This window comes from Xenopus laevis, chromosome 6L, assembly GCF_017654675.1.
Source record: "Xenopus laevis strain J_2021 chromosome 6L, Xenopus_laevis_v10.1, whole genome shotgun sequence".
Classification (NCBI taxonomy): Eukaryota; Metazoa; Chordata; class Amphibia; order Anura; family Pipidae; genus Xenopus; species Xenopus laevis.
In genome coordinates, this window is record NC_054381.1 from 118,808,519 (window position 1) to 118,917,206 (window position 108,688).

Genomic DNA, 108,688 nt, shown 5'->3' on the forward strand with positions numbered 1-108,688 from the left:
TTCTGTAAAGTTGCAGTGCACTGCAGCAAAGCCTTGAGGACATCCTCCATTTCACAACTTTTAAGTGCACTGTCTCTTTAAATCCCACTTATAAGCTATACAGTCCGCACAATACCCACAGGAGACTTACTGTGGTTTGGCAACTTCCGCGTGTGGCAATCGCTGCCCGCATCCGAAACACCAATTGTGGGGGTTCACTCGCTGGTAGGCTGCAAAAGAGGCGACTTCACACACCAGGATCAGTTTAAGGGCTTCCTGCCCGCGTTTATTTTCCAGCGGCTGCAGAAGTTTCCCCACGCAGGGGGAAGGTAACCAAAAAACAGCAGTTTAACAGAAATATCCAGCCTCCTGGCTAACACAAAATAAATGCTTTGCTTTCTCTCCTGAAGCTGAGCAATACCAGCAGTTTGTCTCACACACATTCAGCACTGCTGCTCAGCATCAGGTGTACTAAATAGGCCTAGGGCCTCTTGAAAACCTGGCCTACGGATTTGGGAATCCGCCCCACCCTACTCTTGCGGGTTCCCAGTAAGACCAGTCCCGGATCAACAATTACAAAAACCTTGCAGAGAGACATAGTGTTTCTCTGCTAAGAGCACTACTGGTCTCACCTCAGTAACAATATCTGAGAATCCGTGGCCCAACATACATACCATCAATCACTTTTCCCCAGGAAACTGGGGACCTTTTTGTCACCATACCACAATATATATATATATATATATATATATATATATATATATATATATATATATATATATATATATATATATATACAACCTAAAGGCAGCACATACCTAGAATCAGAAACTGAACTAGAGGGGGGCGGGCCCTGGCGCAGGACGCGCAGCCGCGCCCCCCTCCGTAAACCCGGAACTGGCCGGGATATGCGCGGCACGCGGACTGCCGGGGGCCCGGAGGGGGTGCGGGCCCTGGCCCGCTCGCACCCCCTGCTCCCCCCGTAGTTCCGCCCCTGCCTAGAATGCTTGCCTCGGGTATAAGGTAAATACATCACGCTGGCTGTTTTTCACAATATATCTCGGTGTTGCTGGTTTCTTTTTTCAAAATATAATAATTCTTTATTGGTTACATTTAATAAGGTTGTTTCAGGCCAACATTTCGGTCTTCACTTATGACCGTTATTAAGACATTACATAAATTTCATATTGCAAAGGTGAAGGCTTTCCTATACATTAAAAGTAACCAAAAAAATACAGTAGAACTCCATTTTACATTTTTCAAGGGACCAGAATAAAATCATGTAAAATCAGCGAAATGTATTATGCATAATATATAGGTGGGATCACAAATAAACAACATGTAAAGTGAGGGGGGAACTTAAAATCAGGGGATGTAAAATTGAGGGTTCACTGTATTTGTCATAGCGAACATGTGACGTGAGTAAACCAAGACACATTTGGGATTACAACACCTTTTTTTACAAGTAAGAGTAGTGGAGCCACAGGGGCACATTTACTAAAGGGTGAATTTATTCCTTGTCTAACTCAATTTTCCTAGCACATCTTAGATTTACTAAAATGCAAGTACACTGTGGAAAATCTCTAAACATGTTCTGCCATGCCGAAATGATGCTTGTATGATCGAATTAGAATTCTTAAAGGGCCAGTGTATGATGAATTTCAAATATCAAATTTGAATTGTAAAAAACTTGAATTGAATTTTAACTATTCCCTAGTTGAATATGACCATTTTGGCCATAAAAAAACCCCGAAAATTCAAAATTTGAATTTGAATTTTCAATTTGACCCTTGATAAATCTGCCCCTAAGTGTGCAAAGCTCAAACATAATAACCTCAGTGACACTGATAGCTACACAATGCTTCTCTATCCTCTACCCTTAGGGACTGATTTATGAAAGTTCATAGCGGGTTCATTTCTCCAAATTGTACTTTTTAGCGCAAACGAACATATTTTTCAGACAGTTACTTAATCCACAATTTTTTCATAATTTATCAAGTGTAATAATCATAAACTCTACGAATACTCAATTATGGCACGTAAAAGCTGTCGAGGTCATGTAGAAGTCTGTGAAAGGTCCCTTTATTTTCTTGTAAAGATCAGCCTTTCGTTAGTGGATATAGAGGTTTCCTGAGATCAAAACCTCCATTGTTTTATGAACAGCTATTTTCCTTCATACTTTTAATCTTTTAATAACTTTCATGGCATTTGTGATTTTAGAGAAATAGAGTTTAACAGTGGTTTTAAAAGCTCTAATACCACAACAATTTGACCTTCAAATAAAGGGGCCTTGGCGTCAGAATACCTAGGTGATTGTCTGATGTGATTTATTTAAAATATATAATTAGGTCTCTGTCTGCCAACATCTGCCTGTACACAAACATTTCTGTTATCTATACATTTAAGCAAAAATTCCTGAGTAACTGGTGTTTCCAGAGAATTCTGGAATCTGTACTGCATGCGCAGGGAATATTGATATAATCATAATAAGCATGACCTCTGCTAATCACAACAGAAACATGACATGGTTTTCTCTCTATATCCATACCTCCCAACTGTCCCGTTTTCAGAGGGACAGTCCCTCTTTTGATAGCTCGACCCGCAGTCCCTCATTTGTACTGAAGAGTCCCGCTTTTCTCTGCAACGAACAGCCAAAAAAAGAAACAAAGTTTCTAAATTAATTGGCATTTGGCAGAGAGCCCAGAACAGCCACAGCAGCAGATAAGATACATTTGTTACAATTTCGAGATAAGTAAATAAGTAATTGTAACAATATAAGATAACAGGTCCCTTGGGAGAATTTAGGCTCACAGCTTAAAGGGCAATTCACCTTCATTAGCAAAACCGTAATAACTGAAAAAAACACAGAAATATGTTCAAACTTTCATAACCTGCAAATTTTGTAAAATTAACATGGTAATGAGGGGGTGTGGCCACAAAAATGGGCATGGTACGCTCGCCAACTTTTTTGTCCCTCTTTATATTTCAAAATGTTGGGAGGTATGCTATATCTAAGGCTGCTTATTGCAAGTTTAGTGAGCCCTGTGTTCTTACCTAAGCATGAAACCCAGCAGTAATGGTACATAAGGCACTCTAAATCCTGCATATTTAGGGATTATATGAGACATGCAAATTCAGTGCAATTTTGGGTCCAAGTGGCAATTTTTTTAACCACAATGTGGTGTTTCCCCATAATTCCTTAACTGTGATCCACAGAAGGAGTTTTACCTGATGCAATTGCAGCTATTGCTCCAAAATTCCCACAGCTGCACTGTGCTTTGACACATTTTTCAAAGTCAAAAAATGATGTGTAAACCCTATTCTTTGGCCGCATGTGACTGCATTTAATTTTCAAAAAGGGAACGGGATGGATCAAACGACACCGAGCACAACTATACAGAAGTGCAAGGTGTGGCTTTGGACACAAGTACCTGAACAGGATTTTTTTGTGCAACATCTGCTGGCAAATTTGAATTTAACAGGAAGAATGCACAAACTTGCTTACACAGGGGCAAATTTACTAAAGGGCGAAGTGACTAACGCTGGCGTAACTTCGCTAGCAAAGGAGATAGACTCTAGTGGTACTTCACTCCCTAATGCCTGGCAAATTTGCGCTCTGGCGAATGGACGAAACTACGCAAATTCACTAAGATGCTGAGGGAGTTGTATCTGATGCGGGAGTTGTATCTGACTCCTGAGGGCAGGTCCAGACTGAGAATTAAAATAGGTCCTGCCATTTCAGGTACACAGAGGCCCAAACAGCCCCCACCAGCCCACTAAATACTGACTTTCTATGGGACCTTATAGCAGCCCCTCTGGCATTTGCCAGAACCCACAGATTGCCAGTCCAGGGCTGCCTGAGGAAGTTGTATCTGATGCAATTTCAGCTAATGAGCAAAAAAACTCACAGCCGCACATGCGCTTTGACACGAATTAGACAGAATAGCCCTGTGTGCTCCATTCTGCATTTATCATATGGATGGCATGAATAGACTGTACTTTTGATTCGGTCAACCAAATTACGTGTTACAGTGCCAGAAGAACAAATATGCAATTTGATCAGATATGTCTGCATTGTTTCAAATTATTGGCATCTTCCACTATTCCTCTAAAACAAGGGTCCCCAACCTTATTTTTACCTTTCAGCCACATTCAAATGTAAAAAGAAAAAAGACCAACATAAGCATGAAAAAAGTTCCTTGGGTGCCAAATAAAAGCTGTGATTGGCTATTTGCAAAGTAAAACCTTTTTGGTTCAATAGAAGTGTTGGTGTTGAGGTGGGTAAGAAAAGATGTGCTTTTAAGGCTTTCAAGTTAGCTGGGACAGCCGAATCATTAATAAGGTACAAGGAGGCCAATAAATCATGCAAAGAAGCTATAAGGCAAGCTAAAATTGATATGGAAAAGGATATTGCGCCAAGCAGTAAAAGTAATCCAAAATTATTTTTTAAATATGTTAATAGTAAAAAAAATTAAGCAGGAAGGGGTGGGACATTTAGTATCAGAGGGGGGTTAGCTGGTTGAAGAAAACAAAATAAAAGCGCAGATTCTGAACTCATATTTTTCGTCTGTCTACAAAATGAGGAACCAGTTAATGAAGGTTTCCTTCTTAGTAGTCCCAATTCTAGTAATACAACTAATGATGCATGGTTCACACATGAGGAAATTCAAAAGAGACTAGAACATGTTAAGATAAACAAAGGTCCAGATGGTATTCATCCCAGGGTACTCTTTACTTAATTTTTCGGCATTCATTGAGGTCTGACATAGTGCCGATAGACTGCCGAATTGCTAATGTGGTGCCTCTATTCAAAAAAGGATCCCGTACTCAGCCTCAAAACTATAGACCAGTTAGTCTGACGTCAGTGGTAGGAAAGCTTTTTGAAGGGTTAATAAAGTATAAGATATTGGACTTTATAGCAAATCATAATACTTTGAGTGTGTGCCAGCATGGTTTTATGAGTAATAGATCTTGCCAGACTAACTTAATTTCTTTTTATGAGAAGGGAAGCAGGGACCTTGATTCTGGGATGGCAGTGGATGTGATTTACTTAGACTTTGCTAAAGCATTTGATACAGTAACACACAAAAGGTTACTAGTTAAATTAAGGAATGTTGGCCTGGAACATAGTATTTGTACCTGGATAGAGAACTGGCTAAAAGATAGGCTACAAAGAGTGGTGGTAAATGGAACATTTTCTAATTGGACCAGTGTTGTTAGTGGAGTACCGCAGGGCTCTGTAATAGGTCCCTTGCTTTTCAATTTGTTTATTAATGACCTGGAGGTGGGCATTGAAAGTACTGTTTCTATTTTTGCAGATGATACTAAATTGTGCAGAACTATAGGTTCCATGCAGGATGCTGCCACTTTGCAGAGTGATTTGTCTAAGTTGGGAAACTGGGCAGCAAACTGGAAAATGAGGTTCAATGTTGATAAATGCAAGGTTATGCACTTTGGCAAAAATAATATAAATGCAAGTTATACACTAAATGGCAGTGTGTTTGGGAGTTTCCTTAAATGAGAAGGATCTAGGGGTATTTATAGATAACAAGTTGTCTAATTCTGGACAGTGTCATTCTGTGGCTACTAAAGCAAATAAAGTTCTGTCATAAAAAGGGCATTAACTCAAGGGATGAAAACATAATTATGCCTCTTTATAAAAAAAATACATACTGTATGATACACAATCATCTGCATGGCTCACACCTAAACATTTTCTTCCTAGCAAGATTTTGCTCTTGGCATGAGGCAAATTAGCGTATTTTAAAACCATATTACCAGTCCACATTGCCTGCCTCTGTTCTGATGTAGTTAGCACCCCTCCCCTATCACTGGAATTCTGGAAGAGTTGGTAAGGTGTGTCAAAATAATAATTTACCTAGAAGCAATAATAAACATGTTTTTAATTTATGTGGAGTCTGCCCAATTATTCATCTGGGTGGAGAACAGAAATCTGCTGTGCCAACTTCATTTGGTTTGCCAGATGAATACAGGCTTTTCTAATACCTAAGCAATGGAACCACTAGTACAGTTGCAGTTCTGCCTCAATCCCGTGCAGGTAGGGGAAGAAACAATAAGAACAATATTAAAGCTTTATGTGAGTTCTCCGAGGAGCCAGCAGATTGGATGCCCTTGCAAAGGTCTGGGTCTCATTGCATGGAATGGTAAGTGATTCTTTAACCGATGATATGTGATTCTTTATGTAATGATAACTGATTCTTTATGTAATATGTTTATCCAATGCAAAGAAAAAAGGTCTTCCAAGATAATTTTTCTTTTTAAGTGTATGAACGGCTACATTGAACTGTGGGACAATGTAGCAATTTCAAGGATAGACAGACCTCTGGGGTGGGGATGGGACAATCAATCAACTTTACACATTACAAAAAGGCGAATTCAATATCCTCTGTTCTAAATGTATAATTTGCAGAAGCAGTAATATTCATATGGCTGTTAAAGTATGAGGAGATGGATGGGCGTTATAATATGTTATTTCAAATTTCAATTTATTCTTGCTGATGACAGTACTGTACTGGGAAAAGTGAACCTTTTCATGATCTCTCTTTGTAATTATTATCTCCTACCCCCCACATTTACATTATAAAGGCAAACGAGGTTCAGGGATCCTATTTCCAAAACATCCTTCATTTGGTGATGGAGCAGCTTTATTATTTGTGGTTTTTGAGTTTGAGTTTTATTCAGCAGCTCTCCAGTTTACAATTTCAGCAATCTGGTTGCTAGGGTACAAATTACTCCTAGCAACCATGCATTGATTTAAATTAGAGATTGGAATATGAATATGAAAGGGCCTACATAGAATGATTGATAATAAAATGTAGCAATAACTATACATGTGTAGCCTTACAGAGCATTTTTTTTATAGATGGGGTCAGTGACCCCCATTTGAAAGCTGGAAAGAAGAAGAAATAGGCAAATAACTCAAAAACTATAAAATATAAATAATGAAGACCATCTGCAACAATTAGGCAGGGTGCAAACTGCAAAAAAATGGAAGTGTACTCCATTTCCATTTTCATTCCATTTTTTCTGCATATTGCACCTGTCTTCATGCCTTGATTAACTGACACAGGTTTCCACACCCCGGAGCACAGAGACCTGCCTGTCATTCAGATCTGCAATTAGGGAATGGTGGTAAGGATATAGCTGGCCTCCACATTTCACCAGATTTTTTTATCCAGTGCAAGAAGTAAACACTGAATGTACACTAAGGGAGCATACTTTTGCAACCCTTCGTTTTTTTGCACTTGCCTGGGGTCATAGTAAATGGCCAATAAAGTCTGAGCATGTTTATCAGCTTAAGGGTTGATTTGGAAAGACCATCCTGAGGCCATCTTAGATGCCAAACCAAAAAATTCATCTGCAAATGCATCTTGTCAGAAGGTTGATGGTGCATCAACAGATGAGGAACATCTACTCTTCACTTTCTATAGTGAGTACTTTGTGTTGTCAACAAACAGAACAACAGCATATCTCCAACCCTCTGTATGGCCAATCATGCCATGCCTTTCCAACTGGCCTGCAGGCCAAATGGTTGGATACCCTTAATGGATGGTCAGCATATGGCCACCTTAAGACTAGTATTTACTGGCAGTAAGGAAGTATAAATTGTACATCAGTTCCAGGAAGTTCACTTCCCTATGCAAGCACAACAAGTAATAGTGATGATCACTTTTCCAGAACTAAAAGAAAAATAAATTTGTATTCCTAAAGTGCTCTAATCAACACAATAAACTATTTTTTCAGGTAAACACCTTTTCATTGCATGAGAGTATCCGATTACAAGTGCAAATGAGAGCATCTTAAAAATTAACTTGTCAAAACACGTTATATATATATATATATAGGCATGTTGCAACCACTTGGCATAATTATAACTGGTATGCTGTCTTGATCTGATGCACCCAAGTGTTGTAATTACTGAACCATTTTCATTTCAAGGACATAGAAGGAAACATCAGTAGGCAGTTTACATTTTTCTAAAATACAACCCTCTTTATATTATACAAACCAAAATTTGAAACCGTTGTGAGAAATTATGATTAATATCCGTAGGCCTTCAGCAGTTATTAAGCTGCAAGTTCCACCAGAAGCATTAGGGCATTAGAGGATCTCTTTTGTCTTCATTCAGGATCCTTGGACATTTGTAATAAAAAGTTGCCACTTGAAGCATTTGCACCAACATCTCTAATAAAGACGTTCATATGACTTTAATGTATGACTTTTATGATATTTTGTGCACAGGAGATAGATAGATAGAAGATAGATAGATAGATAGATAGATAGATAGATAGATAGATAGATAGATATCCTGTCCACACTTTTCAATTAACATACTTTTATTAGTTACATGTTAAAAACATAGAAAAAATACCATAAAAATTACTGACATGTCATTGGAGTATTTGTGACTTATCTGGCTCCGTGCCACTTTCTCAAGTGTTGACTTTGATACCATATCAAAATGCAGAGGATAAGTTTAGGAGAATGAGGAGACTGGAGATATTTTGCTCTACATAAATGGCAGATCTTAAACCAGACTGCATAGGGCCCAGCAGATTATAGGTGTGGAGAAGGTTAGTAATACGAGATCTTCCACTACTTTAGAGGCTAATTGTAAGAGAGAGATAGGGTGGGTCCAGTGTAGTCTTTTTAAGAATGGGCTTGACACAGGCTAGAGGGGAATTGAATATATGCGTAAAAGGTGGAGTAAGGGCAGGGGCCTTGTTTTAGTAATAGTGAGGGTATAGTATCAATTGAACAAGTTGTAGGTGGAGAGGACAGGAGGGAAATTTCAGACTCAGTAACAAGATCAAAAGAGTTGATGAGGGCCAGATTGAGATTATTGGGGTCTGTTGAGGAGTATGTTTTTAATGATGTCTGCAGGGTCCTGCAGAGTACAGGTATGGGACCTATTATACAGAATACTTGAAACCAGGGGTTTTCCAGATAAGAGATCTTTTTGTAATTTGGATCTCTATACACTGTCAACATTTTAAATGTTAAAAATTAGATTTTTTTTTTTTAAATTGGGTCAATGGGAGATGGCCTTCACGTAATTCAGGGTACTTTTACATAGTAACATAGTAAGTGAGGTTGAAAAAAGACACACGTCCACCAAGTTCAACCTTTTAGCTTTTTTTAACCTGCCTAACTGCCAGTTGATCCAGAGGAAGGCAAAAAAAAACCCCATCGGAAGCCTCTCCAATTTGCCTCAGAGGGGGAAAAAATTCCTTCCTGACTCCAAAATGGCAGTCGGACCAGTCCCTGGATCAACTTGTACTATGAGCTATCTTCCATAACCCTGTATTCCCTCACTTGCTAAAAAGCCACCCAACCCCTTCTTAAAGCTATATAATGTATCAGCCAGTACAACTGATTCAGGGAGAGGATTCCACATCTTCACAGCTGTAAAAAACCCTTTCCAAATATTTAGGAGGAACCTACTTTCTTCTATTCGGAATGGGTGACCTCCTGTCAGCTGGAAAGGCCTACTGGTAAATAAAGATTTAAAGAGATTATTATGTGATCCCCTTATATATTTATACATAGTTATCCTATCTCCCCTTAAACGCCTCTTCTCCAGTGTCAACATCCCCAATTTGGCCACTCTTTCTTCATACCATACCATACATTTTATCAGCTTAGTTGCCCTTCTCTGCACCCTCTCTAATACAATAATGTCCTGTTTGAGTGATGGAGATGTCAAATTCTAGATGGGGCCTTACCATTGCTCTATAAAGTGGAAGAATAACCACTTCCTGCCGTGAATCAATGCCCCTTTTAATACAACTCAAGATCTTATTTGCCCTTGATGCCCTTTTGGATAACAAGTTTCCATATAATGGATCCCATACCTCTATGTAGAAATGTTAGTGATTCATGTGGTGAGGGATGAAGAAGATAGTTGAATATGGAAAACAAGCATTGTGGGTTGGATTTTTTATTATTTTTGCGTGTACAACAGTAAATTGTGCTTCGGAAAGGGCAGAATTGAGGCATGACATAAAGAAGTTATAGTGAAGGAAGTCTACTTTTGTATGGTATTTCCACCAAAACACACTGCAGTTTGTTAGCAAGAGTACGGGAGTAGTGATGTGTCCCATTTCGCTTTGCCGAAAAATTCGTGAAACACATTGAAGTCAATGGATTTCAAAATAATTTTGACACCCAAAAGTTTTGACACAAGCAACAATTTTTATTCGCGCAACTCTTTTGTCCAAATGCATTAACATCAATGGGCGTCCCAATAATTTTTACACAAGCAAATTTTTTGTCCAAATGCATTAAAGTCAAAGGGCATCCGACGTGCGACAAGCATTAATTTTTTTGAAGCATCTTATTTTCCCACGCCGAATTTTCGTGCCAGCAACACGAAAACATTCGCCGTCTGAGAAATCCAGAAATTTGTCGCAAAACCATGCCTGGCCAATGACCAGGGGAGTAATATCTGAGGGTTTAGCCAGGGGCAGGGATTATGGGTGCAACTATATTGTGGCTGCAGAGAGTCATGTGTGCTGATAGTGGAAGATAGAATTGAGTTAGGTATTGACAAGTGAATCATGATTCAGGAAGAACTGCAGGAGGAGCGGTGTTATGGCATGGTCCTCCACTCCCACCCTCACACACATTAACAATGCCCTGCTTGTAAAAAAAAACACTTTTTGTTTTCTCTTTATAAATCTTGGCATTCAGCTTTTCTAAAAGGTTTATGTCTTCTATTGTGTGCCATCTGTGTAAGGTTTATAAATGAGTAATAAATAAAAATACAATGATAATAGAAAAACACATTTGTGTAGCTCTTGTTTACGTTTTGCACACAGTAAAATATTAATATGACAGGCTGCTCTGGTGCACTGGCTTCGATGAAAGAGAATACACTATTGGCTTTAGGTTTGCTAATGTACAATAAGAGACCTGAAATGAGCAGACATGCAATCCCAGTTTATGGAAATCACATATAATAACACGTTATAAGTTGTATCAAATCACCTATCTGACTATTCTGACAGCTGCAAACATACAGATGTCAGACCCTATTTATAGAGAGGGTACATTCACCCAATCAGAAGAGAATTTGCAACATTGGAAATAATATAATCCTCTATTTATTCTAAATAGCTATAAACAGGCAGTTCCCTGGGTTACATACGAGATAGGGTCTGTAGGTTTGTTCTTAAATTTGTATGTACAGTAAATTGAAACATATACATTTTCTTATTAAATGCAACTTAACATAGTATTTATTTTTACCTTTCTGTGCTCTGCAGTAGACAACACATGTCAGAGGGGATTGAGGCATGTGGCTTATTAAAGCTAAATGCTAGTAAAAGTCAAGCAAACCATAGTATGTTACTGTAACAGCCCCTTCTGTAAATGTGAGTTGTATGTTAGTCGGGTGTACGTAACTCGAGGAATCCCTGTTCATGTAAGGATACCTAAAAGGGCAGACAATGAATCCTTGTGGGAAACTGGAGTTTGTCTCTAAGACACTGCAATGTGGAACAGATACATGTAATGTACAGTATGTGTCTTTTGTTACTATTGTGACTCTGCACTAGTTTATCAGTCGAATAACTCCCAATCATGCATGCACATGATAAAGGCTAAGGCCACACATGGTGAATTCTCAGTACCTGGGCCAATGCAGTGCCGTTTATCCAGTGGGATCTTTTTTTGAGAAACATCATTTCCTACTTGTTTATATATATTTCATAAAGATCATCAACTAAGGGACATGTTTTTTTTGGGAGAATTTATACAGAGCTGACCTAATATGGATTTTGCAATGAATGTGTGCATCTCAAACCTAGTATAATTTCTCTCTGTGACTTTCTAGAGGTAACGTCTGAAATCAGTTTAGGACTAATTATCCAGAATGATTATGACCTGGGCATTTTTCTCTATAATGGGTCTGAATGTGGAGCACCATATCATAAGGCGATGCACTACATTTGCAAACAAAAAACCCAAATAGCCATGAACAGCAATTTCTGTTACTTTAGGTACTGTCCTATGATTACAAGGAAAAAGCAAAGCAGTAATATTCCTAGTACTATTATCATGTCATTTGATTCATTTGTGTCTCCTGCTTGCTAGCAGTGAAATAAATCATCCACTGTGACAGTGAAAAGTCATTGAGGAACTGTAACTTTTTTAACTTTGCAAGGTGGAACATGGAGGGGTGGTTGAGGAGCATATTTTCACAATGCACACACAGACATTGTGACAGTCAAACTCCATGGGGCAGATTTACCAAAGTGGCTGTAGCTAGCTAAATTTAGCCAGAAATCTCATCCGCAGGGACATCGCCAATTTACTAACAGGCTTAGAGGACAGTTCGCTAGTGAAACAGACCCTCTATCACAGTTTTGCGCCCTATCGCCAGGCGAACAATCGTTACTCCGCAAATTCACTAAAGTACAAATTTTACAGAACGTTACCCCTTTCGCCAGAGTTTCCTTCCCCACCTTAGACCTGGGAAACTGATAAGATGAAGCTACATCCTCCTTAATCTTATGTTCTGTATGCCAAAAAGTCATAAAATTTTTTAAAAATGCTGGAGTTTTCTCATATTTTAAAGCAGGATTGCCTTCAAAAGTTCTAACTATTAAAAAATGTTTGTAAAAAAAAATTTTCCAACCATTTGAGGGGCATTTCACATTTGCTTTAGGGTGGGCTCAAGTCTCGGACATAAGAGGATCTCTTTTGTCTTTAATTTGGACATTTCAAGCATTTGCACCAACATCTCTAATAAAGACGCCTATACAACCTATATCTACCCGCCATATTCCAATTAACATAAGCGTAAGAGTACTAACAAAATTTCGCTAGGCAGAATTGAACGCTAGCAAAAGATTGATAAAAAATGCTTGTGCTGACAAAATAACACTAGCGAAACTTCGCCAGCATTCGGCTGCTGAGACGCAACTTTGAATTTTAGTGAATTAGCGTAGTGGTAATGAATTTACAATTTAATATAAGTGGCGTGAATTGTGGTGGAGCGTTCAATGGTGAAAATTCGCCCTTTAGTGTATTTGCCCCCGTATGTGAATGCTATGGATACTATGGTTTTAATGTATTTGAAATAAAGTTGAATTTTACCTACTACAAGAGGCTTCCGGAGTGCTCGCCGATTTTCTTCATACTTCTAAGCACACACACCCTTGGCTACGGGTTCGGGGCGACGCACCTGGACCACTTGAGACGTCGGGTGAGTGTCATTCCCTTTTTCCAATAGTGGTTTTACGTAATACTCCACATTCAAGTGTTAGACCTGGGGTTTTTACACCCAGGTCACTTTTGTTACAGGGTGAGAAAGATTTTGTTACTCATCCGACGATTATATATTCATTAAATATTCTATTTTAGGACTGTGCAGCTTTAAATTCCCTTATCAACCCATATGTGAATGGACTCACTTGTCATCATCATAGATGATGGGCATATTCTCTTCCTTAACATACACAGCAATACCTGTTCCTTTCCAAGTGCCAAACTGTTTTTGCAGACATGATTGTAGCACAAAGATACAGTTGAACTACAAGTACACAAGTTAATTAAAGTGCCTCTTATTTAGTTATATTAGGCCAGGGTTGTCCAAACTTTTTGCAACGAGGGCCAGATTTGGTGAGGTGAAAATGTGTGGGGGGCCGACCATTCAGCCTGCAAGTGATCTTTCCTAGTGATGATTTTTTAGTGTGTAGAACACAACAGGTCAGTGTTGCTCACAAACAGCTCCATTCTTTAGATCTATATAAAATGTGAATTAAAGGACAGGTTCTGACCATTTCATCATAGCAATAAGCATTGCACGTTCTAACAGTTTTATGCAATCATGCGTCATTTTCCGTGTCTTGAATGTTTAAATTCTGACCAAAATTCTGACCATGCATCTGCAGATTGTGATATTCTATAGCAAATGACATTGTGCTCTTTATTCATTATGTTAATGCTAACATGCAGTGGCCATGCTCTAAATGCATATATTTTTATAAAGCACTTCATTTCCTTCTCTTTTTTGTTCAGCTGGTTTATATTGAGCGAGCAGATATGCCTTGAAGTAATTTATAAATGCCTCTGAGCACAAACATAAAGATCAACAGGTGACGCCTGTTCTCATACAAATGGGGTGGATTCCAATGTACGAAAACTAGCAGTACAATATCTGCGTAGAGATTTGAAAGAGGGACCTGAAATATGACACTGACTGAGATCGGTATGTACTTGCATGCATACCTCTCATTATCTTCTACAGAAGCTTTAATAAATATAAAATATTCTTGATAACCGTAATACAGGTGGCCATACAGTATCTGACCAATCAAACCTGGGCAGGGCAGCAAGACAAATACAGTACAAATGTTATGATTTCAGTCCTCATTGAAGTGAATGTTTACTAACACTGGTTGTTTTTGATCATTTAGGACACATCTAAATATATCAATCTGAATTTGGACATGGTTTGGTATTCAAAAAAGTTGCCAAGGTTTCATGGTTAAGCAAGATTTAAAAACACACAAGTCTTTACTTTATATCCACCATTATTAAACATTTTTTTTAATTACAATTTTCACAAGCCCTGAACATTTTGCATATTTTTATTAAATATATTTAGTTTAAAACGTAGTGACCATTTCAAGAGAATGTGAACTGTGGTAAATGTTATCACTTTATTAAAAATAAATGTTATCACTCAAAGCAGATCATTGTGTCAGCTAGTTAAAATGTATTCCTATGAGCAGTCAAACACCTATTCTATGGGGTGTTAGAGCTCAAAGCTGAACTCAACACACACCAACAGATCTTTAATCCTTGATGCAAGTTGCCAGGGGAGAATATTATTTATTTACAAATTAAAATGCAGTGTTCAAATGTATCATTTTTTCCCCACAATGTCAGAATCATTTTGTCAGGAAGGGGGAGTTACATAATGCACAATTGAGCCTGATGCCCAATTGGTGTCATTTCCATCACTCAAAATTCTACACTCGATTCTTTAGATGCAAGTCCACTGTTCATATTGCAGGGGAAACAGTAGAATTACATACAAATTACATACCTCCAACTGTCCCAATTTTGACAGTTTAAGCCGCAGTCCCAGATTGTTAATGAAATGTCCCGACTTTCTCTCTGATCTCCTGCACAGTCAGAAAAAGAAACAAAGGTTCTAAAACTTAATTGGCTTTTGGTAGAGAGCTCAGAATACATGGCAGGTGCACTTATAGATACATTTGTAACAATTTAAGATAAGCAAAGAAACACTTGTAACTATTTATGTTCTCTTGGGGAAACTTGCAGATTAAAGGGCAATTCAACTTTATTAGCAAAACTGTAATAAAACATAAAAGCTGACCCTAAAAACCCCAGAAATGTGTTCAAACTTTACATAACCTGACAAATTTTGTAAAATGGACATGGTAATTAGGGAGCGTAGCCATCAAGTGGGCATGGTCAAAAAATTCCCCGCACTGTACTCTGCAAAACTTTTTGTCCCTCTTTCTATTGTTACATGTTTTGAGGTGCAATTACTGCCAGCTTGAATGTAGCTGTAGGTCTAGGGTTTCTTTGCAAGTATAGGAAAGTGCAAGGAGCATCTTTGGGTGCAAGAACTTCTGCGGTTGCAGCTGTAAATAAGCCCTTGAATTTCACTTAAGAAAACTGCAATAGAAAAGAGAATGACTCACAGACTCAACTGCTGCAAAGTTTGTATTGTACAGTACAGCACTTCACTGCTACTGAATCATGGCCTGTTGTTAAAACAACACTTTTCCTAAAATAATATTAGTCACTATTCCATTTGCCTGTTTTAGTTCTAAATGCTTTTTGCATAATCATTTATTTAAGAAAAAAGCTAACATAACTAAATATAATGTTAAGATGAAGGAAGGAGTGAGAGGGCTTTTCCAGAGCGAAATCTGAAGCAACACTGCGGGTTCCACCTATACCTCAGGCATTGTCTGCTAGTACAAAGGATTGTATTTTTCCTCTTTCTGAATTCCTTCCAAGAAAGTTTTCAAAAAATGCACTTCTGTCTTATTCTACCTTCCCCTAATTATGTCAGACTCTGCATATTGTCTCTCTCACGTCAAGAAAAATACCTTCTGGAATCAGATGTCTGATCACATACACGCACAATAGAAACTTGAAATGTTCTCACTTTTCTATGTTAAATATCTGAGCTGGTATAATGAATGTGATACCGATATCTATTGGTGTGTCCTGGTCCTGATTTACACATGGTTTTATCATAGACATCAGATATGCTATTTTTTAAGCAGGTCATTATCATTGATCACAAAACATCCAATTATGGGAAATGCCTTCTCGTTAACATATCAGGCCTGATATTCAGTGCAAAAGTCTATGGCAATTTATTGAGTCTTTGCTTTCAAGTTCTGAACTGGTAGTTGACTGATCTACAGACCTGGTCTTATCACATAGGGGGCAACTGGACCATATTGGTGAGCTGCTCACCCCTAAATTGGGTCATGCTGGCTGAGAAGCCAGATGGCTATGGGACTGGGCAGGTAAATGGCACACTGTGGCCCACAAGCATTTCATAACAGCCCCTCACCCTCAAGCCCTGCACAGATTTTAACATCAATGATCCCAAGGCCTCATCCCCAGGTGGTTGCATGTACTCTTGATGTAATATGAAGAGCGTTGTCACAGTCTCCTCTCATCTCACTCTGGAGGGGGGGGGGCAGCCAGTACTGGAAGATATGCCACCAGGTCTGGACTGGCAATCTGTGGGTTCAGTCAAATGCTAAGGGGACTGCTTTAAGGTGCCATAGAAAGTTACTATTTATTGGGCTGACGGGGATTTTTGAGCCTCTGTGTACTTGAAATGTCAGGGCCTATTTTGAAGGCCAGCCCAGACCTGTATGTCACTCCATGCAGGGCCATTGGAAATGATGTCACTACACATCGAGCATGCATGTTATGTCTCGCCACGCCCCAGACCAAACACCCCCTTCCCCCATCTGTGCTGCCTATTTCATGGAAATATATCCTGCAGCAGGGAAAAAATTTTTAAAGAGTGCCTATGTGGTAAATAAGGCCCTAATTAGGCCCAATATTTTCAGTCAGCCTAAGGGCAGGAAAGCATGACGCGATTGGACCAGACACGTCGCAATACGACTAAGCGCGTGCGACGTGTCGGATGTTTTACATAAAACGGAAGTGAAGGAGAAATCACATGTTACAACTACATTGATCCGACTTTCGGATGAAAACACTGCAGATCAGACTAATTGCTAATTTATTGTTATGGCCAATTACCTCTGCCGCACACCTATCTGGTTCTGATGTAGCTCCTAACCAGAGCTGGCTTCATAATATAGAGCCACTTAGCTCCCCCCGTGTGACCCCACCCTTAAAAAAGCAAAAGCTGTCAGTAACAGAAGATTTCTTTAAATCTTAACATTACAAAGTAAGCAGGTTGTTTAACCCATTTATTAAAGGGATTTTGTCATGATTTTTATGATGTAGTTTTTATTTATAAATTACACAGTTTGCACTGCAAATAATCAGTCCAATATCACTCCAACCTGCAGTACAGCAGTAAAGAGTCACATGACTGGGGACACCTGGGAACCGGTCAATATGTCTAGCCCCATGTCAGATTTCAAAATTAAATATAAAAAAATCCGTTTTCTCTTTTGTTTGCTGGAGCAGCACTTTTAACTGAAGCATATTTTTTTTTTTTTAAAAAAAAAACATGTTTTCCCATGACAGTATCCCTTTAATTACCGAGGAAAGTGACAAATTACTAAACAAGGTTTATATAAGACCAACATTCACATCTACCAGAGTTTGTTTGAAAAAATGGATTGTGGATCTGTGTTGCTGGTGCTACAGACCTGACACTACACACAGTCAGCAATACAGGAATTAGCATAAATACAGGGTTCATCACTGTACAAACAAGCAAAAGTCATAAATATGGGTTTATAAATAAAAGTGCTTTTTAGTGGTAGCTGCCATTGATAAAGCTTAGAAATCATTTATATTGGAAATATTTGGTTATTAGGGAAGGACGAATTTGACCCGTTTCGCGAAAAATTTGCAGCCGGCGAAATGCCGCTGATGCCCATCAAAGTCTATGGGCGTCAAAAAAATGTTGTTGTGCGGCAAATTTTTTTTGACGCTCGCCAAATTTTTTTTGTCGCACGATGCCAAACAAGTCTATGGGGCAAATTCACTAACATTCGTAGTTGCGCCAGGTGCAACTTTGCCGCGCTTCGCCGCACTTCGCCACACTTCGCCAGGCGTAGTTTCGCCAGCGCTCCGCAAATTCACTAAAATCCGAAGTTGCGCATAGAGGTAGCGTAAGATTGCGAAGTTGCGCTAGCGTTGATTCGCTAAGTGAAGCGAAGTTACGCTAGCGAAGGCTAATTTGCATACGGCGCCAAATTCAAATTTCAATGGAGGAATACGTATCAGCACTACAAATGTCTAGAAAACCTTCAAAACATCAAATAAAAATTTTATTTTGCCCTACACATGCCCACTGTATAGGTAAGTTGCCATGAGTCTGAAATGTAGGGGGGAAGGAGGGGAGCCCCAAAAATTTTTTCGATCTTTTTCAGCCTATCACCCATAATGTAGAAAACACGCCAGCGTTTTTTGGGACTTAGAAAAAATTGTGACTTTTTTTGAAGCAATCCCTATCTACTCTATTGCGCTTTGCCTGGTCCGAGGTGGCGAAGGAAGTCTAGCGTAAAAGGTAGCGTTCAGTACACTGCGCGCGTTAGTGAATTTGCGTAGTTACGTCCGTATCGAAAATTCGCCAGGCATAAGGGTGCGAAGTAACACTAGCGAATCTACGCCAGCGTTCGTTAGTGAATTTGCGAAGTAACGAAAATGCCCAACGCTAGTGAATTAACGCTAGCGTTCGGCGCTTCGGCGTTTAGTGAATTTGCCCCTATGGGCGTCAATTCTGTGGCGAACCAAGGAAAAAAAATTTGCCCATCCCTATTGGTGATATACAGTATATTGCCTTTGTGAAATGTGGAAGGTTCTTGGCAAAATGTTTACATAGCACAGGACACACATTTTACAGAGATACCTTCCTCAAACAGTCCGGCAGCTTCTGTAACTGACCAAACCAGCTTAGTCACTTTCAGGGAGTGTCTTGTCTTTTAGACATTGGGTGTGTAAGTCTCGGGTCATGTGCCAGCTCCCAAAACTTGCAAATCATGTGAAACACAAGAATCATAATCAGAGCACAGACAAGAAAGGGCCAATAAAATGATCCTGACACCAATAGCGAATAGAAATATGAATTAAAGAGTCATAATTACAGTACCTGTAAACTGCTTTATTTTTTCAAATCCTTTGGGAATGTGTGCCTGACAAAATTACACACTGTAATTATTACTTCTTATGTTATACTGTACATTATGAGAGCATGACTCTGGTGGCTCTTTACCGTGATAAAAACTCCATTTTAGGGGTTTTAAAGGAACAGTAACACCAAAAGAAAAATAAAAGAGTATCAAAGTATTAAAATATAATGTACTTCTGCCCTGCACTAGTAGAAGTTCTGTGTTTACTTCAGAAAGACTACTATAGTTTATATAAACAAGCTGCTGTTTAGCCATGGAGACAGCCATTCAAGCTTGAAAAAAAAAGAGAAAAGGCACAGGTTACATAGCACATAACACCATTATATTCTACATATCTTATCTATTATCTGCTATGTAACCTGTAACGTTTCTCCTTTTTTTCCATATTGAATAGCAGCCCCAGTGGTTACACAGCAGCTTGTTTATATAACCTATAGTAGTCTTTCTAAAGCAAACACAGAACCTTTACTATTGCAGGGTACAGTACATTATATTTAAATTGCTTTGATACAATTTAATTTTATGGTGTTACTGCTTTTTTAGGTGGAGGTGAATGCGGGGGGTAAGGGGCAATGGATCTTCTATTTCAGGTGGCCTCAGGCATATAAACATTTGCCCAAGCATAGTAACCCATAGTAACCAATCAGCTTTCAAACAAATGATCAGTGAACTGGTTGCTATTGGTGACTAGACCTATAGCACATTCAAATATTACCCTCAAAGTTTCTAAACTCAATAACACCTTTGCTGTCCAGAATTTGCCCCCCCCCTCATAAATGTTATTATCTCGAATCTTGTTGTTTCTAAGCCAATAACCTGATTGACAAGGGTGTTATTTGCCTAATTCTGATCACTAATATACTCTACTAGTTCACCTACAGGTCCAGATCCTAATCTCCTATCCCAGTGTCTGATTTTTAATCTGGCATGAGATGCAGAGTGCGGTAATGCTCCATATGTGATTGCTTTACTGCCACAGTTACAGGCACTGCAATGCCCCACTTAAAATAGAGCTCCTTTGTATTATGTACCCACCACATCTTCCTAAATTGCACGATTTAGATAAAGCTTACATGGCTCCTACAGACTGCTCCCATGAATACAGTGCTGCCTGCATTCAGCAAAGCTAATTCAGAAAGGGTAGATTATACACCAACAAGTTTACTTTGCACTGTGCCCCTCCATCCTGCAAAAATACAGCCATTCCCCAAGACAAATGTGCCCAGTAAGGGGAATAATCACCAGCAGAAGAGCAAAGCACACAATACGGTGCTATATTTTGTCAATCAAGGAACTTCTTTTTATACTAAAGAGCAGGGCCCCCCTTGACAGCGACGAAGCCGTGCCGCCCTTCCGAAGTCACAAAAACAGGCGAAATTGAAAAATTGAAGTCCCGAAGCGACAAAAAGACCCAAAGTCACGAAAAGAACCAAAATTGAAGTCCTGAAGTGGCAAAAGACCCAAAGTCACGAAAGGAGGCGAGGTTGAAGTCCTGAAGCGACAAAAAGACCCAAAGTCACGAAAAGAGCCAAAATTTAAGTCCTGAAGTGGCAAAAGACCCAAAGTCACTAAAGGAGGCGAGGTTAAAGTCCTGAAGCCACGATTTCAATTCTTCTGAACACCAATGTGTGTTTTTTTATTTTTTTTAATCCCCTGGTCACCAATATATTATATTAATACTCTAAAGGCCCCTGGCGCCAATGTGTTTTTAAAAAATATTCTTTGGGGCCCCAATTTTTTTTTACTTGTAAGGGGGGCCCTGGCACCAATGTTTTTTTTTTTTAAAAAAAAAAACTTTTATGGGGGCCCTGGCGCCAATTATTTGTTTTTTTAACTTACAATGGGGCCCTGGTCATCAATTTTTTTTTTTAACTGGTAGGGGGGCCACCAATTATTTAAAAAAATTTATTAAAAAAAAAACTTTTATGGGGGGCCCTGGCACTACAGGTTTTTTAACTTATAAGGGGGCCCTGACCATTAATAGGTTTTTATAACTTATGTGTGTGGGGGGGGTACCTTTTGTAGTGCTGATGTCTGTGTGGTCTTTTAATTGTGGTGTGGAGTGGGCGGGATCTGGGCTGGGGCTTGGGGGCCAGGTGGGCGGGCCCCGTGATTTCTGACGGCGGCCCTGGTCCCGGTACAGGGTGCAAGGACACAATGTAGATCTGGATACATGCCTTGATGTATTGTTACTTCCTGGGTGCTCATACCAAGCAACTGACTTGCAATTAGTGAATAACACAAATACATTATTTAGATTACACACGGCAGTTATAAATATGGTGGATTTATAACAACAATTTACAAATTGCACCAGTGAGGGTGTTGTATTTCTGGGGAAAGTACTGCAATTTGGGTAAAAAAAATTTCACACGCACTTGCATTTGTAAATGAGCCTTCTGATGTTGCTACTCTGTTTGCTTCAGTAGACTCATCTCTCTGGGTAACAGGAATACCAGGATGTATGATGCACCATATTTAGTTAAATATAGGGGGGAAGTATAACAAGAAAGGATCTAAAACTGAAATTCTAGAACAAAGTGACGTGTGTCCTAGGGACATGTAAATGTGCATTCAGTATAATTCACTGTACTTTTCCCAGAATGGTGCTAGATAGCTAAGTGCTTACCTACAGGCTGCCACACCCTCACAAAACACTGAGTGATACATAAAACATGCAAAGGCAAGCTGATACACATCATTCAATGCATAACACCAGTTTGTTTATCAAAACCCATATCCTTTTTCGATATCTATTACGTTTGTACATACTGTCTAGTAAGAAAGTCATAATCTCGCTACTGAATGCCATAGTCTAACAAAAGGTTTTATAAATAAATTTAAACAATTCAGATTTTGTACAAAATTGAAGAAAAAAAGTAAAAGAAAGAACAAAAGGGAAGAAATTGGAATTTTAAGCCACTTTTTAAAACAAACTGTAAATGGCTTATTTGTAAATGTTACTGAAATTGGTTTACATTACTGCTCCACTGGTTTTGACTCCTGAAACTGTAGCAGAGGCTAGCTAAATAGCAGACCAGAACTGACTTCTGCTATATTTTTTCCAGATTGCAACCAAAGAACAGACAGTAAAACAAAATTTTAGTAGTGGGGAAAGAGAGCAGTGGGTCTTATGTCCTTGGTTAAAATACTCAAGCAGCGAATTTGCAGTGAAAATGAAAGAGAATATCCAAATTTTGTTAACTATAGCAAATTGGTTAAGGTTATATAGTCAAAGGGATACTATTAATTAACACATACTTACTCTTACTCTTATCTTGCATTTTATTTCTATTTTTTAGGTCCATCACAACACTGCAGCTATGGAAATTCACACCATTTCGCCACATATCAATAAACCTCAATATAATTTCAGTGACACTGGGTTGAGGTTTCTTGGTTGCCCCGTCTCCAAGTCAACTTCATTATATGAAAGCGGATTAAAGGTATACTGTCATGGGAAAAAAAAAATTTCAAAACGCATAAGTTGATAGTGCTGCTCCAGCAGAATTTTGCACTGAAATCCGTTTCCGTTTTTTTTTTATATTTCATTTTGAAATCAGACATGGGGCTAAATATATTGTCAGTTTCCCAGCTGTCCTCAGTCATGTGACATGTGCTCTGATAATCTTCAGTCACTCTTTACTGCTGTACTGCAAGTTGGAGTGATATCAACCCCTCCCTTTTCCCCTAAGCAGCCTTCCAACAGAACAATGGGAAGGTAACTGGAATGCAGATCCATAACACAAGATAACAGCTCACTGGTAGATCTAAGAACAGCACTCAATAGTAAAATCCAGGTGGTCCCACTGCGACACATTCAGTTACATTACTAGTAGGAGAAAAGACAGCATGCCAGAAAGTTCTATCCTAAAGTGCTGGCTCTTTCTGAAAGCACATGACCAGGCAAAATAACCTGAGATGGCTGTGTACACACCAATTTTATAGATAAAAGAAAAATACACTTGCTGGTTCATGGATGAAATCTTATATTGTAGAGTGAATTATTTGCAGTGTAAATAGAGTAATTTAGTAATTTAGAGTAATTTAAACATAAAAACGACATCATAAAAATCGACATAACCCCTTTTACAGCTTCCTCCTCACTGTAAAAATCAACAGAACACTGTGTTATCACTGGCAAGCCTCCCAGGGACAATATATCAGAGTAAGTGTAAATATAATAGCAACCAATTAACAATCTGAATATTGAACTTTACTGCACATGCCTGATTCTAAGGGCTAAACTATACGGGAGGTTTTGTAGGTTGATCACATCCTACAAGTTGGATGTAGTTGCATTGGTCAAAATATAATGGGACTGATACAAAAATCTGATGTGTAAACTAGAAGAAGGAAGATTCGCCATCTGATGCAATGTGGATGTTGAAAGGCAACAATGCATGCTGCATCTTCATCCAACAAGATGAAATCTAATGGTGTCTGACAGACTTTTTCTTCTCATTAAAAACACATTGAATGTTGGATGTAGCCGCATAAAAAAAAACATCTGACTTTATCTGATCCAACTGTAGTTTAGCCCTAAGCCTGCCATGGGACACCTGAGAAAGGGAAGAAACAAGGTTGGACTAGTGTAGCCCTACTTTTTTCATTGTATATATAAAGAGCACCAGACAAGGAAAAATGTAGTGTTAAAATCACTGGGGGTGGGTACCTTACATATTAGCACCCCAGGTGAATTTGATCTGGGTCAAATAATTTAATCAACCCAACCAACCAAATCCCAACTTGAGCCACCTCTTTTAAGTAACCACCTGGACCCTTTATGGTACCACCCCTTGCACTTCACTACCCCAGTTTAAACAATTTATTACAACTTTATATTTGACATGGGCAGTAAATTAAAAATGATCATATTTAATAAAAAACTAAATAAGCATACTTTTATAAAAGTTGATTCTTTTTAAAAAGCTTTAGAACCCCTTATTAATAAAAACGTTTTCACTTTTTAGGGCTCCTGGGGGCCCAGATGAAGAATACGCATTATATAATGTAAAACTAAAATCAGTGGACCTCAGCTGGAACTGAGAAGCAGCTAAAAAAAGACTCAACCAGAGAAAAGGTAAGAAAACACTAAAAAATTATATAATGTATTGAGAGTATTCTTTTCATTGCGTAACTCCATGTTATTTTCAAGATGGCTTCCTATGTCTTCTAGATATTTTAATTATTTCTTAATAGGTTAAAAGTAAGCAACTACTTTTTCATAAGAGACCGTTCAACATATTCATTTTTAAAATGTGTTTTGCTCTAGTAACAAGGCTGAGATACCTTCTCATACCTTCTCCATGTGGCTATATGTATACTATGTATGGGGAGGGGCTAGCCCACTAGTGACTATTTGTTTCAGGTTACATGGTTTTGTGCCTGTAACTATCTTACACAGAATGAGTTTACAGGAACCAGAAATGTTATGCTGATTTCCACTGATTTCAATGTTTTGAATATAAAATATTGTCCTTTCTCCATGACTGTGTACATGGAGTACCAAAATCTGCTCAGCAGACTGAGCCGGTTTAAGTATTATCAGTTTCAGAAGACATTGTAAGGCACAGGTAAATAACAAGCAATTAAACATAACCATTGCATTGAACTAAACAATAAAAGGACCCCAAGCCAAGCTTGATTTATACGACTGTTTCATCAGCTAGTCGAGATAATGTATATCTCAGGTGTGGCATATGAGTCATTTCAGCATCTTGACAACCCATCTGTTTTCTTTTGTGCACATTGCTTTGTAGCTGAAGGGGAATATTCACAAAATGGTTTAGGTTAGTAGAAAAGAAAATCAATTTTTTTTTTCAAAAGCACCTGCATGCCTATGCATTAGAAATGAATGATGACAGTGAGCCATTCCCTGATCATTGCACACTACTGCAAGAGATAATAGTTGATGGAGAAGTCACTCAAAATAAATAAGAATGTCTCCATTTGTAATATACAGGGCCCCCGTTATGGCTGCAACATGTAAAGTGATACATACTGGGGAGATGACCACCACTGGGGTAACACTTATATCCCATTCCCAAATCCTGGCCATAGACAAGGAGACAAACTTGGACAGAGAAGCCATACTATCCAGCAGTTAGTTAAACTGTAGGGATGGAACTTTGGGGGTTCAAAAAAGCAGGCAGGAGTCAATCAATTCGTATAGTAAGAGGAAAGCACTCCAAAGTAGCAAAACGTTGTAATTGTGTTTATTAAAAGACTATTATACAACATGTTTTGGGTCTTACATACCCCTTTTTCAAGTGTCAGGAGCGGGCAGGAGTGTTCAGTCTAAATGTCAGCTGGGTTCTAATTTGGGGTTAATGGTTATTTCTTCGTTTAACTATAATAAAACAATGTTTTATCTAACTGTGATGTTATTATAAGCTAATATAATAGAAGCCTGAGCAAATAATAGCCCCTAAAGGAGAGCTTGAACAGGAAAATTAGAAATCCTCTGATTGCAGGGTATTTTTTATTGAATAATCAGTAGTGATGGGCGAATCTGTTTTGTTTCACCGAAAAAATTGTGAATTTACCGTGAAATGTCGAAAAATTACCGAAACGCATTAAAGTCAATGGGCGTCAAAATAATTTTGACGCTCACATCAATTTTTATACTATTTGGTCCAAATACATTAAAGTCAATGGGCGTCCAAATAATTATGGCGCCAAATTTGACATGCCACACTGGGCATATTATAACAGCAGCTGTGTTAACCGCCTTTATAATAATTCACTTTACTAATACACTGCTTTCCATTCTGGTGAATAATAAATCGCTGTTCTTTTTGCACTCCATACTTTCATAAATCTTGCATCACATAAAACTATAATATCCTGAGCACAAGATAAAGACGCAAATCTGGTAGAGTTGAAAACATAAACGGAAATGTTTTATAAAATAAAAGGGCTTATGAACTAACCAGTGTGCCAATGATTTCAGAATTTCAGCAAGCAAAGAGAATGTTAGAAACAGATAAGGCATAATGTTACATGGAGACAAACATTTTCTGTGTTTCCAATTTATTGCTCATAAAATCTTTGTCATTTAAAGATACAATGCAACACGGATCTCACTTTTATGGTTATAACTTTATTCACACAGATAATTATTCGCCTTTAGCTCTCACTTGTTACAGTGCACTGGAAATAAATGACATTTGCAGCAATATTTGTGACTGCATGAAAATAAGGAGCATCTTTTATTTGCACTTTTAAGACTTTTATTTGCTAAATTGCACATTTATCTCATAATTAAAATAAAAAAACCTTGACCAAACTCCCATACCAGATTTTGCCTTATTTATTAATAAAATAACTCGAATAAATCAGATGGGGGAAAAAAACCAGAAAGAATTCTTTCAGGGTTTTGTCCGAAAACCCCATATATATATATATATATAAACAAACTGCTGGATAGGTGCACTCAGAAAACAATGGAAATGCCTAGGTGCTGGAACATATATCAATATCAATAGGGCAAAGAAATCCGCACTCATAGGTCTTTTGTGATGAAAAAATGGCTTTTGCTCTCTCTCTCTCTCTCTCTCTCTCTCTCTCTCTATATATATATATTTTTTTTTTTGTATAGCGCTCCTTAAGGGCAAAACACTGTACAGCAGAACAATAAATTAGTAGAAGACAAAGGGGGGTCATTACAATAATAAGTACAAATAAGTATAAAAATACAATACACATACATATAAAGTATAGTTACAATACATATTAAAGAGATACTGACACCCAAATAATATTTTTTTTTATTCTATAACATTGCCTTTGAATGCTATATTATAATTTTGCCATAAAAGTATTTGCTTGATGCTTTTACATTACCTGTCTTACCCCCATGTTCCTCTATGAGGGTGCTGACATATTTTTGCAGCCCTAGTCTGTTAGCATTAGGAACTCTAACTGACAATTTGAGTAGGGACAGTCAGGCAGAACAGTCAGGTTTAGGAACTTCAAGTAACAATAACTAACAAAAGCAGAACAATCAGTGAAAAATGATCAGTATGACCTATAGGTAACTTTTAATGTAGATTAATGTTTTGAAAATAAAATTTTACAGACTTATACATGACCTTCACAATTCTGAGATAGTGGATTTTTGGATTCGGCTTTTTGCAGCATCGAGGTATAAATTTCGAGAAATTCAAGTTTTTGGCCAAAAAACCTTGACCAGAAAAAAAATCAAGTTTAGTAAATAACCCCCTTAATATTTAATTGCCCAGACTGGAAATCTGTGGATTCTGGCAAATGCCAAAGTGGCTGTTGTAGGATGCCAAAGAGAATAACTATTTAGTTAGGTGAGAGCTGTTTGAGCCTCTGTGTACTTGGAATGCCAGTGCCTATTGTGAATTCCAGTCCAGATCTGAGGCACAATAAATATGTATGAAGAAGAGGTCTTTCCTCAAGGGTGTCCAAGTAAGGGTAGAATGCTAGAAAGCTCCATAATCCACTGAATATTCACTGTGAAAGCAGCAAAGAAGCACGTATAGTGACTCAACCTGCATCTCTTCAATTGTTAAACTACACTGGCTTAGGTTACAATGTTCAGCATTAGGTACTGAGCTTGCCCCATGAATACAGAATTGCCTGCTTTCAGCAGCACTTTATTCATAAGGGTCAGGCAGAGGAGGCACATAGGCATCTTAATTCCATTTCCATTTGCCTACTAAGTTGTCATTCAGATATGCAAGTTAGAGAGCACCATTGGGCGCAAGGTGAAAAACAGACCATCTGCAACTTAGCAGACAGTAAGGACAGGGTTGCCCTGTACCCAAGGTCCTACGCTCTGTACCTCAAGCCGGATTAAAACTAGCAGTACAACTATGCCCCGGAAGCAAGTGCTGTATGAACACTAAGGGACACAAGTTATCAGCTGTGGAGGGGTAAGTAGGTAAATCAAATATGAGCATCCATAGCCTGAGTCATATGTAGGGCAGTCCTACTTCATAAAATAAAAAACCCCAAACAAGTGTTTCAGCCCAGACGCAACAATCACTGATGGAAAGATACATACAGAACTGGTGCTTGACTTCTTCCAACAATGTATAGGAGTGCCTGTGCACAGGTATTTGTTTAGTATTTACTGTAATTTCTGTTGACATATTTATGCACTGTTCCCTTTATTTGGCATATGTTCTGTATGTATCACATACCTTTATATGACACACAGTTACCAACTACCCCAGCCACCTTTATACATAACCAAGCAACCTTTATTTATTAAAGGGGAACTCCACACAAACATAACATATGCTTTTTGAAAAGTAAACTTAATTTCAAGCAAGTTTGCATTATACATCAATTGAAACATATACAGACTTTTCATGATTGTGGTTTCGTAAGCCTAGCCCCCTGCTCTCCTGCTGATCTGTCTGACTACTTTGCTGAGCTGGCTGACTACTGTTACTTTGCATCAACAGCCAGCTGTCCTCAGCCTGCATCCTCCAAACCCCACAATTCCCTGCACATGTGATTTCAATAAGGAACGGAACATCATAGTGCAATGCATTGTGGGGTATGTAGTTCCTGCATGCTGTCTGTAAGCTGTAAAGTAGTTGTTACAATTTGTAACATCAGTGTTTAGTCCCTCCTTCCCTGCCAGGATTTCAAATGATGCAGAAAGAGAAGAACTGTTAAACAGTTGGATTTCAGCATACAAAATGGCATTTATTCATAGTTTTTGAAGAAACAGGTAACTATGGTGCGTATATTAGGGGTTTCTCTGTTATGCAGGCCTCTTTGTCAAATTTTGGTTTGGAAGCCGGAGTTCCCCTTTAATAAATAAGGGTATTTATTATCAGAAAAATTGAGTGTTTTGTTGACAAGGCTTACTTGTTTATTTGGGTGTTTAGAGTGAAAGCAACTGACTGTGGAGTTTCTAGATGTGAGTCAGAACTGACGGTGTGTTCCTACCCAGCCTGGGATGATGTCACTGTGCATACCAGACACTATGGTGAGAGAAACCACGTACAGTGTAGAAGGTGGGTGCTGCTGATTTTGCAAATCCAAATAGTCCAATAGATAGTGATGATTCTCTTACTGCATAAAGTACAAGTATGGGATCCATTATCCAGAAAGTTCCGAATTACGGAAAGGCCCATAGGCTCCACTTTATCCAAATAATCCAAATTTTAAAAAATGCTTTCCTTTCTCTATGTAATAAATAAACAGTACATGGTACTTGATCCAAACAAAGATATAATTAATCCTTATTGGAAGCAAAACTAGCCTATTGGGCTTATTATGGGTTATCGTGTTGATTTTTGGTAAAAACTCACAAATTCGAGTTGGGAATAATCCAAACTCAAATTCGAATTTTAGATTTATCATACCTGGACCCTGGGTAAAATTCAAATTTGACTATTCGCCACCTAAAACCTGCCAAGTTCATGTAAAAGTCAATGGCAGAGGTTCAGTGACCTATTTGAAGATGTTAATAGCCTTCCTGACATTCAAATTTTTTTCGGAGTTTTTAGGTTGGTATTATTTGTTTTAGATATTCGATTTTTTTCTTAAAGGGGAACTCCACATAAAACATAACTTAAGCTTTTTGAAAAACAAAACATAATTTCAAGCAACTTTGCAATATACTTCAATTAAAAAATATGCAGATTTTTTCATGATTCTTAATGGTTTGGAACAGTTCCCTAAGCCTAGCCCCCTGCTCTCCAGCTGATCTCTCTGACTATTTTGCTGAGCTGGCTGACTACTGTTACTTTGTATAAGCAAGCAGCTGTCCTTAGGGCAGGGGCAAACAGGCAGATTCGGGGAGATTTAGTCGCCCGGTGACTAATCGCCTCTTCTTCGGGGCGACAATCTCCCCAAACTGCCTTCCCCCTGCTAAAATGAAAAATCGCCTGCGCCAATGCACTAGCGGCGCTTCAATTTCCGAAGCTTGTGAGGAAACCTCGGGAGACTTCGGAAAACGAAGCTCTGCAAGTGCATTGGCGCAGACGATTTTTCATTGAAGCAGGCGGAACACACGGGGAAGCAGTTTGGGTTGATAAGTCGTCCCAAAGAAGTGGCGATTAGTCGCCGGGAGACTAAATCTCCAGGTGTGCCCTTACCCTTAGCCTGCATCCTCCAAACCCCACAATTCCCTGCACATGTGATTTCAATAATGAACAGAACATCACAGTGCAATGCATTGTGGTTTATGTAGTTCCTGCATGCTGTCTGTAAGCTGTGGAGAAGTTGTTACAATTTGTAACATCAGTGTTTAGTCCCTCCTTCCCTGCCAGGATTTCATATGATGCAGAAAGAGAAGAACTGTTAAACAGCTGAATTTCAGCATAGAAAATGGGATTTGGTCATACTTTTTGAAGAAACAGGTAACTGTGATGGTTATTTTAGGGGTTTCTGAGGTATGTGGGCCTCTTTATCAAATTTTGGTTTCGAAGCCAGAGTTCCCCTTTAAATAAGATACTATTCGAATTTAGAGGTCATTCGAGTTCATTTGAGTTAAAAAGAAACTCTAATTTTTGACCTTTGATCTGCCCCATAATGTTACCATGATTTTCTAGTAGACCTAATGTATGAAGATCCAAATTATGTAAAGATCCGCTATCCGGAAAATCCCAGGCCCGAGCATTCTGGAAAAAAAGTCCCATACCTGAAAAGCTCCAAATGTTGCAGAACTACAGCTGTCAGTATATCCTAACACTTAACAGGTGAAGAGGCAGAAACTTCAGTTATGTGTCCTGATGGTGTTCATCACAATTTAAGGTATACCTTTAATGGTGACTCCCTCAGATCAGTCTTAGATAACTGTGTTAGGCACATCTGATTGATCCAGGTCACCGTTCCATTCGCCATTGTGAGTATACCCTCTGTGTTCACTGTCTGTAGGATTACACTGCAGTTTAGTGATGAAACCAGACACCTATGTTGCTATGATCCACATAATTGGTATGTAATGCAGAATACTATTTGAGGGTTTGATTCTGTAGTCAGTTACTTGTTACCAGTTACTCTGTTTCTCAGGAAATCATTATTAAGGTGACCACAAACACATATCAATTGGCCGAAGTATGGTCCAAAACCAATCACTCCCTAATTAGTATCTGGTGGGGCTTGTCCATCAAACTATGGATGCAGTACTCAACTGGATGTTCACTGATGGTTCTGCATGAGCCCCCAAGTGATCGAATCAGTAGCCCCAGGATCAGATTGTTGGGTTTGCACAATTTTGGCCACTACTTGACTGTTTTATCATAATTTGGATCAAGTATAAGGTACTGTTTTATTATATTACTGAGAAAAAGAAAATCATTTTAAAAAATTTGGATTATTTGGATAAAACTGGGTCTATGGGAGATGGCCTTTCTGTAATTCGGAGCTTTCTGGATAACGGATCCCACACCTGTACAGAGAAAATCATTTTTAAAAATTTGAGTTATGTTATTATAATGGAGTCTATGGAATATGGCCTTCTTGTAACTGAGCTTTCTGGATAAGAGATCCCATACATCTATGAGGAAGGTGTACGCTGTACAAGAAACTCCTTATGCACGGCACTGGCAGCACTTTTATAAGATGCTCTATTTCTGGTAACTCATTGCAACCAATGAGTAGTTAGTCTTTGCAGGCGTGCTGTTAAAGGGATTGTTCGTCTTTAAATTAACTTTTAGTATATTCTGAGACAGTTCGCAATTGGTTTTCATTTTTTATTATTTGTGTTTTTTCAGATATTTAGCTTTTTATTCAGCAGCTCTTCAGTTTGCAGTTTCAGTAATCTGGTTGCTAGGGTACAGATTAACATAGCAACCATGCATTGATTTGAATAAGAGACAGGAATATGAATAGGAGAGACCTAAATAGATAGATGTGTAATAGAAAAGTAGCAGTAACTATAAATTTGTAGCCTTACGGAACATTTGTTTTTAGATGTGGTCAGTAACCCCTGTTTGAAAGTTGCAAACAGACAGAAGAAGACGGCAAATAATTCAAAAACTATTAAAAACAAAAAAATTAAGGCCAATTGGAAAGTTGCTTAGAATTAGCCATACCATAACATACTAAAAGTTAACTTTAAAGAGCAAGCAACTAATTGGCTGCTGAGAACCAACTTGGAACCTATATTATTACCCAATTAGACTACCTGAACCTTTGTTTAAAAATGTTTTCACTTGACCTTATTCAATGCAGCATTAAATATCTCTAAATACAGCATTATGTATTGAGTGTAAGGAAACAGAACCCTATCCCCAGAAACCCTAAGCTAACACTCACTTACCTTCTGGTTTCTTACAGCACAGAATGGGAAGATTTCAAGACCTCCAGTTCCAATCATCATAAGGTGCCCAGAAAAGCTCGCCTAGGAGTAGTGGCCTGGAGCTCCAACTAGACCAGACATATTCATTTGCTTTTGTCCAGCCTAACGAAGCTGCGTGTGAAGCTCAGCATTAACACCCATGTGAGAACTCCGCCGAGTGAGCTGCCACTGGAAGGGTATCAGAATAGGTATAAACTTACCACCGGAATCATGAAATGTATATTCAAGACATCTTGCATTGTGACTGCTATAAAGGAGCAACTGTCATTCTGCAGGTGATTACTTTGGGACAGACAGCGCTACCAGCCAGGGTACTGCATCATATATTTTGGCTTCTTCATTGCACTGACTGAACTTTTTTTTTTTGTAAATTCATATTATGTATGTTTGTCTGAGGCTAGTGCTGCAGGGGTACAAAATGTCAATTTTTTCTTCCGCTAAACTTTTATCCTTCTTATGTGTAGATCAAGATAAAGAGGTGCTCAAATGTTAGCTCTGCTGCACTTAAAGAGCTTTCATCACATATCCACAAAAATAGTAACAAATGGCACACTCACTTCACACTCACTTCAAAGCATTGAAGTGAGTGTGCCATTTGTTACTATTTTTGTAGTGCTGCAGGGGGACAATTCTTGGACTGTGTATAAATGCCGGCCGAGAGCCAGTCGATGTGCTGGCAAATTTGCCAAAGTGGACAGTAATTCTGCGAAGAAGTCATATTGCTCAAATGTAGATAGCTACGTAGCTATGAAAGTGCTTATACCATCTAATATGTGTTACTTACTTCATTAAAATAAAGATTACTGTTATAACTATTACACTTTATGTGTTGCTATTTTATTTCTTGGTTGGGGCATGAGTGTATCCCATAGACTGCTACTGCATACCAGGTTTCAGAGTCTCCCAAAAGTGCTGCAGAGTTTTTTGCAGAGTTTGTTATCCCAAGACCATGCAAGGTACCAGGCCCAGACTAGCAATATGTCGGTTTTGTCAATAAGATGCTATTTACTATATAGTGGGCCTGTGTGGGGCTCTGTGTACTTAAATTGCCAGGACCTATTTTTAATCTCAGTCGAGACCTGCAAGGCACTATGGGAACTTAAAGGGGTGCTTATAGAATATAGAATGGCCAGTTATAATCAACTTTTCAATTGGCCTTCATTACTTATTTTGTATAATTTCTGAATTATTTGCCTTTTTCTTCTGACTCTTTCCAGCTTTCAAATGGTGGGTCACTGAACCCATCTTAAAAAACGTAGGCTACAAATTATTGTTCTTGGTACTTTTTATTACTGATCTTTCTTTTTAGATCCTCTCCTATTCATATCTAAGTGTCTTATTAAAATCAATGCATGGTTGCTAGGGTCATTTGGACCCTAGCAACCATATTGCTGAAATCAAAGTCAATAGGAACTGTATCTTCAGCATTCAATGATAACTGAGGGTTTTTTCCAGTGATCGAGCCTGGGTGACACTTAAAGGGGTTAACTTTCAGTATGTTATAGAGTGACCAATTCTAAGCATCTTTTCAACTGATCTTCGTTATTTTATTTTTTTTAGTTATTTGTTGTTTTCCATCTTAAAAATGGGGGTCACTGATCCATTTAAAAAACAAATGCTCTGTGAGGCTACAAATGTATTGTTATTGCTAATTTGTATTTCTCATCTTTCTATTCAGGCCTCTCCTATTCATAGTCCAGTCTCTTATTCAAATCAGAGTATGGTTTATAGGGTAATTTGAACCCCAGCAACCAAATTGCCGAAATTGCAAACTGTAGAGCTGCTGAATAAAAAGCTAAGTAACTCAAAAACCACGAATAATAAAAAATGAAAACAAATTACAAACTGTCTCAGAATATCCCTCTCTACATTATACTAAGGGGCAAATTTACTAAGGGTCGAATATCGAGGGTTAATAAACCCCCGAATTCGACCCTCGAGGTAAAATCCTACGAATTCGAATATCGAATTCATAGGATTTAATGCAAATCCTAAGATCGAACGATCGAAGGATTTTAATCGATCGATTAAAAAAACCTTAGAAAATTGATGGGGAAGGTCCCCATAGGCTAACATTGTAGGTTGGTAGGTTTAAAGTGGTGAAGTATGTAGTCGATGTTTTTTTTAAAGAGACAGTACTTCGACTATCGAATGGTCGAATAGTTGAGCGATTTTTAGTTCGAATCGTTCAAATCAAATTGAAGTCGTAGTCTCCTATTTGATGGTCGAAGTACCCAAAAAAAACCTTCGAAATTCGAAGTTTTTTTGCTTCAAATCCTTCACTCGAGCTTAGTAAATGTGCCCTTAAAAGTTAACTCAAAGGTGATTAACCCGTTTAAGTCCTGGCTGAAGAGGGAGCAACATTGTTTCAATTGTACACTAGCCAGACAAATACTGCTTTCAACGTCAATTCCATGTACATATAATCATTTTTCAATCTACATTGGGAAGTTTTTCTATGATTACATTTGCTTTAATTAAATAATGTTCTGTATTTGGGTTTACAGATATCCTTATGTGTTGTGTATTCATATCCGGCTGTGTCATCCCTCCTACTCCTCCTAATACACTTGTATTGTTGACTCTAGAGGGGTTGCTGTGTAACGGAGGCACTCAGAGAAGCCACTGTGTTCTATAGAGGGCTTTCCTAGTGCTTGTAAATGGCCCTCAGTCGCGCCTGTACTACTAGTGCCTATTTCGCAGCCATTGTTTATCCTGTGAGATGCACTTATTTACCTGTGACAAGTGAAAGGACACTCAGTGGCCCAGCCCTTCCTACACAGAGCCCTCCCCTGTCTCTCACTGCCTCCCCCCTTCCCCCAGGCTACAATACACCTTACCCCTCCTCTGTTACTCAGGGAAAGGCTCCATTTTCTGAGCAGTTCGGAATTCACTTGTGGAGCCTGTGTGCACTTAGCAGCAGCTCTTCCTTCCGCCCACCTGGGCAGTCCCCCCTCTCTCTCTAGTGGGGTCTCAGGTTCTGGACTTTCCTCTGACTTTTCACGCACAGAACTTTGACTAGTGGAGGCGGCAGACTGAGGACAGGGATCCCACCAGCGCCTGGGACAATGGCACGGATCCCAGCCAGAGGGGGGACGCTACTCCTGCTGATCATGGTGAGTAGGCGCTATGGGGGGAATCACTCCGCTGTTCGGGGTTATTTGGCTGCCATTAAGTGCCGGGCGCAGGCAACACAAAACTAGTATCGGGAGAGATGAGCGCTGGAATGTAAAACTTGCTAATTTGTGACCCGTTTGACCACACCCTGCAACTGTACCATAGCGGGACCTGACAGCTCCAGAGACCAGTGACTTTCCCCGGGGAAATAAGTGTGTGAGACACACATAACACGTTAGACAGAAAGAGACACGTTTATTGTATATGGTATAAACACTACAACATCTGCACACGATGTACACCTTCTCTATACCTGTGTGAGTCGCACACTGACACCCCCCAGCTGCAATGGTTGCACCTGGACAGACCTCTAAAGAAGTGCAGGGAGCAACCATTGGGTGGGGGGGGCAAAAAAATATTAGTATAGTGTAGTGCATGGACACTTATATTAGATTATGTATTTGTAGTATGGTGATTTGTTGTGGTCAATGTAGACAAGTAAATGTTTGATGTGAGGTTCTGTGAATGTTTCTAATATTGAGTGTACAAATATTTGGACCCACGCACAGGCTCACCAATAGACAGGTCTGGACTTGGATTCAAAATAGGCCCTGGCATTCCAAGTACTCAGAGTCCTCAACCAGCCCACTAATTAGTGACTGTCTATGGGACCTTACATCTGGCATTTGCCAGAACCCACAGATTGCCAGTCCGGGCCTGCCAATAGATAGCAATAACCCACAGGATCATTATACATTATTGGCCCCTAAATGTTGTCATAAGACGCAGAGAGCTAAGGTTGGCTTCTGGAGGCTAATCTAGTTTAGGCATGCATACTTGTACTGCCCATAAAAACACCGCCTTGTTCCATGACAAGCTAATGGCCTAGGGTGGGGATACCGCTGTTCTATTATATGGAATGGCTCCCTAAACATTTTACAGTCTGCAATGTAAATTCTTCACATCACCCTGATGACCTGCCATTATGTTTCCTCAATGACTACTCCCTCTCTTCGTTTTCACCTTGTATGTATCTTGTCCTTGTGTGTGGCAGCTAATACTGGGAGCATGATCGCATTGTCTGCTTTACAGTTATATCTGCTTCAGCATGTTACATTTGTGCAAAACTGGAAATGCAGTCAGGCTGGTATATGGCAGTCAGGCTGGTATATGACAGTATATGGCAGTCAGGCTGGTGGCAGTCACAGACCCTTGAGAGGATGATAAACTACAACTCCTGGAAATTCTGGAGGGCCACAGGCAGCCCATGTCTGTATTGACCTGAGTTGATTATCCAAATAAAAAGTTTTTGGGTGCTTCCAGCTTGCACCCTATTTAGCAGAAACTCATTCAGACAGCAACTTGAAAATGGAGCTCAAAACCTCTTGGCGCTCACCAATTTTCAATGCTGGTTTGGGTGCTGCTAACCGTTGTCCGAAGAGTGCCCGCTTGGTTTGTGTTTGCTGGTGCGTTATCCATACAAGGTCCCAGTGAACAGAATGCATAAGGCAGCTGGAAATGCAGGGACAAGTTGGACCTATTGATATCCTTAAAAAGACATTTACATGTGGAAGTACCGAATCCTATACTGTAGTTGTATCTACATTCTCAAATTGTATATCTTTTGTATTGATAGAGTTTTTTTTATATTCGTAACATTCTTGATTCCCAGAGAGTGTTGAATAGGCAGAGATCACCCTATGCTGAGTGTCGTATCTGTGCTAGAACTAGGGATGCACCGATTCCAGGATTCTGTTCAGGATTCGGCCTTTTTCAGCAGGATTCGGCCGAATCCTTCTGCCTGGCCGAACTGAATCCTATGGGGAGGGAAATTGCGTGACTTTTGGACACAAAACAAGAAAGTAAAATGTTTTTCCCCTTCCCACCCCTAATTTGCATAATTCGGTTCGGTATTCGAATCTTTCACAAAGGATTCGGGGGTTCACCCGCATCCAAAATAGTAGATTCGGTGCATCCCTAGCTAGACATAGCAATAAAATCAACCATCCCAATCAATAACTTTGTATCCTTGATATTAGTCGGTTCTTCACTTGGTTATGTTAGAAAAATGCTGTCAGTCCGGTTTAAAGTAGTGATATTTTCGTGTGTAATATGAATCCACGTTATCAATATCATGATTCTTTTGTTTCTACATTCACATCTGTTTGATTTTTCTTTTGATAATGTTACCCTGCCTGTTTAATAAACAATCAGTGCCACAACTGTCTGTCATGGGAAAAATTCAAGCTTTATCTGGTATGGGCAGCTTTGCAATTCTTGTTGTTGTTTAATGTATCATCCCTAGCAGTCACTTGTGTCCTACATACTTCGAGTATCATGTATTTCAGTTTTCGTCTCTTTATATTTCTGAGACATCACTTTTGTTTTACTACAGAAGCAGTAAGTTAAAAAAACTTAGGCCTTGAGGGCCTTGAGCAAAGCTTAGGGATTAGGCTGGGAGTCATAAGCTACCTCTATATATATTCTGTACAATTTTAAATAAACGGATAAACATTTGCTACTTTTTGAGCATGTTTTTTACATTATTACACACTTTGTTATTTAATAATCTCAACAGTAACACTCTTGAGAATAACTCTGCTACAGAAACTTGGTGCATTGGAATACAGCCTGCCCAATCACCCACTAGCCTCTCATTGCTCATCCATAGTTTTGGAAATGAGATTCATAAAGCATTGTGTCCGCTAAGAAATTGGCTTCTGATCAGCCATCAGAAACGTTGCACTGGTGCTTGCCTGTTACTAGAAGCACGCTAATAGCTCTGTCTGTGCTTCTTTGCGGGTCCTAATGTTTGAATCCATGTTGCTAAATGGACAAAAACATAGATCTTTCATAACAGATCAAGCTAAAATGCATAATTATGTGTCTCTCATGGTGATATTCAAATGACAGTCTGGGGCTTTTGCTGTAATATCGTACCATAGACCTTCATGAAACATATTTTGGGTACAATCCCTTAAAACAAGTTTTTAACCATATATAATTACGGTACTATTTCCTAAGAGTAAGCTCCCTAATCTTGGCAATAAGTACTTTAGGGATAAATTCTTCAGGTCCAACACTTCCTGTTTTAGGCCGACCATTAATGTAGGCTTACCTTGCTAATGATGGACTATTGGATGGTTCTAAAGGCTTTGCTGTTGTTGCTCCCTAAAATCATGTTCTTCTTTATCTTGAATCAGAGCCGGATTAGTGTGGTGCAGCAATTACATTGACATGCAACGGAGTGCTTTATGTTCTTGCAGCATTGGAATTTGTCTGCTGTCACTTTTCTAATGCCATCTTTCATAGCAGTTGTGCACAGAGACAACATGACAATGGTTTTGGGGCTGGTTCTGCTGCTCTCCACCTGGATAATTTTTTTTTTTTCAGGCTGAGAGAAGCCGATTGCCTCTGTCCCCCATCTCCATCGATTTGAATCCACTTGCGTGCAGTGGCGTGAAGGTCGGCCCATATTTGTGTGGAGCTGGGGCACCGAGCCGATCTGCTTCTCTCAGCTTGAAATCTGCCTTTGGCCTTAGACCACAGCATACTGAACATGTGATCGTAGGGATCAGTTTGTGATCATATCCCATTAAAGAACTAGTTGACCTTTAGGACAATGGCACACTACGGTTTTGTGTGCTGGCAGAGAAAAAAGCAGATACGGCCAGAAACTGCTCCATATGTGTGCCCCTTTACAGGAGAGGAATCCACCTGGCACTGCATACAAGGTGGGGATTTTGCCAAAAAAATGAACACGTGGGTTTTCTGTCCAATATCCACCCTTTTATGCACAGTTCCATATTCAGGCAGGTTATAACATTTCATTTGCGTTGGCCTGTTCATGCTGCATCCAGTGATGAGTAAATGAAGATAAGCTGCACAAATAATCAGAACAATAGGAAGGTTGCCATACTGGTTATGGCACCTCCTATGCTCTCTGCCATTTGGCCTGTGGCTTCCTCTGGTGGAGAGGGTACTTGATCAACCTGTGTATAGCCACCTTTACTTCTTTTTAATTCAGAACCAGTACAGAATTTTGAATTGAATATATTTAGAAAGTTTTTCAAATACTTCATTTTCACAATAGTTTCCCAAACATTAAAGGGCAGATTTATTAAGGGTCGAAGTGAAAATTCGAATTTGAATTTTTCAAATTGTGAATTATCCGAACTCGACAGGAGTTTTAATTAGAATTTCGAGATTTATCATTCTCTGGCACTTTAAGAACCCAAATTTGACTATTCACCACTTAAAACCTGCTGAATTACTGTATTAAGTCAGTGGAAGAGGTCCAGGGATCAATTTGGTGATGTTTGCAGCCTTCCTGACATTCGAGTTTTTTTTCTGAGAAAAAAACTCAAATCAAGTTTTATTTAAATTCTAATCGAGTTCGATTCCAGTTTTCGGGTCGTTTCAATTCATCCGAGTTGAAAAAAATTGCTTTTATTAATACATTTTGATTGGTCGAATTTCGAGTTTATGGGAGTTTTTTTTAAAAAAAACAAAAAAACACATGAATTTGAAATTCAACCTCTCTCATTTACACCATGCGGCTCGAGTAAATCGAACCCTAGGAACTGGATAGCTGATGCTTTTCCAGACAGCATCTTAAAGGGGTGGTTCACCATGTGTTATAGAATGGCTAATTTTAAATAACTTTGCGATTGACCTTCCTATTTTCTTTTTTTATAGTTATTTAATTATTTGCATTTGTCTTCAGGCTCTTTCCAGCTTTCAAATGGGGGCCACTGACTCCATTTAAATCAAATGCACTGTAAGGCTACAAATGTATTATTATTGCTACTTTTTATTACTCATCTTTCTATTCAGGCCTCTCCTATTCACATTCCAGTCTCTTATTCAAACCAATACATGGTTGCTAGGTTAATGTGGACATTGCAAACTGGAGTGCTGCTGAATAAAAAAAGCTAAATAACTCAAAAACCACAAATAATAAAAAAATGAAAACCAATTGCAAATTGTCTCAGAATATCACTCTCATATTAAAGGTTAATTTAAAGGTGAACAACCCCTTTAACAAACTATAAATGATTTAAAATCCACAAAAATATAAAATGGGAGCAGTTTCAAATTGCCTTAAATAAATATATATAACATTTTCACAGAGGTTAATTTGTTAATATAGGCGTAAAAAAAACCCAGTAGGTTCCCCTGAGGATCTGAATAAAAACTGGTTTTGGGTGTCTCACATCAGCTTTGAAAGACATGTCAAAAAATTATTCAATTGAAATCTGCCTTGTGGGGATTTAGCAGATTTCGTTTTTTTCCCCTCTTGAAGCATTTTAACTCAAGTGCTATTTACTGCTGTGGCATTGACAAACAAGTTCTGCTGCAAATTACACCTTATAGATGTTGGGTTAAAATATGTGCAGCTTTCTCCACGGGCAGTGTCTTCAGGCACGTAGCTGCAATATTTAGCACCTACTGAATGCCTGTTCATGTGCTTGTGTGTTTGTTCATACAGGTATTGGATCTATTATCCGGAATGCTTGGTTTCTGCAAAAAAAACCTCACTGCCTCTCAACTTTGCACTACCCTTGATACCTAGTATCTAATTATAACTATAACTAAATACCTGCAACTATGTGTAACAATGATCTGCTCCTGTACTTTGAACATGAAACAAATCTGATGCTACTGGAATTGATCTTTTATGTTTTTTGATTTATTTTGCTAAAAACCAACAACATTTACCTTTATAAATCAACTATATAAATAAAGAATAATAATAATACAGGTATGGAATCTATTATTCAGAATGCTTGGGATCTTTGGTTTTCCAATTCTGTAAATTGGATCAGCATACTTTGTCGGCTAAAAAATATTTTGAAGGGGTTTTTCAGTGCAGAATGTATGATGTAGAAAGTGAGATTCTGAGACAATTTGCAATTGGTTTTTATTTTTTATTATTTGTGGGTTTTGTATTATTTAGATTTTTATTCAACAGCTCTCCAGTTTGCAATTTCAGCAATCAGGTTGCTAGGGTCCAACTTACCCTACCATGCATTGATTTGAATAAGACACTAGAATAGGAGACGGCCTGAATAAAAAGCACATATACATTTGTTTTCTTACAGAGCATTAGATGGGTCACTGACCCCCATTTGAAAGCTGGAAAGCGTCAGAAGAAGATAATTCAAAAACTATAAAAAAATTAAGGCCAATTGAAAAGTTGCTTAGAATTAGCCATTCTGTAACATACCAAAAATACCAAAACTAAACGTTACGGTGAACCATTTTAAACATTAAATAAACCTAATAGTATCATTACTAATATAGTGTAAATTCTTGCAGCTTATTTCGGATCAGGAACAAGACACTGTTTTATTATTGCAGACATTAGATTGCGCAGCCTTCAGTCAATGAAAAAGACAAATTTACTAGTGCTTTTTGATTCAGGAGTTAACAGGAGGAGACTGTTTTAAATCACATCAGTTTGGTTTGCAAACTTTGCATCTGTAAAAGATTATTATAAATGAAACTTGAGTGCCACACCTTCAATCACTAAGGGGGTTATTTATTAAAGTCCAGATGCCAAAAACTCAAAAAATTCATGTTTTTATTACTATAAAATCCACGTTTTAGTGAAAAAAAGGTCACATTTTTCTGGATTTATTATACCCCAAGGATGGAAAAAATCAGAATCCGAAAATCCAGATATTCTGATCTGCATTGCGTTTCGTGCAAAAATATGAATACCTTGTGGTTTAAGGGCAAAAATCACCAAAAGTTTTGGGCGGCAAATCCAAATTTGTACGATTCGAATTTTCATGTTCAACATGAGCAATGGTTGGGGCTTTTGCTTGTTCTTTTAATCAAGATAAAGCTTAATTTTACACGGTTTTTTGTGATCTTGCCAATATATAATGCATTCCTGATTTTACATTTTCCCAGATTTTACACCCTCTTTTTCTTGTCCCCTAAAAAATGTAAAATAGGGGTTCTACTGTATTTTAAAACAGGGCAAACCGGGAAATTGAAGCTACTTTATGTTTGGACCTTGCAACCATTTCACATCTGTAAAATACAACTAAAAAACCGTGAACTACATGTTGATCTATGAAAACATACTTAGTAATAAAAAAAAAAAATATGGATGCAATATACGCATTTAGATGATTTCAGCTTGCATTTTAATAGATGATTATTGAAACAATCGTATGTAAAAGGTCTTATACCGGCTGTTGTTTTCCTCAACCCTTCTACCGTATAGAACCAGGTTTTGTAATGTAGGGCGTGTGATATGTTGTGTTTATTGCACAGTGTTTACATTGTCCAGTACATTTGAGTGTATGATGAAATGAGACGTTTCTTGCTTTTATCATGTTTTTTTGTTGTTTTGCAAACTGACACCATTCATAAATAAATAAAAGTGCCACCATACATATACAGGAGTGTCCTTAAAAGACTGCTTTGCCTACAAGGGGTTGTGTCACATTTGTTAATTAAAATATTTGTAGTAGTTTTTCTGGCTGGGCTATTTGCTTTGTTAAGAGAGACTTTGGCATAGGGACTAGGTCATGTAGGAAATGATACATTCAAATTTTAATCTATGTCAAGCCTAATGTCTTAAAAATCATGTTTTTAAAATCAAATTGTATTTTTTGACAAGAGGTGTTAAAGCCCATAAGGTGGTTGCACGTTATTAAATCCAGTTATCAGGCCAGAATGACCAGAGCTGTCAGAAAAGATAAGTGGTCAAATTGCACAGATCTGGTTGTTCAGGCTTCTCGTTGACTAAACAGCTCACATTAAGTGATGCCACTGTTCTTTTCACAAGGTGGCTAGACTGGTTTCTTTCCATTACAATGTTTTGTGTAAACCTCTTGCGTCTGTCCGGTATGACTTTTTTGTAAACCTTATCAAGCCAGAGAAAGGCAAACTGAAATCACTACAGGTCAAAAGCCAGTGACATGGCTCAGAGGAAACAAATTACTTTCTGACTCCAGTGATGGATGTAAAGTTTCCTTGTGAGGTAACTTTGGGCGACTTCGAAAAACGAAGCCATCCTGCCAGCGATTAGATTCTAGCCTGCGAGAAAGCTGACAAAGAGGCGATTTGTCGTCGGGTGACTAAATCTCCCCGAATTTTAGCATGTGTCACCACCCTAAAAGATCTCCAGTCCTGTGTGAGGTATTGCATCAAGACCCTTCTTAAAGTGATACTGTCATGGGGGGAAAAAAAATTCAAAACACATCAGTTAATAGTGCTGCTCCAGCAGACTTCTGCACTGAAATCCGTTGGAAATCTGACATGCGGCTAGACATATTGTCAGTTTCCCAGCTGTCCCCAGTCATGTGACTTCTGATAAACTGCAGTCACTCTTTACTGTTGTGCAAATTGGAGTGATATCTCCCCCCCCCCCCAGCAGCCCATAAGCAGAAGCAGAATAATGGGAAGGTAAACAGATAGCAGCTCCCTAACACAAGATAACAGCTGCCTGGTAGATCTAAGAACGACACTAGTAAAATCCAGGTCCTATTGCGACACATTCAGTTACATTGAGCAGGAGAAATAATAGGCTGCCAGAAAGCAGTTCCATTCTAGTGCTGGCTCTTTCTGAAAGCACATGACCAGGCAAAATGACCTGAGATGGCTGCCTACACCCCAATATTACAATTAAAAAAAAAATACACTTGCTGGTTCAGGAATGAAATTTTATATTGTAGAGTGAATTATATGCAGTGTACACTGTCTAATTTAGAAATAAAAACTACACCGTAAAAATCATGACAGAATCTCTTTAAGCAATGGTGCAATGTACTTTCTTCCAGTCTTTATAAATGTCTTTCTGCACAAGTGCTATCTGCACTATCACATTTCTGAACAACAGTAGTAAACCCCAGGCAACCTGTACCCCACACCTTCCACCCTTGCTGTTATCCAAACAGCACACCCTCTGCGAAAAGGGGGTTATTTCTTGAGCCAAACAGGACAAACATGTTTGTCTCTTGCAAGGTAGATAATTAGATTGCCGCCAGGCCACAGACAATCCCCTGCATAATGGACTTCTGCTATGTATGACAAAACAGTCACAACAAAGTAAGCAGTTTATCGGTAATCTAATAATCTGCCTTGCATGAACCAAACATGGAGTAGCTTCAGATTTCCCTGTTTGGTCCTGTTTTCTCAAGAAATCACTAAAACCATATATATTTCCTTATTTAAACTGGGCAAAAAAATGTTTGCCACACGCTCTATTTATTACACTCATGTTGAACATACTGTAATATTGTTTTGTGTGGTGGGTCAGGAAAATGATCAGATCACAATGGGGGCTAGAGGAAACCCGTCAATAGAGGACTGATTCACTCCTTATTCAACAGGATTTTCTAGCCTGCCCGATAGATATAGACCCCCATTTGAAATCTGGAAAGATATAAAAGAAGAAAGTAAATAATTTAAAAACAATAAAAAATAAATAATGAAGACCAATTGAAAAGTTACTTAGAATTGGCCATTCTATAATATATTAAAAGTTAACGTAAAGGTGAACCACCCCTTTAAAAAAAGCACAAGAGAAATAATTATATTTTAAACACACAACGCCTGTGGCATATGCAGCATTTTTGACTGGTTGATTGCTTTTAGGGAGAACAACAACATGCCCAGACTATGTCTGCAGACATAACAGAATAAAATATTCTTGGCCCTTACACAATATAGACCTGGGCTGATTTGGGATATATTCGATCTAACATATCAGCTGGCGGGAATACTCATTCTTTTTCTTGTTATACTTACAATTTTCTAAATAAACATAGACAATAAGCTGCTGATTGTTGGCAGCTTTTATTGGCCCATTTATGAACAGCCAGCTACACTGTGTCTGTTCTGCAATAAAGGAGAACTAAACCCTGAAAATGAATATGGATAAAAATGCCATATTTTATATAATGACCTTATTGCATCAGCCTAAAGTTTCAGCTTGTCAATAGCAGCAATGATCCAGGACTTCAAACTTGTCACAGGGGGTCTCCATCTTGGAAAGTGTCTGTGACACTCACATGCTCAGTGGGCTCTGAGCAGCTGTTGAGAAGCTGAGCTTAGGGGTCATCGCAAATTATCAGCAGGAAATAAGGTTGCCCTGAAATATAAAATAATGCTACAGGGCAGATTTTTAATCTGATGCTAATTGCACTGGTTTCTGTACTGTCATTTAGTAATTATCTTTATTAAATACTAACCAGCCTTTTACTGTGACATTTATATTTTATATGTACTGTAAATTGTGAGTGGTCCCTAAGCTCAGTAAGTGACAGCAGCACAGAGCATGTGCAGTGAATCAGCAGAAAAGAAGATGGGGAGCTACTGGGGCATCTTTGGAGACACAGATCTTTACTGCTAAAGGGATGTGGTTGCCTTGGGCTATTACAGAAGCCTAAAACATAACGTATAACATTTTTAGCCTACTTCTTAACTTAGGCTTTAGTTCTCCTTAAAGTAATGCATTTTCTCATAGCACTAATCAGAATTAAAGTGTTCAGGTTGCACCAAATGCAAGATTAATTTTGGGGTTGCATTGCATCTAAGGATTTCTACTTTCTTTGAAGGTTAGGGTTCAGCCAATTTGCTTTGGCCAAATGCAAACCCTTAGTGTTTAATATTACTAAGATGGACAAGGAAAACACTAAAGAACAAATTGCTGTTCATGGAAGCAGCATTTTCAAAAGAGAACCACATCCCATTTAAAGAAAGTCTGTGGATTTAGAGGAGAGAGGATTCGCCACCCCACCCTGCCAAGAAAAGAAAGGATACAACAAAGAGAATTGTTCATACACACCCTCTCAGGCTTGCTGCACAGCTAGGAATGAATGCAGAGGAATCTGTTCCTCACGTCAGGGGGTGAAATTCCAAATCACTGATAGCATGGGAATCATGTTCTTGGAGGTGTTTAAAGCTAAAATAACAAGAGAGAAGAGGGACAGAAGAGCACAGGCATGCAGTATAACCATTCAGGCTTTAGTACAGACTGTTCATATGAAAACAAATATTGTTGAATATGAATTCACTGTTACAATGTAATAAAAGCTGAAAAAAATCCTAGCAACTAATCAAAAAAAAGTCACCTCTTTGGAAGCAAATAACTTGTAGTAGAAGTAGCAAAGTCTGCAACAGATCTAGTAACCCAAAGCATCCAATATTACCCCAGTTATTGTGTTTTTTTTATTGTTACTATAAAAAAAATATCAGTGACTTGTTCCGCCTTTCTTTTTCCTGCACTAAGAGGCATGCATATCAAACTTTCCATTTGTTTGCCATTTTGTGGCACTGACTACTCCTAGAGGCCCATTTATCAAAGGTCATTTCGAATTCATGTACATTTTTTTTAATTCAAATATACTCACGATTCGACTGGGAAGTCATTTAAGAAAAAATTTGAATGTCTAATATTCGATAAAATTGTCAAAAATTAAAATCGTAGGAGAAAAACCTGATATACGAATCGAGTTTTTCTCCTGAAAAAAGGAAGGCTATTAACATCTCCAAGTGGCTCAACGGACCTCTGCCATTGACTTGTACATGAACTCGGCAGGTTTCAGGTGGAGAATATTCGAATTACAACTGTTTCCATAATCGAGGTGTGATAAATCTCACATTCGAATTTACATTCAGGATTAAAATTCGAATGTGTGAATTTTGAATCTACTAGACCCTTGATAAATCTGCCGCCTATTATAATCCTTTCTAAATAGAACTCCTCTGATGTAACTAATGGAGATTTCACTGCACACAACTCCGTATGTACAAATAATGCAGCCAGTGTATTTGGATAGAGGTATAATGCTGATCTAGCTAGTTACATGTTGGCCCATTTCAATGCAAAGTGTATTAACTACTACATCCTTTTTTTTTTTTTTTTTTTTACTTTCAGGTTTTAGTTGGCGTTGGACATAGTCTTCATTTACAGGTGAGTTGTAGGAGATTTAGTTGCCATATGCTTGTTGTTATTGATTTGCTACTGGATCACATTGTTGTAACATTACTTTTGGCAGCATACATTTAACTCCTATCCTGCTGGTCAAAAATTATATGTTTTTTAATGCTGGAAGTGGTAGTCTAGGAGCATCTGGGGAATCAAGGTTAAGAAAAACACACAAAATGCTTCATTGCCCCCAGTTATTATTGCATTCCACAATGCATTTTTAGTAGTTTTTTTTACCCTGCTATTAAAATACAAATCGGTTATACTTGTTTGCAAAAATATTTTACAAATAGTTATTTTCAAAACCTAAACCGACATAGACACTTACATAAACACACCTCCGATGTAAACTTAAAACTGGCGTCTCCAACTGTCATTTAATGCATAGCTGTCAAACTTTTCCTTTCTATTAGCCACTTGTTAGCAAGCTGAATTACAATAGTCACTAAGGGTAAGGCCACACTAAGCGATAGCGCGGCGATTTGACTCGCGGCGTCTTTTCGCCGCGACTTTTAAACGGCAATCGCTGGCGAAACTTTGGCACTGGCGTCTATGGGGAATCGCGCAAAATCGCCAGCGTAAAAACACACGCGGCGATCTTTTTTCTATTGTCGCTCGAAATCGCCTAGCGAGGCGATTTCGAGCGACAATAGAAAAAAGATCGCCGCGTGTGTTTTTACGCAGCGATTCCCCATAGACGCCAGCGCCAAAGTTTCGCCAGCGATTGCCGTTTAAAAGTCACGGCGAAAAGTCGCCGCGAGTCAAATCGCCGCGCTATCGCTTAGTGTGGCCTTACCCTAAATGGACCACTTGAACGGGCTGGGAGCCATTAAAAGTTCATGGAGGGCTTTCATTTCGATTGCCCTGCTCTAGTGTATATGCAGCTCTGTAGATGTTTTCATGAGACTCTGACTTGAATGAGGAATGAAACACCTTAACATGATCCGTTACCGGTATGTATTATTATTCAAAATCTGAACACCTCGCTTTTTATTTATTTCTAACAGGTGATGGAAAGAACCAGAAAGCAAAATGGTGATAAAGCCATTACTACGAAAGTAATAAGATACAAGCGAGAATGGGTTATACCGCCTGTTACAATCACAGAGGAACAGGATAATTCTTGGAGGAACCCAATAGCAAAAGTGAGTGAAATAAGTTGTATACATTCATTTGCAGAATATTGTTTTTGTCTTGCTGAGTAAATGAATGAACTGGGAGCCCTATTTATCAAATGTAGAATTTGGAATTCATGTGAATTTTATTTTTTACTTTAATGAGTACGAATATACTCGAAATTCGATTGGGAGGTTATTTAAAGGAAAACTATACCCCCCAAACAATGTAGGTCTCTATTAAAATATACTGAGTAAAACAGCTCATATGTAAAACCCTGCTTCATGTAAATGAACCATTATCATAATAATATACTTTTTTAGTAGTATGTGCCATTGGGTAATCATAAATAGAAAATTGCCATTTTAAAAAATAAGGGCCACCCCCTGAGATCGTAAGATTCACTGTGCACACATACAAACCACATGTAAGGTCACATGAGCCAATTAACAGACAGAGTTCTGCCTTTTGCTTCCTCACTTCTTCCTGTTACAGTTAGTGTTGTAGTATTTCTGGTCAGGTGATCTCTGAGAAAGCACAGATAGAGTCACGAAATGGTGGTTCAAGGCAAGAGATGTAAAACGGCAATATTTATGTAAATATATATTCCAGTTTGGTAAGATTCTTTAATATGTCATTCAATTTGATATAAACTATCTGTTGCTTAAGTATTCATTTTGGGGGTATAGTTTTCCTTTAAGAAATAATTTGAATGTCTAAAACTCGAACGAATATTACAGACTCGAAAACTCAAATAGAATTTGTTTCGAATTCGACTAAACTCAAATAGAATTTTTTCTCCGAAAAAAAAAAAAATTGGTCAGGAAGGTTATTAACATCTTCAAATGGGTCACTGAACCTCTCCCATTGACTTATAAATGAACTTGGTAGGTTTTAAGTGACGAATAGTCAAATTCAAATGATTCCCAGGTTAAAGGTTTGATAAATCTCGAATTGCGAATTCTAATCGAGTTTGGATTATTCCCAATTCCAATTTGTGAGTTTCGACCAAAAAAAAAATTTGAATTTACAATGTGACCCTTGATAAATCTGCCCCTTGATGTGTGATACTCATATTCACAAGGTAACCTTTTTAATTCTCTCATCATCAGATTCAATCAGATTTTATGACGGACAGGAGTAGGAGAATAACCTATCGCATTGAGGGAATGGGGGTGACAAAACCTCCTCTTGGTATTTTCATTATCAATGAAAGGACTGGAGAACTGAATGTAACAGGAATTGTGGACAGAGAAGAAACACCAATGTTTTTTGTAAGTTTTGATTTGATTAACTTTGTCGACCTGTCCACGTAGTAGGCCAGTTTACAGCACATCACATACTGTAATCAGGGGCATAAATATCCTATGTTGGACCAGATGTCTCCCATGGACCTCCAGGTGGACTGCTGTGTTCATAACAATAAAGCCATATACATTTTCTCAATAAGTGCCAGTTACATATAATTTCTTTAAAAAAAAACACACACACTGCCAGTGAAAAAATGCAGTGCTATAATTCACCTCCCAACTGGCACGGCCTCGCTATTTTAAAGGTAAATGATGGCTCAGGGAGGGCGGCTATGATGCAGAAGACCCCACAGTCCCGGCCTCCCGGCAGCTACGGGGTCTACTGTATAGCTGGTTACCTGTATACTGCACAGTCCAAAATGTAATAATTCCTTTAAAAACTTGCTATCCAAGGATGTCATCTGTTTAATATAGGTGATACAGACTTGCCCTGTTGTCATTATTTCTCAACGCCGGCTTTCTATATTTCAGCTTAAAGGGTATGCGCTAGATCAAGAAGGAAACAACGTAGAACCGCCAATAGATCTTCGAGTAAAAGTCGTTGACATTAATGATAATGATCCCGTTTTTAATAGTGAAGTCTTTTTTGGTACCATCGAGGAGTCAAGCCCAGCAAGTAAGTTTCAATGCACAAAATGAAAATGTTTGTCCATTTTTAAATTAGTATCATTTCCCCCCTTTATCTATAATACTAAGTGTATAATTATTTCTTTCTATTTTGTGTGTTGCGCAGATACCATAGTTCTGAAGCTAAATGCAACTGATGCAGATGATCCAAATACTGTCAACGCTAAACTTGCCTATAAAGTTATTTCTCAAGAACCAGGAGATACACAAATATTTGAAATAAATAAAGATACTGGGCAGGTTTACACCAAAGTATCCAATATTGATAGAGAGGTAATGTAAATTCACTTGCTTCAGCTTATGATGACTTTGGCTTTATCATCTGTGGGGCACTTCACACCAGTAATAAGACATAAGCAGTCATTATTGTTGCAGGTGATTTAAAGTGGACCTGTCACTCAGACACAAAAATCTGTATAATAAAAGTTCTTTTCAAATTAAACATGAAATCCAATTTCTATTTTTTATTAAAGCATTTAATAGCTGCTGTAAGCTCATTTAAAAATCTCAGATGTCAATCAAATATTGTCTGCCCCTCCTCTATGCCATGGGCATAGAGGCGGGGCAGACAATTACTTTCACTTTCCATTCAGTACTTCCTAGATGTCACTGCTCTCCCCACATCCCCCGTTCTCTTTACCATTTAATTGTGTAGCCAGGGCATGGGGATGGACATCGGTTCCCCCATTCTGGTGCATAATCAAGATTCTGAGATGATGCAAGGCTTGCCTTAAAAACAGTGTCCACAAAATGGCTCCTGCCTGCTTGCTATAATTATGAATTCCCAGACTGAAGGAAACACAATTCAAATAATTTATACAGTGTAATTAAAGTTCATTTTGCTTGACTAATGTGATAAAATAGGATTTTGAATAATTTTTTTGGGTGACGGGTCCCCCTTAATTTTATCTTTTTTTTTTATTTTTTTATTTCCCTCCATTTAGATAGTAAGCAGTTACTATGTAGTTGTCGAAGTGAAAGATAATGATGGAAAACCGGGTTCTCTGTCTGGAACCGCTGCAATCAAAGTCAAAGTTACTGATGTAAACGACAACATTCCAACCCTTGAAAAGGACCAGGTATTTTGGAGGGGAGAAATATTCTGTGAATTCTACCACTGCACCTATTGAAAAAAAACTTTTGCAAAATCAGAATGGTTTTACCAAAACAAGTTACTACTAAACTTTCCACAGTGTTGCATGTTTCTGAAAATCCCCGAAAAGTTCAGTAAAGTCTGTGTTACATTGTTCCTTAATTTGTATTTTTAGTATGAAGGAACTGTTGATGAAAATACAGCAAATGTGGAAGTTCTGAGAATGAAAGCTATTGACCTGGATGAAGAATTCACGGATAATTGGCTTGCTAAATTTACCATTGTCTCTGGAAATGAAGATGGCATTTTTGAGATAATAACAGATGCTACAACTAATGAAGGGGTTCTGATGGTTGTAAAGGTAAATATTAAATAGTGATTTTCATATTTTTTTAACATTATATTTATGAATTCTTTATAATTTGTGTGCAGACTAAGATTTAAACTCACAAACTACAACTTCAAGTATTTATTAAGATAAAAAAAAATTACTCAAATGTAAAACTTTGCCTTTTAAAAGCTTGCAAGGTCATGTAGAAGTCTATGGGAGTTGTCCTAGGCAAAATCTAAAGGGATACTGTCATGGGGTAAACATGTTTTTTTCAAATGCATCAGTTAATAGTGCTGCTCCAGCAGACTTCTCTACAGAAATGTTTTTCAGAAGAGCAAACAGGTTTTTTTATATTTAATCTTGAAATCTGGCATGAAGCTAGACATATTTTCAGTTTCCCAGGTGCCCACAGTCATGTAACTTGTGCTCTGATAATACGAATAGCCCCACAAGATGACAGCTCCCTGGTAGATATAAGAATAGCACTTAATAGTAAAAATCCAAGTCCCACTGCAACTCCTTAAGTTACATTGAGTAGGAGAAACAAAAGCCTGTCAGAAAGAAGTTCCATAGTGCAGCACTGGCTGGCTCTTTCTGAAAGCACATGACCAGGCAAAATGTCCTGAAATGGCTGCCTACACACCAATATTACAACTAAAAACAAATACACTTGGTTCAGGAATGAAATTATATATGGTAAAGTGAATTATTTGCAGTGTAAACAGTGTAATTTACAAATACATAGTACACCATAAAAATCATGACAGAATCCCTTTAAACTATTTATTCAATTCAAGTTTTTGAGCTTGAAAACTCTATTTTTTCAACATTTTTATTCACTGAAGATTTTTATATTTGTATTAATAAGATAATTGTTGTGTTTTTTTCAATTGTTTTTCAAGAGTTAATTCGATGTAGAAAAATTTACATCCAAATTTTGATAAATAGGGCCCATAATCTTTTATACAAGAGCTTATGTCTATAGAGTTAAGTATAAAATGAAAAATCATATATATGCTTATGATTAGTAATGCAGATTCATATTACATAGCAGCATATGAACATGTGCAGTATCCAGCAGAATTCATTAGTAATCACTCCTGTAGTGTCAACTTTTATAATCAGACATATTCTCTAAATTTAGCTTTCCTTGTCCTTTTAATAAATAAAATACAGCACTTCCAGCCATAGCATTTTTTAGGTTTTAGCTCTACCTTAAGCATCCGTAACTAATCCTAAATTTTTTTTCTTTTTCTATTTCTGTCTCTCACTTTAGGAAGTTGATTATGAGATAATGCAACAGGTTCAACTGAATGTTGTGGTTTCAAATAAAGCAACATATCATAGTTCAATCCTAAGTTTTGGTGGAGGTGGTGGTGGTGGTGGAGGTGGTGGTGGAGGCGGAGGTGGTGGTGGAGGCGGAGGTGGAGGCGGAGGTGGAGGCGGAGGGGCAAAGGCAGTCCCTATTAAAGTGAAGGTAAAGAATGTCTCTGAGGGTCCTGTGTTTAAGCCAAAGCGAAAGGTTCTTCTGATTAAAGAAGGAAAAACTACAGTGCAAACAGTGATTGGATCATATCCTGCATATGATGGAGACACAGGGAAACTTGCTGAGAATGTGAAGTAAGTCACTTTCTTGCAGTTTATATTTGTTCCAATAAATTGCTGTTTTTATATATTTTTGTAAGTTATTGATACAACTGCCAGTTCAATTTGTTTGAAAAATATTGGGAGTTTAAAAAAAATAAAAATTCATGCAAACCAAACATCATTAGTCTAAAAATATCTTATTTTATAACAGGTATGCCAAAGAATATGACCCAGATAATTGGTTCACAATTGATCCAACAACAGCTGAAATCAAACTTATTAAACTTCCAGACCGCGAGTCAATATATGTGGTTAACGGGAGCTATGTGGCGAAAATATTGGCCATCAGTGAAGGTAAGTTATAAGAACATCATGATCATCATGCCTAATACAACATATAGTTTGGGGCCAGAAATACAGCGATTCAGTTTTAAACCCCTTGCAAAATGCAACACGCATTCAGGAATATAGTAATTGTGGTAAGAGAATATAATGGACAATGTGTACTAATTATTTAATATTAATGTGGCAAGTAGTTGAAATAGACATTGTACACGCAATAGCCAAATTAACAGAAACTGTATTAATGTGTTCCGTCTTTTATCCCTATCCAACTAATGGGTCAGGTTTTTAATTTTTTTTTTAATGTTTAGTAAAATGCTCTACAATGATTAAAGGCACATTTATCAAAGGTCAAATTTCGAATTCATGTGAGTTTTTTTAAAGTTCCTTAAATTCGAATACACTTTAAGAACAAATTGGCGAATTTTACTGACCTGAAAACTTAAATTCGACCAAACTCGATTCAGAAGGATACAAACATCTCCAAATTGGTCACTGGACCTCTCCCATTGACTTATACATGAATTTGACGTTGTTTAGGTGGCAAATAGTCGAATTTGAATTCTTAAAGGGCCAGAGTTGATAAATCTCGAAAATCGAATTCGAGTTTTGACCATAATAAAAAATTTAAAAATAATAAGAAATCTGCCCCTTAGTGTAACACTTTAGCTGGCGATTTGTAAAATTGGTTGCAATTACACTTTTCTGCACAAAACTACCCAAATCTTAAATAATAATTAATTAAAATGCTAGCCAGAAACTATGACCGACACAAGTCTTATTCTTTTGAACTCATTGTAGAAACCGGTGTATGTTACTCCTACATACTAGAGGGTATCTTGTTACTTACAACAAATCTTGGTATTGCAACATAGTGCAGGTTAACTACATGTTTTAACAAATCTGAATTTCCTTAGATCTTCCAGGAAAAACAGCCACTGGAACTATTGCCATAGACGTTGCAGATGAAAATGATAATTGTCCTACTCTAGTGAATCCAATACAGACTGTTTGCAGCACTGCAAATTTTATCAATGTAACTGCAGTTGATCGTGATGACTTTCCATTTGGTGCTCCATTTAATTTTTCTATACTGGATGAGCCAGCTGGATATGCAAAATTCTGGACTTTTGGACAAAGCAATGGTAAGTGTGGACAGTAGTCTGCAAAACATATGTACTTACTTACTGATTGTGGTGTGGAAATGCAACCCCCATATAACTTTGCTAGTTTCACATGGAATGGTAACCGAAGCAGGGTATCTTCTATTTTAGTCTGCTAGTTTTACTGAGAATGGTATAGAAGGTATAATTAACATAAACTGTTTGGCTGCACCTTTACAGATCTGCATTGTTTGCATTTATTTGACAGAAATGAATGAATTGCCGTAATAGTTCATGTAAAATGTAGTAGCTTTTCAGATATCCTGCAGACGCCGAAAAGGCAAACTGCCAATATTATATTAAAAAGAGATATTTAAAGCAGTTGTTCACCTTAAAATTTACTCGTTGTATGACGTAGAGAGGGATATTTACATTTTCAATTGGTTTTTATTTTTTATTATTGCTGGTGTTTGAGTCATTCAGCTTTTTGTTCAGCAGGGCTCCAGTTTGTAATTTCAGCAGTTTGGTTGCTGGGGTCCAAGATACATTAGCAACCATTCATTAATTTAAATAAGAGCCCGGAATATGAATAGGAGAGGGCCTGAATAAAGAGTAATACAAATTAGCAATAAATTTGTAGCCTTACAGAACATTTATTTTATAGATGGGTCAGTGACCCCACTTTGAAGGCTGGAAAGAGTCCGAAGAAAGCAAATAATTCAACAACTATAAAAAAAAAAAATCAATTGAAAAGTTGCATAGAATTTGCTATCCTATAACATACTATAACTTAAAGGAGAAGGAAAGGCTTGTAGCACTTGGGGGTGCTAAATGTTAGGCACTCCAAGTGATTGTATCGACCACCTGAAACCCCGGCCGGGTTATACCAGTGAGCACCACGGACCGGTCCACTTCCGTCTTCTTCTTTCTTTGAATTTACTGGGGCAAACGCATGCGCAGTTGAACGAAATAGCCGACTTTTTAGTTAAAGATCGGCTTCTCGTTCTACTGCGCATGCGCAGCCGAGCGAAGAAGGAGGAAGATGGAAGATCATTCCGTGGTGCTCACTGGTATAACCCCGGGCCGGTGCAGTTTTCTGCTGATAGAAGCACCGGCCCGGGGTTTCAGGTAAGTCAATACAATCACTTGGGGGTGCCTAACATTTGGCACCCCCCCCCAAGTGCTGCAAGCCTTTCCTTCTCCTTTAAAGGTGAACCACCCCTTATGGCTAATAATGCCACAGGTTTACAGGAAAGTCAATATTGATAATTGCTGCTCAAACAGCAGAAATTAAATGTTATTTTTCCCTGTTTGTACTAGGGTTCAGCATACAACTGAAACCACAAAATATCTGGGAAGGACCACACAAAGTGCACGTTCTGGTGAAAGACAACCAAGGCTTGAGTTGCACAGAACCCCAGATCCTTTCAGTCTTGATTTGCTCCTGTGAAAATGGGGATACCTGCAGTGAGAGAATGATTGAAACATCTGTAAAACTGGGAGCTGCAGCGATTGGACTAATGATTCTGGCTTGCTTATTATTATTATGTGAGTAAACAATGGAAATTTCATGTTCTCAGTTTCATTATACTTCAGCAGTAAATGTCCACAGTGCCTAAGAAGCTTACACGGAATTACACAGCCGCAGCATTATGAATAAATTATACTTTTTGCAATCTAATCAATATGCTAAGATCACAACTATTTTTCTAGCGCTGATTATACCTTAATGGCGAAAAACAGTGGCTCTCCACAAAGCTCTCTAAAAAGCACAGCAGTGCTAATATGAACCTGAGAATTAAACCATTATCTAATAAGTGTTTCCTGTTTCTTCAGTGGTGCCACTCCTATTACTCTTGTGCTATTGCGGATCTGCTGGGAAGGGATTTATGGCCATACCAGATGGCACAGAGGCTACATTTGTGAAATGGAATGATGAAGGCGCTGCACCTGAAGACATGGCAAGTCATAGCTGAGATGCTAACTGCTTTGAACCTTGTGAAGTGAATTGAAGGGAGACAAGTTTAACTAAGATACTTTATGTAGGGGGCTGGATTAGGGGCAATTCTATTTTGATCTGTCAGAGTAATGAGGTAAGGTTGGGGCAGAGTATGAAAGAGGATAGGCCAATTACCATTATAACAAAACACTAAAGACCCAATAGTCCCATTCCCATATTAGAGGCAGTAAATACCTAAAATACCTTTGCTAAAATTGGCACAATAAATAGTGTTGAAATGACATTCTGGCTATCGTAACTCTCCCTTATGTAAGCAGCAAGCTTTAATCAGAGGCTTCTCTCTGGACTGGTAAATATTTTTAGCAGCTCCTCTGAATTTCTTTGGGACCAGAAGTGACAAGATATACTAAAGTGAAACTGGTTTCAAATGATTGTTTATTGCCAGAAATAACAACACCTTTGATTTTTCTAAATAAAATAAATAGGCAATGTTCAGCACAAGTTCTATTCATTCAGCTTTCATTTTGGAAATATGTCCCTTTAAACCCGCAGCTTACATCTTCGCTAGATTTTGAGTTTTTTTTATAATTAGTAAGTGTCTAAAGCTGGCCATACATGTGCAGATGTTATTTCAATGTAACAATCAACAACTAACCATTCAGATGAAATTAAGTAGGAAAAATAAATCAGGCAGTGATTGTACTAAAGTTATGTCCAACAAATAGTAGTGACCCACTGATATCATCTGATAAGCAATACATGCAGAGATATTATCGTTGGCCAACAGCTGATCATCATGGTACGAAAAATGTCGGGACAATTATTCTGACTCCACACACAGTCCGAAAATCATACAGCTATATGGCCAGCTTTAGAGAAGGCGTTTTATGGAATGAATCCACAATCTTGTGAGATGCTCTGGCGTAACAATATGTTGCATTACTAATTAGAACATTGTTGATCTGTGAATTAGGTTTAATAGTGTTTCCATAAATGATTCAGTTAAAATATCACAAGTAAAGCAAATTTGGTAATCAAGATTTTCTTGTTCCTGTCTAGGCTGGCCTTGCACCACATATACTTGCGGCTGGAATTACTGCAGGAGGCAGTGGAGCTGGTGCAGGAGGTCTGGTGAAAGGAGAAGCAGGCTTTCAGTCTATGGATGGAATGTACCACTCAAGCACCATAATAGATAGAAGATGGGAAGAGCAAAGAAATTTACTATCAGATGCAGAGTTTGCCCAAGCAGGGGCTGCAGGAAACACATTTAGATCCATGGCTGTGCTGGGTTCTGGAAGTGGAGCCAGTTTTGGGGGGGTTGCTTATGGTGGAGCAATAATAGCTGGAGGAGGTTCAGCCCTAGATGAAGGATTCATAAAAGAATACTTCAGTGATGTAAGTAACTTTGGTTCTTTAGCATTTGTCAAATATGGCAGTTTCCTGTCATACAGAAGTGTAAATACTCAGAGATTAAACTTGCTTTTTGTGCAATAACCCCCTCCCCTTCATTTTCAGCTGTTAACACTATCCCCCTCTAGGATGAGCACAGACACACATCTATGGTATTACCAAGTAGATCTATTTTTTGTTGAATAGCTTCTTTTAATTTTCACTACTAGTTCACCTTTCAGGGAATACTGATCTCCACAGAATTTTGTATACAGTTAAGTCTTGGTAATCTTTTTATACAACGTTCCAAAAAACTAAATGGAGGAAATAAACTTACCCTTCAAAGTGTCTTGATTCTATGCAGGACAACTGCCCCATAAAACTTCTAGTAGGGACTACATATTAGGGGAAAAAAAATTGCAGAATGACTACACAAATTGATTGGTTATGTGAGTATGTTTATGTCCATCTTAATGATTTGTTTCTTTCTGTCCATTTATAGAAAGCTTTTGGTTACTCTGATGAAGACCAGGCTCAGCCAGCAAAAGACTGCATTCTCACTTATACCCAGGAAGACGTTGGGTCGCTCTCAGGATCTGTCGGATGCTGCAGTTTTATTGAAAGTGAATTTGATTATGACTGTCTTGATGATTTAGGGGTGAAGTTCAAAGCACTGGCAGACATTTGTCAGGGCATGCAAGCAAACGCTGATGTGCAAGTAGAGATGCATAAGTCATATGAGAAGCTTGCTGAAACAACTGAAGCACTTACTGTGCAAGATGTGCAACGCTCACAGGCAAGTGTTAACTTTAGCGTAGAGAAAAAGGTAGAAGCTGCACCTGCCCCATCTTTTGCCAATATGGAAAGTTCCTTTAGTTCATTTGAAACACATGTTCAAAGAAAAGAACCTGAAATGGTAGTTAGAGAAGAAATAATTAGTGACGACTCTACTAGGTATATTCATGATCTAGCACCTCGAGGTAATATCCTTGTGACAGAAAAATCTTACACCACCGGCCCTTCATATTTTCTTGAGCCGCTGCACCAGCAGAATGTCTTAGTGACAGAAAGGTTAGTTGGCAGTTCTCCTAGTTTGCATAACATGATCGACATCAAGGATGGACAGAATGTTATGGTCACTGAACGAGTGATCACCTCTGACAAAGCAAGGCCTGGTTTTGTGGGAGTCAGTGATCCTCCAGACTCAAAGTATGTGGTTGTAACAGAAAGGATGCTGGCACCTAGCTCTGGTCTACAGACCTCATTGAGCATTCCTGACTTGACTGTCGGGAATAACGTTGTAGTAACTGAAAGGCATTATACTCCTATACAGGGAAATATAATCCTTACAGGTGAGATTTCCGGAGGGAAAACTATAGTGAAAGATGGTGTTTTATCTTCAGGCCAATATGCAAGTAATGATCAATTCTTTACACAAGGGGGGTATTTGTCAGAAGATTTGCCACCTTCTACTAACAATATAAGTAAATCTACTAGCAGAGTCACAAAACACAGCACTGTACAATACACACGGTCTTAACTGCAAAAATAACAACAACCTGGATAGTGTTTTGTAGTTTAAAACATTTATTTTGTTCTAGACAAGGTAATTTCTGTTTGAGATACACAGTCTGTACATGTTTATTAGGCAATAGTTTCTGCACCTTGCCCACAGATCTCATTTTTTTATCCTTTTTTTTTTATACCAAGTTTCTTTGTAAATATGTGTGCAGTTTCTTCAGCAACAACTTGGCTTAGTATTCAGATCCAAATAGAACTAATCTGATACTGAACTCTCAAAAAGATCATTTTGTGGTGTTGAGCTGTCTGCACTATTTTTCTTAGACGGATTTTAAAAACGATATCATCATAGAAACGTATCAGTTTCCTGCGAAAGGTACTTGAAACCCATGCAGGATTCAGGATTACCCCACACGTCTTGCTACAAAGTCAGTCCACTGGTCTTGTTACAGCACAATTTTCACACTTCAGAGAAATGCTTTTCTTATCTCTTTGCGCCACCAAAATGGAAATACTGTCTATAATTATCTTGTAATGTTACTGTTCTGTCAATAACACTGAAAAGTAAAGCTGTACATTCCCCCCTGCCTTCCTCTGCATGGAATGTTTGATTGATTTCAAGAACATTTTTCCAGGCCGTTATTTTAACCTCAGAATCTCTTCAGCGAGGTCTTAAAAGACATGACCTGGTATATTTATACAAATCAGTTCAGCAACATTTTTTGTCGCCCATAGACTTTAATGGCCGTCTGCGACAATTCGCCAGCGGCGAATTTTGGGCAAAACGAAACGGGTCAAATTCACCCATCCCTACTTATGATTGATGCACTACAACAAGGCACCTTCTTTGTCCTGGGGCACTAATATGGGAAACTGCAAAATCTTCCCTGCTGCTGCCTCAGGATATATTTTGTGTATCTCAACTTTGTTCTAATCCATGTAATTTATCAATCATGCACATTGATCACCTTGCATTCTGCTGCTGCTGTAGTAAGGAGAAAGATGTTGCAGGTTTGCTGACAAGTCAAAGTACATGAATGATTTCCTTGTTGTATACAGAGGGGTTTTATTTGTGTATATGTACCAGCAGCTTATTTGTGATCATTTGAGGATCCCTGGGTTGCTGTATAATTGCTACCCTGCTGCCTGGCCATACCGTGTAATCCCTCTATCACTTGACCGTAAGCACACAGAACCATAGGAGTATTCTAGTGTAACTACAAATCTGAGAATACCCTGTAGCCCTGCACACTGGATATCTCTTCAGTTGGTTTAACCCACTTTATTAAGTTAAACAATAAGTTTTATTAAAGGGCACCAATCATAACCAAAATCATTTACTAAGTAAATACACTATGTGAAACTTCAAGAAATTTGATTTTTAAAACAGTTAGAATTGTTTGTATAATGTAAATGATCTGCTCACTATACCTTCTGCAAGATCTCCCCTGCAGTTCTAGCTGAGGCAGGCATCTTGGATTTCAATGGCTCCTCCTACCTATATCTTCCCAGCCAACTGTAGCTCTGAAATCTCGCACAAGCTCAGTTCAAATTCCTTGTTTGCTTATCAACCCTTCTAAGCTATTTTCAAATCAGCCAAACCTGTGTGTTAGCTGCTGTACAGTAGTGCTGCCACCTGCTGGAAGTTAGCAGATGGCAGCACTTCTAGTGGATACTTCTAGTGGAGGAGTTTACTAAAACAAGGCATTCTGGGTAGAATACTCAAAGCAGTGTTACAATCTGAGCATGCTTCTGAAATTTGCACATTAGAGTGTCTGTTAGAGTCTCAATATGGCCTCCCTCAGTGAAAGAACCCATTTGACAAAGTAAGGGATTTTTTTAAAACCTGCAGTTTTTACAAAAAACTATATATGTAGTTTGATTAAACGTGTTTAGCTTGTACTGGTCAGATTGTTAATATGTGTTTGATTTTGGCTGTGATAGGTGCCCTTTAAGCCTAGCTTAGGTAATGTAAATATAGAATCACATTAACATTTGTCAAATTCAAAGGCACCAGAAGTGAGCATGCCAATGCAGATGGTTTCATTGTGCTGAGATTCTGTAGCAAGGAGTGATCTAGACGACAAACATCAGTAGGAAATTACTAATGGCTATTTCTTTTAAAAAACTGGTAATTGTACTTCAATATCAAATTGTTTTAGTCCAGCAATCTACAATTGGTAATTTGGAATACTGCATGCCCTGAGAAGTAAACCATAAACTTGATACAGTGCCTTGCATATTGATCCCTCCATGGACTTGTCTACATTTTGTTGTGTTAGAACCTAGAATCAAAAGAGAATTTTTTTTGGGATTTTTTTTTTCATTTGATTTACACGACATACTTTAAAGGAGCAAAGTGTATTTTATTGAGATGCAGTTTTTAAGCAATGAATACCTTTTTATTCAGCAGTTTTGAAGTTTTAGCATTCTGGTTGCTAGGGTCCTTATTGAATAAGAGACTGGAATATGAATAGCAGAGGGCCTGAATAGAAATATGAGTAATAAAAGTAGCAATAACAATAAATGTGGAGCCTTACAGAGCATTTGTTTTTAGATGGGGCAAGTGGCCCCCATTTGAAAGCTGGATAGAGTCAGAAGAAACTACTATTAAAACTAAATTATGAAGACCAATTAAAAAGTTGCTTAGAACTGGCCATTCTATAACATACTAAAAGTTCACTTAAAGGTGAACCTACCCCTTTAAAATGCAGAGGTAGCATTTTGTCCTGTCTTCACCAAGCTGGAAATGAGAAGGTCATCAAAAAAACTGAATTGACCCATGCAAAATTATAGAAGAAAAAAAAGTGGCACGAAAACTTTTTGATGACTTTTCTATACAGCTGTTATCCTCTTTGCCTTAGTTTGAGTTGAGTTTGTCTGCATAAAATTGCGATTGTAACAATGGAACAAGCATGGCCCATTTCAGTGGAAGTTTTGCCTTTTATGTGTGTTTTTTATTTTGAGAAAATGCAAGGTTTTTTTCGAATGGTGGATGTCTTTCTAAGCATGCGTCGCACAACTGTACTCCTTGAGGGGAATTGTAAATAAACAAAGGTGTTTTTGTAACATGTTACTATTCAATGTGTTGAAATTCAATTTCTTAACCAGATAAGAGAACACAAATAACTGTTTGCATTTGTATGAAATACATTCTGATAATGGCAGATCTATTCTTTAGTCGCATAATGGACATTGCTATGGATGGCCTTTACACTGACGTGACATGGTCTGTTTTTAAACAAAAGTGTGCCTTTGTGTAACGGGGTAATGCAATTGATAGTGAATGCTTTGTGCTTCTGTAATTTTCTACTGCTTGCATTATTTTTACATTAAACTCAACATAAAAGAAGTGTTTTTCTTGTGAAAATTGATTTATTCTTGCTTTAATAGCATTGAAAGAAGACACATTACAATATTCCTCTCAACTTACATTGTCAAGAGTAGGTAAGTGCTAGTGATTGCACAGTATTTAATAAACTTAATACAGCTTGATAGAACCTTTATTCACAGCTCTTTGTATTGAGAGAGACCTTTGCCGATAAAATAATCTGATTTCTAGCAAGATTTAGGGGGTTATTTATTAAAGTCAGAATGCCAAAAACTCTTCGACTATAAAAAATAAAATCTGATTTTTAGTGGGAAAAAAACCTCCAATTTTTTTATATGCTGAAGATGGGAAAAAGTCAGAATCTGAAAATCTCTCAGACCTGCTTAGGTTGTATATAAGTCAATGGGAGAAGTCCACAAGATATCCTGATCTGCGCTGGGTTTCGTGCAATAATCCAAAGATTTTGTGGTTTTTGGGCAAATATTCTAAAAAAATATGAGTTTTCTGGAGGAAAATAAAAACGAAAAATTGGTACGATTTGAGTTTTTCATGATTTTTTTCAAGTTTTTTCCCGCACAGGAAATTTATGGGAAAATGTATTGATAAATAAGGGGAAATAACCCCTGCAGATTTGGTCAGAGTAGATTTCAGAAAGTAATTAATTAAATATTTTCAGATTTTGATAAATAACCCCCTTAATGGAGTTAAGGTGACCATACACGGGCCGATAAAAGCTGCCGACAGCTTATTGGCACGTGTATGGAGCACCCAGACGGGCTTCCCCGACCGAGATCTGGCCGAAAGTCGGCCAGATCTCGATCAGATGGGACTAAAAATCCCGTCGGATCGCGGCCGCATCTGTTCGTTGATGTGGTCTCGCGATCCGACCACTAGGATCTGATCGTTAGGCCCTAGGGCCCACAATCGCATCAGCCCGATATTGCCCACCGGATCTCTCCGTGTATGGCCACCTTAAGTCTGTGACGTTACCACCAGTGCCATTTACATCTTTGTGATAGAACACCATAATTAAATATGCTAAATATTCCTTAAGGTTTCTTATTGTGTCCACACCTACAGAGTGTGAAGACAAATTAATCAACATAGTGTACTGAGATTCTTTTTTTTAAAAGAGAACACTTGTTTGACACCAAGAGGGACATTGGACTACTCCCTGAATCATCTTTGTACCTAGACTTTTCAGTAGCTTTTATTTTTCACTTGGGTATAAAACTGTTGTGGAGAGCACTGGAATTCATATTTATATTTTAGCAGTTTAATCACATATGGGACATGTATTTTTTTTGTTGTAGAAATGTCACAAACTGCTTAATTTTGTGAAGTTTTTGTAATTTCTAATTTTGGAGTAGTATTTAACCATTTTGAATTTGTTAGAATGTGGACTTTCTAAAATTGTATGGTTTTCTGGGGTCAACTTACATCTATGACACACAAAATGCAGGCAGGGTGCCAGTGTCAGCCATAAAGATTTGTATGGACGGTTTTCATTTTCAGTTTTCAGCATTCCACACTGTGGTTATCTATGTACACATGGGACATTAGAGCTTTGGCCAGTTTTCTGAATGGAGTACTGTTCATTTAAGGAAAGTTTTGTAATTTGGAGTAGAAAGGCATATTCCCCAGCTTTAAATTTGTCAGAATGAGTACTCATCAAATGATGTGAATTGCTGCATAGTTAAGTTTTGTCTTCTAGTTTTAACTGCACTTAATTAGTTACATAGTTAAAAAAAGACAAAGTCCATCAAGTTCAACCCCTCCAAATAAAAACCCAGCATCCATACACACACCCCTCCCTACTCTCAGATAAATTCTATATACCCATATCTATACGAACTATAGAATTAGTATCACAATAGCCTTTGATATAATGTCTGTCCAAAAAATCATCCAAGCCATTCTTAAAGGCATTAACTGAATCAGCCATCACAACATCACCCGGCAGTGCATTCCACAACCTCACTGTCCTGACTGTGAAGAACCCCCTACGTTGCTTCAAATGAAAGTTCTTTTCTTCTAGTCTAAAGGGGTGGCCTCTGGTACGGTGATCCACTTTATGGGTAAAAAGGTCCCCTGCCATTTGTCTATAATGTCCTCTAATGTACTTGTAAAGTGTAATCATGTCCCTTCGCAAGCGCCTTTTTTCCAGAGAAAACAACCCCAACCTTGACAGTCTCCCCTCATAATTTAAGTCTTCCATCCCTCTAACTAATTTAGTTGCACTTAGTCTCTGCACTCTCTCCAGCTCATTTATATCCCTCTTAAGGACTGGAGTCCAAAACTGCACTGCATACTCCAGATGAGGCCTCACCAGGGGACCTATAAAGAGGCATAATTATGTTTTCATCGCTTGAGTTAATGCCCTTTTTTATGCAAGACAGAACTTTATTTGCTTTAGTAGCCACAGAATGACACTGCCCAGAATTAGACAACGTGTTATCTACAAAGACCCCTAGATCCTTCTCATTTAAGGAAACTCCCAACACACTGCCATTTAGTGTATAACATGCATTTACAGTCATATGAAAAAGTTTGGGAACCCCTCTTATCATTTTAGTTTATCATTGGCTGAGCTTTCAAAGTAGCAACTTCCTTTTAATATAGAACATGCCTGTTGGAAACAGTAGTTTTTCAGCAGTGACATAAATTTTATTGGATTAAAAGAAAATGCATCATAAAATTAGACAGGTACATAAATTTGGGCACCCCAACAAAGATATTACATCAATAATTAGTTGAGCCTCCTTTTGCAAATGTAACAACCTCTAGACACCTCCTATAGCCTTTGATGAGTGTCTGGATTCTGGATGGCGGTATTTTTGACCATTCGTCCATACAAAATCTCTCCAGTTCAGTTAAATTTGATGGTTGCCGAGCATGGACAGCCTGCTTCAAATCATCCCATAGATTTTCGATGATATTCAAGTCAGGGGACTGTGACGGCCATTCCAGAATATTTCCTCTGCATAAATGCCTTTGTAGATTTCAAAGTGTTTTTAGGGTCATTGGGGGTCATTTATCAACACTGGGCAAATTTGCCCATGGGCAGTTACCTATAGCAACCAATCAGTGATTAGCTTTTTGAAGCCAGCTGCAAGTAGAACAATGAATGCAGCAATTTGATTGGTTGCCATGGGTTACTGCCCATGGGCAAATTTGCCCAGTGTTGATCAATTAGCCCCATTGTCTTGTTGGAATATCCAACCCCTGTGTAACATCAACTTTTTGATGCTTGAACTTTATCCTGAAGAATTTGTTGATATTGGGTTGAATTCATCCGACCCTCGACATTAACAAGGGCCCCAGTCCCTGAATTAGCCACACAGCCCCACAACATAATGGAACAGTCACTAAATTTGACAGTAGGTACCAGGTGTTTTTCTTGGAAATTCTTCCGATGCAAAGCGCTTTTTGTTATGCCCAAATAACAAAATGTTTGTCTCATCAGTCCAAAGCACTTTGTTCCAAAATGACTGTTGCTTGTCTAAATGAGCTTTTGCATACAAAAAGCAACTCTGTTTGGGGCTTGAGTGCAGAAAGGGCTTTTTTCTCATCACCCTGCCATACAGATGTTATTTGTGCAAGTTGCACTGAATTGTAGAACGATGTACAGATACACCATCTGCAGCAAAATGTTCTTGCAGGTCTTTGGAGGTGATCTCAGGGTTGTCTGTAACTATTCTCACAATCCTCCGCCATTCCTGTATTTTTCTTGGCCTGCCAGAACTGGGTTTTACAGCAACTGTGCCTGTGGCCTTCCATTTCCTGATTACATTCCTTATAGTTGAAACTGACAGTTTCGAATCGCCTCATCTTTGGATGACTAATCTCCCCGAAAAGGCTTCCCACTGGCTAGTCTGAGCGTTTTCCAAAGTTTCCTCGTGAGGCAATATCGAGTGACTTCAGAAATCAAATCGATCCGAGTGCCAAGCCGCGGGTAATTTAGATTCAAGCCAGCGGGAAGGCTTTTCGGGGAGATTAGTCGCCGGGTGACTAAATCTCCCCGAAAAGCTACTAGCTTTTTTCTGTCTTGGCAACCCCAATACCCCAGTCAATGTCTGGATAATTGAAGTCACCCATAGTAATAACTTGCCCCAGCTGTGAAGCCGCTTCTATTTGTAAGAGTAGCTGGGCTTCATACTCGTCACTTATACAAGGTGGTTAATAGCATACAATTCTCTTTGTAACCTTTTGCCCAGTCAAAATCTCTGCCCAGAGGGATTCCACTCCCTCACCAGTGCCAGCAATGGCTATTTCTTTAGTGCATGGCTTTAAGTCAGGCTTTACATACAAACACACTGCTCAGCCCTTTTTAATCCCTCTGTCCCTCCTAAAAAGTCTAGTCTAGTCACATGTTTCATTCCACCAGGTCTCAGTGATACCAATTATATCATAATTTTTAGAGCATGCAATTAATTCTAGGGCTCCCATTTTACCTGACAACAGCATACAGCAGAAGTTGCTACTTTTTCTTTTGAACTTTGCATTACTTAGTGGAGAATTATTTCTTAAGTTAGTATTAGTCTGTTTTCCTTGTAACAGAGGGACCTCCTTAGCTGTTAAACTGTATGCCCCCCTCACTCATCCTCCACTGCCCCATCTACCCTAGTTCCCCCATAATTCTTTATCTCACCCACGCCCTCCTTGCCTAGTTTAAACACTCCTCCAACTTCTTAGCCATTCTTTCCCCTAGCACAGTGAACCCCCTTCCATTGAGGTGCAAACCGTCACGACTGTATAGGTTGTACCCCAAGGAAAAATCAGCCCTGTGCTCTAGGAACCCAAACCCTTCCTACACAAAGACTTGAGCCACACATTTAGCTCCCTAAACTCCCATTGTCTTCCCAAACTTGCACCTGGCACAGGCAAAATTTCTGAAATAATGACATTGGAAGACCTTCCCTTGATCTTAGAGTCTAGACCTTGAACTCACTCTTTAAGGTCTTCCTTCTTGACAGCAAACTGTTCGGTTGTAGCAATCCGGGCATTAGATTACCCTATCCACTTTCCTAATAATTGAATCCCCTACTGCCACAATCTGTTTAGGCCTGACTCTGCTCTCCTCCCCACCACTACTAGAGAAACTGATCTTCCAGCTGTTAGAGAGATCAGCCCCATTTAGAATTGCCAATCCAGAGTTCACACTCCCATCTTCTTCACACAATCTGGCAAATATGTTGGGATGTATAAACCCCCGGAGCAGACTCCATTTTCCTTTTGCCCACTTTAGGTTTTCTAACTGTCATCTAGCTAGCTGTCTACCTCAACATCCTGCTGCTGTTCTGTTCCCCCCAAACTATCTGACCCACATAGGTCCTGCTTAGTGATGGGCGAGTTTCGCTTCGCCGGAAAATGTGCGAATTTCGCGAAACGGCGAAAAATTTGCGAAACGGCGCCAGCGTCTCGTTTTTGATGCCGGCGCCCGTTTTTGACACTGGCGTCCGGTTTTTTTTCCGACACGGGCGGAAAAAAATTTTGACGGCAGCGTTTCGCAAATTTATTCGCTGGCGGCGAATCACGCAGATTCCCCGCGAATTCGCCAGGCGAATAAATTCGCCCATCACTAGGGCTCCTGCTCAGTGAGCAAGAGACTCCTTGCTCTAAATTGTATTTCATGTTATTTCAGCATTAAAAACAAGGTGTCTATAGGCGTGGCGACTTCCTCCCTCTACTTGACTGGTGACAGGCCTTTATAACTGAAATGGAAACAAAAGTTTGGCTGCTTCTTTTTTGTAACACAGTCACTGTATGTGGCAACAAAGGGAGAAGTCATACAGAAATATTAGTGGGCTGTGAGTCTACTGCATTGATTGTAAAGCAGAGAACATAGTCACAAGCTCTCAGAGGCAAAGTCTTCATGTTCTGCTTTGCAATACATTTAGGAGAGACTTGTAAACTGATGTAGAATATGGGGAGGGAGCAGAAAAATACTGATCTACACAGAGGGTCTGACACAATTAATCACCTCTGCAGGACAAAGCCAGTAGCATAGGAATTCCCGAAATATACACTGGGAAATCTGGAAAGCTGTGGGGTTCCCTATTTGTTAGACTATAAATTTGTGACTATAAATCAGTGGTTTTTAATAATTGTACTTGCAGATAATGAATTACTTCTTAAACAATGAAACATGAAATGCGAAAAGCTCACTCCTTGTGTTTGTTTGCAGCACTTGGTCTGATCAGCAGCACTTCCAATATATTTAAATTAGTTTATTTAAAGGGGTCGAAGATACCGCGCCTTGTTTCTTTTTCTCCTTTTTAAGTGTAAAAAAGCAGCACCTGCGGTATGTGGATCCACTAATCCACGTTTAGGGTAAAATAGATAAAAGTAGTGCTTGGTGCGCTGGACAGCAATGTTAGGGATATATGGAAGTATTTTTTCCTGTCTATGGGATTCCTTGGGGTAAATTTATTAAAGGGCGAAGTGACTAACGCTGGTGAAAATTCGCCAGCGTGACGTCATTTCGGTACTTTGCCGATCTACTCACGGGCACAGGCGTAACTTCACTAGCAAAGGAGACTGGCGCTCATTCACACTCAATCGCCAGACGAATTTGCACTCTGGCGAAGGGACGTAACTGCGCAAATTCACTAAGATGTGGATTTTACTGAACGTTGCCTCTTGCGCCAGACCTCAGACCAGGCGATTGAGTAGAGTAGAGTTTTGAGTTCCTCAAAATTTAGTTATTTTAATTAAGTCCAAAAAAAACGCTGGCGTCTTTTCCTTTTTTTCAGGGTGATAGGCTGCAAAAGAGCATAATTTTTTTTTGGGGTAAACGGCTTCCCCCCTACATTTCCTAACATATGGCACATAAACTATACACTGGGCTCATGTCTAGGGCATTATTACAACTTCCCGGCGGATGCAAATTAGCCAAGGCTAGCGCAACTTCGCTCTGCTTGCCGAATTAACACTAGCGCAACTTCGCTCTGCTTGCCGAATTAACACTAGCGCAACTTCGCTCTGCTTGCCGAATTAACACTAGCGCAACTTCGCTCTGCTTGCCGAATTAACACTAGCGCAACTTCGCTCTGCTTGCCGAATTAACACTAGCGCAACTTCACCAGCATTCGGCGCCCTGGATGCAACTTTCCATGTTAGTGAATTAGCGTTGTCTGAGCAAATGTTTGCCTGGCGAAGTGTTCGCTGCCTACGAAGCCGTCGCTGGCGAATTTTCGCCACTTAGTAATTTGCCCCCTTATGTGTGGTTGCAGGTTCTGATCTAGGAACTAAAACAGTGTGACAACCTACAAAGCATTTTGTTTGTATTAAACAATGGATTTGTCCATTCACACTCCCTGGGAAAGAAGTACAGACATTTCTGTTCACCTTTTGGCCCTCACTGACAATGACCTATGGGGAAGTGTGAGACACAAGGAATTTCTCTCATCTGGGAAGTTTTTTGTCTCTGCCTGGAAGGAATTTGCAGTCAATGCTCAGAAAGAGATAAAGGGCCCCAAAGTGATGTGTGTGTCCTGCACACTAATTAACCATTTAGCTAAGTACACTAGACTAATCCCTCTTAAAGTGAAAGATCTAAAATGTAAATCTTTTGTGCTTTCTAATCCATATTGGAGCCATTCGATTGCTCTGGTGCTTCAACAGGCTTGAGCAGTATTAAATGGCTAGTAACACCAGAAAAAATAAATGCCATAAGTACTTTTACACGTATTGTTTATGCGATTCATTTCTAATTTTTTTGTATTACTAAAGGTAGTGAGTCTATTATTTTACATGATATCTATTCTATTTGCATACAGTACAGAATTCTTAGTTAAAGGTAGGGTTGCCACCTTTTTTGGAAAAAAAATACCGGCCTTCCTATATATTTATATTTTTTCCCTATTAAATAACATTGGGCCCATGATTTTTACTGGTCAGGAAGATAAAATACTGGCCAGATGGTTCATCTTTACGTTAAAGGAGTTGTTCACCTTTGATAAAACTTTTAGTATGATGTATGATCAGTGATATTCTGAGACAATTTGCAATTGGTTTTCATTTTTTATTATTTGTGGTTTTTGAGTTATTTAGCTTTTTATTCAGCAGCTCTCCAGTTTGCAATTTCAGCCATCTGGTTGTTTGGGTCCAAATTAAACCTAGCAACCATGCATTGACTTGAATAAGAGACTGGGATATGAATAGGAGAGGCCTGAATAGAAAGATGAGTAATAAAAAGTAGCAATAACAATAGATGTGTCGCCTTACAGAGCATTTGTTCTTAGAGTAGGTCCGTGACTCCCATTTAAATGTTGGAAAGAGTCAAAAGAAATAACTATAAAAAATAAATAATGAAGACCAAATGAAATGTTGCTTAGAACTGGCTATTCTATAGGGTACTAAAAATAAACTTAAAGGTGAACCACCCCACATTATACAATTGCCAATTCTAAGCAACTTTTCCAGTGGTCTTCATTTTTTTTTTTTTTTTAATATTTCCCTTCTTTTTTTACTCTTCCCAGCTATCAAACGGGGGTCACTGTCCCCAGCCAAAACAAAGCAAATGCTCTGTAAGGCTACTGATGTATTGTTTTTGCTACTTTTTATTGCTCATCTTTCTATTCAGCCCCTTTCCTATTCATATTCCAGTCTCTTGGTCAAATAAATGCATGATTGCTTACTATATGATTTATTGTACTTTACTTTGTGTCACTTGTACGGGGCTCCCTTCATTCCTCTACTCACATTAACATATTAAACATGTCTGCATGGGGCGGAGAGACACTATTAAATGAAAAGGACTGTTCACATTTGGTGGAGGAGATGGATATTTGCAAAAAGCCACCTCTCAAACTGATGATTTTTTTCTGAGAGATAATACATTTTTATGACAGGTTATGGCAGGTAGTGGAATGCTTTCCATGCTGAAATGTCAATGACCCCATCAAGCCCTTTGGATTTGATCAGGCCCCTGCCCCATACTGTGCATATAGGAAAGCTGGATAAATGTACAGGCTCGAGCAGGGAGAAAAGCCTTTTTACAAGAGGGACAGTCCCGTTCTAGGATCACATCTTCATTTCCATATACGTCCTGGGCCCGCTGCAGCCACAGGGTCTGCTTCCTCTCCTGGTTGCTATATGTGTCCTACTCTTCCAGTTCCTATCTTTCCATAGTATATAGAGACCATTAGATCCAGGGTTGAACTGGGGAGCCCACCAGGACTCCTATCCAGGGCCGATGTTTAGGGCCCCCTCTGGACCCCCTACTGCGACACCGCTCATGCGCAAATGGAGCACTTTTTTTTGTAGGGCCAGGAGATCGGGAGAGGGGCTCTGGCCCGGCGGGGGCCCACCAGGTTTTTTACCAGTGTCCCACCAGGCCAGTCCAACCCTGATTAGAGCTCATGTGGAATATCTAAGGATGCTAACAGGATTTTACACATTATTAGATATACCAGAAACCTACTAGCCAATAGGAACAACACTGCTTGTAAATGCATTAAACCACATTTCCTAACTGGCCCCTGCACCAAAATTAGGCTTCACTGGGGAATCTTGTCAAACCTGTCAGTGTCAAACTTCCTCCTGCAATCAGGAGCAGTCTATATTCAGAGACAGCACTGTATTACAGGTATGGGATCTGTTATCCAGAAAGCAGTTATCCAGAAAGCTCCCATAGACTCCATTTTATCCAAATAATCAAAATTTTTAAAAATGGTTTCCGTTTTTCGCTGATTTAATAAAACAGTACCTTGTACTTGATCCAGACTAAGATATAATTAATCCTTATTGGAAGCAAAACCGGCCTATTGGGTTTATTTAATGTTTATATAATTTTCTAATAGATTTAAGGTATGAAGATCCAAATTACAGAAAGATCCATTATCTGTAAAACTCCAGGTCCCGAGCAGTCTGGATAACAGGTCCCATACCTGTACCAAATGTTTAAGTGATTCTTTCTGTCCAATCACTCTCTCTACCAGAAAGTGTAACTGCAGCCTTAAACAATGCATACAATATTTTTATGAATCTCCCCCACCAATTAAATAAACATCATGAGAAATGTAACCATCTGGATTCTGCGTAATGTAATAAAAAATTTCAATGTAAACTGTACCTTGTATATAAACAAGCCATATGTACCCGTTATAGATACAAGAATGTATGTTTATTGTGCAAGTGTTCTGCATGTATATTTCACTTATACAACCAAGTGGGAGATGCAATACTTCTTGTAAGAGATATTCTCTAACAGACAGTGTCCTAGTATTTCTATTTTTAAGAGCTTACAGTTTTGCAGAGCATACAATATAGTTTGGACTTGCTATTTTACCTATTTTGTACTCTACTTGTAAAAACTTGCAGCCCTGGGAAATAATTTAACTGGGCACCCTTCCATCTATCCTGTGAAATACGCTTGCATTTCCCATATTGACCACAAGGTGTCGCCTACAGCTTAAAAATGATTGTGTTGAGCAAGTATCCTTCCAAGAAACTTGTTCTTTATTATTATTATTATTATTATTTGTTAGTTTACATTGCACTGTTTATAGATAATCATATTCTTTTTTTCCATCTCTTTCATCTTATCAATTAACTGGCAGTTATGTACAGGTTTGGGACATTCTGGTACAGGTACAAGACTTGTTATCCAGAATGCTCGGGACCTGGGGTTTTCCGGATAATGGGTCTACCCGTAATTTGGATCTCAATACTTTAAATTGACTAAAAAATGATTTACACATTAAATGAACCCAACAGGAATGTTATAATTAATTATATCTTAGTTTTGATCAAGTACAAGGTAATGTTTATTATTATAATTATTATTATTATTATTATTATTATACTGTATGAAAAATGGTAATCATTTTAAATCATTTTTAAAGATTTGAATTTATTTGATTTAAATGAAGTCTATGGGAGATAAACTTCCCGTAAGTCAGAACTTTCTGGTTAGAAAGTTTCCGGATAACAGGTCTCATAACTCTACATGGTATGAGCGCTCTCCAATATAATTTAGACAGACACTGTCAATTCTCTGTTATCTTGGATTCTATTCAATATCTACCTACCCGCAGTTATTTCATGGTCTCCAAAGATGCTGAACCTTAATGGGCATACAATTTGCACCCACTTTTGCCAATCAATACATAGGCTGTTGGGAGGAGTTTGGAGGCATCTTTGGAGGTGGAAATGATGGTTCTAGTCATATAATTTTGTACAAAAGGTACAATAAAGATTCGATTTTTATATAGCAGGCGGATACATCACATTTAACTAAATATATATATAATCTTGGGCATGCTGAATTAAGTCTAGTATCCATAAACTCTTTGGACCTACAGTTTTACATACAGAAAAGAAGTTGTTCTTCGTTTTATCATCAGCAATGTGCAGGTAATACATTGTTGTGAGCAGACTCCTGTCATTCCAGACACACTTTTAAAAGCATAGCCCGTGGTCAGATTTATAGGCTCCCCTATGAAGGATTCCTTCTTGGTGCAGGGAGAAGTTATGGCAAAACAAAATTTCAGGATCGTGGTTATAGTCAGCCTAATATTAGAAATGCCTGAGAGTGAGAGAAATACCACAAGTCGAATTATTAGCTGAGCGCCCCAAATCATTTATCTGGAGGGTAATGCCCCAGTTTTTTCTAATAAATGCAGCAGCCAATATGACCACATTGGAACTTAACTATCTTGTATAATGACCAAAATTGTATTAAATTATAATTGGATGCCTATTTGTCCCCGAAATGTATTTGAAAAGCCAAATAGAAATTAGTTGGAAATGGGAGCTACAAATGTGGGTCCATTCGGTGGGAACGTTTCTAGATCCTTTTCAAGTAGTGTCACAGACAGATGCGATCCGACAAATCCACCAAACTATTGCACAATCGTGCATCAAATGATTTTTTTTCGGCCAACATTAGGCAGTAAATCGATCGGTCAGGTTAGAACATTTTCATCACTCACAGTGGAATATATCCATTGTCCAATTGTTTGCAGGGCTAAGCAGGCAGCTTGAACTTCAGCTTGAACAGGACAATATCTCTTAAAATGGTCGTTTTTGTTGATGGACAAATTATCGAATCAAATGATTGTTTCAGGTCCTACGATAACGAAAAGATCTTTAAGAAAATCTATAGCCACTTTTATTCCCACTATGTGCAGTGTCCATTCATTAGGTGGTAGTGTGGAGTTAATATTAAAAAGTGATGAGGTCAAATGGATTTTTATTTTGGACACAATGCACTATAGGACAGAATTCTATATTTGATAATAGCTGTTATGTTTGAAATTGACTTGAATTAATAGATTTATTTATTTCATAGACATAGTTTATGTCTGTATGTTCTGGCTTCAATGAAGGGCAGATTTAGAGATATTGAAACAACAACATTGGGGATGGGGTCTTTAAAATTGTGTGATTGTTGCCTATGGTTGTGAATAATAACTATAAAAGGCATTCGTGTGTTTGTTTATAATCTGATGGGCTAAAAAAGCCTTTTTTATGCTTTGGAGTCCTAAGCCGTTTACTCTGTGGACCTCGTTGTTGGTTCACAGAGTAAACAAAACTAGAATGATAGACATGCAGGTGATAATGTATCTAGGGATATTTGATATTGTCAGTTTGTGTTATTTTAGACATGGGGCAACAAACAGGTGTACCTGATATAATCTCCTTATCCACCAGTAATAATAACTATGTAACTATGTATTAAGTAGACTGTTATACAGTAGATAAGTTCTCCTCACATTTACTTTGTTTAATGTATTGGGTCTATGTCACTGAGCATTTCCTCCAAATAATTCTGAGCCCTCTGCAACCTAGATATAGGGTTTTAGCTCATTGCATAGTCCTTCATCTATTGGTAGGGTTGCCACCTGGCCAGTATTTTACCGGCGTGGCCAGTAAAAATGATGGTTGAGCCCAATGTTATTAATAAGGAAAAAAGATGAATATATAGGAAGGCCGGTATTTTCTTCCAGAAAAGGTGGCAACCCTATCTATAGGTACACAAACCTTCCAATGCTGAATTTCCCAGTTACATGGAGCAGAATTTAACAAACAACACTGAGCTCACATATCAGGCAGGGACTGGAGTTTCTCCTGCTAATGTGCTATTAGCCTTTATGTCCACCCATGTTTTAACATGTGCAGATAAGGGGCAGTTCTACAATACAGCCATTCAAATGGACCTCTTGCTGGAGATGAGCAGCTGCCCAATATACTCTTGTCTGTTGTTTATATTTGACCAGTACTTGCCCCCACTCAGCATATTTGATTCTATTTATGGAAACATTTGGAGGTTGTGCATCATACTGAAATGATCTCAAACCAAAATAAATTCGTCCACTTTTCTGCTGGCCTCATGTTAAAGGGATGCTGTTGCGGGAAAACATGTATTTTTTTTTTCTCCAAAACTCATGAGTTAATAGTGTTACTCCAGCAGACTTCTGTACTGAAATCTGTTTTTTAAAAAAGCAAACACATTTTTTTATATTTAATTTTAAATCCGACATTGGGATAGATATATTAGCCATTCCCAGGTGCCTCCAGTCATGTGACTTGTGCTCTGATAAACTTCAGTCACTCTTTACTGCTACACTGCAAGTTGGAGTGATATCACCCCCTTTCCTCCCCAGCAGCCCATCAGCAGCCTATCAGCAGCCTTCAACAGAACAATTGGCGGCTAACCAGATATCGGTTATCTGACACCTCTGCTGAAGGATTTGTTTATCCCTAGTGTAAGTTTATATAGTATATATCAATATTAATAATAATATATCAATGTTAATAATATACCTCAACCCACTTACTAGGGTCTCTGGTTCTTTTGAGCAAGCAGACAATGAATCCACACCAATAAGCGTATATATTAAAGTGATATATTGTAAAATAAATCAATCGATTGTTCTACATAAATGATTACACTTTGGGGCCGATTCACTAAGGGTCGAATATCGAGGGTTAATTAACCCTCGATATTCGACTGGGAATTAAAATCCTTCGACTTCGAATATCGAAGTCAAAGGATTTAGTGCAGATAGTACGATCAAACGATCGAAGGATTATTCCTTTGATCGAACGATAAAATCCTTCGAATCGAACGATTCAAAGTATTTTAATCCAACGATCGAAGGAATATCCTTCGATCAAAAAAACTTCGGAAAGCCTATGGGGACCTTCCCCATAGGCTAACATTGAGTTTGGTAGGTTTTAGGTGGCGAACTAGGGGGTCGAAGTTTTTTTTAAAGAGACAGTACTTCGACTATCGAATGGTCGAATATTTGAACGATTTTTACTTCGAATCCTTCGATTCGTAGTCAAAGGTCGAAGTAGCCCATTCGATGGTCGAAGTAGCCCATTCGATGGTCGAAGTAGCCCAAAAAAAAATTCGAAATTCAAAGTTTTTTAACTTCGAATCCTTCACTCGAAGTTAGTGAATCGGCCCCTTAGACTAAACAATAATTACAATATTTACAGTTACACATTACACAAGTCTACCAAAGAAACAGAGGAATAGTGTTCAGTTTCATCTCTGCCTTCCCCTCTGGTCCTCGTTTCTCACATGTTGTCTTGTCCCAGGATCCTCTGGCTCCTTTCACATTTGTCCAGCGTACTTTTATTCTGGGTTCTCACCTGCCCCTACAGAAATCCTCCCAACTGCCAAGATGCTGTGATAAACCCCCATCTTGCCTACATCCTGTTGAGCAAGTTTTCTCTCATACAAAATCAGTTTTATGTTCCCCCCCGCAGACATAGGCTTTAGTTGTCACAGGAAAACCTTTGTTATGATAATCAGGGCTTCATGTAAGTAAGTTCCCTGAACAACAGCTTTCATATTAAATAACAAAATCAAAATGGCAATTTCTTACACTAGCCCCATCTAGTGGTAGACATGAGAATAGTACCAAAGCAGGAAAACCCCTGCTTTTTTCCCCGCTTGTACTGCGCGTTCTCCTTTGAGCCCTGCAAACCTAGGAATGTGGTATAATACAATGAGAAGGGGAGAAACAATACCTGTCTAAAAGCAAATAAGTCCAAGCTAAATATGAGTCCTGAAAAAATCAGCAATGTCCACAATCCTTATCCGGCTCACACTTGTTTCCCCTCAAGTCCGAAATCACAGTATCTAGAAAAAAAGAGCCAGCGCCAACCTTACGCGTTCGTTGGCGACTTCTTCAGAGGCTTTGTATTGCTGCGCAAATCAGATTGCACAGCAATACAAAGCCTCTGAAGAAGTCGCCAACGAAACGCGTAAGGCTGTGACGTCACTGGAGGGCGCCCGGTTGGGAGAGCACGAGGAGAACGCTGCAGGCTGGTTTCCATACCCCGCGGATACAGGAACTTGTGCGCCAACCTTAAAGGAACAGTCCCAACAGGACGGAGCATGGTTATGCTATTTAAAAGAGATGCTATGTGAGTGCATTTTTGTTTTATCTAATTTTAAATAAAAAACGTTTTTACACTATTTGCTGCCACATATCACTCAACAGTGATCCAAGCAGGGAAGCTGAGACAGTTGTTGGAAAATCTATTTTCATGCGAACGGAATATCTATTTACAAAATTATATACCCACCTAGAAATCCATTAAGGAAAGTTTGAAACCTCTCCCTATCTACAATATAGAAGGTGGTGGTGATAACTACAAGGGTTCACATATACGGTGGTAATTCTAACCTACCCTTTAAGCACAAAGTGGTGCTGGTTGAAACAATATTACACTTTATGCCTTCTTTGTTTGGCGCCCCTGTGCCTTTGGCGCTGGCTCTGTTTTTTCTAGAAGCTGTCTAAAAGCAGTTCCACCCTGAAGTTCTGGCTCTTTCTCAAAGCTCAGAATCAGGCACAATACACTGAGATGGCTGCCCCCACACCAATAGTTAACAGCTAAAAAAAATACATTTGTTGGTTCAAGAATAAAATTTTAAATGGTAGAGTGAATTATTTGCAGCGTAAACAGTGTCATTTAGAAATAAAAAGTAAACCATAAAAATCATGACAGAATCCCTTTAAGGCACAGTATGATATCTTGCTGTAGCAATGACAGTCGTTTCACTGACCCAAAAGAACACACAGAATATTGCAACATGCTGTGAAGGAATTGCGACATGCACTGCCCATACAGAACACTAACTAATGCAACTGTAACTCAGGCAGTGGCAGATTAAGAGATGTCAGTCCCTAGGCTACATCCACAGGTCTCCTGTCTAGGCTACTGCTAGGTCCAGATGCGTGCTAACCCAGGCCCGCTTGCACCCGAGCTCTCTATGTAGGATTGAGTTTGGCACACGCTAGTCATGTCACACACCTGGGCACACACATGCGCTTTGCCTGCCTGAGAATAAAAAGGAAGGTGGCAGAAAACCAAATGCAAAACTTTTACAGTAAATCTTATGGAAGTGTTAATGGTTTTAGTATCTGTGAATTCCAAAGTGATCTATTATTTTAACATTTCCTTTTCTTTTAAAAGGATACTTTTGCGGGGGAAACATTTTTTCCCCTAAAATGCATCAGTTAATAGTGAAATTCAGCACTAAAATCTGTTTTTTAAAATAGCAAATAGATTTTTTTAAATGTAATTTTGAAATTTGGCACAGGGCTAGACATTTTGTCTGTTTTCAAGGTGCCCTCAGGTCATGTGACTTGTGCTCTTATAAAGTTCAGTCACTCTTTACTGCTACACTGCAAGTTGGAGTGATATCACCTAACTCCATCCTCCCCTCCCCCCAGCAGCCTATCACCAGAACAATGGGGAGCCAACCAGATAGCAGGTACTTGACACCTCTGCGGAAGGATTTGTTTTCATCCCCACCTAGTGGTAGACCTGATAATAGCAACACGACCTAGGTTAAATGCAATGGGAAGGGGAGAAACAATGGCTGTCTCAAAGCAGTTCCATCCAGAAGTGCTTGACTTTAATTGAACAGAAGAGAATTAGAAAGCTCAATGCAATCCAAACAAATTCTGATGATTCAAGACAATAATTAAGCAGTAAATGCATTGAAAAATAATCTCCTGATGGTCAGAAACATGTTGTTTCACAAATAAAACTTTCAAATGATTGTTTTGTACAAGGTGTAGGCTTTTTTAATTTTTTTTCAAGAAATTACAAACACAATTTTAAGGCTAAAGAAAACTGAGGCCTCTACTCTACAGGTATAAACAGTGAAGCCCAGCAGCCAATAATCAGGCGCATTCACTTACTAAGGTGCAGTGAGCAAAGTGCAATCTCCATTTTTTTCCCCACATTTTCCCAGAATTCCAGCATTACTGCAGCAAACTGGAAATTCTCTTGACATAATTGCGCTGCATCTACCACTGCATCTAATTTGATGCAACTCCCCGTGTGCTTTGTCACAAATCAGGCACAGTTGCACAGAATATTATTTACGGTGTTTGCTGCTGGTGTTTGCCATGCAAGTGATGTCTGTGCCTGATTCATTAGGTGCAAATGTGCCGCGCCTATAAATGCCTGGTGCAGAAGTGCCAGTAGATCCAGGGTTTCCCTGCGTCAATAGGTGCCTGATTTGGCACTGAGTGCAACTATACTGAAATGCAAAGAGTGCATTTCAGTGCAAGTACCTTTAACCCTTTAAGTCCCACAGATTGTAAAATCTACGATCTGTGGATAAAGGGACTGATGTGCCACAGATCGTAGATTCTATGATCTGCCGTACTTCTGGGTATGCCAGCGAAAGAGCAGCTTTTAAAGCTGCTCTTTCTCTGCTCAGGGCCTAGGGCAGCAAAGTTTTAGGGGTGGCATGCTGCCCACTTGCCATATAAATAGAGCTGTACTGGGGACTGCACCAGCTTTCCTGTCTGTCCAGTTTGGCTCCTATTTCCTTAGGTAGAGGGCAATGGAGCGCAAACGCAGGTTGAGGCAGGCTCGCAGCGTTCCTAGTGCGTATGCATGCGGAGGGACATGATCGCATGCCGGCCTTGCATTTTGCCAAGTATACACGTACACAGACACACATCATTTTGTGGCTTTTAATTTTTTACTGCATCAGTTGTTTTTTTTGCCTGAAACAAATGTTTTATCTCCATTGCGAATAGTTTCTGTCCGTAAAACATATTTGATTAAGCCAAAATATTAAACTGTGATTGTGACTGCTGTGATTATACTAGGCGAATAAAAGGCATTGAGTGGTTTTATTGGATTGTAGTGATTTTATTGCATTTCACATTGTTCTTTGTTACAGGTTTTTGCCCCTGGAAATTTTTTTCTGCTATTATCAGGCTTACCAGAGTCTGGAACCAAGTAGCTGGAGGAAGGCCGCTCTTACATTACCCCACACAATGTATCCTCAAATATGCATAGAGGAGAAACTAGTAGGGGAAGGTATGAGATCCGAAATAACAGTCGTGGTGATCGCGAAGTACGGCTCTCTGTAGTGAAGAGTTAGAATGGGCCGAGTCAGGGTAGGAGGAAATCCAGCGTAGTCAGGGACAGGCAAGGTCAAATCAGGAAGGCAGAGAAATTCCAAGCGTCAAAGCAGTAAGGGAGATCAGCAGATGTAGTCAAGATGAATTCAAAAATCAATTCACGAAATAGAGTTCCAAAAGTCTTAGGTAGAGTAGCCAAGATGATGTCTAAGCAAAGTCCTTACCTTGAAGGAAGTTTTAAATAGGCCCCACGTCAGGGCGCCTGCGCCATGTTGCCTGCGTCATGACGTTGCGTCAAATCCGGAAGCGTTGCATCAAATCCGGAAACGCTGCATCACGCCTTGGATTCCGACGTCTGTGCAGAAGGACAGTGCCAGAACCCTTGGGATCCTGACAGCTATATTCATATTCATATATTCATATATATATATTTCATATCATATTGGGCATCAAACTGTTCAGTAGACCCCTTGTGTTCATATTTAGGATGTTTTTTTATTGGTACTTAATGAAATGTGGGGCATATAATGGGGTTAAATGCAAGCTTTGTGTAGTTTGCAGTAGAAAGACGTCTTTATCCATTTTAGATTCATCAGAAAGTGTACTTTCCAAAAATATATGGTTTTCTATGGTCTCCCTACTCTTAGAGAGTCTTATGACACATAATACACACTAGGTACTTATATTTCAGCACCAGAGTGTCAGCCGTGAATATTCACATGTGCTATTTTCATTTGGGTGCCTCTGTACGCCACATCACTTGGTAAATCTATGAATATTGGGCATCAAAGTGTTGAGTAGAACCCTGGCATTCATAATTAGATGTTTTCTTTTGGTACCTAATGCTAAGAGGGAGATAAGATGCTAGAAAGTGTAAGCTTTGAGGCAATTTTCAGATATTTCAAAACCGTCAAGCTTGGGAAAGCATTGCAACTCAGTAGTTTGGAGTAGAAAGACATGGTTAACCATTTTGGATTCAGCTGAATGTGCACTTTCCACAAATATATGATGTTGGGGGTCAATGTATCTTTTTGTGAAAATGCAGTAAATGTGTTGATTATTCAGTAGCTGAAGTGACTTCCAGGACAATTTGTATACACTAACTTCATTTTGGGGTCTCTACACGGAAGATACTTTGGTAAATCTATTCATAATGGGCATCAAACTGTTCAGCGAACCCCTGGCATTCATATTTAGGTTTTTATTGGTACCTAATGCTATGTGGGAGATATACTAAACGTTTTGAGATGATTTTTTTCAGACTCTTCCAAAAATTTTTATAGAAACTGCTACGTTCAGAACAGCTTTGATGTTTGGTAATTAGGGGTAGAAAGACATGGTTACCATTTTGGATTCAACAGAATTTGTCCTGTTCAAAAATATGTTGTTTCCTTCTGTTCCAGGATTTTGTGGCTTTGCAATCTGAAGTACGCCATAGTCTGCTGTAGTGCTTTGAACATTTGGTAATTTACTGCAGGGAGTTATTGATCTATAGTCAGAAATCTCCATAAAAGATAAAACTATACATATCTGGCATTGGCAAGACACTTGAGGCTTTCCAAATCCGTTTAATTCTTGTGCATAAAATAAAATATTATTATGGTATAAATCCCTATATCATGAAAAAAAATGTTTTTGGTATTTAGAGCTCGAAATCTTGTTCCAGATATGGAAATACACAAAAACTCAGATTTAGAAAGCTCATGGTCAACAAACTCAAGTATAGTGAACGTAAATTAACCTTAATGTGTTTCATTTAGTCTCAATAGAAGAACCAGAAAGCTAAGACCAAGGCAGACTCTGCTGTACATTAAATAAAAAACCTTCTAAAGGGACAATATATATATTATCAGGGCTTGTATTGAAACTGGTCTCCTTAATTTTCTGCCAGTGAGTGCCAGCAAAAAACTCTGCAGGGGAAAGGTACAGGATATACAATATTATGGTGTTTTGAGACTACTGCCACCTGCTGAGCCTGCTGAGTTCCCTTGGGTGAATAGTACAATAACTTTCTCTGCACTAAAAGATACACAGTCACTGATTAAAAAAAATAATATTTTGCTTTTATTTCACATGCTGGTTGTTCTTTTCTCATTTAGACTCATGATAGGACTGGTTTAAACATTTGTTAATGCTAATTTCTTAATCCAGTGCAGAGAAGGAGAAGGGTATGGGGATCCTCGCAACCACCCTTTCCACTGGATTTAAGACTGTAATCAATTTTATCTCCAAGAAATCTTTATCCAGACCTGCCACAGATGGGCTCATAGCCTGGCAAATACTTAAGTATCCCTGCCCTTTTTCCCATGGATCTGGGACTGTGGACTGAAGCTATGACTGCAGGCATTCTGATCTTTCAACAAAGCCCATCAGTTATCCAGTCAAGGGGTCTAGTTGTGTTAGGTCTTTCCTTTAAAAAAGAAACATTCAATAGACACAGGGTATTGTTATTAGTACAGGTATGAGATCCATTATCCAGAAACCCATTATCCAGAAAGCTCAGAATTATTGGAAAATCGTCTCCCATAGACTCCATTTTATCCAAATAATCCAACTTTTTAAAAATGATTTTTCTGTAATAGTAAAACAGTAGCTTGTACTTGATCCCAACTAAGATATATTTAATCCTTATTGGAAGCAAATTATTTATTTAATGTTTACCGCGTATACTCGAGTATAAGCCAACCCGAGTATAAGCAGAGGTACCTAATTTTACCTACGAAAACTGGGAAAACTTATTGACTCGAGTATAAGCCTAGACACAACTACAGCCCTGTCTCATAGCAGCGCACATTCCACCAAAGCGACCCCCCCAGCGATCAACCGGACTTCTTTGCAAAGTTGATGGTGACAGAGAATTGCCAAATGGATTACTGTGAGCATTGTCCCACTGTCCCACTACCATGTGCAGAGGGTGCTGTGTGATATTGCCATCACTGTTAATCTTTTGTATAACCAACAGAGGGCGCTGTGTGATATTGCCATCACTGTTAATCCTTCATATAACCAACAGAGGGTGCTGTGTGATATTGCAGTCACTGTTATTCTTTCATATAACCAACAGAGGGTGCTGTGTGATATTGCAGTCACTGTTATTCTTTAATATAACCAACAGAGGGCGCTGTGTGATATTGCAGTCACTGTTTTTCTTTCATATAACCAACAGATGGCGCTGTGTGATATTGCAGTCACTGTTATTCTTTCATATAACCAACAGAGGGCGCACTGTTATCCTTTCATATAACCAACAGAGGGCGCTGTGTGATATTGCAGTCACTGTTTTTCTTTCATATAACCAACAGATGGCGCTGTGTGATATTGCAGTCACTGTTTTTCTTTCATATAACCAACAGAGGGCGCTGTGTGATATTGCAGTCACTGTTATTCTTTCATATAACCAACAGAGGGCGCACTGTTATCCTTTCATATAACCAACAGAGGGCGCTGTGTGATATTGCAGTCACTGTTTTTCTTTCATATAACCAACAGATGGCACTGTGTGATATTGCAGTCACTGTTATTCTTTCATATAACCAACAGAGGGTGCTGTGTGATATTGCAGTCACTGTTATTCTTTAATATAACCAACAGAGGGCGCTGTGTGATATTGCAGTCACTGTTTTTCTTTCATATAACCAACAGATGGCGCTGTGTGATATTGCAGTCACTGTTATTCTTTCATATAACCAACAGAGGGCGCACTGTTATCCTTTCATATAACCAACAGAGGGCGCTGTGTGATATTGCAGTCACTGTTTTTCTTTCATATAACCAACAGATGGCACTGTGTGATATTGCAGTCACTGTTATTCTTTCATATAACCAACAGAGGGCACTGTGTGATATTGCAGTCTCTCCCCAAGCGAACTGTTGGTATAGGAATGATTAAAAGTGACTGCAATCTCAACTACTGCCCACTGACTCGAGTATAAGCCGAGGTAGACTTTTTCAGCACATTTTGGATGCTGAAAAACTCGGCTTATACTCGAGTATATACGGTACATGGTTTTCTAGTAGACAAGGTATGAAGATCTAAATTATGGAAAGACCCCTTATCCAGAAAACCCCAGGTCCTGAGCATTCTGGAGAACAGGTCCGAAACCCGCAGTATAATTTATTTATATAATGCTGACATATTCCACAGGAGAGATTAAACATCATTCATCACAGTCCCAATGTATGTTCAGGGTAGAACTGGGCTGGGAAAAAACCTGGTTGTGGGTAGCTGCCCAAGGGGGGCCCTGAAGTTGGCAGGTGGAGTCAGGGGCCCGGAGCAGTGGCATGCAGGCTCTGATATGACAGCCTCGGTGGGCCTGGACCCCAAAAGTTCAACACTGTGTATGTTACACTCTAAAGTCCCTATCACATTCACACACACATGTTATGGTCAGGTTTAGGAAACCCTGGTAGACACATATATTTGTGGGTGTTCAGTGAATCTGAAAGAGTTCAGTATAAGGAAACCGGGCACCAAACGTGACTATTTTATTCATATAGACCCAATAATAATGGCATTGATTAAGTTCTGGTGCGCAGGGCTTCTTGCACCTCATACCAACCTACCTGTTGTATCAGTTAGCCAGAATAAAGTGCTTAGTGGAAGGAAGTCTTATACATTATACTCCCATTGATTAGGCTTGAGTTACACTAAGGGCTCCCTTTAGTTGCTGGTATATAAGTGTATGGCTAAGGCCATGACGTGCTTGGGTGACATTTTTGCACCCCATTTACAAACTGGTCCAAAATAATGCACCCTAAATTGTATTCGGTACCATTCTGCTTAAACTCTGTGAAACAACTGCTTTATTGTGGAAAAATATCATTAAAACTTTGCACAGGTTAGTCATTGATGTTGTCTATGAATCTGTGGGCGCTGAAGTAAAAAAGATGCTAATGAGAAGGAATGAAATACATAGCAATTTCAAACCATTCCTAAATATTTTGTACTCAGTAATAAATGCCGGTTTGTTTCAGCTATAAACTATGTGTGCAAGGCACTGCTTTCATGTGAATTTTTAACAGTCTTTGAAAGAGGTTGAAACAGTTCACATGAAAGTATTTAGCCCATCAATCCAAAGGTTCAGTGTTTAACTGATATGACGTATTTGACAAAAAAACAGAGAAATGGGGGCATAGGTGGTGTAAATAGAAAGGCAGGCAACCTAGCAATAAGTAAGAACCGCATGGCAAAGTGCCGCAAAACAACAAGCTTATGATTAACCCTTTGACTGCAAACAATGTAGAATCTATATGCATTGTGTGGGGTGGTTTATGTTTGCTCCTATAGAAGCGCAACACACACAATTTAGGCATGGAAAGTTACAATGTTCTCTTTAAGCTATGCACTTTCCCTTTAAGCTGTGCAAAATTTTGAGGCCGGCGCACAGAACAAATTGTTGTGCGCACAAAGAATTTTGCATATATTTTGCATTTGTTCCGACCTGCATACACAGTTTTTAAAAATATGCACACAAGTTTAAACTGTGCGCACAAAATAATGTTTTACGCACATAGTGGAGAACAGGCCCAGATTTTGGGCTTGGGGCCCCTAGGCCACTGGGTCCTGACATCTGGCCCCTCATGAGCTCACACCTCCCCCGATGCACACGCAAGCACTGGGGATTGTGTATACTGGAGTACGTGTCCCCAGGACTCCTTAGGTTACAGCTGGGCGGCATGCCACCCTTAAACAAAATAGCCTGGGCTATTGTGGCCTCTCCACAAATCTGGGCCTGGCCAAGAAGGAATTAGAGGGAACATTGGAAAGTTACCCCTTCTTTGGAAGATTCATTTTTCCCTGGAGTTCAACAGGGCATAACATCTCCTTAATACTGTTCCCTTTGCTATAGCTAAAAATGTGTGTGTTCGGGGGGTCCACAAAAATCTAACCAGAACCCTTTGTAAAATTGGCCAGGGTTTCCTTATTAGCTTCTCTGTTTTTTAAGTGTGTTATATAGCTTTAAAGATCAAAAGGATGCAAGCCTTGCTACTCTTGTCTTTGTTATTTTGATACTTCTTTCATAAAAGAATACATAATTCTAAGCAACTTTGCAATACATATTCATTCAATTTGTTCTATGGTATTGCTATTGAAAACAGTGTTTGTCTGTCCCTGTCTATTCTCTGCCCTGATGGCTCAGACTGTTGATTTAATGTAAGAAAGGGCTGTCCAACTGGCGACCCCCCTGCATTGTTTAAACATCAAACTCAGACTAATCCTCTGTATTGTTCACACCTGTAATCCCCCTGCATTGTTCACACTTGTAACACCTCTATTATTCACACCCCTAAAGCCCTGTACTGTTCATACCTGAGACCCAGACTGAAACTGCCCACATTGTTCACCTGTTCACACTTTATACAAAATGCTAATAGAGCACCAGCACAGTGTCACTATATGTAGTACATTTTAGCAGGGCCGGAACTAGGGGTAGGCAGAAGAGGCACTTGCCTAGGGCGCAAAGGCACAGGGGCGCCAGGCACGTACCTCTTCTGACGCCTTCCCCTAGCTCTGACCGCTATGTTCAATAGCTGTGGCTGAAGTTCTACGTCGAGTAGGGACTTCTGCGCATGCGCAATCGCGCGGATTCTGCGCAACCGCGCGGATTCTGCGCAACCGCGCGGATTCTGCGCATGCGCAATCGCGCGGATTCTGCACATGCGCACTCGCGCTTCCTTGCCACTTACACGCTTCTGCGCATGCGCGAGCGGCGGGGTCAAAGGACTTGGCCGGGTTGCCTAGGGCGCCCGACCGAGTAGGCCCGGCACTGCATTTTAGAGTGGTCCTGAATAGCTTTCACTGTCTCTTGCTCTGTTCTGCCTTCCATATGTTCCCTGTGTGTGCCCTGCTCTGCCTGTGTGTGCCACATACTCTGCCTGTGTGTGACATACTCTGCCTGCGTGTGCCCTACTCTGCCTGTGTGTGACATACTCTGCCTGTGTGTGCCCTGCTCTGCCTGTGTGTGCCCTGCTCTGCCTGTGTGTGCCACATGCTCTGCCTGCAGGGGCGTAACTACCGGGGGAGCAGGGGTTGCAAATGGGCCAGGGCCCGCACCCCGCAGGGCCCCCCCGGAAGATCGTGCGCGCTGCAGCCGGCTGGAGTCAGCTGCAGCGGCAGAGAAAAATCACGCAGACGAGGGTGGGGGCGGGCCCGTCTGCACGGCCCGCACCAGGGCCCGTCCCCACGTTACGTTACTGTCTGCCTGTGTGTGTCCTGCTCTGCCTGTGGAACATATGACTAGTATTTGTTCTGGGGCTTTTTTAGAATTTGAAAATAAATTATTGTTAGGGGCCCCTAAGGTGTTTAATCATGTACTGGGGGTGCTGTGTTGTCCAAGGAGAAGAGGCGGCATATGGATTTAAGGGTATGTCTTAAAATAACAACTTTTTTCCCATATGAGTGATAAGTGATATCCCTGCAATGAGCACCAATCATTCGTTCTTTTTGGTGTGTTAACACAATTAATGTGGACATGATCTTGTGGTAACATGGGTGTGGTTTAAAAAGAGAGGGAGTGGTCACTGGCTTCCATTATCGGCCCTCCGCTATGTAGGCAGGAAATATTTCGGCCCTCGGTACCACAGAAGTTGGACAGCACTAATGCAAGACAAGGCAGCTGAGGGGGAACTTAAGACTTTTGCAACATTAAAAAGTAATAACCAGGAGTTAAGCAAATGCTGCTTTCAATGGCAGATGATTTTACAAATAATCTTAAAAGCACTGAAATGAATGTTTATTGGAAAGTTGCTTAGAAATATGTTTTCTTCTATTAGGCATTTTTTTATTTTGGGGCTGAATTGTCCTTTAAGATATGAAGATCCAAATTACAGAAAGATCCATTATTCGGAACCCCGCCAGGTCCTAAACTTGTATAGAGACTTTGTTTATCGATACTTGCCAACAACATATTGTCAGGTAATAATGGCAACCGTTAAATCCAAATAGAAGATCATTTATGTCTTTTAGGGCAGAGACAAATCTCCTCTTCTTCTGGGCGAACTGCCTTCTCCTGATATGTAAATCGCCTGCGGAATGGCACTTGGATCGCTTAGTTTTCTGAAGTCGCCCGAAGTCGCCTCACAAGGAAGATTAGGATGAAGAAGAGGAGATTTGTCGCCGGGTGACTAATCTCCCCGAATCTGAACGTGTGTCTCTGCCCTTACTTGTGGTCAAGGGCTTAAAGAAATAATATTCAAATGTTCTCCTCTTTCTAATTCTACTCACCTATAATTAATGCTGGAAAGCTTTATGCTAGTAATTACATGTCACTTTATAAAATGACATTCATTGAAGCTGCTGTGAGTGAGAGAATGAAAAGAGAGAAATGAAAAGTGGGGAGAAGACAATGCTTCAGAAGTCTTGAAAGTAAATATGCAGAGAATTTAGTATATCCAGCAATGATTAAATAGAATGTAGTTATTTGTGCACGTAATAAATCACAATGGCTCTGGCTTCTGTCTCTAGAATAATACCTAAAGAGAAAACTAGAGGGCAATTTAAATGGCCTTAATAACAGTAAGTAAAATTTGTAGTTTAATTGGCAGAGACAGATGACAATATGCAGAAAATGTAAGCTGTTCAATTGCCCAGTAAGGTGCTGTATTCAGAGGTAATGATCATCTATTGAGCAGCATTAGTCTAAAGATGTGGGAACACACTAACTTCTTTATCTTTTATGCAACACTATATGAAGTGTTTAATCTTCCTCCTTTTAATGATATTTGTTCCTCTTGTACCTCTGCTCCTTGCAAACTCTGTGTCGATAAGAGATATGCCAAACAAACCTCCAGACACTGGAAAACACAGGCACCACCTGAACTTTGAGCAGACAGAAATGTCTAGACACAGCAATAAATGTCTTAAAGTGATACAGACACTAAAAAACTACTTTTTAAAATATGAATGAACATTAAAAGTTACCTATAGGTCATGTTGATTGTTTTTTGCTGAGAGGTTTGTTTTTGTAAGTAATTGTTAGTTAAAGTTCCTAAACCTGACTGTTTTGCCAACCCGACTGTCCCATCTCAGCCTGTTTTATGGCAAAATTATAAGAAGCATACAAAGTACATTTTTTGGTAGATGTAAAAAAAGGTTCTGGTTTCTGGTGTTGGAATCTCTTTAAATGCTGAAACTACAACAGCTCCTTAAGGTTAGGGCACCTGCAGTCAAGGTGTTTTATTAAAATGCCGCATATCACTTACCCACATCATAATGTCAGCGCAATCCCATTGGCATCAACAGGGGACAACTTGTGTTACTTAGTGACTTGATTGTGAATAAGAATGCAAATCCATATATTTTCCTTGTATGTTGTGTGCTTGGATATGAGGAAACCAGTTTAATTAGACTTTTGTTGCTTTATAAAACATTAACCTTAGGTCTTACACAAATAATCTTAGAATAGAGCCATACACTATAGAACTATTTTGCAGTGTCAGCATTTGCAGTGAGCTTGTTATACAACATACTATATGCTGAGGATCAGCTTTTTGTGAAATAAAAAATCTATGGGGCCTTTGAATAGACTGGGGGCTAAAGATCCATTGGAGGTAGCAATTGGCATCTTCCAGTTGGACAGCTCTGCTATAGATGGTAAGCCAAGAAATGTTTTGTTCTGTTGCATTGTTCACAGTATTACACAACGTCACGTGTTTTTATTACCATCCTTAATTGCTCATTAGATGCAAATAAACTCAACTGTTTGGATAGATTCAAAGGAATTGTTCAATGTAAAAATAAAAACAGTGTAAATAGATAGGCTGTACAAAATAAAAAATGTTTCGAATTTAGTTAGTTAGCCAAAAATGTAATGTATAAAGGCTGGAGTGACTGGGTGTCTAACATAATAGCCTGAACACTACTTCCTGCTTGCAGCTCCATTGGTTTCCACTGATTACCAGGCAGTAACCAATCAGAGACTTGAGTGGGGGGCACATGAGCCATAACTGTTGCTTTTGAATCTGAGCTGATCAATTGCAAACTCACTGAACAGTTATGTCCCATGTGGCCCCCCTTCAAGTCACTGACTAACTCAGAGTTAGAGAGCTGAAAAGCAGGAAGTAGTGTTCTGGCTATTATGGCACACATCCAGTCACTCCAGCCTTTATACATTACATTTTTGGCTAACTAACTATATTAGATTTTTTTTTTATCTTGCACAGCCTATTTACCCAGTTTTTATTTTTACACTGAACTGTTCCTTAAAAGAAATAAAGTACCTTTAGGATTTTTGACAGAGAGAATATTAATGTGTATTTTTTTAAATCATTTTCTCTACTTACAATGCCTGGGGTCTTATTATAAGAACTCTCATCATTTTAGCACCATGTAAAATCACATATAGGTGTTTAAACATTCCATTGTAAAAAGACAGATTTACCACCTTTAACTTGTGCCGTTGACTTAATGACGTTAATGAATTATGCCAGGCCTGAGGTGCTGTGAAATAATTATTTATTTGGCTTTAGTCAAATGGCTATTTTTGATGCAATATTTCCACACTCACTATGCACTCCAGTTGGCTTAGTACTGGGAGTCATCAACTGATTGGAGTTGCACCTGGTAATCTGACTGCCCTGTTGGCCAATCAGAAACAGTCTCTGATATTTTTCCCCTTCTCTTTCCAGTATGCCATTCTGATTTTTTGCCTACTATGGTTGCAACTTTTCACTTCCGCAAAATCCAAACAAGGGGATGGGATGCTAGCATCAAGGGCGGAACAGTGGCATATGGGGGTGGGCTTGTGACTTTGGGGACATGTTTTGTTTCATGTAGGCAGGGTTTTGATATCAGAGGTGGTTATTGGCCAGAATATTGTTAGGGTTTCACAAGGCTGACACCTGAACAGGTAGTTGTGGCCCAAACAGCCCGAAGAAAAAACAAACTATTCAGGTCAAAACCAAACAGGTGGCAACCCTAACCCCTGTTCACTCCCATACCCTCTTCTCTTCATACTTCCAACCCATCACCTGCAATATTGGACTATTTCAGTCTGAAAGATCCTTTAGATAACAATAGATTAGATATTTATACTATTAACTTAACATTACGTTTAATGTATTTCCAGAGGAAAGAAATTTTTGGTCCATTGTTTATCACTGCTTTCTCACGGCATCCAGATCTTTGGTTCAGTGCTGACCATGGCAGAAGGAGTTTGTATGGGTTTTATATGGGTTTCTCTGTTTTCTCCCACAATCCAAAATCATGGAGACAGATTAACTGGCTCCAAACAAGCTGAAACTGATGTGTGTGATTCTGTGCATTTGATAGGCAAATGGATTTGCTGTGACTAATATGAATGACTAAACACTCTCTTTAAAATGTTGTGCAATGTCCTACAGATGCTAATATTAAAAAAGAGTAATTAACAAAGCTCTTAACATTTTTAATTTATTGAGATATTTCTATGTGCATTCCCTAATAATCCCTTCTGCAAATGAATCTCACCTTTTAGTATAACACGGAGCTCTAAACATACTTCCTTATAATACTATAAGGAAGTATGTTTAATAATCGATGCTCAGTGATATCATTTCTGTCACATGACTTAAAGAAACGCGTGTATTTTAATAAATGATCTATCTCCTTTTTTAATATAAGAGGATATTAGTCAACTCAGAGTTCCATGACCTCTATATAAGCACTTGGCTTTTGGACTCCTCAACAACTTATATTTTACAATAGGGGGTACATTATTCAGTATGTATTATATAGTATAGTATAGCATCATTCTATTTCATGTGAAATAGAATAGTTCATGTGTAGAGCAGTCCTTGCTGGTGCTGTACAGTGAGGCCTTTTTGCTTATGGTGGATATAATAGAAGGCTTCCTACTGGAGACCATAGAATTATATATGAATACTGGTTTCTTTTTTTGGAAGGATCTTTATATATTAGTAAAGGCAAACTGTATACCCAGGTTTTTATGCAATGCATACTTTTTTGGCATGGAAAAAGCAAGAAGTTGAATGTTGAAGTTGTAGCAAGCTTACAAAAAGCATAAAATGCAATAGCCAAGGCCAATTGGATTTCTATAGGTTCATGGTCTGTGCACAAACGTATCCTCTGAGCCAGCTCTTCCGATGCCGAATACTTGCAGCTATAGGTATTGTGAAATGGTCTTTCTTGTTTGACCAAGTGGAACTTTATCATGAAGATCATAATCAGTTATGCCAATGACCTGGAGCAACTAACCTTTCCCTATTCATCTGAACTAGTAATACTGTGAAAATGTAACACGTGCATATAACTGAAGAAAATAAAATGTCTCTGCTTTGTAAAAATTACTGTATATCAATCAGCAAGGACAACCCTTGACCAAGTCATTAATTGTACTGTATAGCAAATCCGGAACTAATGTTGCAACATTTTTATTTCAAAGCAATGAAACTCAACCCATCATATTTTAGCTCACCATCCCCCTTGTGTTTTACCTACTAGTAGCAGATGCATTGTCAACTAGCAAAATGATAATTTTGGGAGATTTAAAACCCGGTGCTAGTTTCTTATGGCACCACTTTTCTTTTAGTTGACTGTGGCTTCTCCTCCTGTGACATTGGGTTTCTGCATTAGGTCCATCCTAGAAAGACACAAGGTTGCCTGATGACTATATGAGCTCTAGAGGGCAAAGAACTTGCTACTTCCAAGAAATAGGTCTTCATTCCTTTGTTTGTGACAACAAGCTTATCATACAAAAATGGGGTTAATTCTTCCACTCCTACAAAGATCAAATCAGAAATCATTGGCATCAAATTCTTTAAAAGAACCAGAACCAGCTCTAGTTAGTGGTTCTTTTTTGGTTGGAAAACGAGGGGGATGGGGTTAATCTTCTGATACTGCTAAAAACCAGTAACTGGAATCTCTTTTTCCAAGAAATGTAATACTCTTTGATCCTGTGCAGGGTAAACAGTGGGAGGCAGACCCAGACTAAATCTTTTTTATTTTTTTGTGTTTCCAGAATGATTTACATTTTTTGTCCTCCTAATTACCCCACTAACCTGGCAGCAGTATGGAAGTTATAGTGGAATATGAATAATAAAGGGCCTAAATGAAAAGAATTAAAAATATAGAATAACCATAAAATTGAAGCCTCGTACTTGAATTTTTGTGGTTGCTGGTATGTTCAGTTTCAGCCTAATAACTTAAAAATTATAAAGAGAGAAATGAAGACCAACTTATAATTTGCTTAGGTTAAATCCATCTATAAAAAACAAAAACAGTATTTCTATAGGTTAACTTCTTATTTAAACACAGTGAAACAGTCCCAATGTTGAATCCTCTTGTATCAAAAAAAATGTTGTGGCCATGAGAAATCTTACAGATCCCACCACGTTTTGAGATCAAGAGCTCTACTTATCCAAGAGAGAAAAGCAGTCTAGAGGGAGAGGCCAAATACATGTCAGCTCTTCTGGTAACGAGCAGATCTTACACCAATATGCCCATCTTGAGTGGGTGATATCTGGCTGATCCAATCGTGGACCCTAGAGCCCAACAATCAGATTAAAATGCCAGGAATGCAGATGGTGGGATTGAGGACCATATCAACAACCTGATGGAGCCCTTGATCTGATGGGAATTTTAAGCCTCCTGACCAATATCTGTCTGTCGGAGGACCCCATATACTGGCCAATAAGCTGCCAACTTTGTTTGTTGGCAGATTTTCTTGGCCCATGTATGGCCACCTTAACTCTTTCCTATGTGATACATGTTGGAAAAAGGCTAAAACCATTATACTCAGAGTTTATCCATCCAAGCCACATGTGGAGAATTCATACAACAAAGATTCTTTTGTTCCTGTTCCAGTATGGAAATTTAGAATTTCTCATTTCCTACCTAAAAAAGAAAAACAGAAATGTAATAGATTTAATATTCATCAAGAAGTTCAAGATCCAAGGAGTTGACCCATTCTGCAGCTAAAAAAATGTAAACAGGAGACTTTATAACTCTAGATTTAGAGAATGGATGTATTCATGTGCTCATAAGGCCTTGCTAGCAATAAACATACTAAACCCCAAAAACTATAGGTCCCTCTAAGTTATGCAGGTTCCCACAAGGTGTAGCTCACATATTTGGTGCACACAGAATGTGTTATACAGTATGTACGCAAGTATTTTGGTAATGGATGGACCCAACCATCACTTTGCACACAGCGATTCTTAAAACATACTTCTCATTTATCCAGGTCATGATATACAGTATTAAGTAGAATTAAGTCAAAGGCAACTGGACATTTAGAGTTTTTCTTGAAAACGTTTCACCACTCATCCGAGTGGCTTCTTCGCTTGAGTGGTGAAGCGTTTTCAAGAAAAACTCTAAATGACCCGTTGCTGTTCACTTAATTCTATTAGGTACTGTATATCATTATAAGTGCTACAAAAAATTAAAGGGAACATTGGTGGGGGCAAAAGATTAAGATTACAGATTGTGCTAACCCCAAATAAATCGCAGCTCATTATAAAGGTTGAAATTATAATACTTACATCATTCTGAAGATGAGACTTTAAAACATAAATGTTATTCTGTCCGTCTATGTAATTGTTAAATAGACATAAAAAGTGACATATTTAGTAAAAAAAAAGGGGCCAATGTTACGCCAGAAATAATCAGCCGTTATAATCTATACATGCTCAAAGCTAAAAATTCCCAAGAACAAATGTTTAGGTTTAATCCTGTAGCAAAACTAATCTCCCCAGATAAAGCCCATGTGTGAGTTACTTATTCTCTTATTGTGTACTAAGTAAATAATCTGAATCAGCAGGTTTCTCGTTATATATATGCACTTATCTGTGGATTCAGTATAAATTCCCCCGGTTGTTCTCTAGCTAGCATAGTGTGCACAATCGCATACACCTTCTGAACAACAATGGCTTCCTTCAAGTCTTTTCTTCTCTTAGCCCTACTGGCAATTGTCTCAGAGGCTGCACCACCGGTGAGTATGTTGGCCCGTTAATTGTAGACTGATGTTATAGAGCACAGTCAGTGATACGTGTATATAATACTTAAGGTGATAGCTATCATTTTTTTGCTCTTCCAGTCAAGCGAAACATTAACGGGGTTATTTATCAAGCTTGGGGTAACCCAACTTTCCGGGAGGGGTTGAGTGTGGGTGAAGGGGTGGTTATTCATTTATGGTGATCCGAAGGGAGTACGGAGGTTTAATCACTAGGCGGGTCTGATGGAATAGTTTCAGTTTTCCGTTTTGCCCATACTGGCACTTTTTCTGAAGGAAGTAGTTCATAGACAAGCCAGAGCCATTGTGTTAATTGCCTGGAGGTGGATTTTTGTCCTAGACCTTTAATTACTGATACAGGGGTACATCATTTTCAGTTGAGCCCATTACACTGATTCTTTATTTCTCAGCCTGCTGCCTGACTTCTAATATCCTTATACTTTACAATGAGGGTAATATGGTGAGTATAGCTGTGCTAATTATTTATTACATACAGAGAGGAGGTTCATTTAGTTATTTAGAGCCACCAGGCTTAATACTGTCAAGGGCCCATCCAGCTCCAGATCAGTTCTTTATTGATCTGTTCATCCCTCTTTCTGAACAAAAATTCTGTTTAAAAGACTTTGCAAACAACTAACATCTACTTTTTGGCACTAGATTTTACAGTCAGATTTATTTATTTCCTGATAAATGTAGAATGTTCCCGAGGTGGGACCAAGCAATGATTTCTGAAATAAATATAAGTGTGTCTTAAATAAAAAGGCATAGAACATATCTTATCTACGCCCCACAATTCCATGCTGGGGGATTCAAGAATGCACATTAGACAATATCAACATACAGCACACTATTTATTTGTAAATACGTGGAAGGAAAAGCACATCTCTGTTATAGCCACGACTACTACAGCCTCTTTAAGAGTGCAGCACAATATTTCGGGTGACATAGGGGGTCTTACTGCTTCCATGAGCATTGTGCAGCAACCTCAATAAATGGAATTGTTTCCTTCTACTATTCACAAATCTGCTGCTACATCAGAATCTTTCTGATTTTATTGCACTTTGTTTCTCAAGAAGCAATGGTTAGTACTACTGCCTTGCAGTGCTGGGGTTCTAGTCTGGGCAGATGGGGTCCCAGGTTTACTTCTAATCTGGGCACTATGTGCAAGGAGTGGATATGCTTTTCCAGTACTCCAGTATCCATAACACATTCTGGCACAATACTGACAAAATTGAGCCTAGTGAGTGATAGGGACCTCAAACTGTAAGCTCCACTGGAGCAGAGACTGATATGAATGATATACAATCTCTGTAAAGGCTGCAGAATAGATTTGTGCAATACAAATAAAGGCTAATAATGAGAATAATAATAATCTAACTCACAGCATGATCACCCATCTTGTTTTGTCTCATAGGGACATGCTTCCCATGGAGAAGCCGACTCCAAGTGTCCCCTAATGGTAAAAGTATTGGATGCAGTGAGAGGAATCCCCGCTGCCAATCTGCTAGTGAACGTTTTCAGGCAGACTGAAAGTGGAAAGTGGGAGCAGATCACTAGTGGGTAAGGAACTGAACATAAATACAAATACTATTTCTTCTTCTATATAGAATATGCTTTAGTGTAATAATGTAAGGTTCAAAGAGCATATTATAAGTGCGTGATTTCTTGCAAGTATTCTTCATATTGCAATTGCAATTATGTTTGCAATTATTGCGTGTTTAAGTGAAAAATAGAATTTATATTTGATGGGTCACTCTTGCCTTTTCCTGTAGTTTTTTAAATTCATGATTAAAATTCCTTTCAATACTGTTCTGATACCCGATATTAGTGTGTGTGTATATATATATATATGACTCACTAAAACTATACTGTATTATAATAAATAAAGTACCCCTTGTTGTAATATATGAGGATATTAGAAGTAACCTCGGAGTTCCCTGACGGCCTTTGACTTTTTATATGGTCATGGAATGGCTCGGTGACTTTATATATATATATATATATATATATATATATATATATATATATATGTATACACACACACCCACACAGTATATGTGTGTGTGCGCAAAAAGAATTTAATGTAGACATTAGAGGTAAAACATTATTATAAACATTTTTTCTTCATAAATAAACCTTTTCCTCTAATTTTTTTTAGAAAAACCACCGAGCTTGGAGAAATCCATAATCTCACTACAGATGAGCAATTCACAGAAGGAGTCTACAAAATTGAATTTGCAACAAAGGCTTTCTGGGGAAAACTTGGCCTCTCTCCCTTCCATGAATACGTTGATGTAAGTGTGGATGATGCTAAATTATATCAGAATTTGCAAAATAGAAAAACAAATAATATCATACCCCATGTCCATTTTAAAGCAGGCCGGAAAGACATTTGTCTTAGAACTATGACCTCTGTAGTGCCAATTAGCTATTATCACAAATTATAAATATTATTATTGAAGTCAGTGGTTATATAGTATGCAACATTGACAGTGACATCATAGGGGTCACCTCTCCCCCCCTCCCCAATCATCAAAAAAATGCCAACCTTGTGATCTATGTGACCCCACTGGCTGGCTATTCATTTTGCAGTAGTTTTACAGTTGCTCTGGTAGCCATGTGTTTCCCTGTTATAAGCAGAATTCCCAAAGGCCCACCGGGAAAATTGTAGCAATCATATCTGATCAGAAGTTCATTGCAGTACTGTAATTCTAGCCAACATAAACCCTAATGTTAGTTTTGTTTTTAGATTTGAATGAAAGTGCACATAGGAAGACACTAAGGGGCAGATTTATCAAAATGTGAGTTTAGAGCTTTATAAATAAACTATTATTCCTATGGGATTTTTAGAATTGTATTTGTCAATGGATGAAAGTTAGAACTCACCATTTGATAAATACGGTTCTCAAAATCCCATAGGAATGAATTGAACGTCGGTGAGATTTTATGTAAGTTCTAGGGGACAAATTTATCAAGGGTCGAATTTCGAGGGTTAAAAAGTAAAATCCTTCGAATTCGAAGAATCTTAGCGCAAATACTTCGATCGAATAAAAATCGTTCGATCGAACGATTTTAAGCGATCGATCGAAGGATTTTTATTAGATCAAAAAAAGCTTAGAAAAGTGCTGAGGAAGGTCCCCATAGGCTAACATTGCAGCTCGGTAGGTTTAAAGTGGCAAAGTATGAAGTTGAAGTATTTTTTAAAGAGACAGTACTTCGATTATCGAATGGTCGAATAGTCAAAGATTTTTACTTCGAATTATTCGATTCGATCGAATTTGACCAATTCGATGGTCGAAGTACCCAAAAAAATATTTCGATTTTTTTTTCATTCGAATTCTTCACTCAAGCTTAGTAAAACTGCCTCTTAATGTAGCTAGGATGTAATATATATATATATATATATATATATATATATATATATATATATATATATATAACATAACCAAAAAAGGAGAAAGGCTCAAAACAACTTGATTATTTGCAATGACTGGCATGCATTGACTTGGTATGCAAGTGGATAGTGGGGGGACAAGGGCCCAGGCTAGGGGTAGTTGACAGAAGAGGTACGTGTCTTGAGCCTCCCACCACAACCATTGAACCCTGATCATGTGCCTCCTCTGCCTTCCCCTAGTTCTGGCCCTGGGTTTAGAGCACAAATTGTAACTGATTCAGATACAAGAGATCCATGTATTGGCCCTAAGGAGCACAGTTTTGTAGCCACTGACGCTCCACCACTTGCACCTGTTCCAGTAATACTTAAGCCCTAACATAATCACATATTTATATACAGTTATGGGATCCGTTATCCAGAAACCCGTTATCCAGAAACCCATTATCCAGAAATTAGAGGAAGGCCAACTCCCATAGACTCCATTATAATAAAATGTTTTTAAAAAATGATTTCATTTTTCTCTGTAATAATAAAACAGTAGCTTGTACTTGATCCAAACTAAGATATAATTAATCCTTATTGGAAGGAAAACCAGCCTATTGGGTTTATTTATGGGCTGATTTATCAAGGGTCGAAGTGAAAATTCTAATTTAGAATTTTCGAATTCAAATGTTTGGGGGTTTTTTATGTTCAAAACTGTGAAATTTGACTAGGGAATTGTTAAAATTTGATCCAAGTTTTTTCCAAAAATTCGAATTCGATTTTTAAGATTTATAATACACTGGCCCTTTAAGAACTCGAATTTGACTATTTGCCACCTTAAACCTGCCGAATTGCTATTTTAGTCTATGGAAGACGTCCTGGGATCAATTTGTAGTTGTTTGCAGCCTTTCTGACATTCAAGTTTTTTGTGCAGAAAAAACTTGAATCAAGTTCGAAAAACTTGAATCGAATTCGATTTAAGTATGCAGGTCGATCCTATGTACCCGTCTTTGAAAAGTTACATTTTTTTTTTTAATTCATTTCGACTGGTCGAATTTCAAGTTCATGGGAGTTTTAAATAACTCCCATGAACTCGAAATGCGTCCCTTGATAAATCTGCCCCTTAATGTTTAAATTAGAATTCAGGTATGTCAATCCAGATTATAGAAAGATCCTTTATCTGGAAAACCTCAGGTCCCCAGCATTCTGGATAACAGGTCCCATCTCTCTCTCTCTCTCTAGAAAAGCAATTTGATTACCATTTTAATAGGCTAATTTTTTTCTTTTAGCAATTCTAATGATAAAATGCTCCTTTATGTCTCAGGTGGTGTTCACAGCTAATGATGCCGGACATCGTCACTACACTATTGCTGTTCTGCTCACCCCCTACTCCTTCTCATCCACTGCTATTGTCAGTGAACCACACGATGATCTGTAATGAAATTAAATTTCTCTTTTACCGACTCTTTTGACTGATTATGTGCGCATAATACACAGTGTTTTTTAACTAACATTATTGTTTTTTAATCTTTTGAAACTTCCTCCAGTCTATTTCTAGGTTATGTTAACCACTGCCAAATAAACCTCTTCTGAAACAAACCTCCCCTGGCTCCTCTGTGTTTTAATAGCAAATAGATTATGAGCTAGTGCTAAGCAAGGTGCTAATATACACAATTTCAGTTGAGAAATTACTTCTTAAGTACTAATAAATAAAACGGCTACACTATATTGTTTATAAACTGTATGTGAGTGTATAGATAGGTGTATGTGTGTGAGTATATATATATATATATATATAGATAGACACAGGGGTTCATTTTGGAAGAGTTGAACTTTTTTGTCTTTTTTCAGCCCAAATTAACTATGTAAGTATGAAACAATAGTTTGACACGGCTCACCATGTAAAGCAAGATTAAAGTCTAATATAGATACAATAAGTGATGATTACTGCAGGCCATTTATTGTAATGATTGCCCATTTGATTTATTTTATATAAGCCTGTGTGCAGCCTTATAAGTATTTGCCTTGTATATGGCGTATGGGTTACTAGACCTGACTAAAATCTTGCACTGGTCATTATAAGGTTGCACTTATTCTTTTTAAATCACCCCACTTTGTTTTGAGGCTGTCTTATTTGCACATTGACCCGTGCAGCATTAAACATCACATTTTCATATTCAATACAGAAGTCACATACAGCACATTGGGATGCATTGGAACCTTATACTCATTACTGCTTTATATAAATGCCTAAATTATTATCCATGGGATTTTATAAAAACACTTTGTTTAATGCTGGTATAGTAGTCAAAATTGTATATATACCACTCCTAGCTGATATCTTTAAGGGTTTCAAATCCAATCATAGGCGTATAACAAAGAACAGGTATGGTATCTGTTACCTGGAAACCGGTTATCCAGAAAGGAATTACAGAAAGGACATCTCCCATAGACTCCACGTTTAGCAAATACTTCTCATTTTTTAAAATGATTTCCTTTGATTTCCCTGTACAGGAATGTGTTCCATTATCCAGAAACAAACAAGGGAAAGTTGTGCTCACCACAAATTTTTAAAACCATTAGACGGGGGTTCAATGAGACTCTGACCACAAAATACATATAGACAAATACAAGATTCCTCTGCACTCAACCCATTATCAATATATTTAAGACAGAGACATTTTGTGCATACTGCTACTGAAAAATGCCTTACCCTTTAAACAACACAGGGATTGTTTGTCCATATATTGCAATATATTTAAGCTGGCCAACTACGTCAAAGTCATCCCATATCTGGCCAGTCCTATGCTCAATTTTCATCTGATTCATTAAGAATTCTATTGCTTCATTATACATTTTGCACAGGGACTAAGTTTTACCTGCAACTTACTAGCTGCTTTCAAAATAAAACTCCCAAACTTGGCTGCCCTTTTATTAGACACCAGTGGGATCACCTGACTATAGCTGGGAAGGGTGGGAGCTACAACATGGAGCTGGTCACTGCTCCTGTATAAACTATAACAAACAAGGAAAAGTTGTGCTCACCACTAAAAACTAGTAAAACTAGTCCCTTTGTAAAATGTATAATGAAGCAATAGAATTCTTAATGAATCAGATGAAAATTGAGCATAGGACTGGCCAGATATGGGATGACTTTGATGTAGTTGGCCAGCTTAAATATATTGCAATATATGGACAAACAATCCCTGTTTTGTTTAAAGGGTAAGGCATTTTTCAGTAGCAGTATGCACAAAATGTCTCTGTCTTAAATATATTGATAATGGGTTGAGTGCAGAGGAATCTTGTATGTGCCATTATCCAGAATGAATCGAATTAAAGGAAGGCTGTCTCCCATATACCCAATTTTAATCAAATAATACAAACTTTTAAAAATGGTTTCCTTTTTCTCTGTAATAATTTAACAGTACAGGTATAGGATCCATTATCTGGAAACCCTTTATCCAGAAAGCTACGAATTACGGAAAGGCTGTCTCCCATAGACTCCATTTTATCTAAATAATAAATTCTTAAAAATTGTTTCCCTTTTCTCTGTAATAATAAAACAGTATCTTGTATCTAATCCAAACTAAAATACAATTAATCCTTATTGGAGGCAACAACCTATTGGGTCTATATAATGTTTACATGATTTTCTAGTAGGCTTAAGGTATGAAGATCCAAATTACAGAAAGATCCATTATCCGGAAAATCTCAGGTCCCGAGCACTCTGTATAACAAGTCCCATAACTGTAGTTTGTACTTGATCCAAACTAAGATATAATTAATCCCTAGATCCCTAGATTTGAGGCAAAACCAGCTTTTTAGTAGACTTGAGTTGTGCAGGTCGAAAATACAGATAGATCCCTTATCCAGAAAACCCCAGGTCTCAAGCATTCTGGATAACAGGTCCCATACCCTTAATAATAAAATAGTACAGGTATAGGACCTGTCATCCAGAATCCTCAGGACCTGGGGTTTTCTAGATAAGGAATATTTCTGAAATTTGGATCTCCATATTTTAAAATTATGTAAACAGTAAACAGTAAATAAACCCAATATGGTTGTTTTTCATGGTTATGAATTAATTATATCTTAGTTGGGGTCGAGCACAAGGTCCTGTTTTATTATTGCTGAGTAACATGAGTAACATGTTAAAATTTTGTATTAATAGATTAATATGGAGGCTATGGCAGGTGACCTTCCTGGCTGTTGTTTTTCTTATTCAATGTAACTGAATGTGTTGCAGTGGGACCTGGATTTTTACTATTGAGCGTTGTCCTTATATCTACCAGGGAACTGCTATCTTCCCATTGTTCTGCTGATGGGCTGCTGGGGGGATGGGAGGGGGTGATTTCACTCCAACTTGCAGTGCAGCCATAAAGGGTGACTGAAGTTTATCAGAAAGTTTATCAGAGCACAAGTCACATGACTGGGGGCAACTGGGAAACGGACAATATTTCTAGCCCCATGTCAGATTTCAAAATTAAATATTAAAAAAATCAGTTTTCTCTTTTGAAAAATAGATTCCAGTGCAGAATTCTGCTGGAGCAGCGCTATTAACTGATGTGTTTTGAAAAAAAAAAGCATTTTCCCATGACAGTATCCCTTTAAAGCAACAGCATACAATGGCATTGCTGTCTGCCTTTCCTTCTTTGTAGCAACAGTTTCAGGATGGATCTTTCCTGTCCCCCATGCACAAAATTAGTTGTGTACAGAATGCGTGTGCTGAGCTGGGAGTGGAAGAAATCAAGCGTCCAGCAGAGAGCCATGACCTAAACCCTTCCAAACACCTGTGGGATTCATTTGTATGTCAGTTGTGAACCAAGTTTGATCCCAACATCTGTGCCCAACCTTACTAATAATCTTAGGGGGGAAATAGAAGCAAATTCCAGTATCTAATGGAACGTCTTCCAAGGAGATTAGAGACTTGGTTTAGACATAGGGTATTTGACAAAAGGTCTCCATATATTTTGGCTTTATAGTGTACAGGTATGGGATCCGTTATCTGAAAACCCATTATCCAGAAAGCTTCAAATTACTGGAAGACCATCTCCCATGGACTTCATTTTAATCAAATCTTTTTAAACGATTTCTCTTTTCTGTAAAAATACAACTGTACCTTGCACTTGATCCAAACTAAGATATAGTTAATCCTTATTGGAAGCATAACAATCCTAATGGTTTATGTCCTGTTTAAATTATTTTTAGCAGACAAGATAAGGAGATCCAAATTACAGAAAGATCCCTTATCTGGAAAGCCCCGGGTCCCGAGCATGCCGGAAAACACCTGTATTTTATTAGTATAACCTCATAGCAATACACTGATGACGTTTCTTGTCTATTGTAAGGGCTCTTACAGACGAGCGTTTTTACCTGCGCTCCCCTGCGTTCCGTTTTTCTGCGTTCAGCCGCAGGGGAGCGCAGGGATAGATGCATTACATTTTTTCCAATGGGGCTGTACTCACACAGGCGCGTGTAGGCGCCGAACGCAGGTTGAGACGCAACATGCTGCATTTTTCCTGCGTTCGGCGCCTACAAGTGCCTGTGTGAGTACAGCCCCATTGGAAAAAATGTAATGCGTCTATTCCTGCGCTCCACTGCGGCTGAACGCAGAAAAACGGAACGCATGGGAGCGCAGGTAAAAACGCTCATCTGTAAGAGCCCTAAGTTAGCAGTGGAACACAAAAAATCCAAGTTGCAGTGTTTATTTCAGTCTCTAATTTTAAATAGTTTCAGCTTTAATTAATTTATGAACGGCATGAGCCTGTTTTCCGATTTAAATAAAATATTAGAATCGTCTGACATTTATCGGCACCATGCATGTAAACCACAATGTCTTAGCTAAGCATGGAATTATACTGTGTAATTGCAAAGTCTATTCACAAGTGGAGAACACTCACGGGGAATAAACAAAACGTTGGGTTTTCCCCAAAGTTTAATTAGAGGTTATTAATTTGGAAACAAAGCCTAATGAATTAAACCATGTGATGCTTTGCAAAAAGAAAATTCTATAACTATTCAGTTTAGTGTGTTTGGTACTTATTTTATTTTATTATAAACCTTAGATTACGTCATTTTAAATCCTTCCTCAAAACAAACTTCATTAGTTCTGGCACAAAAACAAGGGGCCGTATTCTCCTTATTGGGAGTACAATGAATATGGCTTTAGCTGAACGTTGTACCTGTTCTTTTCATCATGAGAAATCTGTGTTTTTTTGTTATTTCTTGAGCTAAACAGGACAAACAAGGAAACAGAAGCCACTCCATGTTTGGTTGTTGCGCGGGAAATTAGATTCTGAGTTCTCAGTTAATCTCCCTGCATAAAGGACTAACAAAACAATAACAACAAAGGTTGAATGGAGTGGGTTGTATAGTGGTAATCAAATATCTATCAGCACAAGCCCTATTCACAAAACTCAAGTTCAAATGGGGTATACTATATACAGTATATACTTTCATAAATATAGGGTCAGTGGTGCCCAGATATGTTGTGAATAAAACATTTGCATTAGACTCTGCATTTCCTTCTTTCGGTGATTGGTTTACTGACAGTACCGGGACGTGACATTGAATTTAGCTCAAGGCAGTGGCAAAAATTTTATTATGAATTCATGGTAGGCTAGATTAGGCTACGTTTCTCCAAAGAAATGTATTTTAAAGATCATTTACAGGCAGAGAGTTTGGGAGAAAGTTGGATGGGAATTCGAGTTGGAAAGAAAAGGCGCACGGCTCCAACAAACCAAGTCTTAAATGTGGGTATGTGAAGAAGAGAGATTTTAACTACTTTGAATGTCAGGGCCTTTCGTTTAAAGTTTACCCTGAAAGGCAGAGAAAGAGCAGCTTCTGAGGTGTATGAGTCTCTCTGGAGGGAAAGACCAATTTATTGAGTGTTACAGTTGTCAATCAGTATTTAATTATTGATTGGATATGAGGAGTGAAGGAGAGAAGAGTAAAAGATAACCCCAAGGCCTGGGGAGATAATGGAAATCTTTAGGATGTTATAGGTGTTTGATGAGGAAAGAGAGAACCATATTGTAGCTTAACGTGGCCATAGACGTAACAATTACACTCTTTCTTGGAAAAGATCTTTCCAAGAAAGATAGTTGTTTCAATACACACGTGTAGAGCTGAATCGTCAGATATACAGATAGAAACAATACAATTCTCCCTGTTTCTGACGATTCAGCACTTAACAATGGCTGATGTTTGAGTGCCTTGAAAGGCACCTGATCAAAATTTTCCGTCGAGCCCGATCGATGAGCTGACCGAAATCCAACCATACATGCACCGAATATCGTACGAAAATTCGTTTTGTACGATATTATCTGTGCGTCTACGGCCACATTTAGACAGGTGCAATTGGAGTTAGTCTTACGACATCCATGAACAACCCATTGACAAATAGGATGAGGCCTGAGTTAAAAAATCTGAGCGGAGATTGGGAGGGAGAGAGAAAACAATCAGCACAGAAGAGGCGTTGAAACACATGTAAAGTGATTTGTTGGTCAATGGAGGAAGTATACAGATATAACAATGGGAGATGTAATGCAGAACCTTTAGCAGATGATATTCCATTGCAGGAGACACTGCAAAATATGTGAAATATTAGGGGGGATTCAGGACAGCATCACAAAACCACAAAATAGAAAGAACTAGAACTGGTGTCAAAGCTCTGTTTTTGGATTTTTCGGATACCAGGTGATTAGTTAGTCCTGTTAGTGCAGTTTACATGGAATGTCTTATCTGTAACCCAGATTATAGGGGTAAAGCAAGCCATAATCATGGAGAAAGTAGGTCAGTTGGTTCCATCCTGAGCACTTCTGTGGTTTAGAGATAAAGGGAAGCAGAGAGGATATGGAGGTTACCAAGATTTGAGAGATTTATTTTTGAGACCAGAGTGATTTGTGTTATACCTGGGAAAGAAAGATTCCATTAAGAGGGGAAGCTTAAATAGGTGGGTTTGATTAAACAGGAGATTGTGCAGCAGTTTGGAAGGAGTATGTTGAAAAGGGCAGGTAGTTATATGTGAGGAAACCAGAAGTTTTGAAACTTCCTCTTCAGTTACAGAGAGATGAAGCCCTGACAAGACTGAGGTGTTAAGGGAGGATGTTGTTGAGCAATGTCATTTCTAACAGGGAATGTTTTTGATTTTGAAATGCTCGGCAATATCTTGTGCAGTAACTGAAATACATGGAGGACATGGGGAGAGTAAAGAATTCAATAATTAAAACTAGAGAAAAGTGTAAAGTAAAGTAGGTTTGTTTGAGTTAGCAGAGACTGGTATTATAGGAGAGCAGGGCAGATCTGTAACTGCAAAAGGTAAATATAGGCGACCATCACTGGAGAGCTTTGGTATGAGCTGTTTACCAAGGATCAAGCTGTTTGGTTTTAATGCACTAGGACTTGGCAGTAGGAAGCTCATGAGGCTCTCTGTTATAATAGATGTAAATATATATAATAGATGTAGTCCAATTAGGATAGAGATGTTTTTGTAAAGAAGAGCGACTCTGGAGACATATTAGTTGAAATTGTAGCAGATCCTGATCAGTGAGCGGGAAGGGGAGTTAGTGAAGTTGAGA

At 38.6% G+C, this 108,688-nt stretch overlaps 2 protein-coding genes and 1 long non-coding RNA gene across 4 annotated transcripts; all 3 read left to right on the forward strand.

Moving 5' to 3' along the window:
- The first annotated feature begins 6,056 nt into the window (after positions 1 to 6,056).
- Positions 6,057 to 32,988, forward strand: LOC121394723. The gene is made up of 5 exons (XR_005961972.1): positions 6,057 to 6,143; positions 22,652 to 22,795; positions 24,323 to 24,432; positions 29,225 to 29,353; positions 32,625 to 32,988. It is a non-coding gene; the product is annotated as an uncharacterized LOC121394723 (long non-coding RNA).
- A 2,435-nt stretch (positions 32,989 to 35,423) lies between these two features.
- dsg2.L (desmoglein 2 L homeolog) lies at positions 35,424 to 60,683 on the forward strand. The gene is made up of 15 exons (XM_018267958.2): positions 35,424 to 35,762; positions 47,666 to 47,701; positions 48,724 to 48,861; positions 49,945 to 50,106; positions 50,614 to 50,758; positions 50,876 to 51,042; positions 51,714 to 51,848; positions 52,038 to 52,223; positions 53,470 to 53,813; positions 53,992 to 54,134; positions 55,040 to 55,267; positions 56,546 to 56,773; positions 57,062 to 57,186; positions 58,245 to 58,580; positions 59,077 to 60,683. The coding sequence occupies exons 1-15, from the start codon at positions 35,715 to 35,717 to the stop codon at positions 60,112 to 60,114; spliced, it is 3,459 nt and encodes a 1,152-aa protein (XP_018123447.1). The 5' UTR covers positions 35,424 to 35,714; the 3' UTR covers positions 60,115 to 60,683.
- A 35,925-nt stretch (positions 60,684 to 96,608) lies between these two features.
- On the forward strand, positions 96,609 to 101,708 carry ttr.L (transthyretin L homeolog). 2 transcript variants are annotated; one of them, NM_001087879.1, is given in 4 exon segments: positions 96,609 to 96,712; positions 98,148 to 98,293; positions 98,892 to 99,027; positions 101,434 to 101,708. In NM_001087879.1, coding segments are annotated over 4 exon segments (462 nt in total). In that variant the 5' UTR covers positions 96,609 to 96,646; the 3' UTR covers positions 101,548 to 101,708.
- The last annotated feature ends 6,980 nt before the right edge of the window (positions 101,709 to 108,688 follow it).

Excerpts from the sequence above, each read along its gene's own strand:
- ttr.L (XM_041565305.1), top strand. Across the intron at positions 98,294-98,891 it reads TGGGAGCAGATCACTAGTGG|AAAAACCACCGAGCTTGGAG; the intron begins GTAAGGAACTGA and ends AATTTTTTTTAG. Across the intron at positions 99,028-101,433 it reads CCTTCCATGAATACGTTGAT|GTGGTGTTCACAGCTAATGA; the intron begins GTAAGTGTGGAT and ends TTTATGTCTCAG.
- dsg2.L (XM_018267958.2), top strand. The coding sequence starts at position 35,715 with ATGGCACGGATCCCAGCCAGAGGGGGGACGCTACTCCTGCTGATCATG. Across the intron at positions 51,849-52,037 it reads CAACCCTTGAAAAGGACCAG|TATGAAGGAACTGTTGATGA; the intron begins GTATTTTGGAGG and ends TTGTATTTTTAG. Across the intron at positions 52,224-53,469 it reads GGGTTCTGATGGTTGTAAAG|GAAGTTGATTATGAGATAAT; the intron begins GTAAATATTAAA and ends CTCTCACTTTAG.